Source organism: Cheilinus undulatus, linkage group 6 (assembly GCF_018320785.1).
Source record: "Cheilinus undulatus linkage group 6, ASM1832078v1, whole genome shotgun sequence".
Taxonomy (NCBI): Eukaryota; Metazoa; Chordata; class Actinopteri; order Labriformes; family Labridae; genus Cheilinus; species Cheilinus undulatus.
In genome coordinates this window covers 18,751,334-18,873,229 of record NC_054870.1, presented here as the reverse complement: position 1 = coordinate 18,873,229, position 121,896 = coordinate 18,751,334, and the positions used below count along the sequence as shown (strand labels likewise).

The 121,896-nt window shown below is 38.3% G+C and overlaps 1 protein-coding gene across 1 annotated transcript; it reads left to right on the top strand.

Moving 5' to 3' along the window:
• The first annotated feature begins 1,182 nt into the window (after window positions 1-1,182).
• On the top strand, window positions 1,183-94,991 carry epas1b (endothelial PAS domain protein 1b). The gene is made up of 16 exons (XM_041789141.1): window positions 1,183-1,584; window positions 42,259-42,449; window positions 50,326-50,477; window positions 53,654-53,741; window positions 57,708-57,826; window positions 58,782-58,984; window positions 73,821-73,927; window positions 79,196-79,343; window positions 81,313-81,521; window positions 81,626-81,864; window positions 82,150-82,263; window positions 84,193-84,731; window positions 84,844-84,940; window positions 86,121-86,214; window positions 86,319-86,486; window positions 86,763-94,991. The coding sequence occupies exons 1-16, from the start codon at window positions 1,559-1,561 to the stop codon at window positions 86,912-86,914; spliced, it is 2,646 nt and encodes an 881-aa protein (XP_041645075.1). The 5' UTR covers window positions 1,183-1,558; the 3' UTR covers window positions 86,915-94,991.
• The last annotated feature ends 26,905 nt before the right edge of the window (window positions 94,992-121,896 follow it).

The window sequence follows — 121,896 nt, the reverse complement described above, 5'->3', positions numbered from 1 at the left end:
GACACCTGTTAAACAGATATTTTATACACTAGAAATAACCTGCTTTACAGCCTGGTTCAAAAAAACAAACATGTCTCATTAGCTAATGCCGTCATGTGCTCTCACTGTACGGGAGGTGAATTTTTTTGTACCACAGTGGTTTAGATTATATTTAGGAAAAACCTCACTGATTGGTGCGTCTCATTTGATTGACAGACAGCTCGACAGGCAGAAGCTACATTTCTGTTAACCAGCTGACAGGAAGTAGGGCTTAGTAGGCGGGCCGTTAGGTTGATCCTAAGTTCAGTTGAGACCGCAATTTCAATAAGGAAGCCGCCGCTGATTGGCTGTTTGAGTCCGCCTATTATAAGCAGACGGCTGACGTCACACAGGGTTTGTCCAATTCTTTCTACTGTCTATGCTCCTAAAGCAGCTATGTAAGCTAGACAGCTATGTTATCTACATAGCTTTAGCTACTTTTGCTTAAGCTCGAGTTGCTAAATCTAACTTGGCTACATTAACTTAAGCAGCAACGTGAACACATAGCTATGTTAGCTATGTTAGCTCTAGCTGATGCTAAGTGGGCTAAAGCAAGCCACTGTTAGTAACTACTTCTAAAACAAGTTGATGCATAATTAAGTCCTGGATTAGACCTCTGACACTTTTCTCTGTTTTAGTTCTGAATTGTTGCTTAGTCTGTAATGTTTGCAATGTGATAATTTCTTAAAAGTGTCTGACAGACTTTTTTTTATGAATAAGGTTGAATTAAAAAAAAATCTAAAACTGAAAATGCATTTTACCAGCAAACTGAAACTGACAGATTGACATGTGCAGTCTACAGCCACTGTCACTACATTGCACATCAGTATCAGCCTTATTATTTCAGATCTCTCTTTCTCTCTCACTCTTTTAAAACCTACATAAAAGGCACTGATGTCGAGAAAATACCAGACAGACTTCTACTTATCATGAAACCTTTTTCATGTTCTATTTTTTATTATTGTATTAAAAATACGAATTTACTAGCAGAAGAGGGCCTCCATACGGTCATCCCCTCACACACCTGTCCCACAGTCAGGGACAAACAGGTAAGACTGTTATTCAGAGAGGGCAGGCTTTTACAGGGGGGCGTTTCCCGGCGTCGCTTCCAGCCAATCAGCGCTGCTGGAGCGGACCAGCGGCTTTGAGTGTGCCAGCTGAGCTCCAGGTCAGAGACCGATCAGCTTCGAGAGTTTTCAGACCTGCGAAGTGAGGAAAAGTTGTTAGCAGCGGACCTGCCAGCGGCACCGACAGCAGCTCGGTGCTCGGCGTGTCCCGGCCTGTGTGGAGCTTCTTCTGCGGGTGAGAGGCTGTACGATCCTCGGCAGTGTTCTGAGACTGTACGGCCCCGACCCCCCCCACCCCAGCCCGTCTCTCCAGCCTGGACTGACACTGTCTGCCCTGTTTTATGGACTAAACTCAAGTTCCCAAGTTTAATGCCACGATCTGTCACACCTCAGACCTGAGGACATTATTCACTCTCTTTGACTCTTCAGTTGGACTAAACGTAGACAGCCGGGGAATTACAACAGGGACAGAAATGACGGCCGAGAAGGAGAAAAAGAGGTAGGAGTTAATTTAATCCTCTTTCTAGGCAAGTTTGAGCTTTTTTAACAGACTTTTGTACAATACATGAATAAGCTGGCCTTCTGACAGCGGGCTTGTGTTGCAGAGGGAGACCTGTTGCTGCAGCGCTGCATGTGACTTGGCCTGCTTTTTGCTCTTATAGTGGCTCTGGACATTTACAGACTCCGCTAATGGCTTTATATGGAGTTTGGAGAAAGATTTGTGACCATGTTTTATGATTTAGTGTTTTGTTGGTGCCTTGCTTGTTGAATAGATTGATGTAAGGTAAGTGGATGATTTGATGTAGTCTGCAAGTGCAAGGAAATTAAACCTTCTCATCACAGTCAATATAATTACTTAGTTATAACTTGATAAACTGATTTTTTTTTGTTACTTTAAAAAAATGCAAATTGAGCTTCAATAGCAAGAAATTAAGAAATATGAACGCATAAGGCCAAAATAATTTTTCTATTTCAACAACCAACCACTCATTTGGTTTCAAATACATCACTTTCTGCAATCTTCAAAGGAACTGCATTCTCATTTTCTAATTATAGCTGTATTATTACAAAGAAATGTGGCTCAGCACTTTATTTTACAACTATTTCACAGACTTTTTGACTGAAAAATGTGTTTCCACAACATCAATCATTTAGTTTTCTGCAAACTTTTACAAAAAGTGCACATTGGCTTTGCATCTTTCTATTGATAATGAAAATGATCTCTCAAATGATGACAAAAGCCTTGGAGAAGTGGATAGATTTGTATGTTTTCAGTACTTTTTGTAGATAATATGACCTCTTACCTCCTTTCAGCACAGCCAGGCATCTAAATGGGACTATCAGTCATTCCTGTAGATATCAGTCTATCAGTCTTGCTGAGGAACTTTCTAGAACTGCAGGTAGCTGCAATGAAGTCTGCATTTCTGTGGGAGATTCCAGCTCCATTTAGGACTCTATCAGGTCTCTAAAGCTGCTGCTGTTTATAATGGCATCATTAATACATCTATGCACTGTTAATTCAGCTGATAATGACTGACAGGCATTGGTTTAACCTGCAGTAAAACACCTGGGAACATGAATATGTGAAGTTGCCTAATCTTGTGTTATTACTGTAAATATTTGAAGTATGTGGTTTTTCTGTCGTCAGCCTTGTTAGTGTCGCCATGCTGTTTTGGTTGTTAATTGTTCACCAGTGGTGGCGAGGTCGTTGGCTTTAGCTTGCATAATAATAATAGTTTGCTGGGTCCAGTTTGCCCCAGTTTAAGTGGCCAGTAACAGCCCCTAATCCCACCTGTCGATAAGAAAGTATCAACATCTTACACTGGAAATCCAATCAAGGCTTTCTTTTAAAGAGATGTTTGATAAAGTCATGGAAAAGTACAATGAATAGAACCTTTTGAAAATGTAGAAATTAGTGAGATTTCCTCTGCAGACTTTTTCTGAGGCCTTCTTGTCCGCTTAGTCCACATATGTTGCTCCTCTCTTGGTTTCGCTTTTCATCCATCTATCTCCATCAGATCAGAGCTGAAAGAGAAAAAAACAAGTATTTAAATGTGAGGAAAATGAGCACACGACTCTTCCTCTTCAGGGACACAAAGACAGTGAGAGAGATGAGTCTGGGAGCATTTCCTGTGGCTCGTCGACGCCTTGCTGCTTCCATCGGCCATTTTAGAAAAACAGACCTGTGAGTGAGCGTCCATCTGTCAGGCTGCAGATGATGAAAAGCGTCTCTGTGTGTGCATTGATGTGTTTTCCTGCATCAGTGTGTTTGTCTTTGTATTACACAGTGGCACTTTGTCATTGCTGTCGTACTGCCTGGAAGTCCTAATTGCTCTGATAAGTTCGTGTGATTCACTGCAGTGCAAACACCCCCACACGCTCACATCGTGTTGATTTGAGACATTAAAATAACACATCTTGATAGAAGAGGAAAACCTGATAGTGCAAATTTTCGTGTCAAGGTTTTGTTTTTATAATGTCAACCATAAGTCCTGTTAACCCAAATCTGTCTCACCAAATATGTGTTACACAAGTCTTGAAAACAGTCACACACCCTATTTATTTATTTTTTTTGCACACCAAGGACTCCATACAACTAGTCATCCTATTACACAAGAAAAACAGTGACGCTGCTCAGCTGTTCTTTGTTATTTTACTTTCTTTATAGGACACTTTGAAAGTGCTGAAGTCACTATCACTAGAAGGTAGCTATGTGGAAACTACTTTAAAGTTGAGAGTGAGTCACATATACTGATTCATTTAATGTACAGGTTTGATTCTCATTCAGCTAATTTATTTTTTGTCATTAAAACACCCTAAAGAGTGGACATCTGTCTTCAGGATTCATTAAAACCAGAGATGACTTCTTTAAAGTTGCTGAAAGGAGAAAAATGAAAATATTTCCTGCTGCAAAGAACCAAAGCTTAACTTCTGAGATGCTTGAAGAAGAAAAATCTGGCCTTTTTTGTGTGACCCAGGCAGAATAATTGTTGCTAATGTGGTGCACTTTGAGCACCATGAGATTACCTGAAAGGATGTTGAATTTTTGGCTGAAGGCAATATGTGCAAGCTAGCACTGTCCAGGACTAAGGATTTACATAGCTGAATGTGATTGTCTGATTTTGACATTAGTTTACTGATCATCAAAGCTCTTATTCACTCACTCATCTATCTTTAAAAGTAAAAAAAATCTTATTAGCATTTTGTCTTCTAGACTTGTAATAATAATCAATTCTATGATAGTTTATTTTATTCTCACACTTTTAATCTACATTATGGTGACGTTACAATATAATAACATGCTTATTTGCAATACAGAAAACTCATAGCTTCATATTAAAAGGAAACCAAAGTAATACCAGACTTCAATTTATTTATAATTTTTGAGCTTAGAAACAACATCACAATAAATAAACAACAACAACAACAAAAAAAAGAGAGGCAATTTTCAGTCAAACATTGGTTGCAAAATTCAGTAATGAATGTTTTAATAATATTCAGGCTCACACATGCCATGGAGTTCAATTTCAGTTATTAATGTTGTGAAACCCTTCATGCTATAAATCCTTGGCTCTCAACTAGTGGCTCGGGACCCAAAGTGGGTCGCAAAGCAGTGGGTTACGGTGGGTTGTGGTTGTGTGCCTGGGAAATAAATATATGTAGCAATGATGCGCTTTTATTTTGAAGGATATGTCTCCATCCCTTCGCATCATCACATCTTTTGTTCCATCTCTAGTACAAAATTCTCCATTTTACATTAGAAACTGTGGCGGCTTATTAGCGCCACTATAGAAAATATAAAGGATCAGTTTATTTCCTAAAAAGTTGATATTTTTAAGGTTATAAAGCTGTTAATTTATGGGAAATCAAACTTAAAGTTTTTCAGTTCAAAAGTTGTGAATTTATAACAAAATCTTAAATTTTCTAGTTGAAAATATTGTAAATTTTGTGTTTATAAACTCAACAATTTCAAGATTAAAAAGTTGTAAATTTACGAGAACCCAAACACTGGTCAGATAACCCCAGTTAACAGAAATGTTTCTTATGTATCTGGATGATAATGTGATGATTGTGAGCTACTTAAGTTTTTGTTATTAATCAGTCCTAGTACACACTATAACTTTATTAAGCTCTCAGCTGCAGGAAATCAGCTTTATCTGGTATTATTATCATATGTGTAATCAGCTATTTTCAACTTTAAGATCACAAGAAATCTAAGATTTGTTCTGGTAAATTTCTGACTCCTCAAAATAAAAGAAGAATCCACATTTTTCTCAAAAATGAAAAAAATCTTCATTTTCAATTGGTTTTTCAGAGTGGCCAAATACACTGTCATAAGTAAAGCTTGTTTATGATTGAAAAATGTAAGAGATTGTGGTTGTGATTCATAGAGGAGGAGGTGGTGGGTCCTGACTCAAGACCAGTTGAGAACTACTGCTATAGATCATAGGAAATGTGGAATAATATTAATACAAGATAAGGGATTTGTTCATTTTAACATGAAACTAACAAAAGTACGAGTACATAAACCAAACTTACATTAATAAATAGTAATAATATGTTTTTTATACAAAGATAGGTTATTATAAGTAATAATGCTGTAGAGAAAACAGGCAAATCTTTGTAAAATTTGACATTGAGCACCCCCATACAGCTGGAATGCACTGATCCTTGTTTCATGAGAAGGTGTCCCCTATGAGACTGGCAGTCAAAGAGGCTCTTTTGAACAAATTGAATATTCAACTACAGTCACCCTCATAAAAATGTAGTTCTTGCCTTTATTACAATCAAAATAGTACTCTTCTATCATGTTACTGATCAGTATTTCATCATAACTTTTATTTTCACTGAAAAAATCCTGATGACTCAAATATTAAGTTAAACATCAGTGTGGAGAACAAAAGTACTCTGCAGCACAATAATACTATTACATTACAAAGCATTCTGTGTCACAGTCATTTAAGAGTGTGTCATGACTGGTTTGTGTTGACTTGGCTATGTTCTGGTTTTGATATCATCTGGATGTATTGCTCAGCTTGTTGATTTATAAAATGGCAAACTTTTCCACAGCCCCTCATGTTTTCCTCAGTGTGAAATTAAACATCTACTTTCCAGCAGAAATTTGAATTTACTCTCTAAGACAACTCAGAATGACAACCATTCTGCTTTAATTCAGATCAGCGGCTCTCAGCCGGTCCAGCCTCAGCAGCAACCACCACCTCTTTAGTGAGATATCATGACCCAGATTTCTGAACATTTTCAACCTCTCAAAGTTTTTTAATGAAAAAGTTTGGAGTTTGGACAAACAGTAGGACTGGACAAAACCAGATGAAAAAGCACATCATTAGAACTGGGACAATAAGCATACATTCAATTTTATACTATTTCCCTTAATAGCATTTACATTTTTTAAAAATTTTTTCCCAGAAATCTTGAGAAAGGAAGACATTACCATGGAAAAAAACAGTTTCATCTTATAAATGATAAATGAAGTAAAAGTAAGAATAAGTACATCATACCACAGTTTTTTTTTTTTCCAGATGTGTATTCACCACTCATTGAAAACATTGCTGAGTCTTATTTTTGGGTCCCGGCCCACCAGTTGAGATCCACTGCTTTATTAGACTTAAGTGCATCACATATGAGATGTCATAACAAGACAGGCAAGGTGTATACAGATAGAGTAAGGTGAGTTTTTCACAGGGTAAAAAACAGAGATGTGACAAGGATGTTCTGATGAAGACTCATTTGAATTGAAACATGAAGACCAGTGATACTCGACGAGTGGCTCTTGAGCCACACGTGGCTTATTTATGTCAGCTTTTGGCTGTTTTAAGTCTGATTTGTTGAAAATATTTCCCCAGAAAACCTTTTAGAAAGGGGAAATTTGACCTCAGAATCCATCTATTGCAAGTCACATCAATCAATTTTTTTCCCCACACTTTAAATTTTCAACCTTTAATTTCAACCTTTATTTTTCTGTCTATATATATTCCATCAGATGTGCACAAGAGAGAACATGCGAGATACAGATCATTGATTCTTGAGAAAATGGACAAAACATAATCCAAACCTGATTTTGTACTTTTGTTTTACTGCTACAGTATTTTGAAGTGGATGTTTTTGGAGGTTGAAGTCTCAACTACAGTTATGAGTAGAAACAGGTTTTTAATTCAACATTTTTTTTCCAAAATGACTTTTTGCCCATTTTGATTTTTGTCAGCTCCATCAGATGAACTGAAATGTTAGAATTTTGATCTTATTAATTCAAGATGAATGTCAAGTTTTCAGTTACCTAATAGTGGCATTTAGTAATAATATTTAGAAATAAAATGCATTATTTTCACTTTTTTAGATATGTTGCACCCATCTGAAAATATCTCATCTCAGAGTTTTATATTTTTCTTACTTTATATCAAATATAACCATATTAAACAAATATTTTAGATTAATTAGCATTGCATATAGATAAGCTGTTTTTTTAACAAATAAGCAGAATGAAATGTCCTGAGAATAATGCAGTTTTTTAAATGAACAAAAGCACTGGCTTAAACTATATAATTTATTAAACTAAATAATTAAATAATTGGCTGTGGAGTTGATCCCATTTGGATTGTGGCTTTTTTAAAGGTATTGTCCAAGAGTTTGACTCTTCAGTTGAGCGGGGTTGAGGAACACTGGCGTAGACCCATTTATTTATTCATTTTTAAATAAATAACCTGAACAGTCATTGCTGTAGCTGATGCTGCTAAAAGATTCTGATAAGTGATAACATTTTTACATGGAATAATTTTAATTTGTTAATTGACAAAACAATAGCTTCTTCTGATCCTTTGAATAAAGTTCAAACCCGTGTTCCAAAGATAAAAATTAAAGGCAGAACATTTTATTTTTGAATACATTTATGGTTTAAAAAAAAAAAAAAAAAAACTACCATGAACTAAACACTGTGCAAAAATGCAGTAACCTCAGTGAGTGTATTTACAAAAGAGGAATTTATTACCTATAGGTAATAGGTAAGTGGAGAAGCACTGACATTAAAGACATCGGTAAAACTTCTCTGATGTCCTCTAAATGTGCTTTCACATTTTCTGTCTACTATCTATCTAAACCCATGCTACTCTGATTTGCTGTGGTCGTCATATTACTGTGATAAGTTTATAGCTTGCTCTGTTAAGCTAGGTTACCCTAACTTTTGCTCACCAACATTAACAGATGAACATGACTGACACACAAGTCATGTCATGACTAATTGGCCAGGTGAGTTGAATTGAAACACAGACACGTATGGAGTTGTTGTTTCTTTCACAAACCAGTTTTAAACTTACCACGACTACTCTGGGCTCTCGTTCACGCTGCTGTAAGGAAGTAAATATGGAGTGTGTGACATGAAAGGAGTTGGAGCGCCATTATCATTATTCACCTAAGATGTTATTTGGGAGACTCACTCTAAAAGCGTCATGGAAGTTTCCCTGAACATGATGCAAAAATCACTGGAGCAAAAGCATCAATCAGACTAACACTTAGGGTTATAAAGGAAACACCTTAAGGACTTTCATTTTGTTAAACATTGAATGGTAATACTAGCAAGATTTTTAAGCCACGTTTTACTCCTTTTGTAAATTCTGATTGCAAATATTTTACCATCAATGTAATTTGCTCAAATTATATTTTATGTTGACCTTTGACTCTAAAATCTTGACTTGGATGCTACCTTGATAACAGTTTCAGTTATTTCCTAAGCAAAAATGTCAAATGTTTGGTCGTTTTAGCCTTGAAATTTTGATTTTGAAGCATCTTTTAGTTTTGCAATTGCATATCATGTTTGAATTTTGTAGCGCAAACGTTTAATTTTTGTAATGATCAGCTGATGTATTCATGAAGAGAATCATTGTTAGTTGTATCCCTTGGTTAGATAATTAGATAATAAACATCTTCAGTGCCACCAAATGATTCAGCAGAAGGCTGAATGAAACATTTGTAGGGACATGTACACAGACTGACACATTCCTGCTCAAAGCCAAATGCATCAAACGTTTGAGAAGAAAAAGTCCAAAATTGCTGCAAGTTTTTAACCCGGGGTCGAAAGTTTAAGGACCTCTGATTATGAAATGTTTCAGATCGAGTGAAGCCGGGAAATCAGATCAGTTATACAATAAATTTGGAATCCGGCAAACTGCGTCACATTGGTGATATCAGATGAAAAAAGGTTAAAGCCGCGGCTTGCTGGCTGACATCCAGCCTCTGATCAGTGCAAGCCGTACACACTGCAGGGTTTCTGTGTTTGTTGTGGTCTGTCACAGCTTCAGTCAGTCTTTAACACGCTAACACATGAGCAGACATCCTTACATCAGTCTTTTTCTCCACCTCTGACTACATTAAATAACTTTATTTAGACGTCCCGGCTGAATGAGACCAGAAATAAGTCAGTGAAGACGGCCGCTCGTTTCTGTCATCATGTGACTGCACTGGAAACAATGTCCAAAGGTCAGAGTCCGGGGCAGCTGCCAGCACATATACATTACATGGCTGTGGAGGGAGCCATATATTCACATGTATTTACTGCTGCTTTTTAAACCCATTTATTATCATAGTCAGCTGATGTAACCGTATAACCTGACACCGAAGAGAAACATGGCTGAACATGCATCTGAGCAATTATGATACGGAAGGTGTAGATTCATGTCTAGTATTTTATTTATGAGAGGTTTCTCAGCAAAATTATTTGATATATTTTTCCACATATAAGATCTGCTTATTCATCTTTTTGTATTTAGAAAAACAAAGAGGGCATCAGTGGAAGTTAAAGGCAGAATAATTCTTCCACTGCTTGGGTGAATGGAAATAGGTGAGGTTTTCCTGCTAGCTTTAGAGTCAGTTTGTTAAGTTGGGGTGAGCAGATGTGAGAAAACAACATGAAATAATAAAGAAAATTTAATGGGAGCAGGTAAATGAGGGTGATATTGTTTATTTCATGTGACCGGCGGAAGAGCACAAACTGCTCAGTGATCCTTGTGAATGAAATTTAACAGTTTCATTGTGTTTTCTGTCTGTTCGCCTACAGAAGAGGATTAGGGCAAAAAAATGCTGCTGTGCTCTTTGAGTAAAAAGTCAAATGACAAGAAAAAAAGTGGGAATGTAGAGAATTAAGTCAAAATTTCAAGAGTAAAGTTGACATACATTTTTAAGATAAAGTTGATATGACGAGTAAATGAAAATGTCAAGAACTAAGTCAACATTTTAAGAATAACGTTGAAATTAGGGCTGGGCAGTTAGTTGAAATCAAGATTAAATTTGCAATATGCTCACTGTGATTTTCAAATCCCAGAAGGTGCAATATTTCTTTGACCTTTGCAAGCTTATGCAAGCTCTCACTTTCAACTGTCAGTTTTTTTCTAGATTATGCCAAAAAAATCCGACTTTCCTTGTTTTTGTGTGTTTGTCTTATTAAAAATAAGAGTACATAAACAGTTCACATTGAATTTGGTATAAATTTAAAAAATCACAATTACATATTTCTAAAAAATTCCAGCCTTAGTTTTATGTACCAAGTTTTGTGTTTGGTTTATTGTAGAAAGATTTCTTGCTTGTTTGTTGACAAATACTCAATACGAGGAACTTCAAAAATATTGGTATAAAACACTGCGATTAATATTTCCCCAAAGTGTTCAGCCTTAGTTGAAATAAGCGTTAAAGATTAAAGTGGAAATGACAAGAAAAAAGTCAAAATTTCCATAATATAGTTGAATACAGACTTGAGAAAAAGTGGAAGTTTAAGAGTAAAGTCAAACCATATTAGACTTTAACAAACAGTGGATCTATCTCTATTGTATTTTTTTGACTATCTCTAAAATATGCCTTGTAGTGATGAACATGTGTAAATATGCCTTAGAATTGGATATAACAACATCCTTTGTCTTTTGGTTTTCAGTTTTAAGTGTTATCAGTGTCGCCCTGTTGAGGCTCTGGCAGCTCCTACTGCTGTTAGTCATGCCGTTGAGACGCTGACTTTACTCTTGACATTTTAACTTTAATGCCAAAATAACATTTAGAATTTTTTCTCAAAACTTTATTTAGCTTTATTCCTGAATATTTGGACTTATTCATGCCAGTTTCACTTTATTCTCAAACTGCACAGCATTATTTTTTAATACTAGTCTTCTTCCGTTATTTGCTTATATGTAAATCTTTGTTTTCTTTATTGTGAGGTGTTTGTGTTAAACTACACATAGCATTAATCCAAATTGTTATTATATTGTTGGACTTTGATGCCTAATCTGACCCTCTTTTGCCATTCCTTTTACATGTGCTGCCTTCTGGGAGCCCTGCTGTTGAACAGGGTTTTTCTCCTGCTGTGAAGTGCTTGCTGTTAATTTTCTGGAAATTTCCAGCAGTATGCATGTGAAAATGAAAATATTGAGACTGCACCCTGAATCTTCCTGTGTAGCCTGTCCACTAATGCACTTCACAGTTGGAAACTGTCACTGTAAAAAGGAGGGGGCATTTTAAAAGGAAGGGCATGACAATAAATGGTGTATGAAACAATAGTGCCCAATGTTGTTATGACACTTTATGCCTTTAGATCACTGGATGGATAATTCCTCTCTGCCAGGATGCTGCATTTAAAAAAAAAAAAACACAATATAATGTGTTTATCATATTTGAAAACTAACTCTAAAACTTCTATTTGTCCTAATTTTTAAAAATTGTATGATTTTTTTGTGCATCTGTCCAAGTCATTCAAGTAGATGTCTGACTTGCAGAGAAGCAGCTTCTCTCTTTCTCTTTCCCTCACACTGAACCTTGACTATAAAGACCCTCATTTACCATTTTATTCTGTCATTTTCAGCCATGTGCTGTAAGGCCAGGTAACAAGAAAGTCTGAATGTCAAAGAGGCATTCTGTCTGTGTTACGTTTTTATTGGCGTGTCTTCAAATGTGCCCTAACTTGGGTGTTTTTTCCTCTATTTATGAAAAGTATTATAAAGCTGTTTGGTTTTAAAGTGCACATTTAAATTGTCATGAGAACAATATCTTGAAAGTGTGTATTTAAATTCTTTATAACGTTTTTAGATGATCATCAATGTAACTAACACTGTTCCTCCAGGAAATGTCCTTCTAATGGTGCTAATGATGAAATATTGAAGTGCTACTAAGCATTAATCGTCTTTTACTTTGTTGTTCTTCAGTTTCTGCTCCTCATTATCTGGCCTTGTTTCTGCATCTTTGTGCTCTCTGTTGTGCTAACTCATGAGAGGGGAGGAGAGAGGAGGGGAGGGAAGAGGAAAAGCTGCCAAAAACATGAAAGAGAGAGAAGAGGGGAGGACAGAAACATGTGAAGGAGGACAAAGTGCTACTAATTTGGCTGTAGAGTTGATACAGATGAACATAAATCAACCATAAACCTAAAGGCAGATGATTGGAGACCAACGGTGTCTCAGAGTTCAGGCCTGTCAGCGTTTCGCATCATCGCAGTGAGCCGAGGCCTGGTTGGCACGGCGCCGTCATGCCTCTTTTGTGTGCTAACCCCGACCAGCCCAGCCTCCAAACACTACCCAAACATCACGCCACTCAGAGCAAGCGCTCAACCTGCTCCCTGAAACGCAGAGGAATGCAGGAGAGAGGAGTCCAAATCTTTAAAAGTGTGAGCTCTGAGTGGCTTTTCTGCCTCTTTACACCAAGAAAAAACCTGTGAAGAAATAAAGCGCATTAACTGAAGTAGTGTGCCCACAGTTTTCAGATTCTTGTTCCTGAGAGACACTTTACCGAGGCTTTATTTATCTATCTGTGGACTTTCAGATTTTACACTCACCATTCATTATAAAATATTTGTAGCATCTTTGACTTTTCCAGAATTGCATTTTTTTCTTCAAGCTAAACCTCTTTTAAGTCCAGCCCAATTCTTACGACACAATTATACAGGCTGTACCCAGCAATAGCAACTTCCATTTACTGATTTATCAATCTTTTTACAATTTTAGTCTCCAGTTGTTGACAAGAGATGGAAAATAGTAACAAATGTGTATCACAAGTGGGTTTTCCTTTCACCAGTTTTAAAGTGCATTTTGAATGTGCACATAAAAAACTTGACTTAATACAGTGGAATTTAAAAATTACAAAAAAAAAAAAAAAAAACGCTTGAAAGGGGGGTGTAAGCAGTGTTAATTCTTACAGCTTTTTCATATTTAGTCTAAGTCTTTAGATTTAAATGCCTTTTAGTTTTAGTCACATTTAGTAATTTCTACAATTCAAACATGTTTTAGTCAAAATGTTTTGTCAACTACAGATGCAAAAATGATTAATGGTATTGGCAGATATGAAAATTTCTGCTTAAAACTGATATTTTGGCTATTAAAATCACAGAAAGTTGACATTTGAGTCTTTTTTTTAATGAGTGAGACTCTGTACCATCTCTGCAATGTATAGGGTGTGTGAGAGACAACGGGTCTGCAGCTACAATGAGCAGACTGAGAGCTTACAGGAGCAGATCCATGTTGATCTAAAACACAGATCTCACAGATCTTCAACTTTTAGAAGGGACTGTTGTCTTTAACATGTTTATCTCTTCTCTGAGCTTCCCAAGAGGTAGATGGATGGAAACGCACATAGCTTTACGTTTTCTTTTACTGAATTCTAAAACTTTGAAATGTTGTGATTCTTCTGGGTGGAAAGCCCACCTCTTTTTACTCAAACTAACAGTCTAAACACAAAGGAGGGGTGTTCCCAATTTTTAGTTGGTTAAATCAGAAGTTTTTATTCCGACAAGCTGTCAAAAACTGAGAGAAACTCTAAAATTGAGCGCTGTTTCTCTTTATAAAAGCATCCAATTATCCTGAATCCTCTGCTGAGTTTTCTCTCTACACTGGGCGGTCAGTTTGTTTGGCGCTTTATAGCTCTGGGAAAATCCCAAATCCATTGTCCATGATGTTTTTAGGAAAGGATCCTTAAGCTTTTACTTCTGTTTTGATTACTTACAGGAATCCCTTCTTTATTTCCTGCAAGTCTGTGTTTTTTATTAGGGAAGAAATAAATGCTCTCTTGGTTGAATTGCCATGAATTACCTGAGGTTGTTTATTGTATATTGTGGTTGTTAGTCACGTGGCACTACAGTAATATCTGGATACTTTCCAATCGTAGCCAGATATAAACAAAGCATGCTAAATGAATACCATTGATAGCAAGTATAGTGATAGTGAGTAGGAACTGAGTAGTGTGGCAGTATTGTCATCTAAAGTGATAAAGTTGACAGTGGTACTGCTGCTGGAAACTGACACACTCTTAAGGCACAATAGCCATGCACACAGATTTTTAAAAATGCTGTTTTACTGCATAACTGCCCAACTTTAATCCAGGTTGAAATCATGACTACTTCTCCCTCGCTTGCCCCCCTCCTCTCATCCCCCCTCTCTCTTTCTCTCTCTCTCTCGCACTGAACCCTGATTTTAAACACCATGATTTGACTTTTGTGGATATTGACCATTGAAATATAACAGATAAAAGCATACATTTATAGCCAACTCACAGGTCATAACAGAAACTGAATTAAAAAGTTGTTTTCATCTCTCCAACTTGGCTCAACACAATGAGGAATGAGTGTGTGCTCTATGAAGCTTTCTGTAAGGATGGATGGATTCAGAGGGATTCTAAAACCGAAACAATTTGCCACATTTTAAAGATTTTTGCAGTGAAGGCACATAAAAACACAACGGACTCAGTGTGCAAGGTTCTAGCATGTTATGTTACGGATCCACTAATAACGCATCAGAAAATAATGGACCCAGTGTGTGAAGACCTTTAAGTTTAGAAAGAGCACCACTGACAGAGAAGACTGATCATTTAGCTGGCTAATAGTGCACATGTCTACTTTCCATTATGGCCAGTACTACAATTGATGTAAAAGTTATTGCTTATTTTACTTTGATAACTTTTGTGTATCATTTTGATATTTTCATTGACTGTTTCTTTGCATTCTGCCCTTCTTATTTTTGATGCTTTTGATAGAGATCAGCCAATTATTGGCTCTACTTGGCTCTAAAATGTTGATTAATAAAGTTCTTTTTTATCTTCCCTTACACCACCTTATCATTTTATATAACAATTAAAGCAGCAGATGGTACAGTCTTAGCAAGTGACTTTAATGTGTACAACACCATAAATCTGGTTTTAATTCCTGTTATTGAACACATGGGTGGCCAACCTGATGCTCTGTGGAGTCAGAGGCCCCTGGTCAGCTGTACTTAACGCCCCTGTGGTCCCCCCACACAGTGAAGGGAAACAGCGGGGGAATAGGTGGTCTGGGAAACCTCTCTGCATCTTTCCATTGTTATTTTTATCTCATTTATTCTCACCCGCCTACTCCTTCAGCCTCATACTTTCCGTCTTTGTTTCTTTTTCTTCTGTGTCTTTTTTTTTTCTCGTATCACATTCTCTCATATTTAATCTGGACTCCCGGCTGCGCTCGCTTTGTTGTTGTTGTTGTTCTCCCCCCCTCGTTGCCTCCCATGTTTCTCCTCCATGTTTGAGGTCATCTGAGCAGGCCTACATGCTCCCCTCTCTCTGCGCTCCTTCAGAACTCTGTCGCCTCGCCATTTCCTATTTCCTGTCCGCCAGCTCTCCGTCTTCCTCTTCCTCTGCTACCGAAATGGCCCTGATCCCCTCTGTGAGCTGCAATGTGTCACATGTTCCTGGTCCTCCCAGACAGCCCCCCAATCTAATGGATCTCTATAAAGCTCTTTTAGGTAAAAGATGGTTCATTCGTCTCTTTTGAATTTCATGATTTTTGAAAGGTTCATTTTAAAAGGAAAAAAACATGTCTAGATGACTTTTTAGCACACTGATTAGTCTTCGGAAGATTTTTTTTACAGGCTTTAAGAAAGGCTCTGGAGGTCAGGATACATAATTTGTCTTCCATCTTTCTGCTCTTTTTATCCACCCATAACTGCCATCTTTCAACATGAGACGATACAAACTGCTCTCGCTCTTTACTGCTTGTGTACATGTTGTCAGTGGTCTGCATGCACTGCAGATGATGCCATCATCTTCATACTCGGATGTAAAATATGAAGCCGAAAAAAGTCTGAGGATGATTGAGGATGAGTGCTGAGTTAGCATTTTTGTAGCTGATTGACTGGAGCAATTAATATGGAGTCCAAGGAGGCATCATTGCAGGTGAATAAGGCCATAACAAGCTAAAAATGTATCAGATAAATAAAAACTTAGGTGTATCTTAAAAAGAACAAATTCATTGGCAGGCTCAGACAGCTGAAGACCACTAAAGTGAACAATTACAGAATCCTTTACCTGGTTAAGATAATCCCCTTTACAAAATCTAGACAAGGCAAAATACTCTGGAGGAAGTCGGTGTATCATTGTGGAAGTCTGGACACCTACATGAATGTAAATATAGAGGGTTTACAACAAGGTGAAAACCACATTCAAGAATGGGAGGGCTAAATTAGACTTTAGCCAAAATGATCTACAATAGCATTTCCAGGTCTGGAATCAGACCAAGAAAACATAAATAATGGGGAAAGTATGGAGACATGTTTGGCTGCCAATGGAATGGCCTTGACAGAGCTAGCAAGTAGGTGTAGGTGGTAATACCCTAAACTGAGGTTTTAAAAAAATAATTGTCATGAAGACAGTGCTTAGTATTGAGCAAAAATGTGTATTAAATGGGCTTGAAATCTCGGTCTATAATGCTCTTTAAAACTGTAATGAGCCTGCCACCACTAGAGGCCACTGTAGCTTCAGTTAATGGCTGCTGTCTTCCTGTCTGAGCTTGTAACAGTGCTGTATGACAGTTTTTTAAGTAGTAAATGGAAATACAGTGGTGTGTAGGCTGTCAAGGGTTGAACTCATAACAACTCAACTCGAGTGAAGAGGCCATATATGAAAGCGTGATATTAATCTGCGAAGAGGAACAAAGGCTGGCAGAGCTAGCTGCTAATGTTAGCCACACTGTACAGAGTGGCTAACAGAGAATAACGGGCTCACATCACACCCAACACAATAACCCTGTGAGGAAGTATTTTCTCCCCTTTAGACTAGTCCGTTAAACGCAATTTAAATGGCCGCTTACGTTTAGCCAAATGGGGAAAGACTAGAAACATCCTTAATTTGTGTCATATTTTATGTGCTGTTTCTTATGTTCTAGCCACTCATTTGATACGACACTGCCTGATTTGCTGAATTTCCTGACTTAGACTTGTGTTTAGTGAAGTTTGTTTCTTTTTTAACAGATTCTTTTATGCATCCAGAGCTTCAGAAAATTTGAAAAGAAAATCTCTAAATTTGCAAAGATGAATTAAGAAAATGTAGTAGCACGTTTTCATTCATTGGTTTGATTCTGTAAGGTCTTTCTGATAAGAGACAACAGCAGGGCTAAAAAGCCATTCACTCTTAACAGGATGTGACCCCATCAGAGCCGTGGGGTTTTTTTGCCTGCTGACGAGGATTTTTGTTGCCTGAACATGTGAACGGGACACCTGATGTCGTCATTTTATTCTTTTATGCAATGACACATTAAAAAAAGAGTAGGGAGGTATTATTCTATTTATGAGTTTATTTAGCTGAACAAAAGCTGAGTTTTTAAATTCTTCCTTTGTAAACTGGACTGTAAACTGTAGGTGTGGGTGGGAGTTTTCGTGAGAGCGGTGACAGAGTGAAAAACAGTACGAGACTTACATTCCTTTCTCTTTAAGTCCCTTTAATCCTCTACAGATTACACTTCATCATTCCTGTTTTCAGACTGCGTTTCAGGACATGAAAACTGATGAAAGACAGCTTTCTCTTGTTTTTTTTTTGTTTGTTTTTTGTTTGTTTTTTTTTAACCTCTGTCATGGAATGAGTCAGATTTACAAATAAACCACCACAGTTTGTCATGTTTCTCAGTTGCAGTAAAATGGACATAAAATTCCAGATTCCCTGAATATTACTAATGGTAGCTGCTTATAAACGGTTAAAAAAAAATCCCCTTACTGTCGCCTACTCACTGGTGATTTGAATAGCTGTTTCCTTCAAGCACTGACTCATGATTTCCAGCTCCTCTTACCTTTGTTCAATAAGGTAAACATAAAATTGGCTGTCTTCTCTGATGGTCCAAGCACTTGTCGTTTAATGAGATAGGATAGTGGATAGCATCAGGGAGAGATGGTTTGAGAATGACATGCTGTAAAAGAACCACAGGCCAGATTTAAACCTGAGCTGCCCATTTCAGAAATGACAGCCTTGTTACGCTGGACATGCAAATATGAGCACCAGGCTTGCACTCAATGAACAATAGTTTTTCAATCCAAGTACTTCTTCCACATGTTCTCTTTATTTCTTGATCTTTTCTCCTGAAGAATTGCTCAATTACCTGAACAAAAAAAGGAAGATTCAAGTTTTATGATGATGTTTGAGCTGATAGTCTTTTTAAAAAATATCAGAAGAGGCTATGATTCTTGACTACAAAGAAATAACTTGAAAAATTTCCAATATTTAAAAAAAAAAAGATTAGCTGGACCAACAAATGGCTAAGAACAACATATTACACTATTCTGAAGTGGCCTTTAATAATGTCCAGCTAACCCCCTGGGACAACTGTCTCCTTAGCTTTCTCTGGCCCATGTTCATGTCCCTATGGTGAAATTATTTTATTTTCCAGGGGTATCATTAATTTTTTCCTTTATACTCATGTTACATCATGAACTTGACAATCCAGCTACCACTCTGCCATGTTCTTCAGAAATAATTCCAACAGGGCATGGCATCTGAAGTTCTGCACATAGATTCACTGGGGTCTAAATGTCACTTTAAACTATGCTCAGACCTCACTTTGGGTTTGATCTCGTTACTAAATAATTTTTCCTGTTTACCTGTTGGCTTCTGGGACAAATGGGTCATGGCTGATACACTGGCACTACCACATTTTAATCAGAAAAGGTACCTACAATAACAGCTGTATTTCACTTTTCTGTGGATCCAAACAAACTTCAAGTCCTGCATTTTAATAGAGAAAGATGAAGTCCATGTAAACTACCCCACTTTAGAAAGTTGTGACTTTGTATAAAATGTAAATAACAACTACTGTATGTGATTGGAGCACAGATTTGAGGTGGGCTGTAAACCGGTATTAATACTGTAACTGGTAGAATTTTTTCCACGGAACGGATTTCTGCAACACTGTCATCACAGGTTTGAATGCCTACATTGTGCTGTGATGCAAGCACGAGGCATATCCACTCCCACAACTGGTGGAGCGAGTGATTTGTGATGGACAGTTCAGGCTGAGTTCAGTCAATAGCATGTTTAGCTCTAGTATTACGTAACTAACCAAATGTCACCCGCTCTTGCCGTTGAAACTAAGCACGGTTAGCAGGCAACAACATGTGTTCTTTCCTCTCAAAGTTTGATGGCTGTACCGCAACAAAGTCAGTGTGCCATCTCTGTCAGCCTGTCTGGGGCTTTAACACAAGCTAAGTGCTGCTTTGGCTGGTCTTGGTTTGTCGAGAAGAGAGGAGGGGGTTAATAATTCTTGAATATGGATTAAAAAAGAATTCTCTCTTTTTAATTTTGTAATACCGCAATATAATAGCATTACTGACAAAGACAAGAAAAATACCATGATATGATTTTTAGGCCATATCGCCCCGGCCTAGCACAAATTGCCTGGTGGTTTAAAGTGCTCCCCATGTCCGCAGAAGGACTCAAGTCTGGCCAGTTGCTACTCTCTTATCCCTGTTGCTGACTCTATCCACTGTCCTTAAGTGGATAGAGTCCTTACTTAAAACAAACCAGTCATGAGTTAAAACACACCTTGAAACAGCTATTTATAGTATTATTATCTATCTTGTGACAACTTATAAGTTGTCACAACGGTGGGCTCAAGTCAAACCAAGTCGGTCCATTCCAGCACAGAGCCCAGACAGGACAGAGATGCTTTGTAAAGCAAGCACATTTGCTGTATGTTACTGTTATTACAGACATCGAACCTTGAGAGAAAAGAATGCACACACTTTAGATTATAGTGCTGAGCATTAATTGCACTCACAAGAAGGTGACGTCCAGTTAGGTATCTGGCTTTTCAATTAAATATTTGGTTTCAGTCGTTTTGAATTTATCATATTCTGTTTTTGCTAATATCTCAGACAATATCCCAGATTTATTGAATTTAGGGTTGTATAATCCAAATGAATGTCTACAACACACTTAACACTGTGAAATACCCCTTTAATTGCTCTTACATTAAAATTGTTTCCCTTCAGTTTGTGTTTTTGCCTGTAAATGTGATGTTCAGGGTGATTGGTATTCTACGGGAGGGTCTCTGCTGGGTCAGCTGACCTGCACACCACCTGTGCCCCCCACCACCACCTCTCTCTCTCTCGCTTCTGTGCCTCTCTCAATCAGCCTGTCTATCCCCACCATCAGCGCAGCGTGGGCGGGTTTGTTTGTTTGTGCCAGAGTATGCCTCTGTGTGTCTTTCATGGACTATCAGAATCATCAGCAATCTCCTGCATCGTTCTTCCCCTGATTGAGCCCAAGTCGGGGCCCCTGTCTGGGATAGCTGTTTGTTCGGCGGTGTGTATGTGCGTTTATGTATGTGTGTGTGCTTGGCTATGTTTCCAGAACTCGCTGTTCCTCAGGATCACAGATTAGCCCATACTGTATTGTTGCTCTGTGTTTGTGTTCGGCCAGGCGCCACAGCTACAGGAAGACTCACTATAAGCAAGGAAAGGTGTGTGTTCATATGTGTGTGTGTTTAGGGTGTTGGCAGACTCATCAGTGTCTTTGACCCTAAGCCACCTCTATAGTGGAAAGTATCTTTTTTTTTATTTCTAAAAGAAAACAAGCTAAAAAAAAACCCACAAACATCAATGCTATATAACTAAAGGAGCAGTTCAACATTTTTGTATGGTGAAGTCCACACGTCTTCGTAAATCAGTGGGTATTATGTCAAGGCTTATTTTCTTAAGAGATTTAAAGGTGGATCAAATTTTTTCAAGTCCAGCTTAAGCCAGGGATGAATGCAAGAACTGATGTTTGCATGAAATGAAGATGGTGTTACTGTCCCATTTAAAGCACTTTAGATGTCTTAAACTGCTAGTATGGACAAGAGGAATGATTTAGACAAACAAGCACTGCTTTTTGTTCAAAGGGGAGTTATGCTATTTAAGCTGAGGATTGAGGCTCTTGAACAAACTCTGTTTATTTTTCCATTTGGTCAGTGTTTGATTTATGTCGCTTTAAAGATGGAAAATAGTCAATGAAACAAGTTAAAATGATTCTTAAATAAATGAATAAATGAAGCTTAAGGTTAAACAGTCACACGCATGCTTTGTTTATAGCCTCCCTTGTTTTAGAATATTGAACCAATAAAAAAATTAAACTATTATTGCTTAAAAGTCACACCTAGTGAAATCTCCCTTTTTTTGTTGCATTCTGAAATTCAACTCTTTATATGTATTTTTTTTTTTTATTTATTATTTATTTTTGTATGGTTGAAATCTAAAGTCACTGATTTCCTGTTTGGATACAGACCTGCTTTTATTTTTAAAGGAAATAAGAAATGAGTGATGCAGCAATGCATCAGTGGAACATCGGTATCGCCTGATGGTGACCTTATGAACCTTCATCGACCCATCAGCAAAAAATGTTACTTGGGCCGATAACAGTGGACGATGTTTGAGAAAATGCAAAAATATGACAAAAGCAATAAGAGACAATAGTCTGGCAAGTTTTTTCTGTGTACGCTCCAGCTGACTGTCCAACTGAGTTCGCAATGTGTGGCGTCTTTGACATGGTTGCAATTAGCCAAAAATAGTGGGACGCTTTAACCATCCTCCCATTGCCTGTTCACAAAGGAATGTAGCAACAAAAAACTGCAGCAGGACATCTCAGCCCAGTGGAATGATAGGCTACATCACATGATGGATAGCCTCTTGGATCAAAAACACATTCTTTACATATGCCACAGACTAGATCGGACTTTCTTTGTGTTGAAAAAGGAATTAAGGTAACAGTTCAAAGTTAAAAGTTTGTTTATACAAGGTGCAGAAGACCTTCATACTTGTCCACTGAGCTCTCTGTGAGTTTTTTAAACTGAAATGAGACTTTAAGGAGCACTTGTTTTACATCACTATGGCTGCAGAGAGACACTGCTGTGGCTTAACCTTAGTGTGCCAAAGGAGACAATAAAGCATGCGATCTCTGCAATGAAGAAAACTGAATGCACATATTCTGAACCTTAATTAATTGCAATTTATGCATTTATACTGGTGGTGTCACAACACAATTTAATACAGTACTCCCTTTATTATATTCTACTTTACTCAAAAAGAAAAGTCATATTTTGGAGCCTTTCACATAAAGGTTGTTTTGTGTTAACCTTTTATTTTTTTGGATAGCATTTCAGTGGTACTCGCTGTGTTTTTAATGTGAAAACAGAACCCTGTCTTACCATGCATATTTGCATTACTTTATGACCTAATGTGAGAAAACTAGAACCACCAAATGATGGTAAAATATCTCCATGAAGTACACATTCACCAGACAGCAAAAGTACAATAGTGGATCAAGAAGAAGAGGTTTCTGTAGTCATGTGTTTTGTAGAAATCTTACAAGCAAAGGGATGAGCATGAGGCCCAATGGCATTGACTTTTGACCTTAAAAAGTTTCACCTTTAGTTATGCTGGACATTTGTGCAAAGTTTAAAGAAATTCCCTAAAATGTTCCTTCTGGTGTAGTGTTTACAAGCAAGGGATGAACATGAAACCAAGTGACCTTAACCTTTGACCTATGACCTTAAAAGTCCAGACAGTTTATATGTTAGTCAGGGTGGACATTTGCTAAGAAATGTTTAGAAAATTCCTTAAAGCATTCTGATGATATGGTGTTCCCAACTAAGGGATAAAGAAACCCATTAATTTTTATCCCCTCTTAGTGGTTGTATTTGACAGTTGTGTTAAATCAAGACTTCGGGTGTTGCAGCTTTTGTCCTAGATCTGGAAGCCTGGATAGCCTAAGCTAATTTGCAATTCCAGTTCCCTTGAAATGTACCTTCAAAATAAACATCTCTGAAAACATGCTACTATAAGATCAGTTCAGGGTGTGTTTGGATGTTTAGGCTTCAGTCAGTCAATAAAATCTGTAAATCTGTCAGAGAAGGTGATGGAAACAACGAAGAGCTGATCAGAACGTTTCCAGTTATTCAGCAGGAGATCAAATGATCCGAGCAGAGCTGTTGTGAATTTATTGTACACCCCAACTAACACAGCCTGACACCTGCTCTGGTTTCAGGATCTGTTTCCTATAAGCACCTCTGGGCTTGTTATCACAACAATCACATGGACAGCAGCAGCTAATGTCAGGGCCTGTTTTCTCTGCATGTGTGTGTGTGTTTTATGTGTGTACGTGCATGTTGCATGAAAAAAGCAATTAGTTTGACACCATTTGAACATTTTAATTTTAAATACATGCCCCAAACTACTAGGTCCCAACAGTCATCAGAGATAGATGTAGCTAAACTTTTATAATAAAAGTTAACCTTTATTACGGTTTTCTCTCCTCCATTACACGACACCGAATATAAATCTACAGGTTGTAGAAATATAATTTTTTTAGTACATAGTAAATATAGATGAACCAGTTGTGGATTGTATGTGGCCTGAGGGTCTGCTTGGCCTGCTGTAAGCAATCAATGTGAACTGCCTGAATAGACCTCTATGATTGCAAGCACTTTGTATGCAAGTATGACTCTTTCCGTTGTTTTTTGTTCTTAACATGTCACTGTGATCTCCTCTGCAACAAAAGGACTTTGTAGCATTCTTTGTGATGCCATCTACCTCCTTCTTCTCAACTGACATTGACAACATACATAGATGGTCACAAGAGAAGGGAAGGCAGGGCAGAGAGTGAGATAAAAGAGGGCCCTGACCTAAGATGCAGCAAAATGCTTCAGAATTAGTGGCATGTTGGCCAAAAAAGGGTGTGGGTTGGTTAACACATACCCAGCATGGCTAATTAAGTAGCCTGACTAATACCAGTGTGATGACAAAGCCCGTTAGGCTACCATTGAGCACACCTCTATGTGGAGGAATTCATCATAACAATGCAGAGTGCAACAGAGTGATGATATAACAAACAAGGCTGCTTGTTTAATCAAAAATAGTAATTTATATGCTAATGCGTACAGATAATCAGAGAATCACAGTAGCTCTTCGACTTATGGGTATCAATGACAAATATTAATAGTGCCATCTGCAGGTACATTTTAACAAGTTACTTCAGTGATATACAGTACTTATGATAAAACAGTGATACATTTCAAGAAAGAAAGATGCAGTGTTAAAACATTAGAAACTAGCATGGAGCTCATTTATGTAAAATGTTGTTTCTCACTCAGTGGTAGAATATTTTTTTAATGCTTTGTCGACCAGAATTTAAGAGTTTCCCTTATGTCTACTACATACTGTAGAATCTGGTGTGTAAGCCACATTTTCTTACCTATATTTTCATTTCTTATATACCAATGCAATGTTTCCCACATAGACTTTACTTGGTTGAGCAACCCAGATACAATAATAGCTGCTCAAACAGTCTGGTTTTGTTCAGTAGAGTTTCATAAACCTCTGATCTCACCAATTAATCTTGTCCGTTGTGATGGGAAATCTGTCTCTTTGAAGAGATCCAGACCATATGGCGAGGCTCAGTAGAGCTGGTTGTTTGGCTCCCAAATGGCTCTTCATTCATTCACTTTGCATTATTACATTAGGATTAAACAATGACAAAGGATAGAGGAAAGGAAACTGGCACTCAAACTGGAGCTAGCCACCATTGCTGATATAAAACAGCCGTTTTGTAGAACAGGCTTGTATATGTTAAAGGCTAGCCTCCTAGCATAGTGCAAAACCCTTGTCTCCCTTACTCTGCCTAGATGAGGCTAGTCGCTGGAAAATCTGCCCAACTGAGTAATTTGTGATATTAATCTCTTCCTAGCCAGTTAAATCTTTTAAACTGTGGTAAAAATGTCTTTTTGTGAAGTGAAGGGACTGTTGAAATTATCTGTGATGACTGCAGTGTACAGGTCCATTTAGAACTTTAAAGTACTTTTTGAGGCTTAACTGTTGATTTAAAAAATCACCTTTTCGCTGCAGAGAATGATGTTTAACTCATCCTTAAAGCTAATTTGTCTTACATTAGTGTATAATGCTGTCCCAGACACTTCATCTCCTGGTGTTTTCCCTGCAGATCCAAACAGACAACACATTGTTGGGCGCAGACAGAGAGCGCTGCGGGGGAAAACTTTATTAACAGTCTCATTATTAACAGCAGACACAACATGTCTGACAGCAGCAGCTCCATCCTGTCTTTATGTTTATTTGTTGGGCTAAGATTTGGAGTAGACATGAAATCTTTATACGATCAGATCTTTTCTGAGCTTGTTTGCATGTAAGTGTACGTGCACATGCTTACCCCCTGAGGCTCATGTTTGGAAGATATTAACAGACTAAATAAGTGAGAGAGAAGGAGAAGCGATTGAAAAGCTGGAGGGCAAGTAGAGAAAAATGAAGGAGTGACGAGGGCAGGGAAGACAGTTGCTGTCACACCATGTCAATCTGAAAAGACAAAGTCTGGTTTGGTTTGCCTGGAAACAAACTGAACTTGTTTAAAGATTAAGATCTGGTTCAGCAGCGTTGTTGAATTCTTTGCGGTCCTTTCTGAGGGGATTAGAGATTAGACTTGAGTGAAAGCTGTAAATGTGGTTGAATTAAACCAGCCAAACCAGTCATTTATAACATATTGAGTTAGTCCGTAAAGTACAGATCATAACCAGTGTCAATTTTGTTAATTTATTGGATAAGTCGTTTATATTATTTTCAGCTTTGATTTGTTAGTGGTAATGAGATTACGCTGCATAAAGTTAGATTTTTAAATCCAGACTTCTGAAGAAACCAACTCGCTTGGAGAGCTTTAGTGTTTCGCGTTCAGGGAAAGTCAAATGGGTTCTTCTCCTTTCTTTTTACCCATGTAGGTCTGCTATGATCTGCAACGATACCACAGAATGTTAAAATTAAACTGACAGCCTCGTGATTGCTGTCTTGCCATTTCTTTTTTTAAAAGTTTTTCAGTAATTAAGAAGTTTGTCTCATCTTAAACACAAAAACTGAGGTTCATACACCTGTCACATGTGACTACCACATGTGTGTCGTCTTGCCTTGTGCCTGTGTCTGCATCCTGCCTTATGTGTGCGAGCTGGCATTGTGACCAGTTATGGTTTGGAGTGATGGCGTTATTTCTATCACATTTCTGTCAGAATGTCAGGTATGTGTTCTACCTGTCTGTCTCTGTCTCACTTTGTCAATTTAATGATTTGTCCCTCCATCACTGAAACCCTTAACTTCAGCAACATTACAAGAATACTTCAAAGTAAAATTATATGTAAGCATCAAAGGTAGTGCAGTAACACAAATATGGGTAGAAATACACACTTCTACAGCTCCACATTTAGTGCAGTGCATCATTTAAAAGTCTAATATAGTGTGCAGAGGAAATACCTGTCCTTAAGTTTTACTTGTGTGTGAAGCAGACTCATGTAAATAGAATATATCCCAATGATTAAGGATGCACATGGGAATTGGAAGTTCAAGCACAGACCACACACGACCTGCTTAGATTTGGATTCATGATTTGTAACTAAGTATATGAGTTGAAGACACGTATAACTACCCCGAGTTACTGTGTTTTCTGGTTGTCTGCTTATTCATTTTGGCCATTCTTGTGAATGCAATAACTCAAGCACACTTTCAGGGATTTTCTTCCAACTGGCAACAGCTGGTGCTGAAAATAGACCTGCAGCATATCTCGAATGAAGCAGAGCGAAGTGTCGGTCCAGGCACACGCCGCTGCCGGTCTGGAGCGCCGGCTGGGGAAATGCTCTGATAGACTAGAGAGAGGGCGATGTGCTGCACATGGCACTAGTTCCTGTGTAAAAGTATATTTTAAAATGTGCATCTAAGTCCTAATGACATTAGAATTTATTTGAAATTCAAAAAGAAAATAAATTAGATAGATAAAAAAAAATATTAATAAGATACATGTTTGGGGATCCTCTCCCAGGAAGTTTGGAGTGCTAACACTTTATTTGTTATATGTAGTTGATTTTTATGCTCATTTTGTCATCAAGTTCTCCTTATTTTTTGAAGGGCACTTATTACATGAAAATCTGGTACTTTGGGCTTGAGTGTAATATTTTACATTCTGGCAAAAAATAAAGCTCCATAATCACAGAGGTTTAATGATGCCAATGAAGGCTGCACTGTTACATTACCAGAAATATGACGTACTTTTCAGAGAACTTTAACTTTAATCTGGTGTTTTTGTTTGTTAGTTGATCAACTATAAAATATGACTTTTTAAACACCATTCCCTGACCTTGGGTTCACCTTTCTAAGGTGTAAAGCTGCTCCTATGACCTGTTAAATCCTGTGTGATGAACTCTGACCAGTTTGGTCTCTCTGACTCACTCACTGTTTGTGGCAATAACATGTTTCTATTTAATTGGCATCTGTTCATTAATGTTTTCTTCTTTGATGCTTCAGGATGTTGAAGCCTTTTGAAAAACATGCTGTAACCAAGACTTGATTGGAATGGTTTATCATCTCTGTGTAATAATGACACTTTTGGATATCATACCAGTTATTTCAGAGACTGAAAATACTGAGCGTTTCCAAAGGTGAAAAAAAATCAGATCTTCAGTCTTAGTTTTAACCATAAGCTCCACTAACTAATATGCATAGATGCTTCTTTGTACATTTTAGACAACATGGAGGAAGTTGCCTGCGCTGCTCTCATATTTTGTTGGCGTGGCATTGATATAGCTGTCATTACAGTTTGATTTTTGCTTCAATCATAGAAAATTATGAATCTGATGTTGTGACAGCCCTACCTGCATGTGAAATGCTTTATCAGGCATCTGCATGCTGTTGTCATTTCTGCACCCTTTGGCAAGGACAGACTGATTTTTAAAAACTAGTTCTAGTTTCTTAAGTGATGTTGGCATCAACTTAATGTTTTGACCTATCCTATGATAAAAAATATTTTCCAATAAAATAAACACAGATCAAGCAAGACAAAGGACAAATGTCTGTTTCTGATTTTCATGTGTGTGTGATTTTGATTTATGATAATTGTCATACTTTTTGGTGATCATATGTCTTTCTGTAAACAAAAATCAACTGAATCCTTTAGGTAAAAAAAATGTGTCAAACTTCCATTTTTTCCTTTAGAAACAGAAGAGTAGAAGTCCAAATATTGCACAAATGCCTGATTAAAGAGCACTCTCAGCTGTTAATGTCCTCATCACAAGCACCTTGGAAAAGACAACATTGGAAACACCCCCAGTGTAATGACTGTTAACACCCACAGACACTGTGGGCAATCTGCAGGTGGATCTCAGAGATCCTTTTAGGGCCTTGCATGCAATATTTGCGTGAGTGCAAGAAGATGAAAATAGCTTTCTCAGCCCGCATCAGTCGGCTCAGGTTTCTATTCTCACATGGCTAAAAGCAGTGTCAAGATGTGCCGGTGAATCAGAGCAGAACAAAGAATCCTATCTCTGCTTGTGAATCAGGATTTTCTCTGCAGAGCTAAGAGGTGTGAACGAGGTGATGGCGTCATTTATCTGTGATTCATTTGAGCTTTTCACAGGGGTGTCAGTCGGCTGCAGGTCAATAATGGTTTATAAATTCTGCCAGCATTCAGACAAAGGTTGACGGCTGTGTTTATTTTATTTTGGCGGGTGAAGCATCTCCACAGGTGAACATGACGGTTGTGTTAGTGTGGTCGGTTTATGACATCAGGGTGAAAGTGCTTGAACTACTGCCTTGTTTGGTCCTTGTCATGGGTTTTTTATTTGGCAGCTAAACAGCAGGGTTTCAATCATGAGTGAGTGTGTGACATTTAGTGAGACCTTTTTAATCATCACAAGACACTGTTGTGACAGGGCAGCGTGCCGGTCAAACATCTCGAATTGGCAGCAGCTGAAATTTTACATCCCAAAGCATGTGTGTGTGTTTATGTGAGCTGCTCTATTTATGGGTTCTTGTATTAACTACAGTAGCTGACAGTCGATCAATAAAGCATGAAAAACATGCACAATAACAAAACAAACAAATCATTGACAGTTAAATCTGTCAGCTATCAGAGTTTTTATTTTCACAGTAACAAGTTACATCAGCACACTTTCCATAAAGACCAGAGGGCAGATTCACAAAGAGTTTATCCTTGTGGAAAAATTCTAAAAAGATTCTGAGAATCATGAGATTGTCTAAAAACTTCCTCTCAAATTTAAGATAGGATCTTTGCAGAGATAAACATTACTTAACTAGCATCTAAACCCTGAAGACAGCTCCTAAAGTGAACAGTTATTTGTAGTAGTGAGGAGGACTTTGGAGTAGGAGTTTCTCAGGCAGAGGAGAAATTCAACAATGAATGATAAATATTCTTGTTGAATTATCTGGCTGAAGAGACAAAAAATATTCAAGTACACATTTCAGTCCATTTTAGACTTTCTTCAGTGCAAAGCATGCACAGAAAATCCCTCTTAATCATCTTCAATTATTGATTAAAGCAGAGAAGTCAAACTCAGTCACAGCAGGGGCTGGATTCTGAATTTAGGTCTAACCTGAGAGCCTAACAGGGTCAATAATTGACTTAAAATATCTACCATATTTTCACCAGGGGGAAAATAAGGTCAAAATATAGTTTAAATTTTCAAATTGTGAGTCTTAAAGGTAAAAATATGGTATTAAAAGTCAAATTTAGAAGTCAAAACATAAGATAAAATTCAGAATTAAGAAGGAATGCATGATATTTACCAGACTTACCAGACATTTTTCCTATCTTAGCATACTTTATTTTTCATTCTTTATGCTCCACCTGGTTTTTCAGACAGTTTTTATAATCCTGGCATTTCTTAACTTCAGAAACAATTAATCTTACTCATAGCTGTTAATTCAATGCTCTATGTTACGGTCTGTGTGGTGTTTCTGATCCTGTTGTATTTTAACAGCCTAAGATATTACTCCTGAAAAATCTCTGCAGTGAAAAACGGTTTTAAGTGTGCTGTTAATCACTGCATCTGACACGTTCCTGCAGCTATTTGAGGCATTAAAAGTGTGTACATAACAACAGTCAACAATAGTCGACACTGATGGTTTTAACATCAATAACAAAAAAAAAAAACCCTCACAGGAGCTTTAAATTTGTTCTTTTAAAAGAAAGTTAAAAGGAAATTTCCACATGCCAGTCTTCTCAGTATTTAGAAATGCAGCATCTGAAATATCATACAGTACAAGCTTACATCTACATGAGTGATGACATCATATTGGTGGATATATCAGTCCTGTCAGTTTTAAAGTCAGACTTAAATAAAACTATAACTCCTTAATATTTGCACTAGCTGGTATTGAAGTTAAGTATGAGGTGTTTCTGGTGGATTTTCTTTTGGTGGATTTGAGGTCAGACTGGTAAATCTATAGAGGCCCTTTTCTTTTAATTATACTGTAGATACAAAAACCTGTGACACCATTTCTGTTATTTCTTATACAATTGGTGTTGATTTTAGTATTTTAGCACCACCTAATCATGCTAGTACTCATATAGTATATCTTAACATGGTTTTATGGCAGCAGCAGCATGATCTGCAAGGTCTTGGGCTGGGAATCGGAGCAATGTTGATTTATACCATGGTTGGACCAAGTATTGAAATTTGTCTGGTATAGCTGGACCAGTACCAGTTAATTTCCTGAGTGCCGCTAAGGGGCCCCTGAGCAAGACATTGAACCACTTACCACTCAGGCAGTGCTCCTTTATGGACAGCAGCTCTCTATCTCTTCACCTGTACATATCTGTAGGATCCTGTTTGAGCATGAGCATGCATTTCATCCTTTGTATGTGTTGCATGTTAAAATTTCCCCTTAAGTGATTCATAAAGTGTCTATAAACTGTAAAACACATTAAATAGTCTTTTAAATGATTATAAAATACTTAATGTTGTAAAAAGAATTCTCAGAAGTAACAAAACTTAGCCAGAGGTTTAACTGATGTCACCTTTTATTATTTATTTTGTCTGGTGCATGGAGTGGGTGACTAAGACGCTCACTTGGCAATTTTAATAATTCATCAGTGTCTTCAGAGACTTTAATGCTACTGTTAGAGTTTCATGGGCCACAGGGTACATTTATATAAATGAATATTACAAAGAAATTTTAGGTTACTTTGCAGATGCTTAATCAAATAAATGCCATTGGCTCATTAATTTTACTTTGTGACCTCAGAAACACTCTGAGTAACAATAATGTCATAAAGCCAGTTGTCTCATGTGATTGTTGTAAAAGGGTTTTGGCAGGTTGTCGAACTTTTTCAGTTCTCAAATGTTGTTCTCAAGTGTTTTCCCAGTCAAACAAAGACTCTTAGCTCGGGAATTTCATGATTGTACTTACAATCAGGAACATTTGCTTATAACTTTTGATCTTTCCTTTAAGTTGTTAAATTATTTTTCTCACCTCTTACTTGACTCTTAGTATGTGTTGTGATGATTTTTTGCAAACCTTCGCACTCTGTTCTTAAAAATACAACAGTCTCTGTACTAAAGAGTTTTCCTTAAATCCTATAAATATGGTAGAACACTATTTTCTCATTGAAGCAAAACTCTCCTACAAATACTGATATTCTTGCACTGAGCTGTCATTTTCTTTCTTTCTTTTGCATGTCTAACATCTTCTGAACATCTTGCATGAGGAAGTGTTATATGGGAGTGAGATGAAGAGGCTGCCCTTGATAAATAAACTTTACAGGCTTACAATAAACACTGTTAATGTGATTATTTCCGTGCTGCAGTAAATATAAAAATGGTTTCCTGTTGTCTGACTTTCTAAACAAGCATGAAAAAGTTTCAGATTAGACAGGAATGAGCTGATCATTTATTTGTATCAGATAAATTCAGTCCTCATAAACCCTTTTTATTGTATTTTTGAGTGTAGTGAGTGGTGTTTCTCACTGGAGCGGTATTTGGTGCAGCTCAGATTGTTGCTCTACTTTCCTCACGGTGTGAGTGAATGAACTCAGTAACCTCTGCTGCCTCACTGTGCTGGTGTCTATTCAAATATGTGTCAGTGCTGAGTGACCATGAAAAAAAAAGTGAACACTGAATGGAAGTTTATTTATGGAGCCTTACCTTTCTATAAGATGCCAAAAAGAGACGCACTGTAGGTGAGGGGGAAACTCAACAAAGAGCGGGGTAAACAGGTCGTGTAGGTGGTGAGCTGTTTGTGAACGTGCCCATGGATCAAAAGAGAGAGATTCATAGATTAAAATAACACAATGGGTTTAAACGTTGACTTTGATGCCAGTAACAAGCACTTATTGAAAGACAACAATGGCCTCTCTGTGATAGAGGCTGGAGTTTATATGTCAATATAATAATTATTCATTAGATGTTATTATTATTATTAGATTATTAGAGTAAAACTCTCAAGACTTCTTCAGCCCAAGCCAAGATTTAGGATCCTCTGCTTGATCTGATTAACTTGTTAATTTAACACATAATTATTTAAACAGTACATATTTTCTTTGAAAAGCTCTTTTTGCATTATAAATGGCTGGAACCATTAAAATAATAGTTTTGATTTGGTCGTTAATCTTCAACTTTATCATTTAACATTGTTTGATAAAGTCGATGTTCATTATAAGTTTAAGCTTAGCTAAAGTCACAGATTTGTGCTAATTTAAGTAGATTTATAATCTTAAGCATGTCAAATATCTTTAAGAGAAAAGGAATCTGCCACTACTTTGTCCTGTATTTTGTAAAGCATAAATTATCAAACTAAAAGACTGAGTTTTCTTTTTTTTTTTTAGTTAATCGGATGAAAGGAATACAGCTGATTTCATTACCATAAGCTCTGGAGAGCTGTCAATGTTATTTTTGCTACTATTTATTAGTAGACAAAATAATTAAACTACAAAATCCTTGGATTTAGATCCATGTATTCATATAAAATGATCTGGAGTTGCTTCTCTTTTGTTGTTTGTTCATTCTCTGATGAACTACACGAACAGCAGATCTCAGTGGTGCTTACTAGGGGTTCACTACAGAATATTAACTGTAAAAGCAACTTTGACCTTCCCACAATGATAGAAAAATGACTTTTCGCAATTATTTACATTTAAGAAATGAATTTCAAAAGTTGCCATATAAAGTTTGAATAATAGCAGAGGTGTAGTTCAGGGTAGACATAGGTTTTTAAGCCAAAACACACCTGAGCCGCCTGACGTCTGTCAAAACGATCGCCCACATTATTTTCTGTGAACAAATCCACACCAGCAGCAGGCCCGTGGATGCACCTTACCAAGGCTTTTGGACACTGCTCTATTCCTGACGCTACCGGCTGTGGCTGGCAGAGTATTTCTCCAAGAGAACAGCTGTTTTGTCCATCTCAACCACCATAGTGGCAGCTCTGTTTGAGAGCAGAGAAACAGGAATTCAGTTTTTTTTTTTCAATTACCCAATGAGGCAGGGAGGCGATCCTTGAGCAGGGTTTTATCTTAAGTGTCAAGCGCCAGGCCCAGCAGTGGCTGGTGGGGAGTTTGACTGTTGATGACCTGCTGTCGGTGTGTGTTGAGGATGGCAATTTAGCCACGGCAAATTACTGGGTTTAGTTTGTGGCTTTCAGAGATAGATAAGATACAGGACTGTTGTACTTAAGTAAAAGTACAGTTACTCTGGTTAAAATTTAAGTAAGTAAAAGTAGAATTACTGGTTTATAAATCTACTCAAGTGTAAGTAAAACTATCTAATTGAAAGTTTACTTTAGGTACTGAGTACTGAGAAGCCATTGAGGAGTTGTACACCAAAATATTATATTTCCTTATTGGCAAGAACAACAAGAGAACAGATCTCCAACTAGGATGTTCAGGTAAAGTCACACCTCTCTGATATTTAACGCTTTAAAAGAGTCAAAGTTACACTTTTAAAATGTCAAATATTAGTCAAATATTTTACAGTATGACAGAGCTGCTGTAACTCTTGAAAATCCTTGGCAAGGTGGGTCTCCTCTGGCAAGAACAAAGCAGAGAGTCAACTTCATAGCATGTCAATTCAAAGTGATGAAGAATACGCACTAAATGCTCTTTAGGAACACCTTAAGTCACAGGCAGGATCTCTAACTCAGTGGATAACTTCGCTCATGTGTCTCACCTCATAAAACATTTCACTCAGAATGGAATTACATTCCAGTTTATTTTACAGTCAAAATAAACTTTGTAATGTTTAACTCTGATATCAGCACTACAGTTTTTGCTGTATACAACAGCTGTACTGCATTATCCCTAACATGTAGATGTTGGATAGTTCAGCTGAAACGCATAACCTTGAATGTCTTTATTTATGATACAGGGCAGTTATTCTCCAGGCACTGCTACATCACTGAATATTAGCTACCATTTGATTAAAAACACATTCTTGTTTGAGGATGCTGAACTCCATTTATCCATTTTTACTTGATATTGTGGATCACTGCTAGGTTATGTGTGGTTAATAATTGGGGGCAGATGTGGACCAAAAATGGTAAGTCAGATTTTTGACCCAGTCCAGCTCAGCCTAGTGTGGCTAGTTTTTTTAACGTAAACCTCAAACAACACAAATAAGGCCTTAGAATTAATAAATAATCTAGATAACAATCATGATCTCAGTGTTGACATTCTGGCCAAAATTGTGCAGCCCTTGCCCTTATATACTGTCATTTAAAGGCAGGATATTGATGCTGTTGTTGTGCCTCATCAGCATAGTAATGCAAGGAGACGGAGCGGGGCAGCGAGTTATTCCACCCCTAACTGTGGAAGGTAGTAACAGATGTTGCTCTACACATTTATTTGTTTATTTTTAGTTCAATAAAGAAAGAAGATTACAGAATCCAGGTCAAAAACATGAATGGGAAAAGAAGATTCAGAGTTAATGGAAAATTCCCAGCTTTTGTGCAGCATGTTTTAACACTCCACATAGTAAAAGTGTTTGAGTGAATGCACTTCCTGCCCTCTGACCCGAGCTGTGTGCGTGAGCACATCAGACGGCTCGGTGCCCCGATGAAGCGCTCTGACTCTTATTGTTTCATATCCTGAAATAGTCTGCAGGGACCTGCAGCAACAATGGTCCCAGACTATCAAAGAGTGCCACTGCACACAGACACACCAACAATCACACACATCTAGGAGCTAGCTGGGGTTAGCCATTTCAGTAGATGTAGAGGAGCAGTGCATGTGTCTGCAGCTCATCAGTAATAATGAGGTTTTGGGTTGTTGACAGTCGGGTTAATGAGCTTCAGAGAAAAGAGCAGAGACTCTCGCTGCTGGAGTGAACATTTGATGAGATAAGATAATGGTGCTTCTGTGCTCGGCCTCTCCTGTTGCATGTATGTGATGTTAATGTTTGATTGTTTAAAGGTGGAATCTGCAATTTTTTCACCTGTGAAAAAAGTGAAAAAGTTGATGGGCTTCATTCTTTTTTTTGGTGCATGGTTTGACCTTCCTTTCAAAATAATTTCTTGTAGTTCTTTACCCCTTTAAGTTGAAACTTCTCAAATATGCTGTGCAGTAAGAATCTTGATTCTAGAAAGTTTTAAACATGTTCATGCAGAGTCCACAGGCCCCCAAAGTATAGCATTTTCCCACAGTGTGCCAAAGATGAATCAGTAAGAGATCTTTTGGGTAAGAATGCATTTCTATCAGGGCTTTACAAGGACTCCGTTGTAATGGAGGAGTAAAGGCAACCTTCTTTCTAGGCTGGTTGAGTTTCAAAGATCCTGCAAGGAGAGTGTTGATAAGTGCTTAATTTTACAGTAATGGGGACGTTAGAGGGAAGTGTCCTTTGTATTTAGACAACTCACAGTCTGATTAATGTTTTAGAGCATGTGGAAAACTTTGTTTTCTGAACACCTTTAAATAATTGTTGTTTCCAACTTTTTCCTTGCAGTATTTCATAACATTATCAGTGCATGTACATAAAGTTTAGTTTGTTGAAGACTTCCTTGTTGATTAAAATGATACCAATACACCTCATACAAGATGGCTTCTTAAAATAGTGAATCAAACATCCCAGCTGCAGCTCACTATATACTGTACTGCTCTGTGCTAATTAGTACTGTACAGCACTGTGTAGATACCATCTTATTTTAATCCCCTATTTAACACTTAAGATGCATTACTGCCATGTGAGAAAATAATTTTCTGTTTAATCCTACAGTACTGGATTTGATTTATAATTCAGTGTTGAATTTTACCTGATGCTTTTCCCAAATATAACACTTAACAGACATGATAGTAATTTAAAGATATACTCATTGTTACTAAACTAAAAAAGTAAGGAGATTTGTGTTCTGTAGATTATTTCTTTGTGTGTAAAGTGTGTAAATCTGATCTCCCTCAGGCCTCTGGAAAGTCTTGTAGATCCAAACAGTACCCTTGTTTAATTGAATTGCACACTAGGAGTTGAGTAGTGCATGCAGCCCTTTTTGTTTAATTAAGCATCATGATATATTGTGAAGGTTTAATGTCAGTATTTTGAGGAAATATGCCATCATTCAGTTTTAAGGTGATAAAAGAGCGAACATATCAGCTTTTTATTTTTATTTTGGTGATTCTTGCTGTGATAAGTCTCATCATCACAGAAAGAAAACCTTAAACTATGAAGTGATTCCTGCAGTTGGATCATTTAATCTGCATACTAATCTGGGAATTTAAGTCAAGTTATCTGCATTGGATTAGATTTATATTTTTGATTGCTTTTATCATGGAAAATACATTAAAGAAGTGTAGAAATGGTTCCTCAAAAGGACCCAGTTTTGTAAAATCCCCTCTCATTGATGACAGGACACTTATTATCCTATCATTTTTAATCCTGAGCCCATTGTTATATGTATAAAAAAACATATTCAGAAAGACCTAACTTACATATCAGTTTTCTAGACAAAGTTACACAGTATTAGGGCACAGCATTGTGCTGGGTCAAAGAATGAGACGTTATGTCTGTTGTGTGTAGTGGATGGTTTTTGACAGACTGTTTTTGTGTGCTACTACCAGGATGTAAACCAGTGTAATGGATTAAAGCAGATTAAGTCATGTAAGCTGCAGTTAAAGTTTGATTAGGCAATTTAAATGAGGTCATTACATATGCTCTGCATGTCTGACCCTACTAGCGCCTTCCTGTTCAGCCTAGCAAGCAGCTAACTCGTTGCACATTGAACTTTGAAAACTTAGACAAACTTTACAACTCCAAACATTTCTTTCAAAGTAAATTATACATTTAGGTCTCAGAATCTGAAGGACAATCAGAGAGGCACAGAATAAGGCTTTAAGTCCAGTGTGAAGATTCACAGTCAGTGATGATTTGGGCTGCCATGTCGTCTGCTGGTGTTGGTCCATTGTGTTTTCTGAAGTCCACAGTCAACTTGGCCAATTTTAGAGCACTTCATACTTCCATGTGCTGACAAGCTTTATGGAGATGCTAGTTTCATTTTCAAACAGGACTCACCTCCCGCCCAAGCTGCCAAAAGTTCCAAAAGCTGGTTAAATGGCCATGATGTTCCTTTGCTTGATTGCTAGCCAACTCTCTGGACCCAAACCCCTTAGAGAATTTGTGTGGTATTCTCAAGAGGAAGATCAGTGATACCAGACCGACAAAGACAGACAAGCTGAAGGGAGCTATGGAAGCAACCTGGGCTTCCATAACACCTCAGCAGTGTCACAGGCTGATCGCCTCCATACGACACCACATTGATGCAGTAATTCCTGCATTAAGAGCCACAACCAAGTACTAAGTGCATATAAATGAACTTTCTTTTCAGAAGGCTAACATTTCTGTATTAAAATCATTTTTATGTAATATTCTAAATTATTGAAATACTAAGCTTTGGGTTTTTATTAGCTGTAAGCCATAGCTAACTATCAAAATGAAAAGAAATGAAGACTGACTTTTTCACTCTGTGTGTAATGACTTATTTAATATACAAGCTCCACTTTTTCCATGATATTCTAATTTATTGAGATACACTTATAAAAATTAAAGCGAGAATCAGCATTTTAGACATGTTTTAGTATGATTCACATTTGCATGCATTTAAGAAGTTCAGTTCAGTCGATCTGACAAAATAATTTAATACTTTCTAACTGCATACAGACATACTGATTGTTTATCTGCAGAAACCCTTTCTGTATTATCTATGTTGAATAAATTGGGCTATATTTTGTCTGAATTTAAATGTGTTTTTTATCAATTTTGAAATTGGCTCCCTAAGAGCAGCTCTAATCGAAACCAAACACAGTTTAAGCTCAGATTTGGTCCCTTTTCTTTCAAACATGCTGCTCAGTATTTAGTCTTTCATTTGTGTTGATGTTAAAGATGTTTTGTGCATTTGGGTCATACTGTTAAACACAGAGGTTCATCATCAGGTTTGACTGTATGTTTCTATATTTTGCAGATAAGATCTGTTTTCCATGTTCTCATAGTGTTTTTATTGTTTTGTTTCCATATTGTTTTATTTCTGGGGTTTTTGTGTCAGTCAGCAGTCTTGCATGTCTTGTTCTGGATGGCATGTAGTTTTTTTGATTCCCTCATGGAGTCACCACATAGGTTGGAGGGCATCCAGAGTTCAGCAGAGCCTCACCTCATCTGTTGTGGTTTTTGAAGTTATCATGGTCACAGAGCCTGCAGACAGATCAGACGCTAAAAAGCTCTTTGTTCAGGCAGATGTCTTTAACCATAATCTGATTTCATGCTCAGCTCGTGTTAAAACACAACATCTTTAATCCTCGCTGTGGGACTCTTGAAATTTTTATGAGACCTGCAGTGACGCTCAGAGCTAACTGCCGCTCTGTTAAAACTTCCCTCTTTTTATGTGGGGATGACAGACAAATGGCCTCTCTGTTACGCCTGAGGTCCTTGGAAATAAAATGTGGCAACAGTGGAAATGTCGGAAAAAGACTTAGTGCTGATATTAGTTTTATTTTAGTGGGTGTAAACCATATTCCAGGTTTTCCTCTAACATAAGCGTAGCTAATATTTGAATAACACACGCTAGGTTGCTTCTGCTAAAGATGTGCATGTAAATGTTTTTCACCTGTGGATGCAGTTATTTCAACATTTCAACATTAATCAGTGCTATCGGTCATCCTTCACATCTGTCAGTGGGTTTTAACAAAGATGCTGACTATGACCATTCAGTGTTAAATTATTTGAAAAGTACAGGGTCTGGTGGGGATTTTGGAGATAGGAGGTTTTGGCCTGGTGCCAATTGAATAGAAAAATTATTTTTTTTAAAGAACCAAGGTCAGTGTTATTTATTTGTAATATTTAAAATATCTTACAATATCAGGATAAAAATGCATGGAGAATCCAGGGCCATAGTGAAATTGTATCAAGAGTTGATTATCCTTTTATATCATTGAAATCAGAATGAGACAGAATACTGGAGCTGACAAACCCCATGCTTGATGTCCTAATATTTTTTTTTAAACAAGATATTTAAAATTTGAGAAGCTTGTTGGCTTTCATTGAAAGAGAATATTACAGAGGTTTGTCGTCAGTTTGTTTGTTTTACGTTTGGGTTTGCTGTTTTATCATTGAAATAAATGCTTCTTTCTCTTTCATTCACAATCGGTCTTCAACAGCTGAATAATCACAAGGAAATGAAATAAAACACTTGGCTGTGCCTCTATGGGCTGCTGTCCACTTAAAGACCTCTTTTAGATTCATATTGTCTTTTCCAAATAAGTCTAAATTAAGTCAAATGAAAGCATCACTCTGTCTAAAGCAAAAAAGAGCAAATAGACAAACAGTCACATAGAAGTGAACATATCATCTCAGAGTCATCTGGTTTTTCTTATTTTATAAATAAGAATTTACTTCCAGATGAGAAAAAGGCATTACAGCAGAAGGAAACCGGGGAAAGGGATTTCCAAAGCAATAAAATAGTTGTGGTATGGTCATATAAAGTTAAACAGAATTACACTTAAGGCTGTATTTCTGCTGATAAATGTGTAGCCTTGTTGTGCATGGTGTCTTAAAAAAAAACTACCTTTGGAAATAATAAACATCACCTTTTATTTTTATGACACCTTTACTGTTAGTATGAGAAATTATTTTTCTCTAACAGGAAACAGATTGCTGTTCTGCATATGAAGATGTGCTCTCTCTCTCTCAACTGTAATAATACCAGAAGTTAAAGCTACACATGTAAACTTTAATTTTTGAATCTTTTCAGTGACCGTTGTGAACAAAATTAAACATCTTTGATTTCCATACTGTTAATGAATAAACGTTGTCTTCAAAATACACAAAAAACATCCTGCTGACTCCACATCACTCTGAATTTTTTTTTTTTTTCATCAGAAACATTCATTAAACACTCTTTTGGTCCAGATGGCAAGAATTTCAGCTAAAACTCTTCCAGGGGAAGAAACAAAAAGTGATTGAGTGGAAATGAGTTATCAATATAAAAGAGGACTCCCTGCAATTTTATTAAAAATAAAATAAAGAAACATCGCATTGACATAAGTCTTCAGACCCTTTGCAAAAACACTTGAAATTCAGCTCAGGTTCCTCTCATTTCTTTGTATTGTTGCAGCAATGTTTGTGGTAAATGAAATTGATTTGGCATGATTTGGAAAGGCATACATCTCTCTTTAGAAAGCCTCACACCTGACAATGAATTTCAGAGCAAAAACCAAACCATGAGGTCAAAGGAACTGCCTGCAGAACTCAGAGACAGCCAAACTGAGCAATCAGGGGAGAAGGTCCTTAGTAAGAGAGGTGACCAAGACCCTGATGGTCACTCTGACTGAGCTCCAGAGATCCTGTGTGGAGATGGAACAAAGTTCCAGAAAGACAACCATCACTGCACCCATCAATCTGGGCTTATGTCAGAGGGGCTGGATGAAGTCTCTCCTCAGTGCAAAACACATTAACTTGTTAACTACTTTTTCACATGGAGGTTTTTTTGCAAACTCTAAGGTCAGTTTGGCCAGGTAACCAGATCTTAGACGAGTCCTGGTTGTGCTAAACTCCTTCCAGTGCAGGTCTGCGCTGTGAGCAAATGAAAGCATGCAGCATCTATGTGTGGGATGACTATGGTATCAATAAAAAGCAAGTTTTTCTTTTAATTTGCTGCCGCTGAGTGATAGGGTGAAATTTATTTATCCACAATGCACCACAGGTTCGTTTCCATTTTCAGAAGATTTTCTCACATGTTTTTTCCAGATACATGGGCCTTAAACTGGTCAAATGTCTTGTTCAAGTGTGTCAATTTTGTTAATTCAGCTAGGACCACTTTGTCAAGAAACACACATGATTTACGGCTCTAGATATTTTTTATCATCAGTTATTAATTACCATTTTTTGCTGTTAATTATGTTTGACGGTGTGGCTGTTCTGGGATCCCCCTATCCTTCCACAATCCTACGTGGAAAACATTATACACTCTAAGCTCTTCCTGTAAGGAAAGCATAAGGCAGGGAGAAAAGCAGTTAAAACACCCAGAGCAAAGCAACCATCAGTGACAACAGTATTACACTGATTAAGTCAGAAGCAGGATAAAGGAGGAGCTGGGGTGGAGGAGGGTTGCAAGAGCAGCTTGCAGAGAGAGTGGCAGAGAGTGGGCAAGAGCAGTCTAAATACGGCAGCATGAGAGCGGTTAGCCAATAGCATGCTTAGAGTGAATCAGCTGGCCATCAGCTGATCTCAGTGATGGCAGCACTTGACTCTGTTGCCTGCCTGAAGTAACCCTGTATGCTTGATTAGTCCTTTTAGGAACACACTTTCCTTTATTTGTTCTGAAAAGACTTTTGTCTTTTACCTTCTGAGTGAACTGTGGTAAAACTAACTATAAAATGTGGACTTTCACATTTGTGTCTTGTCATATTGTGCTGTAATTTGTGGTATTAGGTTTTCTTTGTTGCATGCTGATCAGAATTAGAGGACTTAAACAGTGAGTGTTCTCATACAGGAGTTAATACTGAAGCCGTAAATTAATAGGAGGAAATAACGCACTATCTCCCAGCCAAATAGATTTCTGAAAAATCTCAAACTTTAATAATTACCTAAGCTACACAAAAAGTCTTAAACTGTCTCATCTGTGTGTGTCTGCAGGAGCAGCTCAGAGCGGCGAAAGGAGAAGTCTCGAGATGCGGCTCGCTGCCGGCGCAGCAAAGAGACGGAGGTTTTCTACGACCTTGCTCACCAGTTGCCTTTACCCCACAGTGTCAGCGCTCACCTGGACAAAGCCTCCATCATGAGGCTGGCTATCAGCTACCTACGCACGCGCAAGCTTCTTGCCACAGGTATGCACACACGCAATTAGCCTCCAAGAGAGATACACAGGTTCTAGATTTGTATTTTGGTATTGCCGTGTGTGACTAACTTTATGATAAGGTAGGAAGGTATTTGTCAGACCTTTCTTCTTTTTCTTCCGCCTGTCTTGTTTAAATTTAGAATCCACGGAAGCTCGACAAAGAGGCAGACCTATTGTTCTGACATTCCTTCACTGCGTCAGTGTCTCATTGTGAGATCAGAGAAAATTAAACAACTTTAGCAGCGTCACGGTGGCCGACAAGGCCTGGAAACAAACAAAAGTGATGTTTCTAAACAGAGTTACAAAACAGCAATCCCATACAGAAAAAAATGGTTTTGTCATCAATAAAACCTTCAGTATTCAGTCTTATAATCCTTAATACTCTTCAGCTCTATGCATCCCTTTATAACTCCTATCCTCTAACTACGATGTTGATGAAATCCTTATTTGTTGGTGTATAATATCATCCATACTTTATGTTTCTGTCATGAGTCCTGAGCTGATAATTATCTGTTATTCCTGTGAATAACGAGTAATTGGTTGTTCAACAGGCCATTGTAATGACAAGCTGTTGGCCAAGCAGGAAAGCATTTTGATTAATTTAGGAGCTGAACCTTATCAGTAAATCTTTTCACCACTTGTTTAATCCTCCTGTTATTCTCTCCTTATATAACTGCTGATAGCCTTCTTGCTGAATCTTTGTAAATCGTTTGCATTGTTTGCCGGGGAAGTAGTAACGCAAACATTCATCTCTTATTTAAACAAAGGTGACAGCTTCTTCCTATTTCTGTGTAATCATTCAGAAACTAATAAGTCACTGCGCTTTATTAAACTGCTTGATTTTAAAGCAACACTTAAACAGGAGGGTTAGCTGAAAGAGTTTGACAGTTAAAATAAGACATGATAAAAGTTTAGGAGTGAAAAAACTCATTTTCACTATCATTGATTATGATTATCATGTTTTCTGACTTCATAAAACCTTATGTTTAGCTAATATTACAATATCTATATAAAAAAATACAAGAAAGGGATTGGATTCACCAGAGGCCTGTTAGTGCCACTGATCTCATATGATTTATCAATCATGATATGAAGTCATGATTCCCTCTCTGGTATGTTTTTAAAGAGCTTATGTCTAAAGTTCAGTGATTGTTACTGTCTTAAGATTTGATATATCAACCATGACATACTTTTGCAAGGATGCATGTGTTAATGAGCATATCTGAGAAAATTAAACTAAGTTATACATTTTGGATTGTTCTGTCTAATTGTACAGCTGCAGGGCTCCTCTGTTTTAGTTGGTTCTCCTTGCTGAAATAAAGGATAAATAATTGGATAAAACTGTCTCCAAATACATTTTGTGACACACTCAGGAGAGTAATGAATTATATGTAATGACCTTCATTGATTTGCATATTAGTAAAAATGAAAAAGTCCTCAGTCTTATATCACATGTTAAACTTTTAATAAAACTGCCAAGCAGACTGTGACTCACTGTCTTAGTAAAATGCTGTTAATGTTGCATGAAGCTAACTCTCTTCATGGTTTCAAAACTAAAAAATGTCTTCAAACTGTAACCTTTTAGAGGTGCAGCAAGCACCAGAATTAAAGTGCAAAACACATGAACTTGTAAAATGTAAGAGTCAAACTCCTGTAGAAATTGAGCAGTAAATGCTGCTTGCTGAAAAATCGGGCACTTTACTGCTAATTCATTCTCTCTGAAATAGCTGAAAAGATAATACATTAAAAATGTAATTAGTTCAAATTAAAATACTTCATGAAAAATCAACGAAGAGTGGCAGCTCACTTCATCTGCACCTTTGCACTGTTTAAATGTAATCTGTCTTATTTTCCTCATTCAGCACCCTTGCACTCCTTGCTACTGTACCATTATTACACACAGACTTGTGTGTTACTTCAAATGTCTTTTTAGAGCTTTCACATTTGTAAATATAAATTTGTATGTTTTTTGTGTATTTTTATAATTAATGTTACACTCCTGTACGTTGAGAGAAAGTCCAATTCCCTGCTTTTTGTAAGAAGACTTGGCCAATAGAGCTATTTCTGACTCTGATGTTTAGCTGGTAGTAAACTGTTGATGCTGTAAACTAAAAAAGCTGAATAATTCTAATTAAATACTATGTCTTTGTCTCTGCTTTCCTGAAAAAAAAAACATCTCAAATGAAAACAACAAATTTTTAGTTTTGCATTTTAAAATTTTTGGCCATTTAAAGTAAAGGGTACTTCAGTGTAATATCAGCCTTTATTTTGATAGGACAGTGGATAGATTAAGAAATCAAAGAGACAGAAGGAGAGCCTAAAAACCCCTAACCCAAAAGAATAGAAAATTCTAATAGAATTTCTACATTTTTACTCCTTGATTTTAAATAGATCCAAAATTTGTATTCATATACTAATTGCAGTGCTTTTTCTGTTATTATTATAATATAGAAGTGCTGTAAAAAAAAAACACATTAATTTTGATTAATTAATCACATAAACAAAATATGCTAATTTTGTTTAAACAAACGAATTGCACTGAGCCATTTATCTCTTGGTCTCTTGATAAATATTATTGTATACATCTGAAAGATACGGACCATCCAGGACTGATTATTAACCTAAAGTCTCTATCTCTCCTGCCTGTGTGTCATTGAGTGCTTCTCCAGAGTGCACAGAAAAAGACATGCAGAGACATACTGCAGGAATAGCCATAACACCTAAATTTAAATATATAACCAATTATAAACAGGATTATACAGTAAATCTATCGGTAGTACAGTCCTGCTCATAATGTCAATAAAAATGATTACCCACAAAGCTTTAATTTATTAGATGATTTTTCTTAATCACTTGACAGCACTCTATTATAAATTTGTAAACTGCTTTGGCAATGCAAACTGATGTTTTCCATGCCTGTAAAGCTTGTTGAATTGAACTGAAAGGAAATGAGAAAAAGTGTGGGGAATGATACAGAAAAGGAGCCAAATCCCTGAACCTGGACTGTCTGCTTGGAGGATCATAGCCTCTGTAGATGGGCCATTTGCACTCACACTTTACTTGTCTACTAAAAGTTGATTCTTGGGTTCTATGTGTTGCTCCATGCTTTGATTCATAAGGCCAAACCTAAAGAATGACAAAATGAAGAGAATCTTTAAGTTTTTGTGTAAAAAAGTCAACATTTTTGAAAAAAACAAACAAACAACATTTTCAGATTATAAATTTGTTTATTTACAAGAAATTAAACTCAGAATTTCAGAGTTTAAAAAATTGGATATTTATAAGAAATGAACTTGAAATTAAATTTTGACTAGAAATACAAATACAAATACAAGAAACCAGACTGAAAACAATGGTTTGATTTTCAACATTACGATCTCAAAAATTCAACGTTTTAATATCTTGTTTTGTCGACAGTTTCAGTTTCACGTTTTAAGATTTTTAGATATCTAACTTCCAACCTCAAATGCCACAGTTACATAATAAAATTCAACAAAACTTTGTTTGAGTCTCATTAGGAACAGAAAAAAAAGTTTCAAAGCTTTCTGGGAACTGTGTCACTGCTCTGTAATGTGCCTAGATTAAGATCTATATATATTATGTTATGCAGTAAAAACGGTATAATCCTGCAATTATTTGTTTATTTATTTATTATTTCTGATTAAATAATGTAAAATTCCCCTAACAAGGTAAAACCTCTGAGCAATTTCATGTTAGTTTCACCTGGAGCCCAATCTTTTCAGTTCTGATTTACCTCTGTTGGACATTTTTACATCAACTTCCTTTTCTTCTTTCATCCTGATTTTTTTCTTCTTTGGCAATTAATTTTGTTCATTATACCCTTATCCATACCAAAGAGCCACTTTGAGGAGTGAATGAAGTGGCAAAGTAATGGAAAATGTATTCAAAGGGCCGTGCTTTTTTAAGTGATTGATTGAATGATTGAATAACTATATCATACAGTAAAGTCAAAGATACATTGTCATATCAATATTGGGTCCCTCCTCTATTCAATTTATTATGAAAAAGGACAAAATTCTCTCGCAGATACAGGAAAAGTTACCTCAGGGAAAAATGGTTCAGTGGGACAGAAGAAGAGGGAGAAAATTTGATGACGAGAAGAAATCTACCAAGGAGAGGAAGAGTTGAGCAGGAATGCAGAATAAGGCTGAATGAGGCAGAGACTGAGAGAGCAAGAGGTGGAGGAGGCGTGGAGGTAATGAGGGTAGGAAAGCAGTGGGTGAGGAGAGGATAGGGAGATCCGTGTGATGCAGCAGATCGAACCTTATCAAATCCGTCTGATTGCTCTGTGATGGAAGCACAGATTAGAGAGGAAGCGACAAGCTCTGCCCATCGTTCAGCTGCTGCTGGCATCACCCGCACTAGCCATAACACCCGACTGCCTTGGCGCCAAACATGCTGGCCTACACACACACACAAACATAACACTCTTCTAGACACACAAATAGAGAGCATATGCACCAGAAAGCACATATTCGAACTGCACTACAACTCGGTTATATAATGGGAGCTCCCTTGGGACCAGAAGAAGAACAGTGATATACAGATTAAAAGAAACATAAAAGATTTTTTTTCTTTTTTACATAACCTGGATCGTAAAACATGTAGAAAGGAAAAATGGGAGATTTATTACACAGCACCCTCTAGATGGCATGCAAATTCTAACTGGTAGTAACATCTGTGCTTGTGATGACATGTTTGATCATCAGAACAAATGTTCAGACACCATGTCCTAGTCACTTAGCTGTATTTGCCATGTGATGAGATATAAAAATGTAGTCTTTGGGTGCGTATGTGATGATATCCACGCAGATGGATATACTACTTCATCCAAGAGCGCCAGATAGTCTTGATCACTTGATTGTATATTATTTATCTATATAAATTGCTATACCAACGACGTTACTTTAATTAGCTTCCACAGAGATACTGGAGGATATGTTTGCAAAGAAACTGAAAGCATAATAATGATAATAATACATTTTATTTATAACGCACTTTTCATTTCAAGAAATCTCAAAGTGCTAGAAGAAGGGAGCTGTCCTCAACATCTCGTCTGCCAGTGGGATGTACCGGGTTCCTCTCCTTACTGTCTACTCTGCCTCTAAGGCATTTGTGGACTTCTTTTAAGAGGACTTCAAGCTGAATTCATAAGGAAGAAAGTGCCTGGTCGGAAGTTAAAAGAAAAACTTTTTTTAGTTAACATGACTACAGAATAGAAAACAAGAAATTAAATGCAAAATTTGTGTTGAATATTAAGAGCGTAATATGTTTTATGTTTTGTGACTTAGTTGGTTTAATCATGCATGCAGCATCACTAAGTAAACAGCTATAGAAATTTTGAACTTTAGGGGCAAAATTGATTCTGTTATGTTAAAGGCATATTTCTGTATTTTTAAAGTTGGGTTGTTTGAGATTCTTGGTGATAGTAGTGCCATTAGCCTCCAGAGATTTCAGTGAGCATTACCCCTTCAAACAGGACACGCTATGGGAAACAAAGTCAATGTAGTGCCACAGTTGTTCTGTGTAATGTATTAAATTTAAGGTAAAATGGGCCAAAAATGAAAAAACAAAATTAAGTTCAGACAAGTTATTTTGGCACCTGATTGTCAGCACCTGTGACCTTAGGTCCTGCTACGGTGGTCAGACTGTGTCTGCTCCAAGAATCAGCATACCACTTTTCACTCATCTGGATAGGGCCTGTGAGATAGCCAAGTTGCAGCATTATTTGGAGAGAGCCCTTGTACCATCTCCAAACTGAAGGCAAAGTTCCATATAACAGGCCGCGAATAGGTGACCCAAGAAGACTGTTTCGGCCGCATTTAGAAACCATAGGGTGTCTTCTACAGATTTGCAGTCAAGGTTTATCGGGTGATATGGCTGACAGCTTTCTGCCCTGACAATCCAAAACAGACTGCTTGCAGCTAATCTCCAATCTCATAGGGCTGCCAGGAGGCCTTCCATCACTGGCATTCATCATCAGGTCTGTCTGAGCTGGTGTTGGCAACACATTCCCTGGAACCTGAGCATGTGGAGGAACGTTATTTTTAGTGATGAGTCCAGATTCTTCTAGCAGTCGGATCGTAGGGTCATTGTGGAGATTGCTGCACCGATATCTTTGGTGAAGGCAGTGTGATGGTGTGGGGTGGCATCTTCCTCACTGGAAAAATTAGGCTTGTCATCATTGGAGGCAATCTCAATGCAGAGAGATATCGAGATGAGATTCCGCAACCAGTGGCAATCCCATATCTCCACAATCTAGGACCGAACTCTGTCCTCCAAGATGACAAGATGCTCGCTCTGTGGGGGGAGCATCTTGTCATCTTGGAGGACAGAGGATGGAATGGCCAGTCAGCAGTCCTGACCTTAACCCCACTGAACACTTATGGGATCAGCGTGAGTGTGCTGTACATGCCAAAGTGACCAACACAACCACACTGGCTGACTTGCAACATATACTGGTTGAAGAATGGGATGCCATCCTCGCTGGTGACCAGCATGAGGAGGAGGTGCCAGGCTGCTGTGAAGGTGTATGGGTCTTCCACATACTACCCAGGCTCCTGTTTGTTAAATGCATAAAATGTTAAATTGTTTATATGTTTTGTGTCTTAGGACTTCATCATCAAATCCACCAAACAAGAGTCAATGGTAGAATAAGATGTTTGGCATTGGCAGAGAAGATTTGACAAATTTTTCATGGTCACAACCCACATATTCAGCTCTGCTGCTCATCCCACAAATGCATGTTCCTTACAAACGTGGCACCACTTTCAAAGGAAATAAATAGGCTTTACAACAGTATCAGACAAGGGGAAATGTTACAGCAAAGAAATAATCTACCAAACACAAATTTTCTTACTTTTGTGCTAGGTTTATTGAAATAAGTACAAAAGCAGGTAACAAAATAACTGTAATCACAAAGCCTAAGAAATGGATGAACTACTGTAAGTCCCATTTTTGGAAAGTCTCATGACTGGGGCTTTGGTTCTGTCCAGTGCAGCACAACGAATGTCAGAGAGGAAATGATTATCGGAGCAGCAGCTGTCCCTATCAGACGCTCTTTTCTGCGCCCTATTATTTTCAAACAGGGCCTGTTATGTAACCAAAGAACAACAGAGAGAGAAGAAAATGCAACTTTGTCCAAATGACTGGTAATCACAGCTAAGTATGTAGGCCAAAGGTGCTGCTGGACTTTTGGACCAGGCCCTGAGGGTCTCCCCTAGTTCCTCAGGGCCCATGAGAAAGCTCCAAGTTCCCTAGGGGGGTTAACACTATCTGGGCCCGGCTCCAAACTCGAGCCCCAGGCCTCGATTGGAGCCTTGAGAACTGAACTCTTATCTCAGGGAAGCACACTGGAGGCACCCCCGCCCCGACCGACTACTGGGCTTTGTTCAGCGTGGAGCTATCAGCCTCACACACACACACACACACACACACATTATTACACACTGCTTTGCTTTATATTCCTTGTATTAATTAGCTGAGCAGTGAGACATGGACTCGCTGAAGTCTCTGTATGTAAATGTTTGGATGCAGCTCTGAACATGTTTACACATAATTGCGTAATGTGGAAGTCATGCTCTAAAAACAGGCAGCTATTTGGTGTAGCTGTGTAGTTTTTTAATTTGTCAGAGGGGTCCGGGAGTGGTCTGAGACACAGGAAGAAGCTGCACTGGTTTGTTTTGGCCCAAACCCAAAGCCTCAAGTAGGAAAAACAAGTCTTTTGTGTGCAAGCTAACAGAACCACACACATACATTTATGATAAAAAAAAAGTTTGAATTCTGCATGGAGTAAGAAATCAGCTGTGAGTGCATCACACTTTGTTTTCCCTCGCTCTCTTTAGGCGGCAGCAGCAGCGGCATTGACAGCAATGAGGACATTCAGATGGACAGTCTGTACCTGAAGTCACTGGAGGGCTTCGTCACTGTGGTAACGTCTGATGGCGACATGATATTCCTGTCCGAGAACATCAACAAATTCATGGGGCTCACACAGGTAAACAAGCGTAGAAGTACATGCTGGTTTAGAATAAGAACAAGTCACATCTGGTTGTAGTACAACCTGGGAAAAAATATTCATGAATTTTTAGCAGCATAGAATACAGGTAGATACAAAACTTATAACCCAGTGAATTAACTCTAAGTTTAAATCAGGTAGGATGAGAAACAAAAGTTAATTTGCACACATCCCTTTTTGTTTGCTTGTGTTTGAAAATCCCCCCAAATACCTCCCTGTCTTATTTCTTTGCACTTAGGATTTAAAAATTAAAAAAAACAATTAAACCAGTTAAACTGTTTTTGCTTTATTCCACTTAATCGTTGTATTTTTGTGTGTTTTCTTATCAGTTATTTGACATAATATTTTTCAGTATAATGAAAAACAAATTCTGAAGAGAACAGAACATAAAACAAAGCCTTTTTAAAGCCCCCCTGATAGTGGTAAAAATCCTGAATGACTATTTTAAGAATGACACCTTAATTGGGGTGTCAATGCTAAATTTTAGTTATTGTTAGAATAAAAATTATGATAATTACTAGTATTAATAAACATAATAATTTATCAAGATTTGTAGGTACAGGGCACCACCCTGAAAGCAGGGCACAATAACCAAAAAGGAGCAAAAGTCAGTCTCGGAATTAAGAATTAATTAATAATATTTTACTCAATAGATTTCAGTATTTAACTGAAAATAAGGTGTGAGACCATACACTTATTTTCTCAACCAGCTGATTATTACGGTATATATGCACAATAATCACAGGGAAGGAGTCACGGTGGGTTTTATTACCTGTGGACCCCCCTGAGTCCCCTCTGCAGTCTCCTCAGATCTCCCCCTATCAGAACAAAAGTGAGTCCTGCTGCAAGGGCTACCGAAAGATGAGTCTTACTGGGAAGATGGCCAGTTGAGAGTTTAAACTACAAAAACAGACCTCTGCAATATTTCCTGGGGCTGAGTTTTTGTGGTCCACATGGCTGATGGACCACAGCATGATAAAGGGTGCATTTACAAAGTTTTAGAGTGCACACTTTATTGTAGAGCTTTAAAGGGGACATATTATGTAAAAATCACTTTTTCAGGCTTTGTAGCAAAAATATGTTCCCCTGGCCTGTCCACAATCCACGCGAGTTCCAGAAAAATCTATTCCCTCCTCCCCTCTCTTTCTCCACCTTTCAGAAAATGTGTGCTGAAACAAGATGTTCTCAGATTTTCCCCTCATGATCTCATGTGGGGAGTAAGCACCCGCCCTCAGGTTTGGTTGGCCCTCCCCACTTGGAAGAAAGTTCCAACTTCATCTCCTGATCTTCCTCTCACTTGCCAGTTTAACTTAACTTTTGATTAAAGTGTCTGTAACTTTGTAACATCAGGAGTGCCACATCCATTTCCTGAGAAGGGTGTGGTCAGGGGACAGATCAGTAACATTTAAAGCCACAGACACAGAAACTGCTCGTTCTGAGAAACGCTGGAACAGAGGGGTTTTAACCTTTTATGCGCCAGTCGCAAAATTGCTACAAGCAATATTTCTGAATAAAAAGGGCTGTAGCAACAAATGTGGTGCTTAATGTTGTTACTACTTTACACCAGGAGACGGCTGACATGAGTAACTTCAATCCCAGCTGCATATGTGGGTGTCTTTCCATTCAAAGTTTTGGAGAGAGAAAATTTAAAGACACACCCCCGGTCGAGGAGACGAGGAAGTGGTAGAAGTGGTTGTAGAAGGTGCATGAAAGAGAAAAAGAGAGCGAATTTTAGCGAGAATACTCACATTTTCGGTAGGAATAGTGGAATATTCACCCCTGTGACGATGACGTTTAGTCGTCTGGTGAGACCGAGACGTCGGGGCCACAAGAACTCCTGAGAGTCCACAAGCAGCACATACTGAACTGATGCTTTTCCTCACCAGGGTTGGGGTGGGCGTAATCGGCGAATGCCGATGAGAGGAAGTGGTTGGGGTTTCAGGGGTGGTCAATACACGACCTTTACCCCCACCACAAACTTTGGTTCATACTGAAGATTTTTCTCATTTACAGTATGCCTGTATCTCTAACCAATTTCAAGCTACTGCTTTTTGAAATCTTGATATCACAATTATATATTTTCTTGAAAAAACTCTGGCGCCTAAAGGGTTAAGACATTCACAATTCCTGTACTAGAGTGGTTTTTTTTCAGCAACAGACTTCACAGGCATGTTTTGGGGACCTCTGAGACCAATATAAACTTGTCTTAAAAGGGTAAAATATATCCCCTTTAACAAAGCATCACACCGTTTGGCTGCATGGATATAGATACATATTAAAACATGTGTATGCAGTGTCACCAACTACAACTGACATATAACAGCACATAAGCTGAGCTTTCTAACACCAACATGTGTTATCTCCTTTAAAAAGAGTATGTAGAAGTCCTTTAAAGGGAGCTTACTTCATCAGGGATCGTGGAGCAGGTGTATCATCACATCCAGCCATACCAAACAGGTTTTCTTGTGAGCATGTTTCAACAAAGTCCAGCTTTTTCTCTCAGTTGTAGAGAAAAGTCATGAGTCTGGTGTCATTTTTGTTTTGTAGCGTGTGTCATAGAGCAGCTTTGTCTCCTCTTTGTCATTGTGGCAGAGTGAAAATGTAAAGATTTTTGACTGAAGCTGGACTAAATGTTGTTGAAAGACTAAAACTGAGACTAAATCTGAAATAGCTGACAAAATGAGACAGAAAAAAACGGATAGGATTAAGTGCAATAAGTGAATTCAGAAATAAGGTAAAGTGGGCTTTAAAAAGAATGATACTGCATCAGACACAGCTGAAATAAAGAAAAACACTTTGAAATTGTTAATAGTCTTGTTCAGGTCAGACACATTGGGTCAACTCAAAACATCTTCTACTATTTTTATCCTCTGGCACCAATTAAAAAACAAATGGATGATGGGATGACTCTGCAGCGCGTAATCAGATGAGATTCTGCCTGTTTGGTGTTGAAACAATTGAAGTTTCTAGAGGAGACTCAGCAGCCCAGTTCTTCCTCTTCTTGTGTTTATCCAAAGCAAACTGCTGTTGTTCCTGCTGCTTTATAAGAAAGAAACCAAACAAGTCTCACCCTGATGAGTGTGAGGCCCAACTGCTGTAAAACTGAATATTAATACTGCTACTTTATTTTGTTTTCTATTGGTTTTATTTTCCAGGTGGACCTCACTGGTCACAGCATCTTTGATTTCACTCACCCATGTGATCACGAGGAGATCAGAGAAAATCTCAGCCTGAAGACAGCTGGTCAGTATAGTATTCCTTAGTATGCATTCATCTTATTCCTTTTTATTAGAAAATAAAACATAAAAATCACTGTCATCCAAATATTTAATGCTGTAATTCCCTACAGTACTGCCATATTGATTTAAAGCCTCTGTATATCAGTTCCTCTCCCTCTGGAAGTGCAATGGGAGCAAAGATCATGGAGTCAATCAAATCTAACTGGTTGGTTCAATAAAAGCATAAACAGGCTCAGCAGTTCATCTGGAAGTGTGCCCATTAAACTTTTTTATCTGATAATGTGTGCCGCACTGATGGCCCAGTAGCTTGAGCCCAATGTAGGGTAATTGGTCCTCCGAGCAGCCAGCCAGGGTCTGACTTGTGGTGCCTTTGCTGCACATCAATCCCCTCTTTCAACCTGATTTCTTGCACTATCCAAAAAATAAATAAAAGCCAAAAAGCCCCCCCAAGACTCTGAAAAAAAGAAAAAAAAATTACATTTCAAAGATTCTCTAGAAGATTTAAAGCTCTCAAAGCCAAAAATATTCCTCTGTGGAATATGAAACAGCTTAGAAAAGTTTTAACCTCACAATAAACTCATAATTTCAGAATTTTTAATGGTCACATGATTTGACATTATAAAGTCAAAAAGTTCAAGTTTTTAAAGTCCTAAGTTTATAACATTGTAAAGTCAAAATTTTATGAAAGACTAAACTTAGATCATGGTTAGATTACTGTCTTTTACATAAATGTTTCCTCTATTCTAGATTTTATTTATAATAAAATGATTGTGAGCTAGGATCACAACTATTTCCTTAAAGATCAGTCCCAGTAAAAGTATTATTTGATTAGGCTCTTAACTGCAGGACTTATACAAGAAAAACAGCTTCATGTTCCTGGTAGGATTTTCTACTGGACATTTTTCTATTTTCATTTTTATAATCTAAAAAAAATCAGGTTTTGGTTCAAGTAAATCTGTGACTTGTAGTGTAAAAAATGCACTACAAAATGAAAAAAAAAAAAAAAAACAAAAAAAAAAAAGGAGTTTCCACTTAGGAGACAGGAATGAGAGACTATTTCACACCAGTGGTAGAGTTTGTTAGACAGAGGATTTGTCACGGACTGTTTCATGGACAGTTTAAACTGTAGTGGTACAACAGGGAAAGGTGAGAGCTAGCTTCACCCTGTCCTCTGTGAGTGAATCAAGGGAAAAAGAAGAAAAACAGCATGTTTGGTGTTACATAATTTTATCTATCTCATGAACAAGTGTCCAGAACAAACATGAGAACAGAAGGTCAGAGACCATATAGAGGACAACCTAAAGAGAGATACATCGCAGAAGTATAGATGTGTGCGTGAGTACGTGTGCAGAGAAGGGGAAGGCGATGATAAGCTCTGAGAGCCTGTGGACGAGAAGACGAGGAAAGACTGAGAGAGAAACGAGCTCGGCGTTATCTGTTACAGATAGGAAACATAGTATGTGTAGTAGAAAATCCCACTGGTTCAAATGGAAAGTAATTATATAAAAAGCTTAAAAAAGACAGAGATGTAGCATTATTTTGCTCAAAAAAGGACATTTTCTTTGGAAAGACACATTTATACAGGTGTGTGACAGCTGGTAGTAGGAGTGTAACTAATAAAAATGGACATGAACAATCACAGTCACTAAGCTGGGGGTGATAACTCTTATCAGAAGTAGCCACAAGACACACAAGTAGTGCCTTACTTTTTATTATATGATCCGTCTCCCGTTACAATGAATCGACACAAGCCAGCGTGCCCCCTTTTTCTTGTGTGGATATAAGAAAGTAATTTTTGTGCCATTGCCTTATTTTTAGTGTATTTATATAAAGATAAAGACACACTTGTGAGTGTGCAGATTCACAAAAGAGACACTTCAGCACTTCGCTCTTCGGCTGCCGCTCTGTGGCTAAACTCTGACCTTGTGATGTAACAGCTTGGCCCAATTTCACGTCCTCTCTCTCTCTCTCTCTCTCTCTCTCTCTCTCTTTCTCTCTCACTCTTACTCTCTCTCTCTCTCTCATGTTTGTGTGCGTACATATGTAGGGAGACCTCTTCGAGTTTAATCCTTGACCGTTTTTCCAGTCACATAAGGGAGCAAAGGTTAAGTTATTTTCTTTATTGGTTCTGTTTATTTTTCCACCAACCCCCCAAAAACTAGAATTAAACATTTAAAAATAAGGTTTGGGAAGTGTTGGGATCAAGTTCAGTCATCTTATTTATATCATCTCAGTTATAGGCAAGAAACTAATGAAAGGTTTTAATATGTTTGGAATCTCCTGTTACTTGCAAGTGAAACAGTAACTTTTTCACAGTTGACTGATGAAAAAGTTATTAAAATAAAAATAAAACAGAGAGGCAGGCAGGTAAAACTGCTGAATTTTAAAGGTTTTAAGTGTTTAATACTTATCAAGTGTAGACTTAAATTAAAGGAAATATTAGCTTTATTTAAAGCAGGGTACACAGTACAGGAAAATAAGGTCATTTCCCTCCTCCCACTGACAAAATTAAACGTCATATTATTTTGGTGGTTTCAAAGATGATTTATAGTGCCTGTAAAAAGTATTCACCCCTTTAATGTTTTACCCTTTTATTGATTTACAATCAATCATGCTCAAAACCATTTTTTTATGTAAAAAAAAATCCAAAAACCTCTCTTTAATGTCAGAGTGAAAACAGATTTCTACAAAGTTATGTCATTTAAAAAATATGTAATGTAGAATAAAGGACTGCATAATTATTCTCCCACTTAACGTCAGTATTTAGTAGATTCATCTTTGGCTGCAGTCTCAGCACTGAGTCTGTGTGGATAGGTCTCGATCAGGCTTACAGACCTGGATACAACAATTTTACTTCATTCTTCTTTGCAAAACTGATCAAGCTCCATCAGGTTGCACTGGGATCAGGTGTGAACAGCCCTTTTCATGTCCAGCTACAAACTCTATTAGATTGAGGTCTGGGCTTTGTTTCAGCCACCCCAGAACATTCACTTTGACATCTTTAAACCATGTCTGTGTAGCTTTCTCTGTATGCTTCAGGTCATTGTCTTGCTGGAAAATAAATTAATGGGGATGGTGTGCTTGTGGTGATATGTAGAGTTTGGTGTCTGTGAAACATAGCTCTTTTTTCTGAAAGACAAAAGGCCTTCCTCACTAGTCTTCATCTTGCACTGTCACTCAGTTTGTGAGAACAGCCAGATCTTACCCTTATATTCCTTCCATGTTCCTTTCAAAACAACCACCACTGGTGATTAGCCACTAGAGCTAGCCACTATGTAATCACAGTAGAGCCCCTAGGAATAAGGTAGATATTTTATTTAAGCTTTTTTTGTATCATTTTTTTTCTTGTTTTCCTTATTTTCGTTCTTATGTTTTTTTTAATCTTAAAATCTTCCTTTAATATGTTTCTTTATCCACTTTACATCATACTCTGATGTCTTGTATGAAGTGCTTTGAAATTGTGCAACACAAATAAACATGCTTGTCCTTTTTAAAACATTAAAAAGTAGTTAAAACACCACCAAACCATGTTTGTTTATAAAGCCATTGGAGTGCATCATTCAAACATTTTTCATTATAGTTTACAGATATTTGAAAGCTAGGTTAAACTGTTGTAGTCGAGTGTGAGCCGTCACAATTACAAATAAACAGTAAAAGTTATTTTCCTGATTTCACACGTGTGCTAAAGTTAGAAAAAAAGTGATTTGAGGGTGTGAGCAGGAAAGTTTAAAAGATGACTTGAACATTTGTAATGTTTCAACTTGTTTTATCATGGAAAGAGTCAGAGTGTAAATGTCAACATTGATCACACTTAAAACAGCCGTTTCCATCATAAATCAACAGTAACTGTGGTGTTTCCTGCATGCTCACATTCAGTTGATGACTTCTGGTAAACACATGACACTATGTTGTTTGTACTACAGATGTATTGTTGGTTTTCATTCTCCCTCTGTGACTGTTTGCGTTTCAGGGAGCAGCTTTGGTAAGAAAGGCAAAGAGCTGAGCACTGAGCGAGACTTCTTCATGAGGATGAAATGCACGGTGACCAACAGAGGACGCACCGTCAACCTCAAGTCAGCCAGCTGGAAGGTTAGACAGAGATCTGCACAGGATGACACATCTGCAACATCTGTACATCGTTTATAACAAAGTCAAGAACACATCTCATACAAATTGCCTTCTATCACTGCTTTGCAGCTCTTCAGCTGGCTTCTCATGCTGTAAAATGCAGATATTTGTTGCCTCATATTCTTGTAGCTTTTTGTGACTGTTTTCAACAGTCAACCAAATTAAGATTGTTATTTGAGGTAAAATATTCTGCTTTTTACAATTAGGAAGCAGTGATTTAAAAAACACACAATTTCCGAATTTCTGTCCTTTTAATGAACATTTGAACTCTGTTTTCAGTAAGTACAGCTGATTTAAAACAGTCATAGTGAACTTTAATTTATTTTAGATTAATAAACATTGGACAAAATGAATTGTATAATTATGGCAAATGTTTTAAATTTGTCTAGTACCAGCTGCTGACAATAAAACATCAGGAAAACTGTCTTGATATTGAAATTTAGTTGCATTATCGTAAGTTTAAAAGTCAAATATTATGCAAAATACACTTTTTCAGGCTTTTCTAACAATAATATGTGCCCCTGATCTGTCCACAATCCTCCCAAGAATCAGAAAAATCCCCCCAACCTTTTAGAATATGTGTGCTGAAACAAGCCGTTTTTCAGATTTTCCCCGCATGATGTCTCTTGGCCCTTCCCCTCTTGGAAGAAAGTTTCACCACATCCATTAAGCCACATCCATTTCCTGAGAGGGCTGGAGTCAGACCGCTTATTAACATTTAAAGCTGCAGACACAGAAACAGCTCGTTTTGAGCAGTGCTGCAACAGAGAGGTTTTTAGACATGCAAAAATCCAATACTGGAATGTTTTTTTAGAAACAAACTTCCCAGCCATGCTTTGGGGACCTCTGAGACCAATATAAACTTATCTTAAAGGGGTAGAATATGTGACCTGTAAGTGTAATATTTCCCCTCCAGGTGCTGCATTGTACCGGACACCTGAAGATGTACAACAGCTGCCCTCCACGAGGGCTGTGTGGCTTCAAAGAGCCCCCACTCACCTGCGCTGTCCTGATGTGCGAACCAATCCCACACCCGTCCAACATCGACACGCCGCTGGACAGCAAGACTTTCCTGAGCAGACACAGCATGGACATGAAGTTCACCTACTGTGACGAGAGGTAGGAAACAAACACAAGGACGCAGCCAGAGGCCAGCTTTCATTGCACAGAGAAGATCACTGACATTTATGAGGGGAGTTTTTATTCATCACTGTTTCTCTCACTCTTTCAAAGAAGGTCAAATAAAAATCAGAAAGATGTCTTTAACTGATAAGTTTTGCTTCCTTTTATAAGTAATTTTTATTTTTGATGTGTGGCAAAGCTTTGTTAAGGCAAAGCAAGTTTATTCATAGAGCATCATTCATACATTCACAGAGAACATTCTTATAAGAGTATAAAAAAAGACAACATTTAGAGCAGTGGCTCCTTGGTGGCAAATCAGGACTCATGTTTCTTAAAATTTTATATAATAATCATACATTTTTGTAGAAAAATGGATCAGTTTCAACATGAGATGGAACAGAATATGCAATGAGACAAAGATATAGAGACATGTCCTTTAAATTAAAGCTTATTATAGGCTTTTTGCCACATATCCACAATCAACATCCCCTGAAGATGTGGGTCGCAAATGTGTGCCTGGAAAAAAAACAGACCAATTGAGAGCCAAGGGTTTAGAAGATAAAAGGAAGTTACACTGCAAAAAATATTACATTAAAAGATAAAATATGTTTTGAAATAATATTCAAACAAAATTCAGAATATGACACAGCACATATAAAACATTTAACACAAAAAACATTAAAAAGTCCTCAAACTAAGCATTTAACAAGTTATTTGCACTATGAATGCTACAGTGCATGCTCTGAATTCCCATGACAATGGAGTCTTAACGTTGTCAGACTCAGACTCACCGGCTGGTCTTGCCAAAAACCGTAATGGACAGTCCTCCATAATGCAACTCCCAAGGATTTAAGCTCACAGTTTGCTCAGTCTGAGCCATGCACAGTCCTAAGCTACTCTGGAAAGCCCCGCATAATTATTTTTTATTTTTATTTTTATTTCTTTCATTTGGTTTGATTTTTCCTGGGAATTGAAAGTTTGACCTCAGCACACATCTTAGCTCTCAAAAAAACATTGTTTTTCCTCCCCTCTTAAAACAGTCAGACAAATTTCCTCACACAACTGACTGAAACTTGAGCTGCAGTGGTCACCCAGCTGAAGTTTCTGCTTTGTTTTTGGGCATTTCAATGTTTTTTAAAAGCCCACAAGCTTAAAAATAATGTTTTTGTTGGAGTGCTGTAATGTATAACAAGACCACCAATGCATGTGTATGAATGATGAAGAAATTCAGTTATGAACTTTTTTTTCATGCATTTTTGTCATCATGATAGTGCGTAATATTAATATCATACTAATGCACTAGTAAGATTCATCACTAAATCCCTCTTGTCAGTAACATCTAGGGTGGCAGTGCAATTTCATGGCACATATAAATACAAAAACGCTTTTCTAGATCAGTCTTGTTATAAAAAGATATCCGCTGAGAATAATTCATTTTCCACAGACAAATTAAGCTCATACAGCCTTTAACATCTCATTTACTATTTCATATAGCGCCACACATCCTGGTACGCGCACAGCTGGAAAAAATGAAAGCCTTTAAAAAAAAAAAAAAAACAGTGTTTCTATTTTTCCTTCTATCTATTTATCTGCTTTTTTTGTTCATTTGTTCTCTCACGGAAACTTCAGCTTGTAAACACTCCTGTCTCATCCAGCAGCTGTGCGTTTAAGCATGATGTGCAGCTTATATGGAGGAGACAGAAGTGTCTACAGGCCAAAGTGTCTGTGTGAAAACAAACAAGAAAAAAGATAGTTGAAATCATTTCCAAAATCTACGGGACTTTATCAGAGAAAATTGGCATTTATAGCCTTTCAAATGAGATTAGTATTTCCCTTCCACATTTATCTGCTTGCAACATCCTACAACCAGATGTCTGCAACCTGACAAGCTGATTTCCAGGCTACAGCAACATTTGTCTTGTTGTTTTGCAAATCTTTAGTCTGAAGTGGGCTTAAGTTTATCCTCTGAAGTAATTCTGTTTCTTTAACTACAAGGAAGTCACTGCATTTACAGTGATTTTAAGATTAGATATGTCATATTCTCCCAAATTTCTCCAAAAACAAGGTACAGAAAAATATGAGGTTCACAACAGAATAGCAGGTAGAAGCAGAGGTGTCAAAAGTATTCACATTCATTACTCAGGTAGAAGTATAGATACTAGGGTTTCAAAAGACTTCTGTAGAAGTTGAAGTGTCAACTCAAGCTTTTTACTCAAGTAAAAGTATAAAAGTACTGGTTTCAAAACTACTAAAAGTATAAAAGTAAAAGTAATGTAAAGGGGAAAAAATTCCATAAAGGACAAAAGCTTAGGCCGTGCCACAGGGACTAATTCCATTCTACCATTCCATTCCATTCCACCATTCCATTCTATTATACTTTCCATTCCATTCTACCATACCATTCCATTATACCATTCCATTCCATTCCATTCCACCATTCCATTCTATTATACTTTCCATTCCATTCTACCATACCATTCCATTGTACCATACCATTCCATTGTACCATTCCATTCCATTATACCATTCCATTCCATTCCACCATTCCATTCTATTATACTTTCCATTCCATTCTACCATTCCATTCCATTCCACCATTCCATTCTATTATACTTTCCATTCCATTCTACCATTCCATTCTACCATTCCATTCCTTTCCACCATTCCATTCTATTATACTTTCCATTCCATTCTACCATTCCATTCCATTCTACCATTCCATTCCATTCCACCATTCCATTCTACCATTCCATTCCATTCCACCATTCCATTCTACCATTCCATTCCATTCCACCATTCCATTCTATTATACTTTCCATTACATTCTACCATACCATTCCATTACATTCCATTACATTCTACCATTCCATTCCATTCCACCATTCCATTCTACCATTCCATTCCATTTCACCATTCCATTCTATTATACTTTCCATTCCATTCTACCTTACCATTCCATTCCACCATTCCATTCCATTATACCATTCCATTCCATTATACCAATCCAATATATTGCATTCCATTCTATCATAGTTCACTACCCCACCTCCCCCAAAAACACTTTTCTAAAGGTCATAATGACTATAATGTTATATTAAAATGTTAATGTTGAAAAATTTGGGATGCACCTGTTTCAGCCGTATTTCTGCCCATTGAAAATGAAAACATTTTAGTACAATGAAAATACATTCAAGAATCTTATACAGTATGTGTACTACCAACCTCCTCGCTGGTGCTTGGTTGGGACATTTCGCTTCAGTTCTCTTGAGTCTCTGCCACGGACATCTTCGTACTAGGCTACATACATCTGCTATTTCCTTGCTGGAGTGTGACGTGATTTGTCATGTTTGAAGGTGCAATGGATCGCGCACAAACCAATAGGGTGTCATAAAGGTATTATGTTCATACTTCTCATCCAACCACAATCAAATTCACTCTATCCGGATGGTGCAATCTATCTGGATAGTTTTTTTTTTTTTATTTTGAACAAATGTAAAGAGTAGAAAGTAAAGATAATTGCATGAAAATATAAGGAGTAGAGTTTAAAAAGTAGGCTGAAAAATAATTACTTCAGTAAAGTATAGATACCCAAAATTTCTACTTAAGTAAGGTAACAAAGTACAATTGAAACCAGAAGTTTACATACACTATATAAAAAGGCACATAAACTTTGCTTCATAAGCTTCTCACAATAGTTTGCAGGAATTTTGGCCCATTCCTCCTGGCAGAACTGGTGTAACTGAGCCAAGTTTGTAGGCCGCCTTGCTCGCACATGCCTTTTCAGCTCTGCCCATAAATTTTCAATGGGATTGAGATCAGGGCTTTGTGATGGCCACTCCAAAACATTGTCTTTGTTATCCTTAAGCCACTTTGTAACCAGTTTGGCAGTATGCTTAGGGTCATTGTCCATTTGGAAAACCCATTTGCGCCCAAGCTTTAACTTCCTGGCTGATGTCTTGAGATGTTGCTTCAGTATTTCCACATAATGTTCTTTCCTCATGATGCCGTCTATTTTGTGAAGTGCACCAGTCCCTCCTGCAGCAAAATAACCCCACAACATGATGCTGCCACCCCCATGTTTCAGAGTTGGGATGGTGTTCTCAGGCTTGCAAGCTTCCCCCTTTTTTCTCCAAATGTAACGATGGTCATTATGGCCAAAAAGTTCAATTTTAGTTTCGTCAGACCACAGAACATGTCTCCAAAAATTAAGGTCTTTGTCCCTGTGTGCATTTGCAAACTGTAATCTGGCATTTTTATGTTTCTTTTGGAGTAATGGCTTCTTCCTGGGAGAGTGGCCTTTCAGCCCATGTCGGTACAGGACTCATTTGACTGTTGATAATGACACACTCTTACCAGCTTCAGCCAGCATCTTCACAAGGTCTTTTGCTTTTGTTCTTGGGTTGAGATGCACTTTTCGGACCAAAGCACGTTCATCTCTGGGACACAGAACCCTTCTCCTTCCTGAGTGGTATGATGGCTGGACATTCCCATGGTGTTTATACTTGTGTATAATTGTTTGAACAGATGAATGTGGCACTTTCAGGCATATGGAAATTGCACCCAAGGATGAACCAGACTTGTGCAAGTCCACAATTCTCTTCCTGATATCTTGGCTGATTTCTTTTGATTTTCCCATGGTGTTACACAAAGAAGCAGTGTGTTTCAGGTGTGCCTTAAAATACATCCACAGGTGTGCCTCTAATTAACTCAATTGTTGTCAATAAACCTATCAGAGGCTTCCAAAGGCATGACATCATCATCTGGGCTTTCCCAAATTGTTTAAAGGCATAGTAATCTTGGTGTATGTAAACTTCTGACTTTGAAGAAAGTAATAAAAATTGTCTAAAAAAATCCTTTTCTCATTATTCTGGCATTTAGCAAATAGAAATAATTTTGGTAATCCTAATTGACCAAAAACAGGAAAAGTTTAATCTGATTTAATGTTAGACGGTGAGAAAAAAAAGTTTATGTGCCTTTTTATATAGTGTATGTAAACTTCTGGTTTCAACTGTATTTGTACTTAGTTACTTGACACCTCTGGGTAGAAGTCAAATATTAGGTCTGTAGTGGTTAAGAAATTGTGTTTGTTAAAGCCCAAAGCTAACGGCTGCAGTGATCATTTTTGTAGGCCAACCCACAAGAGAGCACTCTCAAAAAGCAAAAGGGTTTTTGGATTGCTGCTGAAAACAAGAACTGCTGCAAAAGAAGGAAAAACAATCTATGGCACTTCATACATTTGGTGCATCAAGAAAGTCTTCACAAAGCGTCAAAGAGCTTCTCACCAGTGTTGATAGTTGCTGGGTTCTGTAGGGCAGTTCTGTGTGATTTATTTTTTCCTTTATTCAAGGGGAAAACATAAAAACAATGTAAGGGAATCCTGTGCTGGCATTAGAAGCAGCTGCAGATCGAGTCAGATCAGTGTTTGCTATTGCTGTTAACAAAGCTGGTATCATACGTCTAGCCCTTGATTTTTTTTCTGATTGGCCATTGAGGAGGAAGTGACAGTGATAAGTCTGGTGCTGTGAGCATAGTGACAGAAAGCAGCTGATGTCAGGTGTTAATGCTCTAAGAATACTGAGCACTGAGATGGCTGGACTACATTACAAAGGCTGTGTACACGAACCCTTAAAACTTCATGTTAAAAACCAAACTTCAGTCGACTGATTATTTTTCTTGTCTTACCTCTGCTATAAAAGATTTTTTTTTATTGTGATGAAAAGATGCGAAGCAGACCAGTGGATGAGTTTACATGTTTGTTGGGTTTGGTGTGAGGACATTTAATGTCGTCATCCTAGTTAGCCACTTGTTAGCACTCACCTTTTGTAAGGTATGGAAAAGCTTCAAAATTCAAAAGTGGGGCATGCACAGATGTAGTTTATGCCAGTGTTCAAATCTGCTGAGACTGTGTTTATTGTCGCCTTTCTTTTGGGCATTGTAAACTGGTTAAAAAACCCCAAAGACTACGAGGTAATGACACTGGAGGTGAAAAAACACCAGACTCAATGTGACATAACCATATTCTAATGACTGTAGTGTTGACAAAAAGTGAGAGAATGACTAAACCAAGAAAGGATTAGTGCACCTGTTGGGTATTTAGAGAACCAGAGTAAAGTTCAGGAGATTTAAAGGGAACAGCAGCATCATGTAGTGGACTGCTGCCAGATCAAACACAACCTTAAGTACAGAGCGTGCCACATACACAAACACACAGAAGACTTTTTGACTGATTACAGTGTTGACTGATATTGTTTGACTTGGCAGAGGTATCATTAAGAAATGTACGCCAGAGATGAAACATTAATACTTTAATAAGATGCTCTCACGACACTGTCAGGCCACACCAACCGCTCCAGATCAGAGAATAACACATTCCAGTTTTGTAAAGATGTCACGCTGCTGTGTGACATCTTATCAGAGCCGTGTCACTGGGACAGCAGAGAAGAGCTCCACTCTGCCATGTTTGTGTGTTCTGTTAAGTTACCAGTGAAGATATTTTGAAAAAAAAAGAAGAAAAAAACATGGTAATTCATGTTTAATGGCCCATGTACATGGAAGTAATGACAAACACAACCTCACACACTGATTCAAGTTACACAATCCCCCGCTCAGACATGTAATCTTATGGGGTTGCTCAAGCAGGACAAAGGTTACTGTCAGAGAAAAGTGAATATGCATTTTTGTATGCCTGCGCGTCCCTGCGTCACTGTGCCACAAACAAGGACAAATTTTCTGTTTCACCTTTTTGGTGTCATTTAATCATCGCTCAGATCTTTTCTCCAATTACACAAATGAGTTTACAGGAGGTGGGTCGCCCTCCTGGCCCAGCAGGGACTTAGACTCATTAGGGAAAGGACAAAATGTTTCTTCTGCTTGTTGTCCGGCAGTTTGGGAAACTGCGTAGGAAAAGGAAAGTACAAAGAATGAAAGAAAGAGAGGGAGTAGTGACGCAGCAAAAAATGAAAAAGAAAAAAGAAACGTTGAATGTCATCGAATTATGTAATATCCTGTCTGTTCATGATATGACATGGTTACCAGGAATGTCTCACTAAGCTTTGTTTTTTCTTGATCCAAGTCATTTATATTATTATTCATTTGATATTGACTCCCTCTTGGATACCTGTATACTCCTAGGCATTTAAGAGTGTCAAAATTGTTAATTACGTCAAATTGACAACAATAACTCAAGAGAAGTTCAAAAGAATGGCATCCATGCAGACACAAGTAACATTAGACAATGTTTCACCAGCTCTTAAATCATCTGAGTTGACCTTGATTTTAAGATATACATTTTCAAAACCATTTTTTAACAGGTTGTTTGCAATCACATGATCCAGAATGTCCATTGGGGGTCAGGAAATGGAGGGCAGCCATCAGGAATGAATGGGACCTCTAAATTGACCTGCACACTGCAATTTTCACTCTCAATTTTCCCATACACATAAGTAAGATCCCTACACTCTACAAAACAGTGATTTTTTTCCCTACAGTTTAACTTATTTACCTGGCATGGAGGCGATCAATATCACAAATGACTCAGTCCTGCAGACCTCCCAGTACCGTTGGCTATCCAGATAAAGGGAGACAAGAGTCTAGAGGAGTCTTGTGCTGAACCAACAGGCTAGCTAAGCCCCTTTAAGATATAAAAAAACCCCTCATTTTGTCATAAGAAATGCTTTGAATTGAAACAGTGTTGTACTATCAACAGAATAAACCTTATGGGGTAAACGACTGAGTAATGATGGGCCCTTCATGAACAAGCTTGTTCTACATAATTTCTCTTTAATTTGAGCCACTGTAGCTAACTGCAGTTTGAATGCCAGTTTCCTTTCCCCCCATCCTTTGCCATTATTTAATCCACATTTAGAAATCCAAACTTTCAAAAGGTGAAGAGCCAGAGAACTAAACAGCCAGCTCGACTGAGCTGATCCAAATGATCTGGATCTCTTAAAAGAGACGGATTTACCATCACAGGGCACAGGAGTGGACAGAAATCAGCTGAGGAAACATGGGTAAGATCAGGATTGAACACGCTAAACTATGACAAAACTGTACTGAACCAAAGCAGACCACTTTGTGGAAACAGACCATACGTGAGTGGCTCGTCCAGGCTTTAGATGGAGCCTTTTTATTTCCTGCCTGCTGCTGCTTTTCTGTGAGATTTATTTTGTTTTTGTCTGAATGTCCACTGCTTTCGAACACCACTCTCACACTCCCTATTACAAGATGTAATAATAACCAGGAATGTAGAAAAACCAGTATACAGTAGAAAAACCAGTATACAGTTAGAAATCAATAGAAATAACTGAATGTTTAAATCAATAATGTAAAAATATTGTAATGAAATTGATTGGATTTGTGATTTTAATATCCTGAATTGAAAAAAAAAGACTTTCCCAGAAAACCCTCTGAAAGACTCACTTTTGATGAAGAAACAATGCATTTTTTTGTATAGAACTTCAAAATGGATATGAACATTAAAAAACATGAAAACTGAGAATATTTGACGTGTCTTGTTAAAAGAGTAGAAGAAGTAGCCTACTAAATTAAGCACATTTTAATTTCCCTGCCTTCTTGTTTCGCTTTTTCCTTCTTTCCTCCTTTCATCATCTCTTTCAATCTAATTTAGACCAGAGATGTGCCTTTCCACTCGTCTCCTCTCTTTCATTTTATCGGCTCTTCCTCTCTCCCTCCTCTCTGAGGCTGCATCTGTGAGCGTTATGTAATCTGAGGACAAGAGTCTTTTCTGCACCAGCAGACCTTTCTCTCCTCTTTCTCCCAGTCTCCCCAACAGCGTATCCAAACCACGCTTCATCATCCACACACTTTTAATCTTCATCCAACTAAATTACTTACCATTTGTCATTCACATGTTTTCATGAAATTCCAGGAAATATAGTCCAGGAATTTGCAATCAGCAACCTGTGAAAGATGTTGATGAACTGACACACCAGATAGACTGTTTCACATATCCATGGCAGGGTATGTATTTCACATCCATCTGAGCAACACTCTGAAGATGGTGTTTGGCAAAAGAAACCACAGTCTGTCACATCCATAACAGGCCAATCAGAGCAACGAAGCCTCTGGCATAGAAGGTGTAAGCCATCCTGGGAAGAAAACTACATAGCTTAAGCTTAACAGGTACCTGTTATCATTGTTTACTATCAGTGGAGCTAGTTGGTTAATTAAACTCTTGCTGAAGCCAAGAAGGGCAAACAAAATTACTCAAAAGTTTTAGGTGCATTTCTTTTCTGTCATTTGATAAAGAAAATGTGTCGATAAAACTTGCGCAATACATCCACACTGATCTCTTCACCTGCCACCATTTGTACAGGTTTGCAGTAGAGCTTAACCACACTAGCTATCACCTTTTTTGCCTGACATAATGCTGATTGGTCCCATCATTCTCTAAATGGGAACAAGCGTTTCTGAAGCTTTGTGAGATGAATCTGTCTGATGACGGACATTGAATCTGGCTTATCCACCACCTTTGCAAGGTTTAGGTGCTGAATGTAACTGGTAGATTTGCTATAGCCATTTATATTTCTCAGATAGCTGCAAAAGCTACAGCGCAATTATTGTCAATCATACATGATTATGATATAGACACAAAAAAATCTCTCTGTGGCACGTAATAATATTCTCTCCTGTCTAGGTGCTTGCTCGTGTTGCACTCTCACATCACTTTGGACAAAAGCATTTGCCAAATGAAACAGGACCATTGTTCTTGGCTAGTATGTGCTTATGTGATGTGATTTAGTGTTGCATTTCTTTGCACACCTCAACAATGAAGCTGTGGTTTTATTTGACAATGTTGAAAGCTCTTGTAAGGAGTTTTTGCAAATATATTTTGTGGCCCATCAAACTCTTCCCAAGTGGCATTGATATCTAAAAAGACACGGATATTTCTTAAACTCAAGAAGCGAGCACCAACCAGTCGATTCAGTACCAGTTAAACCATGACACTGGTTGCATATATCAAACATAGTAAATTATAAAAAGATGCTATGAGTCAAAACTTCAGACTGAGTTTTGATACTTCTGAGCCTTAACATGTAAAACGATTTTTATGTTTATTTAAAACATGACTTGATTTTTATTGTTATTTTTTATTTATTTTTGTTGGATTTTAGTTACAATAAATGACTCCTCTCCCACCACCGAAGTAACAAGCAATGGTGCTAAATATCAGCATAAAAAGGGATTATTTTACATGGAGAGGGGAACAGATGGAGGGAGCAAGTATGAACTCTTGATACTTACTGCTGTGTAGCTGTCACATTGCTGCTCTTTTTCTGCTGTTTTCTTGGACAGTCCTTAACCATGATGAGTCCTCTCTTTGTGGCTAGATTCGTTTATTCTTTTATCAAATAGTTTTGCTAATATCTCTTTACCATTGAAGGCTGCTCACTGAGCCCCGCTTACACAGAGGGTACGGGGCTAAGATACAAAGGTTAAGTATAGCCAGGCATTACTGCTGTAAATGACGTTATCTGTAACATAGACAAACAAAGAATGATCAGAATCGTGTAAGGTTGGCTTGCAAACAAAGATTGGATAAAGATGTGTCATTGTCATTGTGTCCCTTTAAGATTTAAGACTTCACACTGGTAAAAATCAGACTTTTTAAGATGCTTTATGGCCTTACATTTCAAATGCCCTGTATATAAAATTGCATTTTGTTAGAAACCTGAACTTAAACTTGACTGGTATGATGTTTTGTGACCAAAATTCCCAATCTATTACATTGTTTCCCTGAAATTTTTGGACTACACCGTGTTCCAAGTTTTTATGCATATACTATTTTTTTCCATTTTGTCCTAAATAGTCAATATGAATGGCAGTCAATAGTTTTCATTCCTCAACAGTTATTTTGTAATCTGGACTTTATTCAACTAAATGATACTGATCACAATGGCATTTTTTGCAAAATAACTTTAAATGCAGTGTTCCAAATTATTATGCAAAACAAAGTTTCAAAACCCACAGAAACCTGTTGTATTTTTTTCATGCAGAGGTAATTTTTCTCAAACCAAAGCTATTTCAATCAAAACCATCTTTACAGATCAAGTTCCATATTAATATGGGAGCCCTTCTTTAATATTACCTTAAAAGCTCTGTCATCCATTGAACTTGTAAGTCCATGTGTAGTTTCTCTCTGTTTTTCCTGGATGCCAGAATTGCCTCCACAGAGCTGCTGTTCTTTTAAGGATGCTACAGGTTCTCAACAGGGTTGAGGTCAGGGGATGATGGTGGCCAAACCATGATTTTCCCCCCTTTATGCTAATAGCAGCTAAAGCCTCAGTAGTCATTTTTGCAGCATGGGATAGTGCGTTGTCTTGCATTAAAATAATATTACTCCAGAAGGCACGGTTCTTCTTTTTATACCATGGCAGGAAATGGGCAGTTAGGAACTCCACATATTTTGCTGAGGTCATTTTGACACCTTCAGGCACCTTAAAAGAGTCTACCAACTCACTTTCTGTGATTCCTGCTAGGGATGGGACCGATCTGATCCAATATCAGTATCGGGTCCGATATGGACGTAATTAAAAGATCAGATATCTGACTGACGACGCTGATCCAAGTGAACAATCCAAATCCATCCTACAGTTTGCGTTAGACGATGAACGCACCGCAGTCTAACATGAGACAGTCTGAGTGTAACTGAGCTAGTATTAGTTAGGATGTTCTTAGCAGTATAATTACCTAGTCAATTAAACGTAAATCTATATTTAGAATAGTCAAAACTAGTCTAAAGATGAGAGAACATAGAGAAGAGTGGGTGTGACGTTAGCCTGATAACGGGCGGCGCTAGCATTGAAAGTTAACGCCGCCTGCCTTCGTTTCTCTATGCAGATTAATTCCATGCTTTGATGTTTGGCCTCTTTTCACTTCATGTGAGTAGTCATACGTGAGCTTAACTCTCAACAGCCAACATCCTTTGGAAAACTGTCGTACTGTGGTCTTCCTACTATATGCTAATAGGTTAGCCACCGCCCAGCTTCTGATTGTTACCCATGCTGATGAAATTGGCAGCGGGGTTATGTAAAGGGTTCCGTATCTGTGTTTGTTTGTTTGTTTGTTTGTTTGTATGTGTACAAGATAACTCGAGAACGGAAAGTCGGATCTTCACCAAACTTTCAGGGAATATTGGGATGGTGACAGGGAAGAATCGATTAGATTTTGGTGATCATCCGCGTACCTGTTCTGTTTTTCTCTGACTTCGAGATTTTGAACACCATAGTAATCAATGGGAGCGTAAGTTCCTCGGTGGCGCTGCTTAGGCGTGGGTCTGCCGCCTCAGACGGCCATTCTAGTTTACATCCTGTGAAGGGTCAGAGAAGAAAAGCTGCGGCCATTAACTAAAGCTACAGCGGTCTCTAGTGGCGGGATTTATAACTTATACTCAGTTGTTGTTGCTTTTTGGGTAATGTTGATATTTATTTTTTAGTGGTAGTTCAAATAAATTTTTTTGGAATACATTTAAATTCAGTTCATTTTTGTTTTTTGTTTTTTTGTTTTTTTGTTTGTTTGTTTGTTTGTTTGAGCTGGTTGGTTTACTACAGCCTCATGTAACCTCACACATTATACCGACAACAATAATAATTGTTAAAAAAATACACAGTGATTAACAGATTTATTAGACCACCTGTCATATTTGTCTCAAAGACCATCCAGCATCATGAAGTGCTTTAATGCGGACTCTTTCATTTTCAGTGAGCTCTCCATGTTTTACCATTTTGAACAGGAATGAGGAATTTCAAACTGAATTCACCCAAATTTGAGCCGGCTCACTGGGCTTCTCTGAGAAGTCAAAAAAGAATCAAGCATAACATTCAACCACTAAAACTCATTTTTCTGTTCAGGAATGCCAGTAAATAACTATAATTTGACATATTAATCAAGAAATATTGCTGTGCTTTACTATTTTTTCAGTTTTTTTGTAAATCAGTAAATTTGAAAATTCATGGATAACAATAACAATTATATTCTAGCATTAAAAATATCATTTGGGTTAAAGTGCTTCTACATATTGGTGTATTAACCATTGAAGAAACATAAGAAATGATTTTGGTAATTACCAATGCTGTTAATTTAGGGCAGCTGTGGCATAAACCTTACTTTGGTTAGGGTGGTCTAATAAATTTGTTAAGCACTGTATATATATATTGGAATCAGTATCGGTATCAGCACATATTTATCGGAATCGGATTGGAACTGAAAAAAAGTAGATCGGTGCATCCCTAATTCCTGCCCAAAACATCACTCCTCTTTGCTGATGCTGCAGACTTGTTGGGACATAGTGGTCTTCCACCAGCCATCCAAAACTTCCTCCATCTGGATCATCCAGTGTAGCACTGCATTCATCAGTCAATAAAACAGTTTGAAAATTAGTCTTCTTTTATTTCTTAGCCCACTGCAGTCGTTTCTCCTTGTAGGCATTTGTTAAGGGTGGCTGAAATACAGTTTTACGCACATTAGCAAGCCTCTGGAGGATCCTGCATCGAGAGTTTCTTAGGACTCCAGATGCATCGGCAGCTTCAAAAACCTGTCTGCTACTCAAAGGATTTTTTACAGCTGCTCTCATGAATTTTCCTTACAGAAACTTTCCTTAATATGCTTTTATCTGAATGAACCCAACTGTGTTCTTAATCACACACAAATCTTTTCACGTTATGATGGTCTCTCTTAATTTCCAGTGTTTTCATACCTTTTGAAAGATGCTGCACTATTTTACACTTTTCTCAAAGATCTTTCTTTTTTCCATATTGCACGAAACCTTTGACTTGCTTAATAATGCGGAACAACCTCCTTAAGCACTTTAATTAGACTCACCAGTTAAACTAATGACCAAACCTCTCTGAGATTGATATCAGTGATCATGCATAATAATTTGGAACAGTCTATTTACTTCTTCATTGATTTATAAGTCTCTTCACAGCTATAAAAAACTTATATAAATCATATTTTGAAGAGTAAATTATTTGTAATCATTGCCATGTTTTAATTAAAGGAAATCAGCTGTTTGGCTTGTCAGTACATTTTTTAAAATACGTTTAGACATCCACTTACATAATAATACTTGTGCATGAATTTCACTCACAATTGGCTCGTTGTCATTGTAGATATGTTGAACTTTTGTCTTTCCACTCTTTAAATTCAGAGGACTCTATTAAGATCTAGTGGTTTTAATTTACTCAAAGCATGACAAATTTGTCTTCATTCTTTGGCCCATTTTACCCTCTGCGGTCTCCTTAGAGTCAGAAAACTTTGTGTTCACGGGGTCATTTCCTGTTGTCAGTTTGGATTATTTTCTCACAGACTAGTCTGTTGGGAAGAGAATCCCAACAAATCAAAATAAATTATTCCGTAAAGTACCACTTACACAAGTTTGTTATAACAGCACAAAAACTGAGCCTGATTTGTCCTTCCTGCTTTAAGCTTAGTCTAATGCACCACAATTTTAAGAGGCATACTGTCTTTGGGATATTTAGTGGCAAAGAAAAGCTGGAGAGTAATGAAAGAGAAAAATTGAGGACTTTTTAAGTGAGGAAGCTCAAAGTCAGCAACGCAGTCCTCATTAATAAAGTGAACTCGTGATGAGAGAGATTATCTGAAACACGAGGAGTGAGCAGAGACATAGAATGTGAGCAGTTCTTGTTTTTGGATGACTCTGAACCTCTCTGTTTGATTTACAAATCGTGTGTGAAGCCTTTTGAAGTGAAGACGTTAAGGACAGAAAGCAGGATTTGTCTTAATGATAATATTAGGAAGGGAATCAGAAAAAAATAGCATAATCTTTTTGTAAATATGTCTGCATGTGTTACAGGGTGACAGAGTTGATGGGCTACACCCCTGAGGATCTGTTGGGACGTTCTGTCTATGACTTTTACCACGCCCTGGATTCAGACAGCGTCACCAAGAGCCACCACAACTGTAAGTACATCTACTGTAAGTAAGTGATCACACAGATAGTTGCTTGAACACAAGGGGGAAGTAGGACACCTAGAAATCTGTTAATAGGTCAAGAGGACCAATCAAAGCTCTAACATTTTGGTCTATCACATGTGTCCAGTTTGCAATCTTAGAGGGTCTAATATAGACCAGAGAGGTCACAGCAATAATGTGCTCATAGTGTTGGTAATAAAGCAGCAAAAGCAAGTTGAGCCAATCACTGATCACCTATGAGTGAGATCGGCCCATCACTGATAATAGACTAATCATGATTTGTGTTCTGATATATGCTGTCAGTCAGTTTACTCAGTCAACAAAATGCTTTTAATGGCTTTGGTCAACAGAGCAATACCAAAAACTCCCAAAGAGCAATGCAGCAAGTAGTCTATAGCAGGGTTTCTCAACCTTTTCAGCCCACAACTCCCAAAATAAAGGTGCCAGACCGGGGACCCCCACTGTACCTAAAGGTGGTTGAACATGGCCATGCACAAGTATGAAGAGTCATGTGCAGACAAGGCCACCCAATAGAAGGGGGAAATGGGAGTGCTTTCTGGGGCCCAGCCAAACTGGGGCCAGCAAAATCATGGTCCATTGTAAAGTTAAGCTGTGGTATTTTATATTTAACCTGAGTAATAACCCCTCTTATCAAAGAAACAAATATAGTTTAATTCATTTGTGTAGTAAGTAGCCATCTTAAAAATGTAAATAATTTTGTTAAAAACTGAATTAAAATGTGTTACAAATAACTTAAAATGGGTAAATAATGGCAAACAATTGTGGGAAAGGTGTTGAAATTGGATTTTAAAAGTAGGAGAAATGGGTTAGACATGCCAAAAAGTGGCAAAAAATTAACCAAAAAAATGGCAAAAATGGGTTGAAGGGGCAAAAATGGGCATCTTAATTAAGAGGGGATTAAAAAGGAAGAAGTGATGAAAATGTGTTAAAATTTGGCAAAATTGGTGTAAAGTGGCAACAGTGTATTTTTAAAATATTTTTACTTTTTTCAAGGCACCTGAAGACCCCCTCTCAGTGTCTCGCGACCCCCAATGGGGTCCCGACTCCAACATTGAGAACCCCTGGTCTATAGTAAGGACTACTGAATTACATGATGTAAAGATTAATTTATTAGGACCTACATGTATTTTTGTATGGGGACTGATAAACAATTATTTATAGACTGAAGAAGTATTAGGTCTATCATCTGGGTCACATCCCAGTACAAGTAGCATTATAGATTAAAAAAAAAGGTGAAAGTGTCATCGTATCAACTCAGTTATGTTGTGTTCATTACAGACACAAATAAAATCATCATAATAACATCTAGAGTCAATGATGCAAGAAGACAGAAGCCTATTTTAACTTAACCGCCTTGGTACAGCTGACGTCACTACAGCAGAGTTAGAAAATTAGACTGAAAGGTTCACTGTAGTTACTTTTTATTGCCAAAGGCCTGAAAATGTTCAAATGTTTGTATTCGCTCATTTCTTGGCTACTAAAATTCTTACTCACACATGATAACCCCTGGCTGTTAATGTTACAGTGAAGTTACACCAATCATACGTCTTCAAATATATTTATGCTATAACAATGGTGGGTGGATGGAGCCACAGACTGCAACTCAAGATCAGAGAAGAAGGAAAAAAATGAAAAGAATTAAACACAGGACCTTCTGCTGTCCCAGTGTTTAAATCAACACACAGGACGTCTGGTAATGCAACTGCATGTTGTTAATCTATGGTTCTGTGTGTTGGCAGAGCAGGGGTGTGGTATTAAGATGCTTTTATTACATGAAACAACACCACTGATGGTCTGATGAGGTTTGCACATTTGCAGTCACAAACACAGAGAGCAGGGGAGCAGGTGGCCTCTGTTACAGCCTAATGACAGTATGAGTGAGTCAGTGTGTGCGTGTGCTAGCAGAGCTCTGAAGTGTCATGGCTTTTCTCTGCACTAACAGCGTTAGTCACAAGAAGCTCTGAGCAGCAGTGACAGAACAAAAGAGAAGGTGGTAATTTAGTTTCTTTAAAAGCATCCCTACAACATTTGTGTGTTTGGAGCAGCCTGAGTGACTACTGTTACATAAACACAAATTCTGCTGTTTGATATTGCACTTACAAGAGATTTTTTCTCTAAATGTTGCATGAAAAAAACTCAAGATTTGTAGAAATTTTGTACTCTTTAAGGATCAGCTTATCTCGATTACTCTTAATGATTTTAAACTAAACTTTAGCTGATTCATCCTGGACAAGATGAAGACATTACAGATACCAAGTCTTGATTAATGATGTCTGGATTTAATGTAGCAAATTGGAGCCTACCATAATAAAACTGACTAGATTTACCAAAACAAGTGAATTAAGTAGTCACTGAATTATTTTTATTGGTACTGACAGCTATTTTGTGTGCTGTCAGTCCAAATCAAAAAGTGTTTTCATCAGATTGAGTGCCATCCAAAACCTTGGAGAGCTGATTGAAAGTGCGTAGCTAAACCTTCTATCAGTGAGTCTGCACTGATGCTGACTTACTGAACAGGTACAACACCTGTATTGTTTTTCATAGGAGATGCTCCGTGGGTTAAAGCTCTCGGCTATCACCCATACAAATCTTTCGTATCACGATAATATAAAAAAACAATATCATACAGATTTAACATGAAAAACCTTTACATTGCTATTAGAATCTATTTCCAGATCTTGAAAATGGTTCATATGTTTATTTTTGTGAAATGTCTACAGGGACTGAAAAGCAATGCAGAAATGTCAGATTGAAATTATGAAATGTTAGAAAAAATAAAATACATTAAAACATATGTTAATTAAAAAATACGTTTTTTCTCATATTGTGGAATCATTTTACTGGGTCTTCTTAGACTTTTTATACAGACACCTTATTAATTAACATTGAATCATGCTGCATGGAGGTCAAGTCTACTCCGTATCTAATCCTGCAGCTCTCAACACCACCACCAGTGTCTAGACTCCGGGGGGGGGGGGTCCTATTCCTGCCGTTCGCTTACTACCCCTTCAAATATATATCGTCACGGTGGAGTCTAATCGCCAAGCACTTTGCACAATTCTCTTTCATTCAATTTGTAAAATAAATCATTGTCAAACTCATATTAAGTCTCTCCTGATTAAATTTCAGTGAGCATTCCCCCTTCAAACAGGACGTACTTGGAGAAGCTAGGCATCACAGTGTAGCAGACACGGTGTACTCAATTGTAGGGTATATCGAAAATCTTTGAAGCATTTTCTTTTTCATCCAGAACAATATTTCAGCTGTTGAAGTAGGAAACTGACCTGAAATGACTAGTTTTAGATAAGTTACTTCTCGGTCGGCCTATGAGCTTTACGAAGCTCATAGGCTTAAACAGAGCGTAGCCAGTAGCCATAGCTCACATTGCAAAGTAGTGCCAAGCACAGAGGCTTTCTGGGTAAAAATAAATTGCAAATCAATATAGGGTACAGCTGAGCCAGCATTATCTATAGGCCCACTTTTACCTTAAACTCACTAAATTAAATGGAGAAACTATACCTGTCAGCTACACTGTAAGGCCTAGCCTCTCCAAACATCCTGTTTGAAGGGACATTGCTTACTGAAATTACTGTAGAGTAATGGCACCATAATTGCCAAACATCTTATACGGCCCAACCTCAAAATATCCCTTTAACCAAGGAGCTTCACTTGTGACGGCAGAGAGATTTCACTCCCTTTCTGAGTGGGAGTGATGAGGGACCAGTTTGTTTTATCTCCCTCCTCTGACATCATTTATGCTTTTTCTAAATCATTCGGTATTAAATAACCGAATGTGTTGTTAAATGTCTGTCGTATGTCCTCAAGGAGATAAACAAGTCAAACCTATCTAGAAAAGGAAATGCAGCATAAACTGAATTATAAATAAGAATAATCTATTTGTTAAAAAAATACATGGTTATTCTAATGATGAGTTTTTATATAAATAGTTACTAATTACCAAGGAGGTTATGTGATTGGCAGGGTTTGTTAGTTAGTTAGTTTGTTTGTTAGCAACATAACTAAAAAAGTTATGAACAGATTTTGATGACATTTTCAGGAAATGTCAGAAATGTCAGAAGAAAGAACTGATTTGATTTTGGGAGTGATCCGAATCACACTCTGGATCCAGGAATTTTTGAAAGGACTCTTTACTATTGGGAGATAGGGCTAATGGCAGAGGTCTGCGCTCTCCGAGAGCTTTTCTGGTTTTTAATTTGTTCCCAAGATCCCAGCCCTCTGCTTGGATCCGGAAAATCACGAGGTTTGTACATGAATTGTTTATGAATACAGGGTAAAGGTTTGATCTCTATCTGAAGGTCTAGTCCAAATTTAATAGCACTGGATTGCAGGCTCTGAATCAAGATTGAAGAAAAGACACATTCAGAGGATTTAATCCAGTCAGGACAATCAGAGTCTGATATGAATACTTTTGATTTAATGTGTCTAGTTCTGCCAGAACAGTCTTATTTTACATGTGAAAGTAACAATAAAATTAAGCAATGGACAAAAAAGAAAAGAAATATGAATTTAACAGTGATATGGTGTTTATTTCACAGTTTAATTTGATCATTTTAATTTATTTTGCAAATTAGTATCTGTGTCATAAAACAAAAAATGATGAAATCAATTTCAATTTAGATCATCAGATCATAAGCTTGTTTTTAATTTGTGTGTGGCAGTGTAACTTTATTTTTGGTCTAAATCATCTACACAGTCCCCAAGTTGTTGTGAAACATTTTTGATAAAGAGCTCTCTATCTTTCTTCCTCTATGTCGACCGGCTCTCACGGCCAACGTGACCAGCCTGTCGATCGGCACATACTAACAGCGCTCTCTGCTACATGTAATGTTGTACTGAGCACAAATACACGCTGAAACGCACACAGACACACAGTCACTGGCCTTATGTACACTCTCTGACCACAGTCCTGCCTCTTTCCCACGCCAGATCTGAACTTTGGACCAGAGCCAGAACTCAGTCTCAAAAGTCAAACATCCAAGCTTCCCTTCATAACCAATGTTTAGTTAACTTTAAAGCCTTACTCAAATAAAAACATGAATATCTAACAAATTATGACATGCTAAGATAATGCAAAAAAGAGCAATAAACCACATGAAATACTGATCATACAGCAGGTAGAATCATTGAAGATAGATGGAGGCCTATTTTTCTGCAGCACTCAACCATCATCATGGCCAAACAGAAATATGAACAGAGCTCTTTCTCTTTGCACAGTGTGCACCAAGGGTCAGGCTGTGAGCGGACAGTATCGTATGCTGGCGAAGAACGGAGGCTACGTCTGGGTGGAGACCCAAGGAACTGTCATTTATAACAGCCGCAACTCTCAGCCTCAATGCATTGTGTGCGTAAACTACGTCCTCAGGTGAGCATTGTCATCATCACATGATTGTCAGCGAGGTTTTTTTTTTTTTTTTTTTTGTCATGGTAAGGTTGAATTGAAAGAATATGAATCTTGTTTGTGCGTAGGCTGTATAAGCTTTGTTTGTTTCAACGCAGTGAAATCACTCATTAGTTCTTAAAGAGGTGCTATGAAGCCCAACAATGGTGGCTGCTTTACTGGACACCTCCTGACATTTGGCTAATTGAGATGCAGGCAACAGGATGAGTTGATACCTTGGTTGCTGAAAGACATCAGTCTAGCTCACAAAGCTCCTCTTCCAGCCAGCATGTTGCCCTCTAAATTCCCTTTTCTCTCATCCAGCACTGTTTTTTGGTGCTACATGCTTTGCTAATAAAAACTATTCAGCGCCTTGGATGTTTTACCCTTTTGTTGATTTTATAAATCAATCATAATCAATATAATTTGGCTTTTTGGACTCAAAGATTTTGCAAAAAAAAACACCTCTCCAGTGTCAAAGTGAAAAATATTTCTACAATGTAATGTCAATTAAATTAAAATATGTCATGTGAAATAAATGACTGCATAAATATTCACCTCCTTTGAAGTGACTGACCTAATTCAACAGAGCTGCAGCCAACTGGTGCTAGGTAGTCTCACAGTCAGTGAAATGAGAATCACCTGAGTGCAGTGAGCATCTCAAGTGATTGTAGTATGGGTTCAATTCAAGCTTGCAGGTCCTTTACCACACTTCTCTCACCCACTCTCTCATCCCTGTTTCCAACTTTATCCACTGTCTTCAGCTCTAAATAAAAAGCCCCAAAATATATCTTTAACGTGATTATAGTCTAATCACTTGTTAATCAGTATACATGGCTACCATTACACCATAAAGACTAAAGAACACTCCAAGCAACTCAGAGAAAAGATTATTGAAAACTACAAGTCAGGGGATGGATACAAGGAGTGTTGATATCTCAGGGCTAATTTGTACTGCCAAAGTGTAGTTTTAGCTCCATTTACAGTGAAATGGTCTTCAGTGTTGGAGTTATTTGACTGTGTTGAGCCACCAGTGTTAGTTCACCTCTGTAGGCAGTCAATAATTCTAAGCTCTGCCCATTTCAAATCTGAAATGTTGTGTGGGCAGTTCTCAATCATGCCCTTGGGCGTAATGTTAAGATGTTGCCTGTTATACAATGATCTCTGCTGGGCTTTCTTTTGTCATGTTTTTTTCTGATTGTTGTTTTTTTTTTTAATGTGAGAAACACTTGCACCATGCATGAAGTTATCCATCGAGTAAGAGTTCCTGTCGGTGCATATTCCTTATCACTATGCTATACTTTATTTTTACCAGAGGAGACACACCTTGCCACAGACTTCCAAGAGTTACTGCACCTCTGTCATATTGTAAAATATTTAAGATTTTCAAAAGTGGGTTAATCTATACTAAGTGTGGACTTCAAAAAAGTTTTACTTTTACATGAGTAGATTTATAGACCAGTACTTTTTGGTAAATTAAATACATTTTAATCATAGTAACTGTAGTTTTGAGTGCTTTAGTTGTGTATTTTTTCCATCTCTGATTACCAAGTAGCTCTAGTAAATCCAGAGGTTTGATCCAGGGGACAGCTGGACACGAAGATATTGAATTTCTCATCTAAAATGCCTCCTCAGTTGTGACATAAAAAGCTTCAGTCAGCCATTGGTATGCTGATGATCTGGGTGGTCACCTGGGAGTTGCTGGCAGAGTCATTGCCCTAGTTTCGTGTAAGGGCGTGTCCCCTGGGCCTTTTCATGTTCACTAGGGTCTCATGGTCTTGGGTCATGTGAACCTGTGTGTACTGTGTAACAGTTTGTTTGGATTTTGAGAAAGGAATCCAAAAGTGCATTTCATGTAGGTGATAAGAAGTGCCTCAGTCTGCCACCTCTTCTCAGGGTTGGTTGTGGCTGTATTGCTGTACTAACCCATCATACTCTTTCTCTGCCCCTGCAGTGACATTGAGGAGAAGTCGATGATTTTCTCCTTGGAGCAGACTGAGTCCCTGTTCAAGCCACGCCACATGAGCAGCTTCTTCTCTGCTGGAGGTTCAGGTGTGACCACAGAGCCAGGAGACACCCTCTTCACCAAACTCAAAGAAGAGCCAGAGGACCTCGCCCAGCTTGCTCCAACACCCGGGGACACTATCATCTCCCTGGACTTCTGTCAGTACCGACCTCTCTTTCCTAACAAGTGCATAGTTAGATCATCATTAGCTTAGATAAAATGCTGTGCCCTGCCTTTTCTCCACGACTCCATTTTCTTTCAGGTGGCAGTCAGTTTGAGGAGCCCCAACAGCCAGCAGGATACATCCCAGCATCTGCGTCAGCTATGCCCCCTCCTGGGCCTCCGTCCTGGGCCAGCGAAAGCCACCAGCCTGCCTCTCAGGTGTCATGCCAAACCTCTGCTCAGGCTCAAAGAGACATGGCTAACATGGCCAGTACATTCACTGTGCAGCAGAATCCTCCACCAGGCAGCGCTACTCCAAGCCTCAGCAGCTGCTCCACGGTGAGGACGTGAAGAATTTAATTGAGTAATTAGTTAGCAGTCAGCTGCTGGCTGTGTTTGTCTCAGTTTGTCCTTTCTGTGTTCAGTGAAGCCTGGGGGGGTTAATGGTCGCTTACTGTGAGAATAACGGGGGTGGATTTTTGGAAGGAACAAGCTGTGAATGATGCCTTTGTCAGAGCTCATGTCTCACTGTTTGTTTTTGTCTTTTTCACTCTTCTTTCTCCTACATTTTGTCTTCTTTATTTCCTGCTTTCTTTGCCTTCTGTCTCGTCTTCCTCCTTTCAGCCCAGCAGTCCGGGAGATTACTACAGTTCAGCAGAGAGTGACCTGAAGGTGGAGCTGACTGAGAAACTGTTTGCGCTTGACACAGAGTGCAAAGGCAGCCCTACAAACACAGAGGTGTGTGTCCCTGAATGAATACTCTTATTCTAAGTACTATGCTGCTTAGCGTTATCAGTTCATTCATTTGATCTATGAAGCAAAATTAGCATTCCAAGCCTCCCTTTTTCAACTTCTGAGGCAAAAGAAAACAATCACATGTATAAGCTTGTTTACACAAGCAGTAGATGATTATTTCTCCTGTAAGAGCCTAAAAGACCCACATCATCACATATCTAACACAAGTCAGATATCTATTTGTGTCAAACCATCACTCACTAACCAGGGGCTGCCATTTATATGCTTTGTGAACCCTTGTTATTAAAAGTTTTTTACAAATAGTTATTTTTAATTTATTTTGATCAGGTGTCTGCAAAGTCACTTCAATTTTCTTTTCCAATATTTTTCCCTGTAAACTTACTTTGTGGCCCAGCAAACTCTTTCCCAGCAGCATTACTGTCTCTGAAGGCACTGATAGAATCATAAAACCAGGAACTGAGTGGCAAAAGAGAATTTATAACAAAGTGTCACCAGTTAATCCAAAACCATTAAAATAATGACACCAGTTCAGAGAAAATAAATGATAAAAAGGTGACATGAGTTTAAATTTCTGGCATTGTTTTGTTAGTTCTGGGACTTGTATTTTATAAACATTTCAAATGTGGTCTAATATTTTTCAGAATATTTCTATCCTTTGCAGTTATAGCAGCTGACCTCTTGTCGCTCACCTGCGATACCTTTGGGGCTCAACAGTTGATCCTGCACCACACTTTTGGAAGCACTGCACTATCCTAAGTCTTTATAGACCCTGTAAATAGTAAATCCATATTTAGGTGTGTTGTATGGTAGGCCAATCTATTATGAACCCCCAGGTCAAATTTCAGGCAAATAAAACATCTGAGCTTATAAAATTAAGCTTCAAAATCATGAAAATTGAGGCTGTATAATCTGCTCCAGGATGGTGTGGGCATGTTGGTTTAATCAAGCTGAAGCCACGCCCACTCACAAAAATAAAATGCTCTTAAATTTCATAAAATGCTGCTAGACTGAGGGACTGAGTCCATTTTCTGGCTCTAATCTCTGTTATAATGCTTTAAATTATTCATTTAAAGTACTGTGGCAGATATATTTGGTAAATTTACCACACAATGAACAAATAAAAACAGCATAAACCGACTGTTACCGTTCAGTAAAGTTAGTGACATCCACTAATAACAGACTGTACTGAGATGAACTGCTCAGTGTTTTTTTTATCATTGTAGCATTAGGAGGGCACGGTAATTCCCCTTTGTGGGCCGGTGACATCACCAGCCCACATATTGGCCCCGCCCAAATTTAACCAAGCAAGGAAAGAGGTGAAAAACTTTCTAACAAATCCAAAATACAGTCACATGTAGATCTTAGTGTTTTCACATGTTTACAGCAACCATATTCCTTAAAGTTGAAAGTTGGCTGTGTCAGGTTAAAACAGTATGTAAGCATTCGACTAGAGTAATCTGTAACTACAGTCAGCTCAGGCTTGTGGACAGAAGCCTACAAGAAGAGCTGAATGTTGACACCACAAGTCCCAAAGGCCACACCTTTCAGTGGCAATTTTAAATGTTTTAACAGTCTAACTTTGAGAGACATTATGCAATGTCCATATTGTATGTTGCAAAGATTTAAGTTGCATTTAAAAAGCAGTCAGTTTTGTGATTGAAGGATGACTAACTGGTTAAATAGCAATTAAGTAGATCACAAAACTTTATTGTTTTTGACCAAGTTTAGCAATGTGAAATAAATTGTTCTCACTTGTGTTTTGCTGAGTGTTCGACAGTTAATAGTCAAACAGTTTTGATTGAATGTCTTAAATTGTTTCATTTAATAGCTTTGTAACTGAGCCAGATGGTGAACACACTATAAAAATATTTACCCCAATTTTTCACAAAACATGGGATCTTTTATTCCCAGAGGGACTTGAGTGACCTTGACCTCGAGACTTTGGCTCCATACATCCCAATGGACGGCGAGGACTTCCAGCTGAATCCCATCATCCCGGAGTCAGAACCCCTGGATGGGAGTCCATCAGGATCCATGGGGAGCAACAGCAGCCTGGCCCAGAAGCACCAGGGCACCCAGCAGAGCTTCAGCAACATTGCCAGCCTCTTCCAGCCCCTGACCTCCCCTCCTCGAACCCAAGGTCCATACCATAACCAACCTGCTGCATCCTGGGCCACAGGGGAGAAGAGGGGCTCTAGTCAGGGGACTACAGACCCTCGTGTAGGGTCATACATGATGGGAAACATGCAGCACCCTCCGTACCAGGCTCCAGCCAGCACCCCTCTGTCCTCCATGGGAGGCAGGCAGAACCTACAGTGGCCACCGGACCCTCTGTTAACATACCAACAACAACAATCGCAGAGCACTAAGGCGTACCTAATGGAGCCTTACTCAGGAGAGGAACGACCGTCCTGCCAACAAAACATACCACAGATAATGCAAAAACAGAGGTGATGCCACAAAGATTGTAGATTTATAAAACACACCAAAAAAAGACAGGGAATAAAAAAGATATTTAAAGGCATGCTGTTTTTATATTTGTAAGTATGTGTCTTTATACAGGTCCATTGACAATTTTGTACAAGCCTACAAAGACATGAGTCCAGCCAGAGTGGCCATGGCCAACAATATCAAGCGCTCCTTCACCCAGATGGCTGTGGTGAGTTTCTCTGATAAACACACAAATCAAATAACACAACAAATGATTTTTTTTTGGACCTCTCTTTTCTTCCTTGCTGATCTTTTCATGTATACCAGGAGTAGTTGCCAATTTTACCAGCAAATGGATGTGATAGCACAAGGAAGTTGTTTGGGTGGGCCTGATAGGCTGTGAAATTAGCATGGAACATGGTAGCTCCTAACACTGAAGCTGTCAAGACTTACTGGGGTGTCATAACTTGAAAAAAACAAGTTGAAGGGAGAGGCTCACTTGATAACCCCGTCGATGTTTTGGCTCTTATGGTTTATTTTTTATGGTTGGGCTTGGGTGGCCAATAAGGGTAATTTAGTAAGTTCTGTTTTTTATCCTGAAGGGCAGAAGCACGGGGATGTGGCGGCAACCTTATGTTATTATGTCTAATGACATATGGTTGTTAAATGTGAAGACTAATAGTCTGCCAGTGGCAAAAAAACATTTTATAGGATTTACATTGGTCAGACATTGTTAAGAGTCCAACTCTGAATAGTTTCAACCTACAAATCTTTTGCACACCAAAACATAAAGGCCCATATTAAAAAATACACCAGCAAAATTCTACTCAAGGTTTCAAATCACTTAACAAAACAGCATGTTCAGTGCATTCAGAAAGTATTCAGCCCTCCCTATCAGCTTAGTGTAAGATGAGCAGGAAATTTTTGGGAAGAACAAAGAACAGCATGGAGTTATTTTCTTTTCAAACACGACAAAAGTCATGTACTGACATGTCTACAGTTGCTATTGTTCACATTTTGCAGCTCTCGATGGAGTTTGGCCTACTCGTCAGCAGGGGCTATCACGTTGCATGTTTTGTTGCTCTGATTGGCCAGTAAAGAGGTGACAGACAGAACGTTCATCCATTACCCTCAGAGTTTTCTTTTTTAAAGGCTCTGCCCTTTCCCAATCACCGTCTATGGAAGGTTTTCCAAATGCATGTGTGGAAAAAAACAGCTTGTGTGTCAAGTTAAACCACAGGCTAAAGAGAGGATAAATCCCTTTTTATATAAGACCTTTATTGAAAAAAATACTTAACTTTAATGAACTGAATATTCATTAAGCCCCTTTTTTCCCTCATAAACACAAATGATGTCTATCATTCTTTTAAAAAAAGGAACCAATTAAGTAGTTGTGTTTTGTGTTTTAGGGTGAAAATAAACCGTCAGACGTCATGTGGAAGAAGATGAGGGGTGACAGTTTTGGCAGCATGGATCGTTCCCTCAGTGCAGGATCACTGGCAGGTATGAGATCTAAGTTTGTATTAAGGTTCTTAGATGTCTTACTTTACATTACTATCAACATATCTCTCAAAAACCAACCTTTCGTGCACTTTCCTCTGTCTCAGAATCAGGGATGGGGAGGCTTATGCCAGGCAGTATGCCATCATGTCTGCAGCAACACAGGAAATCCCAGTATCCAGGGGTTGGGATCGGTGGTCCAAATGAGAAACATTTTCCCCAAAAGAGCTGCAGCTACTCACAGTATAACATGCTGTCCTCCAACAAGACGGAGGGTGAGCCATATACCTTTTAATGTATCTAATCCTCAAAATAAATATCTAACATAAATGTGTTGCAAAGCTGGAATGGTACATTTTATAAGTCTTAACGTGATTAACAGAGTCTCTATCAAATCACTTTAGTTCTTTATTTATTATACCTCTGAAAGAGTTTACTTTTCTTGCAGAATTTAAAAAAAAAAAAAAAAACAAGGCTAAACTGTGATTTATATTTAGCTGTGGTGAATCCATAGCAAACAAATTAAAAAATCCCTTTCTGTCCTTTTCCAGGGGTTGCCAGTTGTTTGCTGGGCCCGTCCTTTGAGTCCATCTGCCTACCAGAGTTGACCCGTTACGACTGCGAAGTTAACGTCCCCCTGCAGGGGAACCTGCACCTTCTCCAGGGCTGTGATCTGCTGAGAGCTCTGGACCAGGCCACCTAGAGCTCCATCTCCCAAACCCGTCTGCAGCCCCAGACTTAAGCCTTTCTTTACGTGAATACCTCTGGGTCCTCTGAGCGTTGTGAGGCTAAGCTACCTATAGGGAATGGTATTCATAACCACATCCTGCCTTATTTAGCTTATTAGGCTCAGCCCCACAAACTATTCCCTGTTTCTTTATAGCTTTGTACATAGACCATCTTAACAAGCTGATATATCAGGGTTAAGCCACTTGCACCCCTCATTACCCAAGCTTTGGACGCAACTCAGAGGCAGGTTAAGTGTACATGTAAGCAAATTATCCTACATTGAGAAACAGACTTCCCATTCAACATTGGCTCCTCATGTAAAAGATCAATGTAGGATCAATAAGGGTGTGCAAAATGTTACAGCACCCTGTCTGCTCTGTGTCAAAAAGCTGAATGTGGGTATTTAATGTACAGGGGTATTACTGCAGTAAGATTCAATCACATAACCTGCCTTAAAGTAAAGCTGTGCCCAAACTTCTGCAGCCATACACCTGTACAGGCCCAGGCCAGGTTTAAGAATACCATCAGTCTTACCCTGCCTGGTCTGTCACAGACCAGCACCCTGATATGTTCTCTATGCAGCTCAGCCCAACACACATTTTCTCCATCAGCTAACTCCTTTAGCTATGAAGAGAAAATAAATTATAATACTACCTACATATTAGCAAAGGCACTGTGTTTTATTTTTCACCGGCACTTAGACCCAGAACACTTACAGTATGTCCAGTCAAAGCTTCGAGTAACGGTTGGGTATCATGAACTGTTTTTGAATAGCTGCCGTATTTAAAAATGAGGAATAATGAAAGCATCATCTTCCAAAAGATGATGTTTAAACCATTTTGGTGCAATAAATGTAGCTAAATGTAGTAGAGGTTTTAACTAACATTAAGAGTTAACAAGGAATGCTTGTAGTAGGGTTTCTCAACTCTGTTGGCTTAATGATCACCAAAAAGCTTCTGTGAGGAGTTATAGCTTCCTGTGAAACAGACAAAAAATGATATAATCACAGAGTAACAACATACAAAAGCAAATGTGACCAAAAGCATAAACACTGACTATTTCTATGTAGTCATTTTTAATGCCTGAAACCTCTGCAGTGGGGAAGGTGTCACATGAAGTGAGATAGCCTTTTCTGTTACCATTTCCAAGACTTTTAATAAGTTAAAATGGTTGTTAAAGAAAAGCACAACAAGATTTTGTGTTACAGAAAGTACTTGTACATTTACAGGATGAGATGAGCTAAGGTTTGTCCATAGGGATTGCCAAACTTTGGCTTTCCAACATCTCATCTTATTTTTCTTTTTCTAAATCTCCAAAAACAGACTGAGCAAATTTAACATATTAAAGTTCAGCAAAAACACTGACTCATATCATTGCAAATAAAGGACATGGCTGTTTTCAAATCATCGCATTACTGCACCAGAACATGAGAATTTTGTGGCTGTAGAAAAATCACATTTCAGTTAATTCAATCATTACAAAAGCTAGGAACCAAAACTGAATTAGTGAAAAATCTGAATCACAAAATGATACCCAACTCAGCTCAAGCTTTTTTTTTTTTCCTTTAAAGACAAACTCATGCACGGACATGTCATCATCCTGCTCTAATTTCATAGAGGTTACTTTAATCACAGCATAGACTCTGATTCTCACTACATTCACAGTTTGGGTCAACATCCATGATATATGCATTATATTGTTTTGTTCATTTATCATAAGTAGTCTATTTTTTCTGTCAATGAATTGAAACATTTTAGCATTTATTAGATTTTATATTATTTAATCTAAGCTGACGGGACACTATCAGAACTGCTTCTTTCCTCTTCTGGCTTATTTTTATGTTTTTACTCCACCAACAAGATTCCTATATTTGTGTCTAACTCACAGACACAATTAAAAAAGTATCTATTGCAATACATGTAGTCTACTGTAAGTTGAAAAAAATGTTTTGTTTTTTTTTCTATCTTTCTTCTTAAATTTGTAAGTCAGGTGGGTAGCTCATGCGACTACAGGGTTTTTTCTTATTGTTCAATTGTTTTCTTGAGCTTAAACTTCTATAATCAACAGCAAAGCTAGCTGTGTTCACCAGACTCATTGCTTGTACATAGAATCTGACTTGCACACTACAAGAGTTTATGTGATAACATGTTGTAGGCTTACAAACACAATTCTCATAGTGCAGTAAGGCAGTGGTGTTCACTGAGCATTTGAGGGGCATGGGCTGAGAGGGGCACCTCTTTGCGAGTGATTTTAATTTTTAGATGTGATTTTTACTGTAAAATTTCTTAAATGTAACAGCAGATTAATCAAATTTAATGATGTTTCCTGAAGGCACTTTAGAAAAATGAAAATGGAATTCTTTGTAATGCTAAAATGGTTTGAACTTGTAAGTATGTTCATTTACATTAAGATAGTTAATCTTTTATTATACAACCCCTAAATACTGTATCTACAAATGCAGCATGTCTTCATACCTAAAGTACAACAACATGAGGTTAAATTTGTGAAATTGTTGCAATTTGTTGGTTAGATGAAACAAAAAACCCTTGCTAATGGATAAGAGTAGTTGTGGCCAATGTTACTTATATTCCATTATGGAAATCATTTTACAAATGTGACATACGACACTTGAAAAATCTTAATTAGATTCGGGATCCACAATGGATCTGAATAGTAATCTCCTGGCTGAAAATCCTTTGTTTTTGACCCTTTCAGTTGCCGTAAAACCGCCCGAAGTGACCATCTTAACGTCATGCCATGACAGTTTTCCTGTTTCTCTTGTAATAACATCTAAGGCTACTACAAAGAGTTCCCCAATTATAAGGTAAACATAAGCTGCTAAAAAAAGGGATGAAAATGCACCGTAAAGAGCAAAAGTGCAACTTGTCACTAGAATGCAAAATTGAGTGCCATTAATTTGCATACACCTCAATAAAGTATAAGTAAACATTGTCTGCATTGAATAGCTGTGGAAAGCAACATAAATGCCAGTAGGGTCATCGTACAGAAAAAGGATGTTGTTAAGCTAAGATAGTGTGTACATAAAAACTATGTACACTGAGGACATTGAACCTTTTTAAGGATCTATCACAGGGCTCATTAGATGTGCAATGTAAGAGGTTTAAAAGATTTGTAAATGATCTGTGTGCCACGAGAGAAAATTGGATTTGTGCCAATCGGGACCAAAGAAATAAGTTTAATTGCATAGTTTGGTGTGATAATGGGGCAAAATAAAGCTTGCAAATGCAGCGCAAGACGGGCCCCTTGAGATTTTACATCAACAAAGGCTATGATGGTTGCCCCCACCTCCCCCTCCACTGCACACCACTGCAAAAAACAGACAGTGCACAGTCACATGACTGCACAGTCACGCTCTCTCTCACACACACACATTTTAAGATGTACATAGCAGCATTAGCCGTGGATACAGTGCAGCACAGCAGCCTGTGAAGTGACTTGAATGTGGTGTATGTATTTTCAGGATTAGGACAAGGCCAGTTTTTGTTATCATTAGACAGCAGCTGCCAATTTTAAAAGGCTTTTCCGAATATTCTAGTCATTTTAATACACGATGGACTAAGTGTGGTTAGATTATATTTTTTCAAACTGTAATATTCACCCAAATGATGTCAGTGAAATAACCAACAGTATGCCTTTAGTGAAAACACTGTTCTCTTTTTCTGTCATTTCCTGTGCAGAGTATTTTCTTATTCTCACTCTTTTTGAGATCTTTAACGTTGTGTGGTGACCACTTTTCTGTATCAATTATAGAGCTTTGTACACATATAAGTTACGTATTTAAAAGAAGACGAAACTAATGTTGCAGATTATGTTTTTAGTGTTTATATGTCCTGGTACTTTGTCCTTATCTAACCCCCCATTGATGCAGATGGATTAGATCCCTCGCAGTGCTGTTTCCTCTCATGCTGTTTCTGTGTTGTGGCATTTAGGTTGTTTTTTCCCCTCAAGAGTTTTGTCCTAAATATACTATCCCAAGAGTCTTTTGGATGGACAGTACTGCTTTTATTTTTGCTTTAAGAAAAAAAAGAAAAAAAAAGATTTGAGATGAATATCAGTTTTTTAAGTTTTCAGATATGTAGCATTTGGTTAACAGATTGAGTCGCCACATAATTAATCATAGTTTCATATATAAACGCCATGGTGCTTCATTGACCACATTTGTGTCATTTGTAGAACTTCTATTGCATCTCTTGGATCACTAACCCTATGTTTTTATATTCTCTGCTTTTATCATGCTGAAATTATCTTTAAGTTCATTTTAACCCATATAATGTGCCTTAATATGACTTAGTTTCAACTTGACTGAGTTAACCCTTCAAGTGCACAGTTTGCCCCCCCCCCCCCGGTAGAATGCTTCCATTAACTCTAGGGTGTATTATTGAATGAAATGCAAACTTGACAATGTACTTTATATAAGTTAATTTAAATGAGTAAAAAAGAATAGCATAAAACTTGCATTTAGATGAAAGCCTTAACTACATTTTTTTAAGCAATGATAGAAAAACATACACATTTAGGAATACAGTGTCACAGTTTAGGCTGATTTTCATAATAACCCCTTGAGTTTTGTGCTCAACAGCTCCCTCATAGCCTCCTCTGATGTATATTTAGATCACAAAAGAACAGAAGCTTAGTAAAGGAACAATAAAGGTAGAACCCTTTTAGATCCCATCGTAGATCCCCTGGTGATGATGAGTCAAAGTTTGTTAAAAGGTCTTAAAAGAAATGGATTCCCCAGCTCACCAAACGACCTGACAGTCCGTTTGTTGCTGAAGCTGCTTGTGGGTTCTTAGGTTTAGCTGAAAAACATTTGATTGTACAGAAGTAGTTCTCCTGGGAGGGTCACGATTCAGAGGTCCGATTCAAACAGGTGCCTTGTTTGCATGTTGCGCTCCAAATTTGTTCAACTTTTCAAAAGTTTTAAAGTGGCTCAACATGCTGCAACAAGTTAGCATCTATCATCAGTGATCTGAGTCATGCTGGAAGTATGAATTGAAGTGGGGCTTTTCCACTATTACTTCAGGCCGCGCAGATACAAATAAAGCCATGCTGTCTAGATGGCCAAGCCACGCCCAGAATGGTCCTGCTCTGGAGCAGGGCCCATGCGAGTGTTGACATCACAGCGGTTTGTCATCATTTGGATGCACTTTGCAGGCATGTTTTAACCCTCTGAGACTGGTGTTTTGGTATATAACAAAAAGGGACACTCGTTATTTAAATTACAACCATAAAACATAGGCAAGTTTTTGTTTTTATTTTCATCTAAAAGCCCTCCTACATGCCATTCTTATGATGCTACCCACACCTTCTTAGTTGCAGAATATTTTGTAGCTAGCCTGGAATTTGGGTGACTGTCACGGGTCTTTAAAGAATAAATCCTCACAGTATCTCCAATATTGAATGTCCTTTTATTCAATTTATAATCAAATTTACTTGTTTCCCACAATACTTTGTGACTGGGCTGTGATAGCCAATGGCAGGCTGTTCTGTTGTCACATTATGCTTTGCTGAACAGCGCTTGTGCAAGCACTTAGAAACTGGAGGAGAGAGCTTGAATGACTCATAATAGAGAGAAAGAGACAGAGAGGCTGTGATGTGTCACTGCAGACAGGAACTGCTTTGTATGATGACTAAAATTTCTAAAAGCAAAAGGACTTCTATTTTGGAGACTGTGTCTCAAAGAAAAAACCTTTGTCATCATTGTTTGCTGTGTGTAATACATAAAAATCTGGGTTTTAATTTCTGTTTAGTTTTTTTCTTTTGTCTTTATTGTCTCACAGCATTTTTAAAATTCAAGTGACATTGCTGTAGCACTTTTTCTTAAAGCCCAGGTTGTCCTGAAAAAAGCATGTTTGGAACTTGACTGTGCGCCACAGGGTTGATGTTTTATAAGCTTTTAAGACAAAAGGTCCAGGTGTGACACAATGGTTAAAAAATAGTATAGGGCTCAGAGGGTTAAGTAGCAACCGCTGCACCAGTCTTTGAAGTACCTGCCAGATTACCAATAGAAGAAGAAGAAACTTTGAAGTTAAAGTAACAGGTGCTTCTTCTTCTGGTAATACAAAACAATGCTTACTGAAGTGTAGTTATTAAACATCTTCGACCCAAAATGTGTGTCATCAGCTCAAGACGCGCCCTCGAACGGGTAGCTTGGTTGTGGTGGAAAAGCAAATCTCCTGCCATGCTGAGTCAAACCAAGTAGAGCAAATGTAATGGAAAAGCCCCAAAGGTGACTTGTTGATTCTTCTTCAAACGTGTCGACATAAACATCAGTTTGATTATCAAGGATTTGAACCTTGAACACAGAAAATGTAAATTCATAGTTCTATGTTTTAAAGGTTACATTTGAGGACCAATGTAAATACTGAGTTATTAAAATGGAGCATCAGTACAGCAAACCAGATGCAGTCATTCAAAAGGTAGAGCAGAATCCAGTGTACACATTGATAACATAATTGAAATCACTACAAAATGAAAGCATTGTCTAACTGTTGCTTTGTTGCTGCATTGCTGCAGATATTTGAGTCTAAAGTGTCATTATATAAGTACCATTTATGTAAATCCCAAGTACATGCAGTCTAAAAATGGTCACTCAAGCAATGTGGTGTTTAAAAAGATTAGATGACCATTATTCAGAGAGAGAGGAGTGGCAGTTATTACTATGAATAGCTATTAAGATGAGAAAAGACAGATGTCTGAGCTATGGAGCACAAAGAGAGACACAGCCTGCTCAGCCTGCCCACTGATGCAAATCTCTCAGCTCCTACATGGACAGATCACTCAGAAGTTTCTGTCTCTCAACACCTCTCTCTTCGATGTTTTGGGTCTAAAAAGCCTGTCCTGGTTAATCAGCTGTGCCTTTGACAAAAAGATGCTTTTTATGTCGTTCAAACCGGAAATTCAGCTCATTGCAACAGGAGATGCCTAAAAGAAAGGATTTGTTTTTTTATGGCCAAATATTTCAGACTTCAAAATTATTATGAGCTCCACACTGATGAAAATAGAATTACATAACCAAACGCTGTTCTTCAATTATTTCATCTATCAACTAGGAACAAGCTGTTCTAAAAAGAGTTCCAGCACATAGTTAAGTTTTGGAGAAAATCAAAGGCTGTAGGACTTAATAAAATGCTCTGAAAGATTTACATGAGAGAAAGAACAGCACCAAAGATGGATATTTTAGTAAATGATGAGATTTAACTAAATTGTGGCAATGTATGTGTAAAGAGTTGGCTAGAAGGACGTTGATTTAAAAATACAAATTATGCCGGAGAGGAAGTCTCGCCCCAGTGAAAGCCAGCTGCTTCCCCACAAGCTTCACCAGGGGGATGAGTATAAAATGAGTAAAAAAGGCATCATTTATACTTAAAAAAATGAACTTTTGATAGTTCTCAAGCATTTTCTGAGATTTATTTATGTACATGACATTGTTTTAATCCAGCATAAAGTGTAGACATATGCCAGTTATACTATTCAAGTGTTAAATATGTATTTATCAGCAAACACAGGTAGAAAATCCTGGTAGTGTGTGTTAGTTACTCAAAAAAGGAAAATACTGACTTTATGAATGTAGCACTGAAGCTAAGCTAAAAAGGGCGTGGCTTCCTCTCTGTATTTTAACTCTAGAAGGCCAATCACCAGTCCTATAGTGCAAAACCAACTGTGCTGCTTGAAGGGTTTCCCCTAACACTTAAGTGATTCAACGTTTCAGGTTTAATCCATACATTCACTGCTCTTCCTCTTTAAAGAAAATATCAGCATTCTGTCTTGTCTTTTGTAAAAGCAGGCTTTTTGTCTTTATGGGGTCCATGACCAGATTCTTGTTTCTATTTTTTATTCCTTTTTTGTCTGTCATACATTACAGTTATTAGCTGATTCTGCATTTTTTAATATGCTTAAATCCATATGGCTCTTGTTATTATCATATATTGCTGTCATTGTTATTATTATATGGGGACTTTAACCCATTCAGAAGTTTGTGTTTCTGCACTGATATCTTATTAATAAAGCATACTGATCTTATCCTCCTCCATCTGTGTCTGTTGTGACTTATTTTAATGTTACATCATAATAGGAAGTTATTAGCAGGTGTGATGGAAGTAAAGATATCTTGAAGAAAGCTTGAATTTATTGTTAAAACACAGCTTTCAGTAATCAACCAGAAATGACAAAAATTATGTTTTAGTTCCATATCACTGATGCCAATCAAACAAAACACAATGTTTTAAACATATACCGTGCACTTAGATGGTATTCAGACCCCCTTCATGTTTCAATTTCATTATGTTGCAACCTGCTTATACAGTGGAAAGGATTCATTTTTATTCTCATTTATCTACACTCAGTGCCATGTCATGACAAAGTTCAAACTGAATTTTAGATATTTCTTTTTTGCAAATGTATTAAAGATAAAAAACAAATATACCATGTTGATATGTTTTCAGACCCTTTGCAAACACACCTGAAATTTAGCTCAGGTTGTAACAATCGACTTATTTTTCTAAAGCTTAGTTATACTCACGGGTTCAAAACTACTGTAAATTATATACTGTAATTATATTTAATTTTCATTAGATACTCCATTAAGAAGGGAGAGTGACCCTGAAAACATAATTAAAACAACTAATAACTTTAGAAAAAACACCACGGAAAATTCAGACGTGAGCTTAAGTGTCAATTTAATGACCAGAAATTAAAAAACAAAAATAGAAACAATGTCCTCCAATTATTTCTGTTTCCCCCTTAATGTTTCAGTTCCATTGATAATCCAGAAGCCACCCCAGCCCCAATGTCCAAAAAAATAGTCCTTCAAAAACTCAAAAAATTGAATAATCCAGTCCAAAAACAAAAAGCAAAAGCAATGCATTTCAAAAATCCAAAAATAATCCAAACGCAGCCGACTCACCAGTCCTGGGATCGTTCCTCTTAGCCTTATTCTTGTAGTTTCTTTTGCAGCGATGTCCAATATTTATGTCCCTCTTACTCAGCAGTGATCAAGTTCGTGTCTGGAGGAAGCATCACCATAACAATGGAGTGGTCATCAGTCTTCCTTCTCTGGGAAAACCACAGTCCTTGCAGAGATCCACAGTCAGATCCAGGAGTCCCAGCCAATTCTCTCTCCAAATATTTCACCTTTACTCTTTGTTCTTCCTCAGCACCTCCCCCACTTGACACCTGAGTCAAACCTGGCTGCAGCAGGTCACCTGACCAGGCAGACTGCAGTTAAACGGACTATACTTAGCAGGAAAAATAAACAACTGCACTCAGACAGGGAAAGCCAGGGGATTTAAACTAAGCAAGGTTTTTTTTCATGTAAATCCCCAAATTAAAAATTAGCTGTCCCCACCCCAAACATCGTGACTGTGTCACAAGGTTCCTCCCATTTCTCCAGCTCTTTGCTGAGATGTTACTACACCATGAGTTTTGAAAGTCAAAATCCGAGATAAAATTTGAAATCATGGGTTTAAAAGGTCAAAATATGAGATAAATTGTGAAATCACAAGTTTAAAAGGTCAAAATACAAGATAGTATTCTAAAACATGGGTTTTAAAGGTCAAAATATAGGATAAAAATTAAAATCATGAGTTAAAAGGTCTAAATATGAGATACATTTTGAAATCTTGACTTTAAAAGGTCAAAACATGAGATAAAAATTGATATCATGATCTTTTTAGGTCATAATATAGGTCCAAAAATTGATATCTTGAGTTTAAATGTTCAAATGGGAGATAAAATTCAAAATCGAGTTTTAAAGGTCAAAATATGAGATAAAATTTAAAAATCACTATTTTTTTCAAAGGTCAAAATCAAGATAGAAGTCAAAATCACGAGTTTAAAAGATCAAAATATGAGAAAAAATAAAAATCACGAATTTTAAAGGTCAAATATGAGGAAAATTTTAAAATCATGGCTTTTGACAGTAAAAATATGACTTAAAATTTGGAATCTAAAGGTCAAAATAAGAGAGAAAAAGTCATAATTCTGAAAAAAAAAAAAAAAGACGGGGGTGGGGGGGTGGGGGGTAACGTTTTATCTTTGCCTCTGCTCGGACTGAATACCTGCATCCTACTCTGGTGTCTATTCTCAGCGTTCACTGTGTGATTGAAACTATCAAAATTCGAGGTTATGTGCTCATATGGTGGTCCGATTGTGGCACAGCCTGAGTTCTCACACTGATGACTGACATCAGGATCAGGGTTGCAAGGTCACTGTGACAAAACCAGCCCAATTGCCAATAAAAACTAGTCCAAAACTAGCCCAAAACCAAGCCCAATGCTGAAATTCAAAATAATACAGTAAAACCTCTGCCACACTGCATATATTGCCTGATCTCCAGCAGATATTCTGCTTCTCTGTGGGTGGCGTGTATGTCTGTATACCATGTTCCATGTTTTCCTGCCTCTATGCTGGTTGTTTTATTTGTACTTGAGTTTAAATAGTGTAGTTTATTGTGCTACAGAAATTAAATACTCATACACAAGACATAAAAAACGGGTCTGCTCAACCCACGGACAAAAAAATCTACCCGCGGCAGGACGTTAAAAGTAGCCCAGTTCTGCAGGAAAACCACTGACCTGGCAACCCTGATCAGGAAGGACCTGGGGCATGGAAAGGATTACAACTTTGGCTGTACCAATTGATATCAGCAGTTTACACCATTTGCCCTGAGTATTTCAAATAAAATACTGGAGATCTTCGAAACATTTAGCCTATGATAAAGACAGCCATTTGTTTACATTCATTTATTGGCACTAGTAAAGCACATGGTTCTTATTACCCAGTCCAAAAATATGATTGCCTTCATTTTCTGCTATCCATCACCATAGGACTGATCTTTGACTTCAATGTAGGGAATTTCTCTCTTTTTGATGACAAGCATGAATGAGAGAGAGAGAGAGAGAGAGTGAATGAGAAACACACTGCACTGTCAGTCTGAGCTTAGATCTGTTTGATTTTTGTTAACAAAAAGACAATTCATGAACCTTCAGCTTTAACATTCAGCTTTAACTCCTGTCTTTCCAGTTTTTGTTGAGTCACAAAGAAGCGTTAATCCAGTAGAAAAATCACGTGACTCTCAGCAGGTTCAGTATCAGTGACTGTGGTAGAACTTGATAAGGGAACTGTGAAGTTTTCTGAGTTTTACCTGTTGAGACTTGAGTTTCTCTTCATGTAGCTTTCTCTCTGTCCCTCATGGATCACCTGATGATCAGCTGAGAAAAGTTCACACAGGAAAAATGTTTATTTTGACAAAATGCTACCCCCCCCCCCACAAACTTAACAATTAAATAATTCTCTTGCAATTCTGAACATCTCCTAAATTTTAACCCTCTAAAGCCGATTGAATCAAATTTATACATGATTTTGTAAGACTTCTTTTCCATCAATATAATAAATGATTATCAATTGAAAGGTATGTATAAGGCAGCAAATATGATTTTAAAAAATGCTGTAAATTTTTATGGCAATTTTTATTTTTTTGGATTTTAGCAGAAGGTTAAAAAATCTGGCTATTATGTGAGGTAACAGGCTTTCCAATTTAACAAGCTATGTGCATGATGAAGTCTTATTTAACAAACCATAATTTGTCCTCCACAGGCAGGAAGTCACTAACTCAGTAAAATATTTTAGCCATCCCAATCCTCCTCCTCTGGCAGTTGAGAAGAGGATCAGGAGATCCACATCCATTAAGCCACACCCATTACCTGGGTGGGGCGGAGTCAGACAGATCATTAACTTTTAAAGCCACAGATACAGAAACAGCTTGTTCTGAGCAGGGCTGAAACAGAGGGGTTGTAAACATGCAAAAATCCAAAACTGGAGTGTTTTTTCAGCAACAAACTTCACAGCCATGTTTTGGGGACCTCTGAGACCAATGCAAACTTGTCTTAAAGGGGTCAAATATGTGACCTTTTATTCTTTTATTGGGTTTTAAATCTCTTAATGGCCTTGGCCCTTCTTATTTATCAGATTTGCTTTTATCTTATGAGCCAGGTAGAGCCCCCAGGTCTTCAGGAAGTTCTCTGTTAATAGTACCTAAAGTTAGAACTAAAACTTATGGCGAGGCTTTTTTTAATAGCTACGGCCCCCGTCTGTGGAACTGCTTACCTGAAGATCTGAGGGCTGCACGTCACGGTAATGTTTTTAAAAGCAAACTCAAGACCTACCTTTTTAGTCTAGCTTTTGGGTAAAATTTAGTTTATCATTTTAATTTTGTCTGTTTTTTAGGATTTATCTCAGTCTATTTTAATTTCAGGATTCCTTTTAGTAGTTTATCCCATTATAATAACTTTACCAAGTTCTCTTTTTTGTTTTATACTTAATTTACACAGTTTTATTGAGATTAGGTTTTTATTCTTATTTTAGTAACCTCTAGTTCTGTTTTTATTTCATTTACCGTCACTTTGTTTTAAGATTTTAACCTAACCTTCAGTGTTTCCTCATTCTGAATTTTAAGATTGCATTTCCTCAGTACGCACGTTCCTGTTTGCAAGGAATCCATTATTTATTACATAGTTTTCAATGTTATATATGGACTACAGAGTGGGGAAGAGGGTGGGGAAATAAGGGTGGGATGGGGGTGGGGGATAGTGGGTGGGAAGAGGGATGGGGGGTGAATTCATGTATTTTTCTTTTAATTTTCTGTTGTGTGTAAAGACCTTTGGGCTACATTGCATTGTATGAAAAGTGCTATACAAATAAAGATTGATTGATTGATTGATTGGTTGATTGATAGGCCTTTAAAAAGGCCTACTTCCTTTTTAACCCTTTAACTCCTGAGCCTCTGGACATGTTCTTTTTTAACTTTAAATGGCACAGAAAGTGTCTTGTAAGTGCTTTTGCCCATTACTTCAGAGTACTTTAATATCTGGCAGTTGTGTACAATGTACTGCATGTTTAAAAAGTGTTTTTTTTAACTGTTTATATTAAAACTGTTTCTGGGCTCTTTACTTATTTTGACCATAAAAAGCCCAGAAAATGTCCTGTGAGTACGTGCTTTTGCCCATTTTTCCACAATACTTAGAACTTTTAATATATGGCAGTTATTTACATATTATTGCATGTTAAGTGTTTTAACTGTTTAAAATGAAGAAACAAAAAACAGGGGAACTTCATGTCAGAATCTTAGTAGGAAAAGGGGAAATTACAGAAATAACCGCATGCTGGCTGTAAAGCACAGTTTCTTAGCTTTCAGAAACTGTTTGAATTTTTCCAATAGCACAAACCGTCATGCAATTATGGTCATGTAAAGTGTGCTTCAACTCCTAGCTCGTCGTCATATGGGATTTCTCAGCATCCTAACCTTGCAAAGCAGATGGATTTGCCTGTTTCTGTGTTTCTTACTGGAAAATCCATCTGGCAAAGCTCCATTTTTCAGCCGAGGGGGAGCCAGGTCCAAAATTTTCTCCAAGTGTCAAAACTGACAAAAGGGAACACTAGACCCCCATTCAAAGTGTTTCCAGATGTCATTCAACAAGTGGTAACACTTTTGACTGACTCCAGTGTTCCCATTTGTCAGCCCTTACTGGTTTCGAATCTCTCTGAGCCACCATTCTTGAGTTGTAGGGCGCACCGCTTTTCACATAGACAAAGAATGGAGCTATCCAGAGCTGCTCCACCCTATGACAGTTTTAGACAGCATTTTTCAAAGTACCACATGGATGTGAGTGAAAAATGCTCCTTCCAGGACATGTTTAGGGACGCATTTCAGGCCATTTGGTACCATTTGGACCCACTTTGAAGTGACATTTTTGGAAAAATTTTCCTTAGGGGATGGGGCCCCAACATGAACAGAAAGTGCCTCCTGGCACCCCACAGACTCGTCCCTTTGAAATGTTGTTGCCACCGCCGAAAAGGGAGGGCCTGGCTTTCTTTGGGACCCCCTAGGGTGTTCCATTAGCGATTGATAATGAATGGGAAAAAAAAAATCCTTATGCGAATGGGATTTGATGCAGAAGTGTCAAGATTTGCTGTATTCCGCAATGACAGTGGTTACCCCAAATGTCATGGCCAAAAGGGTCCCAAATGTCCCACTGCAGGATGTGTAGCCCCCCCCGCGTTTTCCCATTTGTCACAATAGTTCCTAATAGTTGCACGTTTTGTCGACTGATTTGAAAAAAAGGGTGCATTTGAGAAAATAGCATGAACTTGCATTGACTTTTGCTGACAAATGGTAACACTTCCCTTATCAAAACTAAGATGTCTGCCTAATACTGGATGGGTATATGCTTGTTAACCAAATGACAGAACTTACAATATCAATAAACAGAAATACGTGTTATCCTTGAACCAAATGGCAGTCAACTAACAAAGAATTAGCTTCAGTAAATGTCTTTTGAAAAACATGTGTATGCAACTACAGCTGACAACCTGCTTTTAAAAATTGTCTTTTTAATGCAACCTGATGGATTCTCAAGTTGCTAAACGGACAAAGACCGTGACAGAAAAGGTCCTTTATTGCTAAGTGATGACAACATAAAAAACTGTGAAAAGTTGCTCTTAAAGGCATTTGCCTTTGTCCTTCATTTAAAGATTGCATATCAGTTGTTCCTTTAAGACTTCATTGTCAGGGATCTCTCAGAGATTAGGTATGGTCCAATAGAAATACTCTGATCAGACTGTAAAGCTTAATTTTACTTTGTTACACAACCTTGCCCTGCAAAGCCATAATCATGGCCTTATGATCTCCGCTGGAGATTTTAACATGAAGTTTCTCTGCTTGTATAAATCTCAGAAGTGCTCTGCGATGTGATCATAATTTCTGTTGGCTTTGATGACATCACAAAACTTAATACCATCAGTCTTGTTTCCTTGCATAAGCACTTTTCTAAATGTGCAGTTTATTATGACCAGAGTGAGGTGACCATGGAGAGTCTCCAAATTCTTGAAGATTAGAGAAGAATTAGCCCTTTATACACAGCTGATTTTCTTGATGCAGTCTGGGTACTCAGTTATTACCCGAGTGTAGGAACAGCTACCAGGGACATTTTTATAGTTGCCTTTCAACATATCTGAGGTAGGATCATTTTTGTTGAATCCATTTCACACTCTAGTTAGACTATGGCTGCAATGTTGATCAGCTAAAATGAAAATTTTCTTCAGCGAAATATATTTGTTGTACGAGTTTCCAGTTCCTTGGTCATTTGTAAAGGGAGGTGCTTCTGACTTGGACCACTGGGTCCTATAATTAGAGGGGCCAATGGACTGTATGTTTACATTACTGTATATCTATCTTTTATTGTATTTGTCCACTGATACAGATAAAGCGTCACCAGTCTCCCTGTCCTGTGGGATTATGTGACTTTCTGCTTTTGTATGTACTGAAAAGAGAATGATTAATCTTACAAAGCATATAGATTAGAAAGTTTTTATTTGAATATTTAAAGTCTTTATTGAACACAGCCATTAAACATTCATGGTGCTGATGAGAAAAAGTAAGTGAACTATTCAGCTAATGACTCCAAAAAGACCTAATTGGAGTCAGGAGTTAGCACACATGAAAGTCCAATCAATTAAATGAGATTTGAGAAAGGTAAAGAGCTAATGTGACCTATAAAAACTCAAACTTTTTATGTTTGCTCTTCACAAGAAGTATCTGCTGATGTGAACCGTGCCTTGCGAAAAAGAGATCTCTGAAGATTTTCCATCAAGGATTGTTGAATTGCATGAGACTTGAAGACTTTAGGTATTCATCCATCCACAGTTGGACAAATTGTCCATAAATGAAAATGATACAGTATCATGGCTACTCTAACTAGAGAGCCAAGCTGATTGTATGGGAACAATGCAGAATGCTCGTTGAGGTAAAAAAGGACCCTAGAGCAACAGCTACAGCTGAAGGAGTCATAGGAACAAGTCAACATCTTTCTTCATGAGTCAACCATATGGAAAAGATTCAACAGGCATGGTATCCATGGCAGGACACCATGGAGGAAGTTGCTGCTTTCATAAAAAAATTTCACTGCATGCCTGAAGTTTGCAAAGGAGCGCTATGAAACTACACAACGCGACTGGGAAAACGGATGAAAGGATGAAACTAAGGTTTAATTGTTTGGGAAGAGCCTACAGCACTATGTTTGGGAAATAAAACAAGTACCACATACCAATATGAGAGCATCATCCCCACAGTGAAGTACAGTGGAGGGAGCATCATGATTTGGGGCCATTTTGCTCCCTCGGGACCTGGGCCGCTCGCCATCATCAAGGGTAAAATTAATTTCTAAGTTTATCAAGGTATCCTACAGGATAATGTCAGGGTGGCTGTCCACCAGCTAAAGTTTAGAAGAAGTTTGGTGATGCAGCAGGACAATGACACTTAACATCAAAGTAAATCAATCCAGCATAGCTAAAAAATAAATAAATAAATAAAATAAAAAAAAATAAAACAGAAAATCCTTCTGGAGTTGCACAGTCAGAGCCCAGAAGCAGTTCTGTTAAAAAGGAAGTTCCAAAATCCCCCCTGAACTTTGTGCAGGTCTGATCAGCAGATACCAGAAACGCTTGGTTGAGATTATTGCGGCCAAAGATGCTTAAACTAGTTATTTAATTAAGGATGTACTTACTTTTTCCATCAGCACTATGAATGTTTAATGGCTGTGTTCAATAAAACATAAAATATAATTAAAGCTGCAAGCAGCGATGACGGGCCCTTGTAACCCGTTGCACATTGGGGTGTTTCGCAACCGCGGATGTATGGCAACCGTTGGAGGCCAGCAACAAGGCACACTTCACCCATACAGTATACTGGCATTGCAACAGTCAGACTTTCACAGAAATAGAGGGTGATCCCCCTCATTAATATCCAGCGCTTGCCATTACTTTGGCAGTCAAACAAATGGGTAGAAGGAATGGGCCATACAAATTTTGAATGCAGCTCCAAATTATAAACAAACTACTGTATTGTCAACTTCACAGCTTCCCTTTCTGCTCTGCATGACTCAGCCGCTCTTTCTCTTGCATTCTTGCAGCCTCACTCCCTCTCCCTTGTGTGGGCACTCATTCCACAGGAGAAAAATGACAAAGTGGCTAAAAGCATTAACTTATTGTCTTCTGAATGTTCCAGTCACTGGTGATCAAGATAGATTAGAGGAGCATACAGAGATACAGATGTGTACATGTGTGTTTAATTATTTTTTTCAATGCTTTTATAGCTCCTCTCAGTTTGTCATTTTCTCTTTATATAGATAAATAGACACATACAAACTTTGTAATGTGTTGTTTGCTGTTTGGACCCTGTCCAAAATAGTATTGCAGTATTTTGTATCATCACAAGATGGCAGCATGGCCTTCATTTTGGTTCCATTAAGAGACGAGGGACTTTTAAAACTTTAAACATGCAAAATGGAAAAAAATACATTTGCTGTTGTTTAACAATATAAATCAAGGAGGCTTATTTGTAGGTCCTGAGATGACATACGGGCTTAAGCATTTTCAAAGGCCTAGGTAATATGTTCTCCAGGGGCTGATTTTTTAAAATATTGCAGTGGGCATTACTGATCCAGTAAGCAACGCCCCCCCAAAACACCAGGGGAAGTCATCATAGATTCTCACTCTGAATTTTTGTGCCAGGTTTCAAGACTGTGCAAGTTTTCTAAACCCAGGATAATTCTACTTTCTGTTCATGGCAAAGAAAAATTCACCATGGCCACGCCCCTTTGGGTGATGAAAAAGTTACAATGGTATTTTCAACCATGACATGTCTTCTTACAATGTACTTAACATGGAGGTGTTTGGATGAATCCCCCAAGAGGAATTTTGAAAATTGTGATGTCTCCAATATGCTGCTTTTTGACCCAAAAAAACATCAAAATGGTGGACTTCCTGTTTGTTTGACAGCATGGGTCCAAGAGGCTTTATTGTAGATCTTTAAATGATGTATCAGCTCAAGAATTTTCAAAATTCTGTGTTAAACCTGCTGCAGGGGCTGCATTTTTAAAATTCTGTAGGGGGCGCCACTGAGCCAAAAAGCCATGCCCACCCACAACATCAATATCTTAGTTTGCCACTGAGCATATTTGTGCCAAGTTTCAGGGCTCTACAAGAAGTTTTAGCTCTGCAAATAAGTACTTCCTGTTTCATGGCGAAGAATCCTCCATTTTGGCAACTAAGCTACAAGCAGCCTTGTGAGCTTTACAAATGTGATTATCCCAATGATACGGCATAAGTTTAATAAAAGTTGACTGCAATATCTCCAATTTCGGAGGAATTAGAGGCAATTATACGAATACAGTACTTCATGCTGCCAGAGGGAGGCGCTATGATTTAGAGAAGAATGTTGCATAAGAAACTTGTTCTGGCATGTAATTCCAGTAAGCACACAAAATCTAGTTAAGATATGATGATGATGTACAGCTGAGATATAACAGGTTGCGTTTGTATGGCGAGACCTCATCGTCAAAATCGAAATTTGCCAAGATGCCACACCCCCGCCCTTGATGAAAATCTGCAGATCTTTAGTACTGGCATGCAGATATGATAAGATGTGGAAAACTGTAATGTTTGTCAAAATGTGGTTGGTTTTGGCTCTGCATGCTTCCATCACAGCAAAATCCATTTTTTTGGCAAGAAAGCTAACTTTGAGGGGTCGCCATGGCCATGCCTTTTGACTAATGAGAAATTCCCGAATAACTTTTGACCTAGGACATCTCTTCTTGCTCTACACCAAAGATGAAATTGTTTAGATGAACACCCCAGGATGAGTTCATTCAAATACGACCCCTAAAATATGCCTTGTTTTACCAGAAAATTTAAAATGGCTGACTTCCTGTTTGACTTACGATATGGGTCCAAGAGGCTTTTTTGTGCATCCTGACATGACACATCTGCCAACTCATGTTTGAAATCCTTGGTTTGACCTGCTTGGGGTGTTGAATTTTTGAAAGGTTGTAGGGGGCACCATTGAGCCAATAGACCACGCCCACCTACAAAATGAACATCAATCATCTCAGAATACCAATGAGATTTTTTTTGTCAAGTTTCATTGCTCTAGATGTCTTTTAACCATTTGAAAAATCTACTTCCTGTTTCATGGCAAACAAAAAATCACCATGGCCACGCCTTTTAACATAGACGTTTGACCATTGTATATGTGTAAGGCCAACTCCTTGGGAACTGCCTGAGTGAATTTCAGAATGATTTGTCCAACCATGTAGGTACTGCGACATGAAATTCAGCAGTATTGACTTTCTGTTGCCAGAGGGTGGTGCTGTACAATTTTTCAAAATTTCAAGTATGGATGTGTTCTGGCCTAAACTGCTATCAAGCACATGAAATTTGTTTCAGATAATACAATGTATACTAGAGTTATGACTGTTTAAAATTTTGGTTGAGACAAAATGGCGACTCTTGACTTTGTCGCCTTCTGATGAAAAGTCAATTTTATTTTTCACAAAGCTAAATCCACTTCTTTAGTCCTTCCTGACACAAATTTGAAGTGGATATCTTGGATAGTTTTTAAACTGTAGCTTGCACCATAAACCTTGACATTTCCTGTCACCACTAGGTGGCGCTTGATCTGTAAAAAAGCTGAGCATACAAATGGATGCAGACCATGACCGTCAATATACCTGAGCAATATGAGTCCAACTGGACAATGCAAAGCTGAGTTATAAACTACTTCCTGTTTACCAGAGAAATATGCAAATTTGAGGGCTCGCCATGGCCACACCTTTTGACTAATGAGAAAACCCCGAATAACTGTTCATCATCCCTGTCTCATGTAGCTCTGTGCCAAAGTACAAGTTGATTGGATGAAATCCTTGGGAGGAGTTCATCCAGATATGACCCCTGGAAAAGGCCAAAAACAGCCCCTTTTTTGCATAGTTGTTCAAAATGGCAGATTTCCTGTTGGAGATAGAGTGTAGGCCCAAGAGGCTTTTTTGTAGATCTCCCCAAGCCGCCCCTGCACACAAAATTTCATGAATCTATGACAAGTCAAAGGAAGGGACTTTAACTTTGAAAACTGTTACAGGGCGCTTAGTTTTGCAATTCTGAATGATCGCCCAGGAAACCCCAAAAATATCAAAATTTTCGCAAGACCGGACGTACGTGCAAAGTTTCCCACAAATTCAGAAATGTTAAGGGTCTCAAAAGTCCATGCAATGATGGCAGATGCGTAAGTAGAATAATCCTAGCGAATACAATTAGATCCTCGGACCACTCGGTGCTTGGGCCCTAACTAGGGCTGCAAGCAGCACTGAACGGGTCCTCGCACCTCTGCACGTCAGGTATTAGTACATTCTGGGTTGTGGCCTCGTCAGAAACAACAACCAGTTGCAGTGGTGTCTGTCCAAACTGAACTTTGAAACAGCCATCAATTTCTGTCTTTTAGAGACAGCATTAAGTGAAAACACAGAATCAAAATGTTGGAAATGGGACAGTAGTTATTAAAGTCATCTCTTGGACCACCTTTATGCAAGGGAACCACATGTGCTGATTTCCAGACTTTAGGAAACCTGCCTGTTGTAATGGAGAGATTGAATATCTTTCTAATTTGATTTGTAATAATTGGGCCAGCCAGTTTTAGAAAGAAACAGTCTATATTGTCCTCCACAGTAGAGCTCCTAGAGTCTAGAGACTGTAGTGTACTCAGAACCTCAAAATGTGTGAAGGGTTGAAAGATGAAATGAGAGGTGTGGTTGTTAGCACTAACACAGCTTATGTCACTACCAGTGTTAATATCATATCAACTGATATCAAGTCAGGATGTTCTTTTTCAAATAATAATGCAGCATCTGCAAAGTGCTTGTTAAAAGCAAAACAAATTTCATTTTCATTACACAGCACAGAATCACCAATGTTATTATTAGTTGGTGGAGATTTAGAAATCTTGTTTTTATCCAAGTTAACTGCTTTCCAGAGCGCTGCCAGATTTTAGAAGAGGAGCTGGTAATGAGATCTATATAGTAGTTGGATTTTGCCTTTCTAACAGCTGTAGTGCAATTATTTCTAAGTGCTGTGGGTATCCTGAGTGTCTAGCCTGAGATCAGGCTCTGTTCCTGTCATTCAACAGAGCTGACAGTTCCTGAGAAAACCAGGGAACAATCCTGTCTTTAACTCCATGCCTTTTGACAGAGGCATGTTTATTTATGACAGAAATAAAAGTATCTGTGAAGAAGTCCAGAGCCAACTAAACATCTGTGGCCTCTTCTGTGGAGCTGTTAAGGCTTTGTGTTAAGTTTTCCAGAAAATTTTGTTCATTAAAATTCTTGAAAATTCTCTTCAAGACTGTGTGATCTAATGTTTTCCAATTCTGCACTTCTCACACATGTTGTGGGACAGTGATCACTATCACCCAGTTCAAATACTCCACTAGCCATAATTTTATCTACTCTATTTGATAATAAAAGATCAATTGATGTAGATCTTGAGTAGTTTTTCAGAATAGGTCAGGTGGGTTCAGTTATAAGCTGAGTTAGATGAAGAGTAGAACTTACTTCCTTTAAGTAGTCTGAAGTATTATTCAGCCAGTTCAAATTAAAATCACCAACAAGCATTTCATAATCAACATATTTTGAAATAAGATTTGCTTAAGACTGCGCAGAATCTACAGCAGCAGAAGGAAGTCTGTACACACCAACAACCACCAGATGAGAAGGTCCCAATTGGATTTTAAGGGCAATTGATTCAAAACATTTAGACTTTGTGACAGAATCTAAAACAGACACAGACAGATCAGATTTGATATACACTGCTACTCCACCTCCTGTCCCAACATGGTCCACTCTAAACAGTGTGTAACCTGCCAAGGCTTCATCACAGTCTTTAATACTCTCCTTTAACCAGGATTCAGTCAAAACTAAAATGTCAGGGTCTCACTGTGCAAATAAAACATGAACATGATCTAATTTGTGCATGAGGCTCCTAACATTTAAATGAATGATTCCCAGGCCGTGTCTGCCTTTGAAGGTTTTTTGTTTGTGTGTCTTCATTTTCAAATTCACAGTCCGACTCTGATTCAGTCACTTCAGATTCCATCCATTTCCCATAAGTTGATCATGCATTTTGTAAGTAAAAATCAGTATGTATATGAATAAAAGCAGCTGTATATGAATATGACGCCCTTCTCACTAATCCCTGCTTGCGTTAATGCTGATACACTATGCTGTTGCTGGCTAGGGATGGGTACTGAATACGGTACTTTTATAGGCACTGACTGAATTCCGTCGGTACTCCTGAGGACTGAATCACGTAAAATCAAATGGTACCATGTTTTACCTCCTTGTGACTGCAAGAGAGTGGAAGAGTAGTCAATTTTCCATGCTGGACACAAACGCAGCATTGTAAGCACGAGAGTAATGACGTCGGTAGCAGCGAATCAACAAAACAAGCATGGCTAATAGGAAGCGGTCAAAGGTAGCGCTCCACTTTTCAAAATACGCTGCAGTTTAAGCTGCAATATTTGTGAAATGAAGCTCAAAGTTTACCATGGCAAAACTTCTAATATGAGGAAGCAGTGTGATGATTGATCTATCATTTCTTCTCCCGCTGTTTCCTGCTTGTTCGCCTCCCTCTCTCTCTCTCTCTCTCTCTCTCTCTCGTACCGAATCCCTAACCCTATATACTAGATAAAAGGATTCGTTTGTTCTCTCAGTCATCTAACAGACACTGGATTAAGGCACAGTATGGATTGCCTAGTATAAAAGTTGCTCTTCATCTCTCTAACTTTGCACAGCTGGTGCCGTATGAAGCACTTTGTCAGGATGGATGTATTCAGAGTGATTTCAAATGGGTGACAGAGCCACAGGCTTGTCCTCACTGCTTATTTTCATTGCAGAATGAAACAATTTGTCACTTTGTTATTTTTTTGCAGTAAATATCGTATATAGAATGCAACAGACTCAGCATGCACAGCCCCTTCATGGTAGAGGAAGTAATTTGTTTACTTCCATTTGTAATACTTTAATTGGTTAAATTTTTTTACCTTTATTTGTTTACTTAGTTATTTTATACTCTCTATTGTTCATTTGTTTTAAACTTATTCACCCTTCATGGACCCTAACACACATTTTTACAAGAGGGGAAATTAGAGGATTAGGGGGCAGTGAGGCTGTGTTTTAATTTGTGCAATAAAAAGAAAAAACACTGGGTAGTTATAGTAGTCTAGGTTTTCCATGTTGGAGTTCCTTATAAAAACACTTGTGATATTGCATCACAAACAGTGTTTGATGTTGTTTTGATATATTTGAAAGAGTTTTGATATTGACAAATGAATATCGAAAATTCAGAAGTTTTGAGGTTATTTAACATTTATTATTGCATATTATTCACACATAGAAGTACCAAAAATGGGTACCGTTGCGTACTAGTACCAGTTCACAGGTACCGGGAATTGGTACCGTACCGGTTCAAATGTGAAAGGTACCCATCCCTATTGCTGGCAAAGCTTAACCTCCTCCTCCCAAGCCTCCTCCTCTAAATATCGCATACAGCTTGTTGCACGCTCATATTCAGATTTGTGCTACAATGGCTTAAATTGCTTCTGAAATAATTTTATTGTATCCAACACACATTGTCATAAATGTACACTATATTGCCAAAAGTATTCGCTCACCTGCCATGACTCGCTTTTGAACTTAAGTGACATCCCATTCTTAATCCATAGGGTTTAATATGATGTCGGTCTACCCTTTGCAGCTATAACAACTTCAACTCTTCTGGGAAGGCTTTCCACAAGGTTTAGGAGTGTGTTTATGAGAATTTTTGACCATTCTTCCAGGAGTGCATTTGTGAGGTCACACGCTGATGGTGGACGAGAAGGCCTGGCTCGCAGTCTCCGCTCTAATTCATCCCAAAGGTGTTCTATCAGGTTGAGGTCAGGACTCTGTGCAGGCCAGTCAAGTTCATCCACACCAAAGTCTCTCATCCATGTCTTTACGGACTTTGCTTTGTGCACTGGTGCACAGTCATGTTGAAACAGGAAGGGGACATCCCCAAACTGTTCCCACAAAGTTGGGAGCATGGAATTGTCCAAAATTTCTTGGTATGCTGGAAGCATTCAGAGTTCCTTTCACTGGAACTAAGGTCCCGTCCACACGGAAACGAAAATGATATATAGCCGTTTCGTTTTGAAAGAGTTTTCCGTAAAGACGGAATCATTTCAGGACATATCCACGTAAAAACAAAACCACTGAAAATGACAGAAATGTAGTGCTTATACCAAGCCAGTAAGTGGCGCTGTAACCCTGCCCCGGAAATGCACCAAAAGACAGTAGAAGAGTACGGAGCATGCGTATCAAGGTTTTGTGCCATACACAGTTCAACAATCTGTGAAGATGGCATGAAATTTCAATGCCCATGACAGAATGGAGACGCTTGTGTGGACTGATGATGAGGCTGAGTTGCAACTCCAGGTCACACTCGATTACAAGTCAACTAAACTTCAAGAGAATGCTGACTGAGAGTCCCGTAGGACAAAATACATTATGGAGGCCTTCCAGGCCCAGTACCCAAGGCTCCAGACTCAGAAAGATTTCCTGCACAACGTGGGAACAATAACAAAGGCCCAGATAACTGCAAAATTAAAGAACATCAGGGGCAAATACCGACAGGCCGTGGACACCAGGCGTTGAAGCGGCCAAGGACACGTGGTGCTGATTTTCTTCGAGTTGTGCGAGGACATCTGGGGTGGCTCACCTGCAACCCGCTCCCTTGATACTGGCATCGAAACAGAGGACCTGGAAGAATCGTCGCAGTCTTCCAGTGACAGTCCATCACCAGCTACAACTTCAGAGCTGTCGGATACCCCGAACTCTGCCGAATCAGCTGAAAGTCTGCCTCCTGCAGTTGTAGTTGCAGAGATTTGCTACAGGTATGTTTATGATTGACTATGAAAAGTAGCTATTGAGCCATACATTGTCTGCACTTTTCCTCTTGCAGCATTCATTTTTAACGACACTGTCAATACCTTCTTGGGGGATTTTCTGGGACATATTAAGAGTAATTCCACACCAGTATCGCTGAGATTGCATGGGTTTTTAATTATTTCTTTCAGTTGTCTATGCGGCTAGCTTTAGCATTGACAACAAATAGCCACCATATTGTTTTATATCGTGGCTGTTCACAGCCAACGGGTGGCCGTTTAATCGTCAGTCATGCTTTGTTTACTTGCGCAGCTCGTCACAGCGCACATGACGCAACAGAGGCCCTGCTGCCCTCAGAGTGGACACCTCTCTGGATTATATTCATATATGTATTCATATAGCAGGTTTTCCTTAATTAAATGATAAATACATTTTTACTGAGCACCGCAGGGTTGATGTTTCACAAGCATTTTGAGGGCAGATTCCCACTGAGAAATGCGATTAAGAAATTGATTAGGGATCACAGGGGTAATTTGTTTGCCTTATGCTATGCCTTATCTTGTTTTGTCCAATATTAACGTTACTTTGCTCTGTTTTTTTTTTTTTCAAGACAACACTGACCAACCACAGGGGGGACAAACTAAAGAGGAGACTACCTGCTAAATCTGCACTGCAGGAGGACTTCAAAATAAAGAAGAGGATGTTGGAGCTAATGGAGGAATCTACAAGGCAGCACGCCGAGAGTATGCAGCACATAAACACAAACATTGCCAACATAACAAGTACCTTTCAGGAGGGCTTTTCCTTGATGAGGACGATGCTTAGCAAACCCTACGTGGCACAGCCCTACAGCAGCGCGCATGGACAAAGCAGGTGTCACTCACCATTTTATTCCAACATCAAACCCACACCCCACTACACCAGCCTTCCCGTAAACACCAAATCACGCAGCAAACCATCCTGGACATTACACATCCACACCCACACGTGACGTTTCACAGCATCAGCCGTCAGCATTTTCATATAGGCAGGCACTCTTTCAGGATGACTGACTGCACAGGATACACATTTGTGCATTTATATCAAGTACCTAATGTTAAAAAAATAGAAAACTTGAAGTGGTTGCAGTCATGTTTCTTCTCTTCATTTGTAAACTGTAGAATATCTCACTTTCAAAATTCTTTTGTAATTATTCTTACTGGGTGTTGTTAAGGGTGTATTTAAAGGTTTTTGGCATTTGCACATCTACATGTAGCACATTATGTTGCAATGAAAAATTGAAAACTTGAAGTGGTTGCAGTCATATGTTTTTATCTTCACTTGTACACATTAGAATACTTCACTTTCAAAATGAAAAAAGTAATGCAGAACCGTTTCAGGATGACTGACTGCATGGTATCACTTTGTAGTTAAGAGATGTTACATATTTCAAAATTTATTTTATTCCTATTTTAAAATTATTTTGTACTACTAACTATTCTGTAGTTATTCTTATTGGGTGTTGTAAGGGTGTTTTTTTTATCCACTTGGCATTTGCACATTTATATCTAGCACCTTATGTTGTAATAAAAAATTGAAAACTTGAAGTTGTTGCAGCCATGTTTTTATTTTCACTTGAAACATCTCACATGGTAAACAATGGAAAATCCCACTTTCAAATTGAAAAAAGAAATGTAAAATGAAACATTTGGGGAATGCACTACAACAACCTTTATACAAAAATATAAGAAAAGACAAGAACATTGTCCATCAGCTAGACTTAAGGGTCAAGGTATTTAGTGAGCACTCTCCTCACTCTCTTTCCCTCACCTTCATTGCAGTCAGTAAGAAAGTTGTTGCACAGTGTTGGAGGCTGTATGTCTTTCTCAGTTTGTATTGTTCCCATCACAGAGTGTTCATCCATACGTACCCTATATAAACAAAATCCGAAGTACTGTTCCTGTGGTTCGGAGCCACCATTTAAATATTCCTTCATCAGGTAAGGCAGCAGTGGGTAGGCAGGGTCACCAAGAAGAAAAATTGGTATGGGCTCCTCGTCGTCCACAATTTGTTTTTCAGGGCAGGGATTTTACCGGTGCTGAAATATGAGTTGATCTTAGAATTGGCAAATATCCGTACATCGGATCCCACCCAAACATTGTGGCATGCCATGAGCATGATGGAAGCCCACAACCAGATCCTTGGCCTCGGCCTCCTTACAGTGATGGACACAGCTTGTCGAGACACACCAAAGGCGTTAGCCGTCTTCTGTAGCCTTCCCTCGTTGCTAAGGTAGTACAGCGTTAACGCAGCTTTTGTCAGCGGATCAATTGGTGTCCTCATGTTTGTCGTATGCCCTTTTTTATATGGGTAAAGTTCTTTGCTCAGGGCGACCACAGAGGCTCTGGACATGCGAAAGTTCTCCCTCCATTCATTGTCCAGAAAAACGCCATTGACAAAACTGTAGTGAGACTCTATCCAGAACAACTTAAGATGAAACCACAATCTAAGGCTGTTGATATCACACCCTCTATGGAGGAAAGATAATGATACAAGGGGGGAGAGATCCTTTCTCCTTCCTAAACCTACACCTTCAGAGATCCTTCAGGAATGTCACTGAAAGGGGGGGGGATTCTCTTTCCCCCATGGCTGACAACTTATCAAGGAACCACGTTCGAAAAACAAGAGTTTCTCAGGCAGTAGGACTCTCAAACTGCCATTTTGATGAAAGACAGCTCCCAACGGAGATAAACACCTTAAAATCTGAATCTTTCGATTGGTCGACCAAATGGTGAACTTCCTCAGACTAAATCCTGTCTTCCTGAAAGCTGTAAGAAACTCTGCACCACGCCTCATAAATTTAAGGACTCTGTCTTCCTACAGAGCCGTGGCACAAAGCAGTCGCATGTTGTAAATTCCAGGTGTTATCTCGACCACATGAAGCTGCAAGGATTGGAAGTATCTAAAAACTGTCTTAAATGTTATGTTTCTTACAGGACATGTTCATATTTGGTTGAGTCTGTTTACAAGGAACAGAATGACATGTCATACTAATCTCTGGCATCTTCCCGTACTGAATTATGGTTTTATCATATAATTTAGTTGTAGTTCTCCAAGTTGACGAACAGAGACTGAAAATCGTCCCTGGATCAACATTGCCACCTTGTGGTCAAGTTCCGTCACACCCAAATGCAGAAACATTTTCTAATGTATAATTGTGCGTATAAACAATTAATTGTGTTTCTAATGTTTGTGTGATAGTTTATTGATAGCATTCTAGAGTTTTTATAACCATGTTGTGTTATCTCTACATTATCCGATTAACTTGATGATCTGGTGGAGTGGATTTAATCAAACACTGGGAGGGCTTCAAAACCGAAACCCCTCCCTTTTGTATAAGAGTAACTTCAGAACTCACAAAAGTTCAGAGTGTGGAGTGCATAGTGGAGTTCAGTATTGTTCAGTGTGCAGTTCGGAGAAAGTGCTGCAGAGTGAGTTGGGTTCAGATCAGAAAGCGGTCAGGTCTGGACAGTCCAAGAAGATGCTCACTGAGGAGAGCTCTGTTGAGTCTCCTTGGGCCTCCTAGGCCCATTCTTGATCCAAGCGTTGTGCCAAGTCTGATAAACAATCAGACTTAGAATTGTTCTTATCCAGTACAAGATTTTTTCCTAACCTTTTAAAGCTTCGTGCTAGATTTTTGTAACGCAGAGTTTTTGTTTTTCCTTTTTATCACACAATCGACTTCAACGTGAGCCAGCAGTCATGTGGTGTCCATGCGTTTGAGTTTATCCGATTTTTTAATTGGACGATCAAGAACTGTTTTTGGAACGAGAGACAATCCTTCCCAGAGTCTGTACAGCCGTCCCTACAGTCTGAGCGACCCATCAGCGCCGCAGCGGCCCAGCTTGAACCCATCCGGGTCGGACCAGTGTTGACACGTGGTAGCTTCAGGCGTTCAGAACTTGCCAGGCGCCTTTCCTCTGGGCCCCTCCAGACGGGTCCTCTCCTCCTCGCCTTCGTCGAACGGCTGGTATGATCCAATTCATCTCTCTGGTGCTGATGTCTCCAAAGTTCCAATAAATTAGTTCAGATCTATTATTCTTCCAAATTCACACTCCAAATTCTTAACGTCAGTTAAAATTTTTCCGTTAGGATTATTAGAATAATCCACTCTCACCAACTAAGTTAGCATCCTTTCTCTTTACCGTATTTAATCATGTTCTGTTTATTCATTTACATTATCTATTCATATAACCTGTGATTTATGTTTGTTATTTTGTGATTTTATAATAAATCTTCAAAAGACAGTCGTAGTTCGGGAATTCATTCTATTAAGCAGAGAAATAGAGTCAATGTTATGAGAATTTACTACTTTAGAAATGAGATTGATTTACAGTTAATGTTCTTGTTAATTAATTAAAGGTTTTGATTAATTAATATTTACAATATTTTATTGGTTATTAAATAAGCAATCCGCGTAAGCGGTGGTGCCCTATTCTTTACGAGGTTTACTTGATAATATTAATTTATTATCAACAAATTTTCACTACAAAACTGTCCCACCAGCTGCTCGTTCTTCCGGGTCTTACCCAAAACCTTCTCCTGGTTGCTCTTCTGGTTGTTCTCTGTGGTGGATCTAAGAACATCTGCTGTATGCTGTTCTCCAGGACCATTTGTTGTTCTTGCTGGTGGTAAAGGAGCATCAGATTTTGCTGTAAAAGCCATAAGCTCAGTAGCATCTGCAGCACGAACACAACCCTGTAGTCAGCCATTATTCTTTTGGCCGGACCCGCGCAGGCGCGTTAAGAGAGCTACGCTCTGTGTGACGTAATTGTTTCATGAAAGATGCGGATAGCCGTCCACACAGAGACGAAACGGTTGTTGTTTACGGATTTATGCACTCTGGGACCCGTTTTCAAAAAGTATTGTTTACAGTCATCCGTGTGGATGAAATGCTGATCCAACAGAAAACTTATGCGTATACACCCAAATTCGTTTCCGTGTGGACGGGGCCTAAGGGGCCAAGCCCAGCTCCTGAAAAACAACCCCACACTATAATCCCCCCTTCACCAAACTTTACACTTGGCACAGTGCAATCAGACAAGTACCGTTCTCCTGGCAACCGCCATACCCAGACTTGTCCATCAGATTGCCAGATGGAGAAGCGTGATTTGTCACTCCAGAGAACATGTCCAGTGGCGGCGTGCTTTACACCACTGCATTCGACGCTTTGCATTGCACTTGGGGATGTATGGCTTGGATGCAGCTGCACAGCCATGGAAACCCATTCCACGAAGCTCTCTAAGCACTGCTCTTGAGCTAATCTGAAGGCCACATGAAGTTTGGAGGTCTGTAGCGATTGACAGTGCAGAAAGTTGGCGACCTCTGTGCACTATGTGCCTTAGCATATGCTGACCCCACTCCGTCATCTTACGTGGCTTACCACTTCATGGCTGAGTTGCTATCGTTCCCAATTGCTTCCACTTTGTTATAATACCACTGACAGTTGACTGTGGAATAATTAGGAGCAAGGGAATTTCACCACTGGACTTGTTGCACAGGTGGCATCCTATCACAGTACCACGCTGGAATTCACTGAGCTCCTGAGAGCGACCCATTCTTTCACAAATGTTTGTAGAAACAGTCTGCATGCCTAGGTGCTTGATTTCATACACCTGTGGCCATGGACTTGATTGGAACACCTGATTTCAATTCTTTGGATGAGTGAGTGAATACTTTTGGAAATATAGTGTATGTATCCTTATGGGGGTTTCTAGCAAAGAGCTCCTTGGAAAGTCAAAGCTTCCTGCTTGACTAACCCAGTGATCTTGAAAAACGTATTTAAGTCTTAATTCAGTCAGTCAGCATTGCTTCTCTCCTATTAATGAGTATAACCTGCATACTGTGTGTGCATGCATGTTTGTGTTATTGCATGTCTATTTGTCGACCTGAATCCAGGCCAGTAAAGCTGTCAAAGAAAGAAACAATAGTCAACTGTTTGTATTTTCCAGTGCTCTGAAATGACATGGAAAGAGACAAACCAGCAATACGAAAGTCAATTTAATTACATCTTTATTAGAACAGGATGGAGCTTGAGCTGTTGAAAGCAAAGGCCACAAGAAGGAGCAAAGCTGAGGACAGAGAGGAAGGGATAGTGAGACAGCTCTATAGATTCTCCGGTAAGTCTGAGCATTTTTTACTTATTGAATAAATAGCACTTTCTGATTTGGACTATTAAATAATTAAATACATCGGACTTGCTTTTGTGTTCAAGCATTAATGGGATGTATTCGTTGAGTGTAACGTTTTATCGTGCTGGTACAACTCTTAAGTGATTTACTTTCAATATTTCAGTATAGTTTCAGAGATAGTTTTGTTCCTCTGGATACATTTAATACCTGTTTCTTGCGCTTTTTATGCTAAATGGTACATTTATTGGCAACTTTGGTGTCCCTCTCACGAACTACTCTTGAGAAATCTTCCTGTTTATCCCCCCCAATAATGAAGTGAGATATCCACCCTTGATGTGAATCTTTTTTTCTCTGCAAAGGCACAGACATGACTTTCACATGTGGACCCATGAAGACTAGTTGTGTTCTGGGGTACAACTAGAAGGGGTACTTAGAAATATACAAAATAAATATGCAAAATAAACTTTGCTATTTTACACTGAAGAGCGCTTGAAAGTGACCTCCACCAAATGAAGTATGAGGGATTTTCAGTAGACAGAAAGGAAGGGAGGAAAAGGCATTAAAGTGCAAAACTTTTCAACATAGGCTCTTTAACATGACACTGCTCTAGTGCCAGTCTATGAACTTATAAACAATATGTTTCACATACTTCACTCTTGGATTGACAAGAGTCAAAATTCATGAAATGTCATCCTAAACCAGTTTGTCTGGATTGTTTAACAATGTCTGCCAGGCTCTGAAGATAATTTTAGAGTCATGTTGCATCACTCAAAGACAGTTATTGTCCAGTATAGATCTTTGAAAACAAGATCCATAGTCTCTAAAAAGAGTGTAGCTTCATTTTGAATTGGCAAGACAAGCAATTATGTAATAGCTGTGCCTGTCAGTGACCAGGAACCATTTCAATTTGTCAGTATCCAGTTACCACGTCAGTGGTGAAGGGACAAACAAACTATAAACAAGTCTGTGCATCCATTCTACCACCCACTCTGGATAGAGGAACTGTGGTGGTTTCCTGAATTGACATATTATTTGCAAGTGGCATCTGACTTGGCCACTCCAGATCATTCACCCCAGTTTGAGAACCATGGCCTTAAACCATTGCTGTGCATGCTTTGAGTCATTGTCTTGCCATATAAATAAATAAATAAATAAATCTTGTAACATTATAAAGAACTGCGCACATCAGTTTGGCTGTATATAAATCGTAATTAACAACTTTTAGAAACATTTATCAGCAGAGAGTGGCGTAATATTGACTTGCCTCTGACCAGGCTGGAAATAGCTTTGGTCAGAGCATGCATGTGACATGCACATCATGCGCACATCACGGTCACGCACATATCTACATCATTACATACACAGACACACACACACACACAGGTCCCAGAATCAGTAGGTAAGAGGGAAAACTAAAACCCAAAATGTGAATGGTGGTGAAAACAGTGTTTTAATGAAACTGATAAGCTATAACTTTGTAAACTGCTACACTGAGATGCCGATTAAGGAACAGAAGCTGAACAGCGAGGATCGAAACTTAGGACTCTTCTAGTAGAAGAGGGATGTGGAGGGTTTGTAGCAAGGTCAGCTGTTTCATTGCTTACAGAGCTTGGAGTGCAGGGACAGAATCTATGAAAGAGAGTTGAGAGATGTCAGATGACAGTTCAGGTGGACTTGGATGAGGAGAAGTAATGCCAGCTGGGGGAAAAAATAAGGCTGATGAAATCCCTCAACTCCTCTGTTTATTGTTTTTACTTAATCTGCTCTTTTCCCCTATAAAAATGAGGGAGTAGGGAGGGCGGAGCGTTATGCTACACCAGGCAGGGGTGTGTTTTAGTCCATGTCAGGGTACCATACCCTGAGCTCTGCCTCCCCCATCCTCTTGCTAAGATCTCTCCCTCTTCCTGTCTTCTACTTTTGTGTTTCATGTCTAATGTTCATACCAGGAATAGTTGTCTTTCTGTAGTTGTATTTGTGAATTGTGCTACGGTAGGTAGTATCGGCGTTGTCATGACCTGGAGCTTGTATCTACAGTTTAGGCCGTGTGGGCCATGTGATAATGTAGGTAACAATGTTGTCTCTCTGTTGGCGTGGTTGGTGGTAGGACAGGCCCAAAGAGTTGGCTGGGCCTCCTGAAAACCAAGTGAATGGGCCTTTCCCAGTTGTGATTTATTGATTATATCAATGCATGTTTGCTGGATCAGTAGCATTGATGCTAGCATGGCTAAGATTTACTTCATTTTGGAGCTGAAAAGAATGTCAAGCTCTGATGCAATTCTGCAATTCTGATGTTGAAATAATTTATTCTAGCCACTTTTTAACTGCATTTTCATCTCTGTTTCCACCCATTCTCCACCCATATTACTCTCACTTTTCCCACTTATAGCCAATTTTTGCTACTTTTTTAAAAAAAGATTCACTACTTTATCCATTCATTTTTGCCCCTTATTGCCCTTTTTAACCCATTTTTGCCATGTATAGTCCCTTTTAACTGCTTTACACCATTTTTTCTCTCTTAAGCAACATTTGTGACTTTATCCCATTTTACCTCATTTGACCTATTTTTCCCACTTTGTAAAATTTTTGCCTTTATTTTGCATTTATTTCATTATTTTTCCTTTTAAGTTATTTCAGTTTCTTCTTTATTTTATGCTATCCTGATGTTTGTGCCCATGATGCCTCTGCTATGCAGTCTGACATTACTTTCCTAATGGTTTAGTTCAATGTGCTGATACACATTGTTTAAACTACCAAATAAAGGTAATTCTGTTTAAAAACAAAAAAGGGAGTTTACATTTCAAAAAATGTTATGTTGTACAATGACATAAATTGATAACATTTATTTTTTTTGTTGCTTTGATAAGAGTGGTTATAATTCATGTTAAATATAAAATGTGACTACAACAGATAAACTTTACAATGGACCATGATTATCTTGACCTACATGGACCCCCCCAATTAGCTGGGGCCCCAGAAAGCTCTCCCCTTTATCCACCCCTTATGAACGACCTAAGTGGGGGGGTGGGGGGTGTTGTCGGACTGAGGCCTTGTCCACACAGAGATGAAAACGACATATTTCCGTTTTGTTTTGAAAATGTTTTCTATAAACACGGGAGCATTTCAGGAAATGAATTTGTTTGAATTTGTTTGTTTGAATTGCATAAAGGGTTTGCTGGACATTCTAAAGGACAAAGAAAACATAAAGAGAAATGTTCTACAAACATCAGCTCGTATCTTTGACCCCATTGCTTTCCTCACTCCATTCACTATACCAGCAAAGCCTCACAAATCCAGAGTTGTGGTCTCACTATCCTGGTAAAACTAATCCTGCTGACCTACCTACTAGAGGCCAGAGCATCGAAGACCTCATCCAGAGTACGCTGTGGTGGAGTGGACCTCCTTTACTACCATCGGCTGATGATTCAGAGAGCAATGATGAGGACTTTCCTACAGATAAAGTCAACACTAAACTCAGGTCCCAGTTTCAGACTGTAGTACAACTTACAGCACTGAACAAGTAGGGCCACGACTAGACTTAGAGAAATACAGTAGCTTAAAAACAGTGTTAAGAGTAACTGCATAGGTGGAAAGATTCATAGCTAACTCCCGTTGTAGTCAGAGGATTCAGGGTGAGTTATGGGGACCGGCGGATGCGCGAGACTGAACGGGGGACCGGCGCATGCGCGAGACTGAACGCATGGGGTGCGAGTAGCTCCAGATAAGGTGTGCCTAATACTGCATATTAATAAAAATCCAGAAAGTTTGTATGTGGACGAATGACAACATAAATCTGACAAGATTCTGGGTTTTTTAAATCTCAAAGTTTGGAGAGTTCTTAAGCAGCAGGAAACGGACAATCACAAATCATGCCGCCGAAGACCCGAGACAAAGAGCAGCAGGGAGACGCCAAAGACGGTGATGACCAGCTAAACGAAATTCAACGTAATATAGAGAAAATCTTGTCAATG

Excerpts from the sequence above, each read along its gene's own strand:
- epas1b (XM_041789141.1), top strand. The coding sequence starts at position 1,559 with ATGACGGCCGAGAAGGAGAAAAAGAG. Across the intron at positions 57,827-58,781 it reads TCAAGTCAGCCAGCTGGAAG|GTGCTGCATTGTACCGGACA; the intron begins GTTAGACAGAGA and ends TTTCCCCTCCAG. Across the intron at positions 86,215-86,318 it reads CAGTGCAGGATCACTGGCAG|AATCAGGGATGGGGAGGCTT; the intron begins GTATGAGATCTA and ends CCTCTGTCTCAG.